The sequence below is a fragment of the Danio rerio genome, chromosome 7 (genome assembly GCF_052040795.2).
Source record: "Danio rerio strain M-AB ecotype USA chromosome 7, GRCz13ab, whole genome shotgun sequence".
Lineage (NCBI taxonomy): Eukaryota > Metazoa > Chordata > Actinopteri > Cypriniformes > Danionidae > Danio > Danio rerio.
Genome location: NC_141027.1, coordinates 45,174,207 through 45,318,385, shown reverse-complemented (window position 1 = coordinate 45,318,385; position 144,179 = coordinate 45,174,207). Strand labels below are relative to the sequence as shown.

Sequence of the window (144,179 nt, the reverse complement as noted above, 5' to 3'; positions counted from 1 at the left end):
GTTCACGGGTAACATGTTTTGGTTAAGCGCAAAGATAAGTTAATGATTAATCCAGGTACATTGACTGATCGCTTGCCTTTATTTCCTACAATGTATAAACTTATTGTATGTTATACTTTTATAAGTATCGATTATTAAAACTGATATTCAGCAAAAGAGAGGGTGCGTTTCGTATTTTCACTGAAATTGAAAGGAGGCAGTTGTTATAGGCTCCGTTTTGTTATAAATATCCAAACAGTGAAGATGACGCTCATATATGCAGCACGACGCCTCAACATTTCTGCTGTCTGTTAAGTTGCTAATATTAAAAAGAAAATAGGCAGTTCCTTAAATCATGTTTACATTTTATTGTTGAGAAAGTGAAACAACGTAGCCAAGGTGATGTGAATGAAGTTATAAAGTACACTGTTCCCTTTGAAGATTTACCCGTGTCCTCGGTATGTTTTCCATATCAAACTGAGAAGGGGGAGACTGCAGCTGATCAAACTTGCGAAGTCTTAACTTACAATAAGAGGATGCGTGACTGAACTGTGTGTGGGCTACTTAATATTGAGGAAAAGCCCCAATCAGATAGGCGAACGTTTGCAGCCCCGCCTCCGTTTTCAGATGTCTCCGTCTTTCCCCATCCACACTGAGACGGAGCAGCAGCGTTTTAGAATGAAAACGGCCTCTCCAGCGTTTTCGAAACGCTCCGTTTTCGGCGCTCGAGAACTCCGGCGTAGTGTGGACGGATGGCGTAACCGTAGCAAAACTTATGCGTTTTCAAACTAAAACGCACTAGTGTAAACGGGGCCTGTGTTCCTCCTGGAGACTTCAAAGTCAGCGGCTCGCTCCGCGTCGGCCTGTGATGTGAAATCTGTGGTGCCAGTCAGTGAGGTTCAGTTTGGGATGTGCTTTGAAGAGCTTGTAACATTTCACCCCCCACTGAGCCACAGCACAAGCCTCATCCATTGCAGACTCAGGAGAAGTAGCTGCTGGAGGATCTGGCCTCCTTTCAGAGTCTCCAACTGGCTCGGCTCATCCACACTCGCTCCTCAAAGCCTCCAGTTTGATTTGTGAACGTTTTAAAACTGTAAACTGTGATGTTATCGTTAAATATGGTGGGTGGATTAATAGTAGGGGGAGGGAAAACTGTCATAGCAGGAGAAAGAGATTCACATATCTCTGCCAATCCTCAACCATCACCTCATGACTGTAAATGAATGACTTTATGACCATATTAAAGTTACCAAATAAAGGTCTGTGTGTAGTCTAGAACACAAGCTTGCACACAGACATATTTAAAGATTGTGTTTGCATGTGGGACTACTAAATGCTGTGTGTGGTTCTTATAAAGTATGAAGTTTATAGAGTTTTGATTAGCATTCAGTTCTCTGAGCTGTGTTACTTACTGGACATTTGCTGTCTGCAACTTTGCACAGACAAGCTGTTACACTCTGTGTATATTCAGAATGTCACTGGAAAGAATATTTATATATAGGATTTGAGCTTAGTATTGCTATTGATTTTATTGTAAACTATTAACTTAAAATAAATCTAGGTTTTCTCCTGGTTTCCGCCCTTCTATTTGACAAACAGGTAAATGCAGTATTTAAATCTTGTTTTTTCAAGTTAAGATTATTAGCCAAAGTGAAAGACTTTTTTTGTTCGTGTGGAATTCGAGAGATTATTCCATGCCTTTATATCATCACGGTTGGACTGTACAGTTTTTGTGGGTGTTGGCCAGTCCTATATACATTATCTTCAAGTGTTCCAAAATGCAGCCGCTATAGGGTTTTTACAGGCACCTGCAAGTTTGAACTCATTACTTCTATCCTGTGCTCCCTAAATGGGTTGCCGATATGTTTTAGAATTGAAATTTAATTTTGATGTATGTTATCAAGTTATTAAATGGCCAGGCTCTGACTTATCTCTTTAATCTTATTACTGTTAAATTATCTGTCAGATGTTTAAGGTCATCGAACAAGAAAATGCTTGTTGTTCCCAAATCCAAATTGAAGAAAAAAGGAGATCGAGCTTTATCTGTTGTAGGTCCTAAAATGTGGAACGGGCTACCTATGTCCATTAGAACAATTTCCGATAGATTTTTGAATCAGAGGTAAACTTAAACTACACCTCCAAGAAAGAGCTTTTAAATTGGGAGAAAATGGATCCTTTTGTACCTATCTAGTATCTTGTTATTTATCGTTGATGCAGTGCAGTGTGGTATGTTGGATGTATTCTATATTGTTTTATCTGTTGCTGTCTGTTTTTGATCATTTGCTTTTAGGATTGTACAGCACAATGGTCAACAACAATTGTTTTATTGTGCTTTATAAATAAACAAACTAAACTAAATCAGTCAAGGTGCAAACACAATGCGAAATGTAGTATAATTATCAACATGAAAATAAATAAATACCCAGATTTTGATTGAGAAATCACTATATATATATATATATATATATATATATATATATATATATATATATATATATATATATATATATATATATATATATATATATATATATAAACTTTTTCTTATCAATGGCCAAAAAACAAATTAGAGGGTATTGGGCAAGAGGTAAATATATTTGCCATTGGTAATGTATTTAATACGATTTAAAAATAACTAGAAAACATTACTTTGTTAACTAATACAGTATTGTTTACATTTTATAATAATCGTTTTAAAGTAAAAACAAAAGCAATCCCATATAACAGAATTGAAATAGACTAGTTTTTGCCTTTATTTGTCTTCTGCACAGTCCTCTATCCGTCCAGTGATGGTATTTACATTTTTAAAAATCTGAATAATTATCATTAAATTTTAGTTTTCTTTTCTTTTTTTTTTTTTTTAGCTCAGCAATAAAATGCCCCAATTGTCTCCCTCATTCTCACTTTATTCTGTCATGGGATGGTGGGCCAAATCAAAGGTTACAATGAGTCAATTTTGGCCTGCGGGCCCTACTTTGGGCACCTCTGTTTTAGAGCCTCTTGAGGGAGAGTAAATAATGACTCAATTTAAATGTTCTCTTTAAAACCCACACAAAGAAATGTGCATACAGTGCTCAGCATATATGCATACACCCCTCACAAATCTCTCTTTTAAATTCATATTTTTAATAGGAAGCTTTACAATATTATATTTGTGCAAATACATTAGATCAGTCAGTACTGAAGCCAAATCTGGAGCTTATCTAACAAAATAACTTACAATAATGGTCCAAAAACAAGTACAGTCAAATTTATATTTTTTAAAAAAATGTTGAAATGTTTTATCTTTCAATTTCTGAATGTTTGGTGACAAAAATATATATATATATATATATATATATATATATATATATATATATATATATATATGTGTGTGTGTGTGTGTGTGTGTGTGTGTATATATATATATATATATATATGTGTGTGTGTGTGTGTGTGTGTGTGTGTATATATATATATATATATATATATATATATATATATATATATATATATATATATATATATATATATATATATATATATATATATATATATATATATATATATATATATATGTTTAATCTGTTTTGTTCAAATTCACCAAAAACATTCACTGCCTATGTTCACTGAGGAATGGAGAAAAATATTAATTTTCAAAATGGGCTGTACTCCGTTATGCTGAGCACTGTATGTATGTACGTGTTTGTGTGAGAGAGTTTAGAAATGTTGTTCTGCCTAATGGACACAGTTTGCACAGTAATGCATGTTCTGTAGTTAATATAATAATCACATTCTCTCTCTTCCTCGCATTTGCAGGATTTAATCAACACTGCCACCAGCACCTTTTTCTTCTTTCTGGCTTCAGTGGTTTTGGCAGCTCTCAACCATCAGTCAGGAGCAGAGATTGCAGCTGTGGTAAATATCAGTCTTACTCAGCTCTTTATTTCACGTCCCTGAATTCATATGTCGAGTGTAAGTGATTTAAGCCCTGATCACACGTGGCTCTGCTGCCCTCATGTGGCTGAAAAAAAAAAAACATCTGTTCCCGGAGAGAGTCCTGGACACGTTGCGGTTTACTAGATCCACACAATTTAGTCACACATCAACCTTGTGCTCGTTTTGGTTCATTATTTGAGCTAATTTGATTGTATTTCAGCTTCATTTCAGCCTATTTAACATAAGTTCTGGAAAGCCATTTCTACCTCATAGTAAAAGTATATGAAAATGTCAACAATAAACATACTTAACAAACACCTGACAATGTAACAGCTTCACACATATGACTGTAGATTTGCATGTTCTCGCATTAATTAAATAAAAGTAGGGCCTTTTGTATGTTCAAATAAATTAAGAAAATAAGCTGAAATTTCCCGACATGACACAGGAGGAAACGTGATGTCAACAACAGATTTACATACCAAGAGGTGGTTGGACAGGTCTTCCTCTGCGCACATGCAATGAGCGTGAGAGGTAATTGGAAATGTACAAGGGCGGAACTGCTTCGTTGCAATTGTTTTTATTAACAAACCAATATTTATAATGCATATTCTGAATCGCAGGGCTGCATGAACCGTAGAGAACAACGGGACGATACTTTTTGCCCCCCTAATATTTATACACATAACCTTATATATATATATATATATAGGCCTATATATAATCCTTATTGGTGGTCCAACAAATTATTGTGTACACATGTATGTATTGACTGAATGTTTATTACAGCTGAGCTGTCTTTTCTTCTGTTTTTTAGCCAGTTTCTTGAGCTTCCCATCTTTGTGAGCAAAAAGTTTATTAAAGCTGTTTAGCATTTATTATTTTGGCTGATTTAAACAATTATAAGCAACACAAAACAGAAACATTTTGATATTCTGATTTCAGTTCCTACTGTATGTAGAAGAGACCCGCCATCCATCTGAATCTTGCGTGACATTAATGACGTCATGTAAAAGCAACCTATTGTTAATCGTCTATATGTTCTTTTGTTAAACTCATCTGTTTACAAGGAAAGAAAGAAAGAAAAGCACTGTCTTGTCCTGTCCTCTTGCAATTGATATGCTTATATTAAATAAACTTCTGTTTGATTTCCTGCACTTTGTTAAAAAATCGTTTTCTCTTTGTTTCCTCAAAGAAATCTCCTGATTTTCCCCAAAAATAAGCACAGAAAAAGTCAAGAAAGTACTACTGCTTCCATCTGGTCCTGCTCATTACACTGTATTATAACCAAAGCCACCATAAACATCTCACACACACATACCTTTCCCATTAGTGTGTGTGTTTTTGGACCTCTCGTTTTTGGCTGTGAAGAGGTTTCTAGCAGATGATTCAGTGACGAAAAGTAGAAGGGAAATTTTCTAGCGATGCTAAACAAGGCTCCGATTCTCTTCCTCTAATCCTGACTTTTAAAATGTAGTCATTTGGAGAATTACCAGAGATCAGCACAATATCCAGCGACACCCTGGAAGTCTTGAGGCTGTGGATTTTTGCTGAGTGTTTTATAGTACAGATGTTCTCAGTGGGAAACCACTTTAACACCCGGGGGTTTTGCTGAAGCACAGGGCCCTGCTGAATTCCTGCAGCTCTCTCAGCCTGTCAGACAGAGAGGAAGAGAGAATTAGCTTTTTTCAACCTTGCCCATTTAATTTTGCCATTTACTTTCATTTTCTTTTCAGCTTAGTTCCTTCATTAATTTGGGATCGCTACGGTGAAATGAACCGCTAACTTATCCAGCATACTGTTTTACGCAGCGGATGCCCTTCCAGCTGCAACTTATCACTGGAAAACACCCATACACTCTCATTCACCAACACATACAATACAGTACGGACAATTTAGCTTATTCAATTAACCCATAGCGCAAGTCTTTGGACTGTGGGGAGAACCAGAGCACTTCGAGGAAACCCACGCAAACACTGGGAGAACATGCAAAGTCCACACAGAAATGCCAACCAACCCAGCCGAACCAGCTCAAACCAGTGACCTTCTTGCTGTAAGGTGATCGTGCTACCCACTGCCCCTCTGTGATGCCATTGACATTTATTTTTAAAACATATTTGATAGCGTATAGTATAGCATTGGATATAAATATAAGATATATAATGCTATATAAAATGTAAAAGACGTAACTTTTAAATAAATTCTCTCATGGTATTCCAAACTCACTGAAATAAACACTTATTTGGTTAATTAATCAGAATCCGAAAGAGCTTTATCGCCAGGTATGTTCGCACATACGAGGAATTTGTTTTTGTGGCAGAGCTTCTACAGTGCAACAGAATTACAGAGACAGGACGAAAAGCAGATAATAAATATATTTTAAAAATAGAATTAAGTAGGGAATGCTAATATACAAATTTACAAGTGTATGTAATTACTATATACAACATTATATGTGCAGCTGTTATGTGCAAATTGTCATGTAAAGTGTGTTGTTAAATAAGTGTATATGTGTATAAAAAGTGTATAGCAAGTAGTGATGTTCCACAATTATTATCATCAAGTATTCATGAGATGGATTCCCTGGGGGAAGAAACTGTGTCTGTGTTGGGCTGTTCTGGTGCGCAGTGCTCTGTATTGTCAACCAGAAGGTAACAGTTCAAAGAGGCAGTGTGCTGGGTGTGAGGGGTCCAGAGTGATTTTGGCAGTCCTTCTGCTCTTTCTGGATAAGTACAGTTCTTAGGGGGTTACAGTCTTGGAGTAAGGAAGGTTGTACCAGTGATTCGCTCAGCAGTCCGAACTATTCTACATAGTCTTCGGAGGTCAGATGTGGTCGCTGAGCTAAACCAGACAGTTATTGACGAGTAGATGACTGATTCAATGATGGAAATGTAGAACTTTTTCAGCAGCTCCTTTGGAAGGTTAAACTTCCTTAGCTGACGAAGAAAGTAAAGCCTTTGTTATGCTTTTTCGACCCAAGATATTTTTAGTGATCTGAGTGGTTGATCTAAGAGATTTAAAACTAAAGAAAGATAAAAATATATCCATGTGAATCGAAGAAGTTTTATCAACCATGTGAAAATATACCCATCAGCCCATCTGAAAAGAGAGGGAAAATGATGGGTAGTTGGGGCGAATGCCAGTGACAGAGACTGCCATTTCAAATTTAACATAACCTTTAGTTTCTTTGTTCAAATAAGCTCAAATAATGTCTGCTACAAAAATTTAATGTTTCAATACAATGTTGCAAATAAATCACTTTTAATACTGTCAGTTGACAGACAGAGGACAATGCACAAGACATTAGTGAGCAAATTAGTGAGCAGCTTTACTAGTGTATTCAGTATTGAACTCCATTGTGATATAATTGGGAATGTTTACTATTTTAAGTTCATTATAAAATGTCAAAAATGATACTGCATCAATAACTTATATGTTTTAAAGCAATGTTTTCTAGTTATTTTAAATATTAGCAAATAAATCAAGTGGCTGCACGGTGACGCAGTGGGTAGCACGTTCGCCTCACAGCAAGAAATTCGCTGGTTCGAGCCTCGGCTGGGTCAGTTGCATATTCTCTCCGTGTACGCGTGGGTTTCCTCCGGGTGCTTCGGTTTCCCCCACAAGTCCAAAAACATGCGGTATAGGGGAATTTGGTAGGCTAAATCGTCTGTAGTGTATGGGTGTGAATGAGTGTACTTGAATGTTTCCCAGTGATGGGTTGCAGCTGGAAAGGCCTCGGCTGCGTAAAACATATGCTGAATACCTTGACGGTTCATTCCGCTGTGGCAAACACAGATTAATAAAAGGACTAAGTCGAAAAGAAAATGAATGAATGAATGAAAGAATAATTGAATAAATTACTGATGGCAAACTTGAGTGTAATACAGTTTGGTATATTTAACTTCAGCCCACAGCCCTCAGTCAAGTTTGGTTTTGGCCGTTTATAAGAATATGTTAGAGCACCCCTGCTCTACATTAGTATTTATTTGTTCCGTGAACATTTTGGGATCATTTAGGTTTTGGTCATTTAGAATTCCAATGGTGGGATGGAAATCTCTCAGGTTCTTTAAAAACATTTTAAACCCTCATGATGCATTTAAGTCTGTTATGAACCTGAATACGTCCAAAAAAATCTCAATCAATCAATCAATCAATCAATCAATCAATCAATCAATCAAACAAACAAACAAATAGGTAAATGTAATAAAGGAAAGCTTTGCAATTGCTTTGAAAAACCCCAAATACATCTCTTTTATTATATACTCTTGCACATTTAAAAGATCTAATCATTTCAGGATGCTTAAAGCACCATTAGGTGTCAAAAGTTAAATCAGTGTAAAAGTATTTATGTGGACAGAATTTACTGATAGATATTTATGATCAGATTAAATATTGATTTGATTTATAAATATTAAAAGTTTATGACAATACAGAGATTATTCATGTCAGAACAGAATTGAAATGCCAAAACAATGAATGCATTGTGAGGATTTTGTTTCAATTCAGTTCAACGCTATTTGTATAGCTCTTTCTACAGTAGCTATTGTTTCAAAGCAGCTTTACATCAGGTGCACATTATTGAATTACAATTAGAATAAATTAAAGTTACAATCAAAGTTATTATATAAACACAGTTAACCTGCAATTTTATTGCGTATACACTAGGTGATGTCTATGTGTACATGTTTAATGAAGTGTATTTGTGTATTAAGTGGAGGTGTTGTCCTCGAAGTCCTCAGTGTTTAGGATCATCTCTTTCAAAGATTAACCAAAGTTGTATTTTAGCATAAACCGTTAATTTAACATGAATTGTTTGACGTTAAAACAGTCCATATGAATGTAAAGATATATCTAATGTCGTTCATCTGCAGATTTTCGGGTTCCTGGTGATGGCAGTGTATGCCCTGAACACGTTTTTGGCATCACGGCGATGGCGCCTTGGGGACACTCGGGACGGACCCATGCAGACCAGCGAGTACATCCGGGCCAGGACAGCATCTCGTGGAGAGGTGGAGTCTCGGCCTGAGCTACAGTAAAGATCACATGTTGCAGTGTGTGCTTTCATGTCTTAGTGATGGAGTCTGATGACTGGCTATTCAGGATGAACAAACCTCTGGCATCTTCAGCAGCCTCAGGCCATCCTCAGTTAAATACTGTATCTTTCCGCTAATTAAGGGCTTTACCTTACCATGATCTGGATAATTATTGACTGAAACTGCGCTCCCGAACTGCTCCCAAATGGCTAATAATGGCTGCAATAAAACGGAGGAAGCTGAGAGTCACCGATTGAAGGCTTTTAAGCTTAGCTCCATCTCCCGGCTGCCTGTAAGAAGCAGCACAACTGTGTGGACGTTGTGTCAGATCAAAAAACAATCCTGATTTGTAGGGTGATTTCAGGGGTGTTCACACTTGCAGTTTGTTTTGCTTTTTTGTTTGTTTAGTCCTGATCAAAAAAAGATTGGGTTTGGAGTCTTGGTTTGTTCAGCAGTCACAGGGTCAATTTAAAAATCCGAATCCAAAGCTAAAAAAAAAAAACTGATGTGTTTTAATGACACACGGTCTTGTGAAAAAGCTGGAACATCCTATTAGATTTCACATGTCCATATCAGGACATGGAATCCTTGTCTTAATCTCCTGATCTTCGGCAGGTCTTATAATTCAGAGAATAAAATCTCACTCAACTTCCTTCAGCTCAGTACCTAAAATTTCAGGGGTCGCCACAGCGGAATGAATCGCCAGCTACTCTGGTATATGTATTATGTGGTGGATACCTTTTCCAGCTGCATTAAATCTCGAATGAACAACAACACACAGCATTAAACAAAAATAAGTCAGGAACTTCTCATAAAACGCCTGAACTGATAATCAGCCGAATGTTTAGGAATTTGTTGGTCTGGAGACGTCATGTGAACACAACATCCATCCTACCCCAGCTGAAAAATCCAGCTTAAACCAGCCTAGGCTGGTTAGCTGGTTTTAGCTGGTCGACCAGGCTGGTTTTAGAGGGGTTTTGGCCACTTCCAGGATGGTTTCCAGCCATTTCCAGCCTGGTCTTAGCTGGTCAGGCTGGGAGATGACCAGCTAAAACCAGCTTGACCAGCCTAGCCAAGCTGGGAGTCCAGCCAAAACCAGCTATATCCAACTTAAACCAGGCTGGTCAAGCTGGTTTTAGCTGGATTTGGCTGGTGATTTTCCAGCCTGACCAGCTAAGACTAGGCTGGAAATGGCTGGAAACCAGCCTGGAAGTGGCCAAAACCCCTCTAAAACCAGCCTGGTCGACCAGCTAAAACCAGCCAACCAGCCTAGGCTGGTTTAAGCTGGATTTTTCAGCAGGGACAGCTACAGCTTAGCCAAAACTGGGCCATTTAATATGACAAAGACTACATTTACATGGACATCAGTAATCAAATTATTTGCCTTAATCTGAATAAGACAATATTATGATTAAGGTGTTTACATGAGCTGCTTTTTGAATGTTCCTTTCATGATCCTGTTTTACATGTTATAGCAAATAATTCAATTAACATCATTGCATCACCGCCCCATCCACATTTCCTCTGGATGTCATCATCATTTTTAATTTGTCAACTTTAACTGTAGTTTGGCACTTTTACTTTCATTCAGGAACATTTCTTGCATGCCCCTGTGACAAAAGAGATATTGGATGTGAGTATGAACTGCCGGACGAGTGTTTTAATGGTGTTTGATACCGCACGCCGTATGGAAAAAAAACTTCCGCATTTCGTGATGCAGGTGTCTGTGGTCCTGACTCGATAGTTGCAAAGAATCGTGTCAAACAGCCATGTGTGTATAGATTATCCTGTCGTAAAATGTGATGAAAAACCAGACATGATGGTAATAGTTTGGTTGTGGTGTTTACATGTCTGTACTGCACTTTAATAATGCGACTAAAATAGGTATACTCCTCATTTCTTTATCTGATTTCTGTTTAGTTCAATTATAACCGGATTAAATGAATCAAACATTGCTATTTACATGGTCGACTCTTAATCAGAGTATTGTCTTAATCGCATTAAAATTGGATTCTTGGTGTCCATGTAAACGTACTCACTGTCCCTAAGCACACCAGTACATCAACAGAAAAAAAATCAGTGCACTATACAGAAGAACTATACAGAAACTCCAGAATGTCTCCAGAATAATGTAAGAGACTGACAGAAAACAGTGTTCCAACTTTAAGCCAATTATCACATTTCCTGTCCTAAAAGCTGATTTTCCATAACGTGATGAATGGAAAAACTGATTTATTTCTGAAAGATTTTAGATTTGCTAAAGTTAAGTGACTTTAATAGCCGCATTATGAGAACAACAAAGCATAATTTACCTCAGATTAAAACTAAATAAATAAATAGATAAAATAAGTTTGCGTGACTTGTCCTATAATTGATCTCTGTCCCATATTTAGTTTTTCTCTGTGGCTTTGCATTTCTCACAACACTATTTACATTTGCACAACAGTTAATGCTTTTCTCAAAACAATAACTGCAAAACCTAGTTGATAACCTGCAAAAGTGTGTCACTTGCTCAAACTGAAGAGCTCATTGCTCAAACGCAGGTATTCATGTCAATGAAAAAGTCAGTCATCAAGATGAAAAGTCCTGACACCATTGTTCATGAACAAGATGTCCTGTTTTCATGATGACAGTTTACTCTGTGAAGTTTTTCTAATGCTAAAAAGTCAGATTTTGTTGACACTTTCTGAAAATGCTCAGGACAGCACTGTATACTATTTGCACAGCCATTTGACAAAACTACAGTAAAGTTAGACATCACTGCATTTAGTGAGGTATCTGAGTACAAGACACTGAATATGTATGTTTCACATGTTTACCGCATTTGCTCTTCACAATCCTAATTTATTCACAGCATTGTGCAAAAGAATAAACACACCCTTATTTACAACAAACATAAACCTTCTTTGGGCAGAGCTGTGCACAACTATAAACAATATTGCAGTACATGTTGGAACTGAACCTACAACACACATAAGTCTGTAAGTCATTCATGAAATTGTTCAGTTTTTAAGACATTTTCAGGAGAAATCCTTTTATAAAATTAGCTTGACAGATTTTAACAACTACTTCAACATTTTTGTATGTGATGACTCAAGTAATGAAATGAGGACTATTATGTTTATATGGAATGACTATTCAGCATTCATAAGTTGAGTTCATTTTGACTGACATGACATAAGCAAATGATAATGTTATAAAACAGTAGAGAGCTGTATGAAAGCAATGTAAATAGTGAAAAGTGCATCAAAGCCACTGAGAAACACTTTAATAGCTTGAGAGCAGCTTCAAATACAGTCTTTAGATTTAACTTATCTGTCGTCTACATTTTCCACCCAGTCTTTGAATAAATAAATAAAAACATTAAATGTCCTCGCTAGCTTTTGTACAATATACATTTTTATTACAGATCTTTTCTGAACATCCAATACAATGCTGTGTGTAATGTATGCTCATGAGAGCTCATGAAGGCCTTACAAAATGTGTAAAATGTCAAAACAGCAGCAAACATTTCTCCAACACAGAAACAAACCAAGATCTACGTGTTAGAAGCATTTCCAATCCCTGTTTTAAACTGTAACATGACATCATGTCCTGTTTTTCTTTTAGTCGTATTTAGTCTATACTGCGTTCAATTAAAAGTGGGTTCAGATCCATTTTTTAAGCGGTCTCGATGGATTTGTTCATATATTTTTTCAAATGAACTTCATTGACTGAGCAATTAGACCAGAATTTGTTGGACCAAAATCCATTAAGTGTAAACACATCCTTAAAGGGATAGTTCACCCATAAATGAAAATTAGACAGACAGACAGACAGACAGGCAGACAGACAGACAGACAGACAGACAGACAGACAGACAGACAGGTAGATAGATAGATAGATAGATAGATAGATAGATAGATAGATAGATAGATAGATAGATAGATAGATAGATAGATAGATAGATAGATAGATAGATAGATAGATAGATAGATAGATAGATAGATAGATAGATAGATAGATAGATAGATAGATAGATAGATAGATAGATAGATAGATAGATAGATAGATAGATGAGGTAATTTTCATTTTTGGGTGAACTATCCCTTTACGTAAACTTTCTGACTGAAATGGAAGGAGGATTTTTGTTTATGAGCAAAACTGGGGGTATTAATATTCCCTTATCAAACATGTCAGTAAATGGTTAACTGTTAGTAGCACCAGTATTTATTTTTAATATTATTATTATTATTTTGTAATACTACAGCTTTAGTCACTACGTTTGGTACCAAATGTGGTATTTCACCTTGTGAATGTGACTCTGTGTTAAAACTCACAGCAACAGCTTTCAAAATCGGCGTGTGTTGGTGGGTGTAGGGGGTGTGAGTTTTCTAAAGGTTTTAGATAATAATCTTTAATTATGAGCTGTTTAAATGATAAATTGTGTGTGCATAGTTTATTGATTGATCGATTTTTTCCAGTGTGTGTGGTTATTTCTGTAATCCATTTTGTACCGTCCAGTTATCTGTATATATCGACTGAAGCAGTTTTTGAAGGTGTAGATATTGTTTATGAAGGGTCCCTGTGTTATCGAATTTTTATGACTGACACTAATAGACTGTAATTAAAGCAGTATATGAATGCTTTAGCTAAACTTTATAATTTTTTTCAGTGTGCCTTAATTTTAGAGGCTTGGCTGGTCAAAACGCTCAAACAGTCGAGAAAATTCGAAATTCAACTGAAGGAACTGAACTTGGGTCAGTATGAGAGCATATTGAGCCTCTAATGAATCTTTTTAAATGAGTGTCATTGAACAAAACCGGGGGATTGCATTTTTCAATTGTACATTTTTCCCTAGTAATGGCGATTCATAATATTCACTTGTATCCACACTAGAGTCTTACTTTCTGAAGTTCTTAAATGAAAAATCTCTTTTACGTCTGACCAATGTTGAAATGAAATGAAGTATTTTTGAATTGTGTACTTATTATAGACATTGATCAACACTGTGTGAGCTTGAAAAGACAATCAAAAAGAATGATTAACATCTTAATGAAGGACTTTGCATTAATGTGCTGAAGTCAGATGATGTTTTTTTCTGTTTTAAAAGCAATACTATGGGCGTATGCTTTAATAATGTCTTTGTGCTTTGACTCTGTGCTAAACTTCATCTTGGAAGACTTTAGCATCAAAATAATTGCTTATTTTGACCGTATGGCTTGGACTGTATCTTTAACTCGCAGATCAATTGTGTATTTCAAAAGGAGGTAAGTTGATATTTTGAGGGACTCAAATTTTGATAATGATTGTAGCGATATTTCCTGTATTCAAGAACACAATGTTTTATTCCATGTAACAGTGCTATAAATTGTATTTTTGTATTTATGGACTTGTGCATAGACTTACAAAATGCTAATTGTTTGAACATATTTGTGATGGCAATCTTTTCCTCAAATAAATGGATTTTAATAAACTGTTGATTGATGAATTAAAATAAAAAAGCGTTTCTGCTTTGGTGTACGTATTTAAATGTATGAGTGAGAATCTGGATATATCTATAGCAATGGTCTCAAACTCAATTCCTAGAGGGCTCCAACTCATTTCTTCGTTCTCGTGTAAATCCTGTGTAAAACTGCTTTGAAAAACAGACTAAACAATGACAGTTTACTAGTTAGATTAAACTTTTTTTTTTACTACTTTCTACATATCTGGCCATTTTATTAGGTACACTTTCCTAGTACCGGGTTGGACCCCTTTTGCCTTCAGAACTGCCTTAATCCTTCATTGCATAGATTCAACAAAATACTGGAAATATTCCTCTAAGAATTTGATCGATATTTTAATGATAGCATCTCGCAGTTGCTGCAGATTTGTCAACTGCCGGTTCCACCACACTTCAAAGGTGCTCTATTGTTGTCATAGTAATACAGAAAGTATGTACCAAATTCTGATATTTTCTTACAGTAGTAGTTATATACACTTGGGAAAATAGTAAAAAATTTTTATCTATCTATCTATCTATCTATCTATCTATCTATCTATCTATCTATCTATCTATCTATCTATCTATCTATCTATCTATCTATCTATCTATCTATCTATCTATCTATCTATCTATCTATCTATATATATATATATATAAATATATAGACACACACATATACACATATACATACACACAGTTGAGGTCAGAATTATTAGCCCCCTTCAATTTTTTTTCTTCTTTTTTAAATTTTTTCCAAATGATGTTTAACAGAGCAAGGACATTTTCACAGTATGTCTGATAATATTTTTTTCTTCTGGAGAAAGTCTTATTTGTTTTATCTCGGCTAGAATAAAAGCAGTTTTGAATTTTTTATGAACCATTTTAGGGACAAAATTAGTAGCACCTTTAAGCTATATTTTTTCTCGATAATCTACAGAACAAACCATCATTATAGAATAACTTGCCTAATTACCGTAACCTGCCTAGTGAACCTAATTAACCTAGTTAAGCCTTTAAATGTCACTTTAAGCTGTATAGAAGTGTCTTAAAAATATCTAGTAAAATATTATTTACAGTCATCATGGTAAAGATAAAATAGATCAGTTATTAGAAATGAGTTATTAAAATTACTATGTTTAGAAATGTGTCGAAAAAAATCTTCTCTCCCTTAAAAACAATTTGGGGGAAAAAAAATAAACAAGCGGTCTAATAATTTAGGGGGGCTAATAATTCTGACTTCAACTGTGTGTATATATATATATATATATATATATATATATATATATATATATATATATATTTTTTTTTTTTTTTTTTCCCTAAACAACCAGTTATTCTTTAGCTTACACTGATTAAAAAACCAGCTACAATAATACTACTATAATAAGGAAAACCCGTTCTAACTATAAAACTAAATAAATTGCTCTTGACACATGAAAATGTAAAGCATGCAGCCCACAACAAGGTGTAAAGGTATTGCGTATCATATTTAACAAACCGTTTACTACAAATTTGATGTTATTTAGCTCACATGGATAATTGAATATTAATCAGATGATGTCATTACGCTGTTGTGCCGTCAGCCAATCGTTGCATTGCTGATGATTTCGAGGATCGATAGATCAGTCCTTCACAACACATGCAGCGATCTCAGATCAGTTCATCCAGACATTTAATCTGATTCACAAACTTGTTTGGAGAACCAAATTAGCCAGAGATCAGATATCTAGATTAAAATATCCAGGATCTGACAAATCATCTTAGATCAATTATGCGAGCTACGAAGAACACACCCCAGATGTGCATATTTGATTTTCTCAGCACTTCAAGGTAAGTGCATAAAGGTCACTCTCATATTCTCAGTCACAGACACACACTTTCATTTGCTGGTACACCATATAAAATCCATAAACTACACTTTTTTTTTTTTTTTTTTGCACAGGGTTATCTTAAAGGTTAATTGTGCCAACTGATGATCATCCGTAAAAATAGACATTTTACCTTCAACAGGAAGAACCACCAACAATCAAAAATGCATGATTAAATGGTGTCGGTTTGCAATCGAAAAATGTGGTTATAATGGAAGTCAATGGGGCTAAAATAGCCACCAACTGTAAATTAGGGATAAAAAATGAAAATTGTATACTGCACAAAAACTAACAATGCAATAAAGACAACGTGGTTACTAATCTTTCACATGTCCAAGACTGTGATAAAACGTTAAAGAAAATCCAGTCCATAACTACTTTTTATAATGAAAATTTGTAATTTTGTGTGTTCTCTCCACCAAATCAGGGACATCATTTATAAATTTAACAATTAAAGAGTTAAAATCCTGTATTTTTTAAAAAGCATTCAGTTTTGATTATAATTGAGGATTATTACCATATTTCTCCAAACAACTGAAACAAAATGTATCTGAAATTTAGACAGTACATTTGAAAAATGCACAAGGGTTAAAAACAATGCATCAATGCATACTATGGCACCTGTAAAATCTATATCCACTCAAATACACCACAAATTTCAGCACTAACAAACCTCACACTTTCTTCTTTACATTCTGCAACCCCAAAATGCTGTTGTTACTGCATTAAATATATACAATTACACAAAACAATGCACAAAATTGATTTATTAATGTGTCAATCTGACAGTGCATGTTTGCAAAAGAGTTCTTAAAGCATACCCACTCTTCATACAAAACACCAGAGAGTGGTTAACATACAGCATGCCTTTGGATACTATAGTAAAGCTTATACAGTAATATTTTTACCATAGTAAAAGCACTGCTGAAGCTCATGTTTATTATTGTACAGGTTCAATAGCCAAGCAGTGCTACTACAAAAAAATAGTTCAATTCTAGGTGAGAATGGTGACAAATCCTGTTTTTTGCAGTACTTTGGCAAATCATTGGCATTAACTTGACATTAAAAGAATTTGTAGACCTACAGAAATGAGATAGGCGATCATGGCCAGCCAACCACCTTTTCGTTTCATAATTCATGTAAACTTTAAAAATAGTATTATTGTATTCTCAATAAAGGGCTTCATCACACCATATTTTTTAAAAAAGCTATTTAAAAGAGTGTACATTGAGAAAATATTCTCCCAGATTAGTTTCAATTGGTAAACATACTCACATTGAGCTCCCAAAGAAAAACACTCGTACATTTTGTAAAAACTCAACTACTACTATCATTCTAGAAGTAAACAAAAGCCATTATAGGCAGCGCATGAATACCATAAGTGGCACAACACTGTCCTTTTTTCCAAAAACCGGCTAATGTAAAGCTATACATTTCTGGAATAATAATAATTCACAGCTTTGGGGAAATCGAATGAGAGGAGCTTAGATTGTATGGACACATATCGAAAACTCCACTGTTCATGTAACATTTGAATAGATTGTGTTATTTAAGCCACAAAAAAGTATGACCAAAACGTTTGTACAGGACCTCCGAACAAACAATAAAAAGTAATACCAAAGCCTGTCTTATGTTTTCAGGCACTGTAGTGGTCAGGCGCAAGGATTCTGGACACAATCACAGCTTTAGTCAGAGTCAGAGTCTGAATCATCATCTGCGAGGAAGAAAAATGTGTTATTCTTGAAGTAAAATTAAGCAAGACAGAGGAAAAAATAGATGGGGAATTCTCAAAACAAAGAATTTGGCATGGGAGTTTAGCACATACTGTTTAACTAAACTAATGCATACATTGAAAGTCTACTGCAGGAGTTTCTACTGCAGTCTGAAACCCCCCTTGATAAGAAACCACAATAAACTTACACTTCCTCTGACCAGTTTCACTAATCATTCTGCTGCTTTAGTGTTATTTTTTAGCATCATGCAATGAAAATCAGATAAAGATGACAAACGTTTGATCAGTAGTGTAATACTACCGTAATACCTTGTGTGTTTGGAGGATCTTCACTAGACTCTCCTCCCTTGAGAAAGTTGGCCAGTTCATTAAAGATGAAATAAAAGTCCAGGGCGAAGACGATTGTGGCAATGAAACCAAAAACCTAAGAAGTGAAAAAAGAAATGTCATGAGGCCTGGGGCAACTCGTTGGCCAATAAAGGAAGCGCTCACCAGGAAATTTAAATCATTTTACTCGCCTTCCACTTGTTTAAATGTGTTTTGAGTTCTGAATAATTCTGAAATGCGTCAGCCCTTGACTTCTATATTATTATTGTTTGGTGCTATTATGAACATCAATGAAAACCAGTTTAAAACTTTTGTGTTTAACAGAAGAAAAGAAACTCAAGAATTATTCAAACCATTTAAGGGTAAATAAATAGTGGAAAAAGTATTAGGTGAACTATCTAGCAAAACAAGTGCGTTTTGTTGTTTTTAGTTACTAATGCTTCTTTAAGATACCAACTTATTACATACTAAATCTTATTTACTAGATACTGGTATTCATTAATTAATAAAACCTATTTAATAGGAAGTATTGGTGGTTTAGGAAGTACTAATGCTTAAGTAAGTATATCTTTCAATCTTTCCAAAAACACCAACAAACTGAGAACACGGGCTCTATTTTAACGATCTAGGTGCAAAGTCTGAAGCGCAGGGCGCAAAAGCATTAAAGGCGTGTCTGAATCCACTTTTGCTACATTAAGTACAAACAAAAGCTTGTTTTAATAAAACAAATATAAATATACGGGTAATAAATAATCACAGAAAGTTGTCACACATATTTTAATTCCAGATTTTTGCAAAAAAAAAACAAATTCAGTGTAAATGTGTATACATGTTATTATAGAACCATGGCACATGTCAATCAATTTGATGGGGGGGAAACCACACTCTTAAGTCACGTTGCAGTGCACCTCAAAATCACTGGGATTAGGTCCCTATTTTAACATCAGGAATTTTTTTAAAAGAGACTAGTTGGTTTTCTATCACCCCGATTTGTGGACACACTATACCTACACACAGTTCTGTCCAAACAGCTTACAAAGTTGATTTTCATCAAAGGTGCCCTTTAAATGAAATGTTGTTTTGATGTCATGCAGTCAGTTCAATTTTTGGGGTCCCTCAACTTATTTCTGTTGTGGTTTGTACTATTTTCAAAGGCTTGAATAAACTGAACAAACTACAAAACATCAATTAAACTTACTTGGTATTTTTGACTAATGACCTTATTTCAGCTTCATCCGAGTCTGTCTCTGTCACTGTGCTGTTTATCTGATGTAACACATGATGAGAAGCAGAATCACATGCGGTAGCGATGGGCGGGGCGAAGCAGCTCATTTGCATTTAAAGCCACATGATACAGAAAGAGCTACAATGTACTCAGACATTAAAATGGGCAGATTCTGGAGCCTATAATAAATAATCTGATGGGTAATTTGAGCTGAAACTTAGAAACTATAGAAACATTTGAGACATCAAAGACTTGTCTTACATATTGCAAAAGGGGTAAAATAGGTGCCCTTTAATGTTAATTGTGCAATTCATCAGAATTTTAGGACTAAAAGCATACAAACAGCAAGGAACCGTATAATCCACCCATTCCTTTTTGGGGTGTGTTGTGAGAATTTGCAAGCAAATTAATGAAGACGCTTTCTCGGTTTGTTGGTGTTTCTCTATTTGCATGTGTTTCATTACTTGTAGCATGTTAAGCTCTCTGAGCCACCATAAGTAATAGGATCTAATGAATAAATTCCAGAATCTAATGAATAAATGCTGGTGTGCAATAAGGGAAGTTTCAATTCAAACTTCCAAACTTATTTCTAGAGGAGCATGTGATATGATGGATCACGGCTGGTCTCTCATCTGTAATTATTAGTAAGCCAATCAGATTATTCCAAACTCACTATAAATAGCTCAACTAGCATTACTGCCTTATCTTACTTTTTTGAAGAATACCCCCATCCGGCCCTTTTCCTTATTTACCAGGGGGAGCTCTTGAGAACTATCTGATCTCGTACCCCAGCACATGCTCATTGTCCAGGCAGGAGCCCTGGGCTCAATTATCTCCAAGCTCAGGGTTCTCTCCCGGAACAGCATGACCAACCTATTCTCAAGCAATATTTAATTGTGAATTCTTGAAAGGAAAACCAGTACTGAGTACTAAATACTGTTGGTTAAATCCTGCATATGACAGCAAGTCAATATTGAAAAATAACAACTAGTACCTACTGGATAATCAGAATAAAATAAAACTAATATATCTACTAGTCACAAAATAACTGCATCCTAGTCCAAAATGAATAGCTGATATCTCAAGGGCAAACGAATATGACATTTGTTACTAGTCATTTACTAAACATTCATTAGTCACTTTAAAGTCCCAGTATGTATCATATAAATGCTAGTATCTATTAATAATAATATAAGCACACAAATAAAAATACAAAAAAATAAACACTGGTAGTTTATAAATAAGTGCAAGTACAGAAAAGATAGCTAAAAATAACATTACTAGCATAAAAATAGATTCTTGAAAGTTTCAAAGATTTAAACAGCTAGCTGTAGGAGGCCAGTGTAAGTATTACATGTGATACAGCTGTAAATCCCAAGTAAACAGTGTTGATAGAGTAGATCAGGGGTGCTCAATTCTGTTCCTGGAGATCTACAATTCTGCAGAGTTCAGCTGCAGCCTTGGTCAAACACACCTGTCGTTAATTACCAAGTGTTCCTTCAGATCCTACTTAGTTGGTTTAGTTGTGTTTGATAAGGGTTGGAGCTGAACTCTGCACGGAGGTAGATCTCCAGGAACAGGATTGAGCTTGTGTAGAAAAAAAGATTTTTGGACTGAAAGCATATAAGCCTACCCCAGCTGCTTTTGAAGCTCCATCGGGATACTTTGACACAGACATTATAGAGACGATGAAGAAGATGATAGAGGCGCTGACACAGCGCAGGAAATCCTTGATGAAACAACAGACATGGAGATTTGGAAATGAGGACACGACTGCTATCATAATCTGACGCTCTATTAACTCGAGTCATTTTTGTAGGTCAGTAAACTTACCATAAGAGGCCAGTGGAAGCCTTTAAATCTTTCGTTGAACTTTGTAGAATAAGCAAACAGCAGGAAAAGAGCTGCCAAGAACTCAATGAGCGGAGCTGTGACGAAAGCAGCTGCTGTTGAGGCGGCGAAACACACGAAGCTGATGAATGAAAGCGCCTGAGGACACAGCAAACATGAGGATATATAGGTTAGATATATTTATCTTTATTAGAATATTTACAGTTCAATATTTGTAACAGCATGAATGTGCTAGACTCTTTAAAGACAAGAAACCTCAGAATACACTACTTCACAGCCTTAACAGGAAAAAACATTGTCTTGGTGTCAAGTTCACCATGTCAAAGATGATGTCTGGTGATTCACATGAGACACACATGCACATAAACAATTTTCATGCAGTCGACTCTAAGGGCTTGTTTACAACATGACAAAAGAGGTCTTCAAGTGTCAAAACAATAAAAGTGTAATTTGGCCTCACTTTTTCTTTCAGGAAAATCTTATTTATTTTATTTTTTGCTTCTTTTTATAAGTAAAAAAATATGATTGTCATATATATATATTTTACTAATAATTGAAGACACCTCGATTTTCTCCCTGTTAGTTACTTGATACACAAAGCTTTAAAGGAAAGTTTACTCAAAAATGAAAATTGAAACCCTCAACTGGTTCACCCAAAAATCAAAACTGAAACCCTCAAGAGCTCAAAAGCTATATGAGTTCCTTTTTTTCTGTTGAACAAGAAGATATTTGGAAGAAAGTTAGATACTGGTAGACATTAACATCCTTAGGAAAAAAAATATACTATGAAAGTCACGGGGCTACTGATTTATTTTAAGTTTATTTGTATAGCGCTTTCAAAATAATACAAAGGAGGTGCACATTATTACTAAATTAAATAAAAAAATTAAAAGATAAGGAGTTGTGTATGGGTTGGACATTATATAAACATAGTTAACCTGCTGTTATGCAGTATATAGTGTCCTCATGTTAACATTGGTATTGTGTGGCTGTGTATTTAATGAGTATTAGTGTTACATGTAGATTTCAGTTTGTAATTGTCATCCAATTCAAAATTATTATAAAGAAGCAGAAACTATAATTATGCAAAAATTAATGGCAGCCCATTCATATTTCCTACCATTCATGTCAGAAAACATGATTACAAGCTTACTGTGTGCATCACGAGGAGGGAATAAGATATGAACACTGTTTTTTCAACCAAAAAAGTAATTTCATTCACTTCATAATTTTCCTTTGGCTTAGTTCCTTTACTCATCAGGGATCGCCACAGCGGAATGGACCACCAACTTATCCAGCATATGTTTTACCTTCTTTCTGTGAGTCGATAGAGCTAACCACTGAGCCACAAGTCGACCCTACCAAAAAAGTTATGAACTAAAAATTTTTTTTTTTTAAATTGGTGTTTCCCCCCATATTTTCACTAAAATTAGCGTATAATGAAATAACAGAAATTTTAATAAAGTGTGATTTAGTTGCATTGGTAGTAATTGAGTGAACTTGCAGGGTCAATAAAAGATTAATGAAAAATTTACAATTAAATGTATCAGACCTATTTATTTGACAACATGAATTTTAACAAATAAACATGTAAACAACAAATAAATAAGTATTTTTAATGAAATGTAAATTAGACCATATATATTGTTTATTATAAATATAATCATATTATATTACTTAAAGGGAACTTAAAATGTTTGCAAAAAAAACAAAAAAAACAGGGAGGTTTGGTGTCCAAAACTTTCAAAAAACTCTCCATTCAAATGAATGAGTTCAGCTCTTGAATGTGCTTGACCTATACTGCAGAAATCACATGTAGCTATATTATTAAATTCAAGAAGAAACTTAAAAGAAAATATGTGAAAAGATAATCAAAGCCTGACACGCATAAATGATCAGATCAATAACCAGAAGCTTCAATAAAACTAATAAATGCCACGTTTTTTTTCCCATAAAGTACTTATATTTATCAAGCAGTCAAAAGCAAAACCAGACAAAAGCATTCAGCAGACAACAGTACAAAATGGCATAATGACTAACAGACTGGTGGATGGATTAAACATGAAAAAAGTCTAAAAGCGTACCACTTCACCGAGAAGCAACAGTCCTTTTCGAGAGGAGATGAATTCTTTGGTGGGGAGAACGGACTGAAGTACGGTCTGTGGTGCTCGGTTGCTCCGCGGATCCTCGATGTCCCCCATCCCGCCGATCAGTCTATTCTGTTCCCGAGTAAAGTTGACGGGGAGGCGCCCTGCTCTGCTCTCCGCTAGAGACAGTCAGCAGCTGCCCACTCTTCGCAGATCGGCATAACTTTCCACGGACTGGAAACGGAAATAATGACAGTGCGGAAACGAAGCACACAAAAGAGCAACATCTGCATTCCCAAAATCTGGAGACCGTTAATAAGTGAACATAAAATGTGGGCGAAACATCTCTCACAGGACGCAGAGGCAACTGTAAAGACATACACTGTGCAAAAACTGCTCATTTTCCATCTGCAGGACAGATTTAACCCTAGTGCTGCTCTGTTTGGGGTCTGACAAACATCAAGCCCCCTTTAGCTATGGTTCATATATTGTTTTTAATCATTAAATGAATGAGATTGTTGCTGACAAACGTGAAAAGTTTGAGTTTGCGACTAAAATAAAGATTGTTTAAAAAACTTAATAATAATAAATGATTGATGATGATTTTTGTCTGTTGATTAACATTAATACCTTCTGTAAATCATAGTCGAAATATATTATAATCGTTATTATTTTCTGAAATAAACTTTTATTGTTTTAGATTACTTAAACCCCTTTTAGTCTTTGACCCTAGTCTCCAGTTCAGAGTTCGCCACAGTGGAATGAACTGCCAACTTATGCAGCATATGCTCACACACACTCATACATTATGGTCGATTTAGTTTATTTAATTCACTTAGTGAGCATCAGGGTGGCACAATAGGTAGCACGATCACCTCACAGCAAAAAGGTCGCTGGTTCGAGCCTCAGCTTTGTCATTTCTGTGTGGAGTTTGCATGTTGTCACCATGTTGGCATAGGTTTCCTCTGTGTGCTCCAGTTTTCCTCAAAGTCCAAAGAAAAAACATAAATTGGCAGTTCATTCCGCTGTGGCGACCTCAGATTAATAAAAGGAAAAAAAAGAAAAAGAATGAATGAATGATAATTCACCTATAGCGCATGTCTTTGGACTTGTGGGGGAAACCGGAGCACCAGTAGGAAACCTACACCAACACGGGGAAAACATGCAAACTCCACACAGACATTTCAACTGGCCCAGCCGGGACTTGAACCAGTGACAGTGCTAACCACTGAGCCACCATGCCACCTTGATAAAAACATAATCCGAACACATTTAAAGACAATTTTCTCAGCATTTATTTATCAATTGCACCTCCAGAATCTATTTGAAACCCTTTGCAGATTTGTGTGTAGGTTTCAGTCTTTTCAGTGATTCTAATTCTTTTGCACATTATTTATGAACAAAAGTATACATCATACAACAGTATAATATACTTGACACTCTCATTTTGGCTGTAAAAATGGCCCACTCACTCACTAAATGAGTCAACACAGTTATGAGGCATTACTCTTCCCCTGTTTGGGCTCTTGTGGTGGTTCTTGGCTTGTTGAATGTGATTTTTTTGAAAAGAATATAGCCATCCAATGACCACAAGGCTGCAGCCACAAAGCCCACGATCTGTCAAGCAAAACACCATTTTGTAAGAAACACGTTGTGTCATGATGTTTGGGTTATCCACAATGAAAGATTTGATATGTTTGATAAAGTATAATACACTCTTAAAAATGCTAGGTTGCTTCAGCCTTAAAATTTGGGTCAAATATGGACAAACTCAACCGTTGGGTTACATATTTATTTAACGGTTTAACATTTTAGTTTGGCCATGTTTGACTGATATTTGTGTCTACAGTGCATATTTAGTCTTAAACAGTGGCAGAGTTACAGGAATACAGGATGTCATGTTTCTCACCCCTCCGCTCAAAGTGCCCTTCACTGTGAATGTTGAAACTGCAACCATGCTAAGAATAAACATGAATGCAGCTGCAAAGAGTGAGTTGAACACATCCTGTGAGAGCAAAAATGCATTAGTTTGCGGTAACAACTTGCAGGTATAAATAGATAAAGTTCTTACTGCAAAACATTACCAAAACTCAGTCAATCAGTCAAGTGGATTAGATTGTTGCTTACAATAAGAGGCCAGAAGAAGAAAGTGAACACTTTGTTGAGTTTCAGAAGGTAGAGCAGAAAAAAACCAAGCGTGATGAAAAACTCTATGCAGGTCGCTGCAATGTAGGGCGGCCGAGATGCCACTGCATACGACACAAAAGCCACAAAAACACACACCTGACCAGAAAATAAAAATACACGTAATTCAGGAGTTACTTCTGGTGTAGATCATGAACTACAACTGCTTCACTTCTACAACAGTCTTTCAGTTTGTTACATTGTGTCAAATCATGAACACACATTACCATGTTAGTTAGCATGCTTACATTGTTTCCCTTTCTAACAATGGAGTACACAAATATGAAGACCATGCTCACGCAGATAGTATTTAAAGAGACTAGTGATTGAGAGTAACATTTGCCCTGCCAAAAATGTATCAAAGAGATAAATGTGTTACATTTCTCACCATCTCTGCTATTTTCAGTAGACCTTTTGAGGACTTCAACAAGGCCAAATCAACTTCCATTGTGGCATTAATGTGAGCTTTGCGTATGTGTTTTGTCGATGGATTGTTATAACATCATGACAAACTTGCACATTACTTCCTGAGTGAGTATTTCCTCTTTGTCTCATGAGGAAATGACTAAATGTGTCTTTTTCAAAGATGTAGTAAATATCTTTGTTTGGGGTTTAAAGCATTTTGACTTTTGTTGAACTTCTCTCTTTATATTTGGTGATATATTTCTGTACAGCCTGATAAATCACTTAAGTGATCACCAAAATGTGAAGTGAGAAATATAATACACTGAATTTTTGGCATTTGTAAATTGCAGCTGGTCTATTTTATGCTGTAGAGATCATTGTAATTCTGGCATGGTCATCCAGGAGATTGTTGTTGGTCACTAATATAATTATTTAATCAAAATAAAAGTCATCTTTTATATATGCAATCACCTATTATTTTAAGGGGGCTTAATTGTGGCTGACAAACAATATAAAGCAAGCACAGTGCCTTCAGTTAGGTTGTTTTTGTCATGCTACTTCATTAATTTTGTTAGTCTACAACATGTTAAAAATAAATAAAATCATGAATAATTTACAAATGTACTCATTCATAAATGTTTATGTTAATTATGTATTTACTACAAATGCATTCTATTATTTTATATTAAGACGTCTGATACAACAGCATGTTATGTAAAACGCAAAGCAGTGATTTTTTTTTTAAGTCAACTGATAAAATAGCATTAAATTCTTCCCTATGATAATTTATAAAAGCAATAGGCAAAAAAAAGGTTTCATGCTGAATTAATTTTAATTAACTAAAACTGTTTGCTACAAAAAATAACTGGGTACATTATTTAAATATGAATTTCTAAATAATAATACTAATAATAATAATAACAACAACAATAATAACAACAGCAATAAAAAAGTGCCTGTATTTTGTCAATGTAGTTGGGACTTTTATTTTGACACGTTTGGTTGCTCCTTAGTGTTGCACGTAACATTGCAAGTTTAGAGCATCATCATGAGTTTACAGAACTCTTGCGCCTTTATATGTAACTTCTAGAGATCGAAGGAGCAAACGGGATGATTGTAAACTCCTTTAAAGGATTGTGTCGTGTTGTCTTACCTCTGTATTCACACAAATCTTTGTCAACAAATATACTTGTCCGACATAGAGCAGCGCAGGGGAAGCATTTACTCGGGCACTGGCGCAGCAGCACATCTCACGGTAAGTCCTCTGTCAGCTTCCGTTCCACGCAATATAACAGCGACCACCGCTCTGCTTTTCATTCACATTTAACGTTATTAGTTCTCGTCAATTTCACATTGTCCTTAAATCTTGACTAACCGGCTATGTCATGTGCAAGACGCCTTGTTACAGTTAACGTGTCTCACAATTTTGAGATGAGCTTAATAAGCTCGTTGTCTTTTGCGTCCCCGAGCCTCTGAATGTCATACAGTATTACCGCTTAATCTGACGAGATTGTCATGATGTTTTCTTCTTCTTCTCAAGGGAAACTGGTCAGAAATGGAGAGGGAAAGAAGTCAGTGGTGAGTTGAACACTGCAGCATCTCTTCTCTGAAAGATGGACGACTGAAAACAGTGAATGAGTTCTTGTCATTGATGTTAAAGGGGCGTTGTTTTGATCAATTCTTCCACACTATTCAGATTTGTTTAGAGGGAAATATAGCAAGTGGAAAAACGACATGTCTGGAGTACTTCAGCAAGACCAGTGACATTGAGGTAATACAGAAAAATTATGTAATAATGCTCACAGTGCCAGAAGTCTCTCATCCTTTAACCCTGTTATTGATTTATTTGATTGAATAATGGAATTTATATAATGAAACCCACAAATCAGCCACTTTTTACTCAATCTGGTGTTTTAACACAGTGTGCCTTTCCTTGTAAAAAAAAAAAAAAATCAAAGAAATAAATGTGTTACGTTTCTCACTGTTTCTGTTAGAATGTCCCTTACCACAAAAGGTAAGGGACATTCTAAATCCACCAGAAAAAAAACAAAATCACTGTCAAAACTTGTAATTGTACTTGTAATTAAGCCTAACTACTAACTACTGTAAAAAGAATGAGTCCCAATTCCACAGATAAAGTGAAAACATGTTAAGTGTTTTCTCCCCATTGAAGTCTATCATAAAGAAAAAGCTTAATGTGGCTTAATGAACCTTAACAACAAGCGAGGGAAACCAAATTTCTATCAAATTGTACTTGTGATTAGCACTACTAGCAAAATAATGAGCTCTAATTTTAGTGGGTGAAAAACATTGCTTAACGTACCTCAACAAGTCTGCACACCAAAACTGTATGACATTTTACTTGTAATTAACACTAACTACTAGCAAAAGATCAAGCCCTAATTCTGTGGATGAAATGAACAATGTGAAATTACTCTGTCTTCTAAAAGAGCCTTATTCTAGTTGCTAATGAATACAGTTGTATAGATTAGCATGAGCGGTACATTTACAAAAGAAAAATGTCCCTTTGTTATCTGAGATAAAGAAGGGCATTCTGTGTTGTAACATCAGGTTGTGTGAATGGTGACTGCATTTTCAATTTGGTGCAAACCGTCCCTTTAAAAGCTAAAAAAAAATGCCTGTTATGTTTCAGGTGTTGACAGAGCCTGTGTCCAAATGGAGAAATGTACAGGGATGCAATCCATTGGTAGGACTCCAGTGGCGCCTCATTATGAGTTTAAGGAGTGCTGTGTTCTTTCTGTTTACTTTAAGTTATCATCATTGTAAAAACACACTGGTTTATTAATAGTTTTCACTGCATTTGTTCTGGTTATTTATAAATAGAGGCTATAGCTAATGAATTTATGTTTCACATAATAAAGCGCACTGTACTTCTACGTTGCAAAACAATGTGTAATTGAGTTACAAATATTGTCTTGGTCACCCTAACTTACTTGCTCTACCACAGGGATTGATGTACCAGGACCCGACTCGATGGGGACTCACTCTTCAGACCTATGTTCAGCTTACAATGCTGGATCAACATGTCTCGCCAATGGCATGTACAAATACTCTTTGACATCAGTTTTATTTTCACTTGCTTCACATGCATCTGTTTTTATTCTGCTGTACAATCAGTATCCCTTCCTTCTGGGTGATTGGAAAAAAAATAAATGACTTCAATAACTTCTTGTTGTTTTCATTATTACAGTCAGCACCTATCAGAATGATGGAGAGATCTATTTACAGCGCAAAGTACATATTTGTGGAAAATCTTTATAAAAGGTATGTTTTTTTACCAAAGCCATAGCTCTCTAATTTTTAACCTAAGATTGAACTAATCATTAAATGAGTACTTCTGTGTTGTTTTGTTTCCTTGACAGTGGAAAGATGCCCGAGGTGGACTTCGCTGTTTTAAGTGAATGGTTTGAGTGGATCATCAAGAACATCTCTCTTCCTGTGGACCTCATTGGTATGACACCTATATATGTGTTTTGTATTTTATAGGGTCGCACGATTCTGGCTAAAATGAGAATCATGATTTTTAATTTTGTTTTTGCTTAAAATCAAGAACACGCTTTTCTCACGATTCTGTAAATGTAAAACCAAGGTTAATACGAGTAGACTATTATCACTGTTATTTCTCAAACATATGGTAACAACAACAATAATATTAGGCCTATGTGTATGTTCAGCATTTCTGTATATATATTATGGAAGAATGCTTCCTTGTCAAACTCTAAATTGATTTGATATAGTAAATTTAAAGCCATGTTGTCTGTTCAACCACTGTATGAATGGTCAATGCTTGATAGCCTGTAGTACGGGAATGTTGATAAGCCTTCCCTTTTCAAAATGTGCTGCATGCAGTAGACCAATCACAACAGACTAAGCCATCAGAACAATCACTGCAGATTAGTGTCATGTAAAGAAGAGTTTTGGAAAAACTTTCATTTAGCAAGCCTTATGTGTGTCGTTGTGCAAATGAAGTAAACTAAATGCTTTTTTAAGACAGTGACAGTGTTTCTAGAACTTGCATGCATTTCAGCGTGTTCTTAAGGATTCCCAAAACTTAAATATCAATCTTTTCATAATCCATGATAAGGGTGCTTAAAATAGTTAGTGAAATGCTGGATGTTACCGTTTTTGTTTGTTTTTTTTTTTTTTTACCGTTTCCAGTTTACCTGCAAACCTCACCACAGACTTGCCATGAGAGACTGAAGCAGAGGTGCAGAGAGGAAGAGAAGGTTATTCCCTTGGTGAGCTCAGCATTTCTTCAGTTTTTGTCCAACCAGTGCATGAAAAACAGAACTGAAACACCGCAAATGTGAAACTAAACCCAACGCACAATCTCCAAGGCTCTGTTTCTGCATGAGACACATTACCATACAGTTCCACCTTTTATTTAAGGGCACCTATGATGAAAATCATCTTTTCGAAGCCGAACCGTGTGTAGGTATAGTGTGTCCACAGTCATATTGGGGGAATAGAAACACAATAAGCCTCTTTTTTTTTTTTTTCATTTCCTGACGTTAAAATTTGGTCCAAATCCTTCCCATTTGAGGCTTACCGATATGTGACATAGGATTGCGGTTTTCCCGCCCACCAAATTAATTGACAGCTGTGTATCAACATGTTTCTGTAGTTACACGTATAATCATATCCACAGGACGTGCGCCGGTGTGTGGACGTTAAATCAGGATTATTTGGTACATTAACATGACGCATATCCATACAGCAGTGTATATTAACATGTATCCTGTCACATTTTCCATGCAAAAACAGTGCAAAGTTAAATGTGTGTGCGTGAACTTTGTAATGATATTGTGTGTGACTCATTGTGGCAGAAAGGCTTGAATTAACTTCACAACAAATACATCATTGGGAAATTCCTACAGTAGTATTTTCTTACAAACGTTACCTGAGACCTGATACCTTCATGTCTGTCACTGTGCTGTTTATCTGACGCAGCCGAGGCGGAGATTAGGGCACACTCAAACAGCAACATTTTGTTCAGAGCAACAATCTAATTGGTGTTTTGAGCTGAAACTTTACAGACACATTCTGGAGACAGAAAATATTTATCTAACATCTTGGAAAAAAGATAAAATAGGTGCCCTTTAAAATGTCCAAGTGCGTTCACCTGAAATGTGATTTAAATAAGCTTTTCATTGATGTAGGGTTTAAAAAAAATAGAAATACTGAGAAAATCGTTTTTCAAATTGGTCAATCTCATTTTTTCGCAGTGAATATTACTAATTCAAAATGTTTTGGTTTATTTACAATAGAAAAAGTACACTATTTCTTCAAAGAACACAATCATCACTTAATATTCTAATGATCTTTAGCATAAAGGAAAAATGACCTATACAATGTGTTTTTGGCTATTGGCAATATAGGGAGATTTTGTAGTCAAGATTTTACAATTTATTTAATCACTTTTGTGAGAGCACTCACTGTGATGCATGAGTGAAAAGCCATGTTACGCTGCTAAAAAGTCCAAAAGCAAGCAATGAAAATAATGTGGTTGACATCTGTTATTTTGATCATAATCTTTTCTGTTTTGGTACCACAGTGAACTATGAATATCTTGGTTTGGTCTGCTTTCTCACAACACATGCCATAATGATAATGTGTTTGGTCAGTAGAAGTTTTTTTGTGGCTGTTTATTCAGCCACATGAGCATTTACACTGTAAAAGCAATCAGATGAAATGCATTTCCATTTGAATAGTATTACCGGATTTTCAAAGGCTTTCTAGATCACAGATGATTTACAGTAAGTAATTATTGCAACTTTCTTAGTACTGGGTTGCAGCTGGAAGGGCATCCGCTGTGTTAAACATATACTGGATAAGTGTGCAGTTCATTCCGCTGTGGCGACCTCTGATGAATAAAGAGACTAAGCTGAGGGAAAATAAACAAATGATTGCAAACATTACGCATTTGTATTGTACAGAATGAAAGCAATCACACTTTTGCTGATGTTCACTCTTTAGGAATGTCTAGAATCAATCCATAACCTGTATGAGGACTGGCTGATTCATCAGAAGTCATTTCATGTTCCTGCTCCTGTTCTTGTAAGTTTCTGCAAGTGGATAAAAAGCTTTATTTCCTTAAGTTACATCTATTTTGACACATTATCATGCTTGGACATTTCTGAACTCGTATTGTTGGATGTACTATATATATTGAAGTATTTATTTTTTTGACATTGGTGAACAGGTAATCCCTGCTGATCATGATCTTAAGAAGATGCTGCATCAGTTTGAGGAGAACAGAGAGAAGATACTCATGGCTCGTTGAGTAAAGGATCTGACAGAATGATGGTATATCAGTCTATAAATGTTTTCAGCTCTCTTGGAGACCAAAAAAACCAAGCACTTTTGACTTCAAACTGAATTTATAATATGTAAACATTCCTCTTGCAATGGAAGCTGACATGCATAATAGGGTTTATAAATTCATAAATTAGATGTTTTATTTAAATGCTGCCTGTTATGTTTTGTGTGTTTTTTTTTTTTTTAGTCAATGAAGGTGTGATTTAAACATCTAGCTTTATTTTTTACCTTTATGGAATCATTCCATATTACATGAAACTACTGCACTTGGAAATGTTTTCTATTCAGAATGTTTATATTGGATCATATAGATGTTTAATATGTGCTTCAGTTACTACATTTACATTGACAACATCACACTCAGGTTTTACGAAGTATCCCTTTGTTTTATTTTCCTGTTCATTTTTTCTGTTGCCACTTGAAGGTAATGTCTAACAACAGATGTTATTGGCCAGTTTTGTGTTACTGAAGTTATTACTGTGACCATTGTAATTTATACAACACAAGGCATTGTTTTAAATAAAATGAAAACATTGATTTTATCACATTGCAGTTTGCATTAATATCTTTCTCTGCGGTGCTCCACAGTTGTACAGTAAGATAAATAGGAAATTGGTTACACCTGGTTACTCTTGATCAATAGCGATGCATTGGCGCACCATCTTTTGAACACAATTTAACCCACGTTTATTTAAGGTAGACGTTCCTGCAAAACAAATGTTCCATTAAGACATGTAGGTGCACATTAAGCTGGCTCTACATTTAGTAAGGCACAGAACCTAATATATCAAGCTCAAACAATCATTTTGACCATAAGTTTCATGAAAATTATAGCAGCAGAAACCTTCCTTCACTTCAAAAAGCTATTAGATAAAAAGACAAAGGTCACACAGACATTCCAATCACCTTCATAAGATACCACAGCTAATCCAAAATAAAGGCTTCATTAAGGCTCACCATCAATGAAAATGCTATGTACATCATTACTTTTTTTGAGAGCATGTACACTGCAATACTGCAGCACACTTAAAAAAAAAAAAAAAGATGTCAAACTCACTTCCATTAGGGTCAAAGTCTTGCGGAGTTTGGCCCTGTCCCAATTGGTCAAGGCTCTTGTGCACTTGCACTGTCACATTTTGTGGATATTTTAATAATGCTGCCTTTCCTGATAACTCAGAATTTGGAATTTTTCTAGTTGGAAATAATGTTTAGATGTCAGACATCTGACCTGTGAACCCATGGCAGATTGAAGAACCCTGACTTCAGCATGACCCGTCATTCAACCTCACTTCACAGATGCTGGCTAGTTCTGCTTCAGTGAAATTTGAGAAACATATGTGAAACAAATAATAATTATTGCTAAAATAATGACAATTTTAAGTATATTTATATCACAAAATGAGCAGAAACCCAACTAATAAAGCCTATTTTATATATTATATTTCTTTTACAGTGCAATATATAATGTTCTTTTTTGTCAGCTGTATTTAAAGTACAGCTAGCATTTTCTTATTGTTTTAGCCATAATTAGAACAAAAACATGAAATGTTTTGAAACATTCACATCTTGTGGCAAAAATGCATCCGTGATGCAAAATTGCCTGAAAAGCAGTGAGTTCGGAAGTGGGACATTTTTCTGCAGAAATTTACACCTGACTTGGTCTGAAACGCAATAAAAGAACACAAGAACATTGGAGGTCCCATTTGTCACTTTAGAGTTAGGGAGTGTTCACGGATTATTCCCTTGATGTGTACGTTTGCCAGATGACTTTATGTAATAGTCAATGTGCATTACAGCATAAGTGTGGACTCGCAAAGAATTGTCACTGGACTTACAGCATCAACCTAAAGCACATCTAACTGAGATAATTGCGTCCTTAGGACTAACTTGAAAAGTGTACATGACAGACACAGGTTTGATTGAACTAAAAATGTAAGATTTAGGTCCTCCAGGAGCTGAGTTTGACATCCTAGTTTTAAAATCTTTGGAATGGATGAGAAACTTGCAATACTTTTGAGTGTCTAAACTATGACATATGTTTGGACGAGGTCATCTTCTGCAGGCTGAGATGTTGGACTCCTCTGTGCACTTGAGCCCTCGTTGGCAGTTTGACTATGGTCAGTTGGCGATCCGAACACTGGTGCACATCCTTTTGGCACACAAGGGATGTAGATGGACTGAGGAGGCTCCCTAATGGTGTCCTCTTGTGCAAGAGTGTCATCAGATCCAGTGCAGCTTCCACAACTTGAGATGTTGCACACAGGCTCTTGGGATGAGCTGCACAAGATAGGCGGGCTCATGCAATCTGGGGATTTTGTAGGTGGGGTTGTGATGTCATTGTGTCCATTGCATGGGTGGGCCTGTGCAGTCTCCTCTGTGGGGTATTTAAGGGGTTCATCCACACTAAGTTCCTTCATCTGCATTTTCCCCATCTGCTCGGTAAGCTCAGACAGGCCGTCTTCTGTTAAGACTTCACCTTGTAGAAGTGCTCCGACTTTAAGGACTATGGGTTTGGCATCCAAGGGCTGGGTTTCTACAATTGAGTTTGGATTGTGTCGCTTTAGATGACCTGGGCTGGTCTCAGTGTGTATGGCTATAGACTGAGGGCCACTCATCTCAGTACTGGTCTCGTGGAACAGGCCTGCATTGTGGCCCCTGGATCCAGCCCACTCCTGGGCCTTGAGCGGTTGCATAGATCTTTGGGACTTTCGGAAAATGGGATTTTGTCTGAAAGCCAGGTCTGGGTAAGCCTTCCACATCTCCAAGATAGACTTATCATCAGTCTCAAATGATTTGGGTGGTCTTTCTTCATCAGAAACTGCATCTTCTTGAGACTTGTCCACTTCTTGATCATGGCTTTTAAGTGACTCTTGTGGCTGCAGTTCCTCTGGGTTTTCCACTAGGTCACCTTCAGGTTCTGCAGCTTCAGGTTTTGCACCTTCTACCCCTGCAAGATCTTCCACGACATCTTGAGTAGCTCTCTTTTGTATAATCTCCAGACATTCTACATGTGATTTCTGGTTCATAAGCTCCAGCAGATAATTACACTCCAACCTTGCAAGAAAAAGGTCAAAACCCATAGTCCTGGCCTTGTCTAGGTCAAAACTGTCAGAAAGTCTATACTCTGAGTCTGTTTCTGTGTATCCAATAAGGTGAAGAATACTCCTGGCAAAAGGCAATACTGGCTTGATGTAATAGACAAAGTGTCCTGTAAATGTCTAAGAGAAATGGAGGAAAACATGACCAATTAATAACACTGTAATAAATAATATTTAGAGACTTCTTTCAGGTCTCCTTTTCATTTTTATAAACTGTAACTGGACTTATATATAACTCACTATTTACTTGTTCCAACTTTATTTCTGTTAAACATATATATATATATATATATATATATATATATATATATATATATATATATATATATATATATATATATATATATATATAATTATTTTTTTAAAGAAAGATGGAAAACTGTAAACATTGACTTATATGAAATAATTATCATTTTTTTTTATTACTGAGCAGTTCCGTGCAAATGTCAACCTTGCCATGAAGAAAAAAAAAATTTTCACTAAAATACAGAAACCTTTTCTGGGTTTTTTGGATAAGCAAGTATTTTTAAAGTACTTTAGAAATACTCAAAATTGCATCTGTCAGTGTTTTCAATCTATTATTTTTGATTTACCAAAGTCACACAAGTGGCAATTTCACATGTCACATCCATAACGACACTTTTTCCTCATAAATGTGAAAATATTAAATAAAATAAAACCAATCATTTTTGTTTTATAGTGAGCCAAGTCTATTTTGATTAGCATTGTTCTTTTGGGTTGAGCAGTTTAATTCACAGAACTTCTACAAAGTATGTTGTATACTGTAAATTCGCAGACTTTTTTGGTCACATCCATAATGCATGTTTATTTTCTTCATTTAAAGTACAAAACATGTTTAAAAGATTGATATTTTTCTGGTCCTGTAACTATGTGGTCAGTTATTCTGGAAAATATAAAAGTTATATTTTGTTTATATTTTTTATATAATGTTCATGTTTACTTTTTTGCAAATGTATGTTTTGCGTTTTTACTGCAAACGTCAAATCCATAACGCTGGAATTGCTCTACTATAGAAGTTGATGGTTACAGGTTTACAGCTTTCTTTTAAATATCTTCTTTTGTGTTCAACAACAACAAAAAATCTAGTGAGTAAATGGTAAGTACATTTTCATTTGTTTTAGAATTATCTGCATTTAGAATCATCTAAGGATTCAGTATTACTTTTAAACTTCATTAATATTTAAGTATGAAATGATGAATGAATATGGTAATTAATATGGTTTTGGTGGTTCATTCCGCTGTGGTGACCCCTGATTAATAAAGGGACTAAGCTGAAGGAATATGAATGAATGATCGGATGTTTTCAACTAGTCTTTATTCACCTTACTAAAAAGTACTTACCTAAATAGGATACCAATGCAGACCATCAAACTATCTATGACTGATTTAAGCTGTTTCTAGCGTTATCATATCTCAGAATATTTGCAGAAGTGATTATGCATTGGCATTACACTTATGCACTGGATATGCCTTTGAGTTCACCCCAAAGAGGAGGTTTAAACACAAAACGAAGCATGAGAAACAAAGGTAATCTGCAACATCTGTTTATACTACTACTAACAATACTAATATTACTAATAAATTAGTCTGAAAATGGTTAGTTGATAAAAGCTGGCCTTCTGGAGTGGTTTAATGCTCACAACAGGTCTAACCAACAGATACGTACCTCAAACCTTCTAAAAAAAAAACAGAAAACAGACCAGCACAAGCAGGCCGAGTCCACAGAGGAACAAACTAGCTGAGCATGGTTTAAAATTAAGTGTACTGAACATGGTTCTGTATATGGTAAACATTTAGTATAATAGCTATCAAAGCAGACTGTCAATGTACCAGCCGATGAACAGGCTAATGAAGCTGGGAAAGATCACTCTCTTGATGTTTGCCAACCTTTAGTTTAGCCAGAAAAATTGTTTAATAAATGTCTGAGACATTAGATGAAATGTCTGGGACCCATTTAATACTAAAGTAATATTGTAATGGCATGTATTTTTATTTTTGTGATATTCCCTGTATTTTAGCCTACTTTCTGTCTCCTGCTTATCAGCAGATAAGTCCCCCTATACCCTTCTAAAAACTACCAGTTAACAGTCCAGCACAAGCAGGCTATGAGGCCAGAGAAGAAGAACAAACCATCTGAACATGCTTTGGGTAGTTTCTGTCATCAGCTGGCCGGGTAACCTTACCAGAGCCGTCTTTAAATTACCTTCAGTGTTTTGATTTCTTTCTTCCAGGGGAACAGAAAGAGGTTGACGCAGAACATCTCAAGCAGCTCGAGGGCTCTCCTGAAGTCGTTTACTCTCCTCTGGCCGTCCCGCTGCTGCGCGCACGTGAACAGGCGCTCATAGAAGTCCCCCGTGTGAAGGCTCTTCCGCGGCTCCGCGTCCGAGAACAGCAGCGCGAGTCTGTCCTCATCTGTCACCTGCGTCTCTGGACACGCTTTCACACCGCCTTCGCCGCAAACTTTCTCGTAGTACTGTAAATACTGAGCGAACGCGTCTTTTCGCGAGACAGACGACGGATCTTCGACGCTGTTGGTCATGTTTGTGACAGAAAAAGTGATCAAGTTGATCAACTCCCGATGAGGAAGCGAAAGTAGACTGAATATGTAAATGAGCAGTGATGATGATGAGTATGAATATGCAGGTATCGCCAGCGGCGCAAATACGGAAGAGCCTCGGATGTTTATTTCTTATTCTAGTTTAGGCAAGGCTGACTTTGCTTAAAGGTTGACATTTCTATAAATGGTTATGATGGCCAGTGAGCGAAGCGGTGTATGGCAGGCATTAGCGGCAACATGTCTATCCAAATACATTCCTCTTAGCGCCGAAACGTGTGTATTGCAAATCTCTAAGTGCACTTAATTTTAGCAGCTATTTTGTCCGAGAAACGGTTGATGTTATAGCCCACCTACATGTCCCCATTGTTATTGTTCCCTCAGACGCGAGCAACATTACTGACACCTAGCGGTAAGTAATTATCATGACTTCGTGTGAAACAATGCCCGGAAGATGGCGATGCCATTACAAAATTGACGTGTACGCACGTCAAAGCAGTCAGTGATGTCACAGAGGGAAACACCTGATTTGTGAGATGATTTTCCTAAAGAAATACCCTTTAAGATGGCATATCTTTTGCAATAATCACACTGTGTCGCAATATTGTATAGCTATCAAAGTACCACCAGCTGACAAATGGTTCAGCTGGCAAAAGGCTTGTTTTGATGAAGGCCAATCTTTAGTCTGCCAAACTGTCCTGTAAATGTCTGAGAGAAAAGGAAAAAAAAACAGACTATTATATTGTATAATATAATATTAAATACTAATTCGTACTATATTGTAATGACATCTTTCTTTTTTCTGATATTCAGTGGATCTACTTCATTAAGAAAGGGGGTTCCCAAACTTTTTAGCCCACAACCTCCAACATAACAATGCCAGTGACTCGCGACTTACAATTTTCTCTGAGGTGGTTATAAATAACCTTGTACACAACACATACCAGTAGGTTTACTTTTGGTGAATGCCATTCGGAGACCATCCTCCATGTTCAGTTGTGGCCTGTATTTATTTTTAATGTACGTGAATGCAGTAGAGTTTAACCTGGCGCCATAAACTCAATGTGCTGCATCTGACGCTATTGTTGTGTCTTTAATATAAAGTATTCGCTCCTAGGGGTCGCACATTAATGCTGATGCTTTATATTTGAATGTTGTTTTTAAATGTGTCTTATTAACATTTTAACAATGTTACTATTAGCTACTGTTTTGTTCTTCAGTAGGTAATGGATAAAATCTGGTAATTCTAATAGTTTAATAAAATTAATTCGATTTTTGGAAATCGCCCCCAATTTGGGAACCACTGCATTATGAGATAGTTTGCCCCAAAACATGAAAATTGATGAAGAATTCTGTCATTTCCTCACCCTTATATCAAACCTTTATGAGTTTCTTTCTTCTGTTAAAACACAAAAGAAGATATGTTGAAAAATGCTGGAAACCAGTAACCATTGACTTCCATTGCATTTGTTTTCTTTATTGGGGAAGTCAATATTACAGGTTTTCATCTTTCTTCAAAATATATTCAAGACTCCAAACAGAAGAACTGCTGACACAAAATGATGCCCTTATAAAAAAGTTATCTAAAAGATTTTACACCATGACAGTGCGCTCTGGTGGCCCTTAATCATATATCACACTAGCTTTATATAGTCATATAAGACTAACATGCAATAAAGGACATTTTATGTACACAAAATGATCATTTTAATTAACAAATTAACAAAAATCTTTAAGTTTTCTCAGATTGTTTCATATGTTTTGATGTGGTTTCCTGCAATAATTATATTCAAGTAGATTTATTTTTACACTTTAATTCACTGTAAATAAAAATTGACTCAACTCAAGATTGTAGGGCAACTTGCTTCAGAGCTTTCTTGAGTTGACTCAACTTCCAAGTACTGCACTTGACTTGATTTAAGTTGAGTAAACTCAAAAATGTCCTGACGCGGGTTGTCTTAAAATTTTAAGTTGAGTAAATTTTTTTTAGTGTTGGTTTAGCATTTGGCTTTAATTCAACTTAAATTAATTATTTTGTTTTGGAAGAAAAAAAGTGTCTGATAGACTTGAACAGTATAACATTTTAAAAACATGTAGGTTTAAATGTAAGCCTGGCCTGTAGCCAGCCTGGTGAAAAGCTGCGTTTTTTTTTTTTTTTTTTTTTTTTTTTTTGCAGTTATATGCCTCTTTTCATTATGAGATTTAAATATTTTAATGACATTTTAAGCACTATTTTTAGCTGGATTAGCTTGTCGGATGGTCATCATAACCACACTTCTTGATAATAAAAATAATAAAAATAATTAAAAAATTCAGGCGACGCAGTGGCGCAGTAGGTAGTGCTGTCGCTTCACAGCAAGAAGGTCGCTGGGTCACAGGTTCGAGCCTGGAGTTTGAATGTTCTCCTTGCGTTCGCGTGGGTTTCCTCCGTGTGCTCCGGTTTCCCAAGACATCCAGTACAGGTGAATTGGTATAGGCTAAATTGTCAGTAGTGTGTGTGTGCGTGTGAATGTTTCCCAGAGATGGGTTGCAGCTGGAAGGGCATCCGCTGCGTAAAAATGTGCTGGATAAGTTGGCGGTTCATTTCGCTGTGGCGATCCCGGGGACTAAGCCGACAAGAAAATGAATGAATGAATGAAAAAAAATTCAATAAATCATATTATATCATTAAAAGTAAAAAAAAAAATAAAATAAAAAATAGGAATCTGTTAAAGTTTAATTTAAAATCGGTGGCCTATTGTCATTTAATAGGCAAATAACAAACTGGCCAGCACGTTCAACTTTCCTCAGTCAGAATTTGGGCATTTGAATTAAAAATAAATAAATAAACATAATAATAATAATTTAGAGCTTCACAGTTTTTGTAGCCTATCTAAAAAAAGTACATTTGAAAATTCATAGATAACAATCACCATAACAGTATTCAAATCAGTTTTAGTATACAGGCTGCTTTTGGGCCTTCACACTTTTTTACTGGTCATTTTTTGTTTCAAGAGTAGGCCTAAGGTCCAAGATTTAGAATAAAAATTACTTGTAAAATGTTTCTCAAGGCAATACAGTAACAACAGATTGTGTGTTTTCTTGCACAGCTGGATGTTGGATTCATTAAAAAATATTTGTTAGTATTTGCCAAAACTGGCTGAAGTCTCACCGAAACGATAGCCAAGGCTTCTGCTTGGTCTTAAAGCCGGTCTTTCAATGTGTTATTTTCACAATTTATGATGCCTTAGCAGTTAAAATAAGACAAATGAGCTCATGTATGGGACAAATTCTGGACCTTTGTCAGTGAGAGGTGGGTATTCTGAACCACCCGAACACCCCCAGAAGCATAACATCTTCTTATAAAAAAGTGTGGTAAACGTATCTTTTTAATTCAAACTGGTGTTTTGTTGTGTATTAATGTTCTGCTTTTTTATTTAATCCAGGGGTGTCCAAACTTTTTGGGCCGAGGGCCAGATGCAAAAAAAAAAACATTGTCGCGGGCCAAATTTTACAAAAATCACACAGACACGCATATATATATATATATATATATATATATATATATATATATATATTTACACACACACACACACATTTCTAAACATATTACTTTTAGTAACTCATTTCTAATTACTAATTTATTTTATCTTTGCCATGACGATAGTAAATAATATTTGACTAGATATTTATCAAGACACTTCTCTACAGCTTAAAGTGACATTTAAATGCTTCAATGGGTTAGTTAAGTTAACTAGTCAAATTAAGGTAATTAGGCAAGTTAATTAGGCAACAATGGTTTGTTCTGAAGACTTACGGGGCTAATAATTTTGACCTTAAAATGGTTCATAAAAAATTTAAAACTGCTTTTATTCTAGCCAAAATAAAACAAATAAGTCTTTCTCCAGAAGAAAAAAAATTATCAGACATACTGTGAAAATGTCCTTGCTCTGTTAAACATCATTATTTGGGAAATATTTAAAAAAGAAGAAATAAATCAAAGAGGGGCAAATAATTCAGACTTCAACTGTGTAGATAGATAGATAGATAGATAGATAGATAGATAGATAGATAGATAGATAGATAGATAGATAGATAGATAGATAGATAGATAGATAGATAGATAGATAGATAGATAGATAGATAGATAGATAGATAGATAGATAGATAGATAGATCGATCGATCGATCGATCGATCGATCGATCGATCATAACAAGAACTGCTGCTTAATTAAATGCATGTAATAGCGAAACCCGGTGGTTATTTATTGAATTACGTTCATTTTTGTATAGCGGGCCAGATGCTATTGATATTTATAAAAAGCCTCGCGGGCCGCCACAAAACTGATTGCGGGCCGCAGATGGCCCGCGGGCCGTAGTTTGGACACCCCTGATTTAATCTATCTTGATTGTTTACTCATTTTCACCCTTCCTCTTTATTTTCTGTCCAACTATTATTACCTTTGCTAATACGTGTCACTTTAATGCATTTTGGTTTGATTAATGGGATAGGAAAATTAACTCTCATGTACACTGTAAAAAATGATTAGTTAACTGTTTATGAGTAAACCCCTAAAAAATCAGTAAAACCTAAAAAATTAAGTAAATGAAATGTATAAGTATAAAAATTAAGTTAAATCAACTTAACAGTTCCAAGTTACAATGGATTTTTTAAAGTCAACTTGTTACTTTTAGGGCAACAGGTTTACTCACTTTTTAAGTAATCGATCACCTTTTACAGTGTAGAACATCACCAAACTATATAGTGAAACAGCAATACTCATATTACAACATCACAAAATGAACAAATATTGAGACTGGAGTTGCAGAATAATAAGATATTCAGATAAACAAGAACTAATGTAAAAGGGCAAGAAGCTTATTTTTAGTCTTGATCAACTGAAGATATTGTATTCTCAACAGTAATCACGACACTTCTCCATCTTTAAAATGAAGTAAAGTTTAAATTAATTCAGCACTGTAGTTAGCATGATAGACTTGTGTGGATGTCCATGCGTGTCAGCTCTAGTTGAAATGCACATTCCTCTGGTAGGGTTTAATAGAATCGGAGCTCAGGGATGAGCGGCTAATTAAGGGGAGAGCAATGGCACAGGCCATCTGTTCGGGACGCTTTCTGTGAGCCCACCATGCAGACAGACAGGAGCGGGATGAATATCCACATCAGTGCAAGCCAGAGCCTCGTAATGCATTATGAATGACAGGAGTCAATGAGAAAAAATAGTTGAGGAAACACTGGGTCCATCTGGAAGCCTTTAGTGTACAATCAACATCTGCTACTAAACTTCACGTTGTCCATCTCTAAAACTTGCCACACAATCTTATATTGCTGTTTACTATCAGTGTTCTCTGAGAAAGCATTCGGAGCACCCCGACAGATAAATCCTTGTGTTTTAATTTATTTATTCAGAGGATACAGTGGTAAAGGAATAAAGACTCTAATACAAAACATACATCAACATCTGCAGCTCTATGAAACAGCATTATCACTTTGGACAATCGACCACAACATTGTGACAGGGAAATAACACGTTTGAGATGTAGATTGGTTAAATGTAAGTCGACGTTAACCACATGATTAGATGCTAAGGTGCTCTTCTGGCGTGAGGTGAAACAGTTTCCATGTGGCGAGATAGCACACGTAATATGTAAGCCAGTTTATAGACATTTTCCTGAACATCAGCTCTCTAAGCGCAGCTAAAAACACCAAAACCTCTCTAAAACAACAGACTGCTCTTTATATTAATAATTTGCCGATATTACATTTAAATTTGACATGAATGTTCAATTCATCTTTATGCACACATAATTCCAACAGTTTTGTGCTAACAAATGACTCAAGGCCTGTTCATACCAAGAGCAATCATTTTAGTCTGAACAATAATGGCATTATTACCAACTCACATAAGCATAAGCCTTTTTAAATTTGCTGTATTCTATAGCAGTGTTTCTCAACCATGTTCCCTGAGGACCACCAACACTGCATGTTTTGTATGTCTCCTTTTTTCTGTCACACCCGTTACAGGTCTTTCAGTCTCTAATGAGCTGATCTCACAAGGAAATGTAGGTATTTTTTACGTTTTGTCAGTTTAGTGGCCAATTCGTAGTTCAGTCGTACGATTTTAAATAGGAGGCGTGGCACCCAACCCCACCCCTAATCCCAACCGTCATTGGGGGATGAGCAAATCGTACTCAATTGTGCAAATTGGGTTATACAAATTCACAGGAATTAGCCACTAAATTAAAAAGTTACGAATTAGTGTGAGATTGCATTGGATAATCTGTAGGCGTGTTTGGTTTTGGAGATGAAAATGTGCAGAGCTGGTGGGCCTCCAGGAACGTGGTTCTATAGTGCTGTATACCAAATTCATAAAACCTTGTATTAGCGACACTGTTGGCCACCAACTAAACCGCTATTAACAATTTACATTTATTTGCATCTAACAAGTACAATAGACTAGATGTGAGTAAGTGGCGTTATTTTCAATGTAAAGTTATTTTCAGTTCTTTGCTTTGAAGTAAAAAATAGTGTACCTTTGACATTATGAATATGAAAACATGTACTAATAAAATAAAGATAAGAAAAATGGCAGTGGGGAAAAAAACAGCAGCAAAGAAAGCACATGATCATAGTATGTGCATCTGTATTGTCGTGTTGACAGACAATCAGAACGTTAAAAGTAAAATCAGACTAATGTGGTAGACTTTATGGATCTGGCAATGGCACATATCTGTTAAATGTGTGTATCGTGCAAATTGAGTAATGCAGTATATGAAAATTCTTACATAAGCTGGGTTTTTCCATCTTAATGTGAAGTGAATCGTTTTCATTTATTCATTTTCCTTCGGCATAGTGTCTATTTCAGAGGGTGCAACAGCGGAATAAACCGCTAACTTATCCAGCTTATGTTTTACACAGTGGATGTACTTCCAACTGCAACCCAGTACTGGAAAACACCCATACATTCTCTCTCTCTTTCTCTCTCTCACACACACACTATGGACAATTTAGTCCACAGAAACTGGAGCACCCAGAGGAAATCTGCGTGAACATGGAGAGAGCATGCAAACTCCACATAGAAATGCCAACTGACCCAGCTGGGACTGGAACCAGCAACCTTCTTGCTGTGAGGTGATGGTGATAACCACTAATCCACTCTGCTGTCCGTGAATCTTTTGAAGGCTTTTGTGTGTTTCCATTTAGTTGTTCTGCTATGTTCTGTTCACACCAGACACAAGGCATCGCACAACTCATTTGAGATCAGAGGTACCCAAAGTGGGGGTCACATCAATAAAGCGGTGGTGGGGGGCTGTCACTTGGTGATTTTCAAAAATCAAATAAATTTTATTAAACTATTAAAAGAACCATATTTTATTACAGAATTTGAAAAAATTTAGTTTATAGTTGCATTAAATTTTTTCCCCATTGTATTGCGACCCCCGGGCTGATAACTTTGTTTTAAAGACACAACAATAGCGTCAGATACAGCACATTAAGTTTATGGCACTTTTTCACACTTTTAAACTTTCTCACACCTTTTACAGCACTCACATACATAAAAAAGTATTCAACGAAGAATAGACTTGGTGTGTAAGTGCTGTTGCGTGCACGTTTGTTGACTTTATAACTATCTCAAAGGATATGGGGGGTCTCGAGTCACTGGCATTGTGATTTTGGAGGTCGTGGGTCGAAAAGTTTAGTAACCCCTGTTCTAGATTACTTGATGATAGGACGTACATTTTTTGAACATGTGTGGAAGACACAATTCTGCATTCTGGATCATTCAAAATGCCTGGAGAAAATTTGCCTCTAATTGTGCGTTGTAATTGAACTTGTATGTACTGTTAGCTACTCTCAAATACCTAAAATTTCTTGTATTTGGTGTGAACCTAGCATACGAGTGGCTGACCGTAGTATTGGTAACCTAGTTACCAACTGTAAACAAGGCAAGCATAATGGAGACAGGACTGCAGTTAGGAAAGATCGGGCAAGTTTTAAATGTCCTAGCAGTGTAGCTTGAAATTGCTAAAAATAATGTTGTGCACAGAAGAAATGGACATTTTCTTTAATGAATGCCCTGGCAGCAAGAGTATTAAGCCTACTTTGAGCCTGATATATACAGGAAAGACATTGTCTGCATGATTTTTGGGAGGTTGCAGCGACCTTATATTTTATGCTCAACCTGTGGCTATGAAATTTGAGAATGACAGAGGGCACATTATATTCATCCATTGCACCGGCGGATTTCCCTGGTCGTTCTTGGTGTGAACAGGCCTTTAAAATTGTGGATTTACAGTATCAGTATTACAGTGTGGTGGAAACAGCTAACACACCTCTACTCTTTACAGCTCAGCTTACCAACTACATGAGCAGAGCGAGACAGGCTCGATATCCACAAAATGATCTCACAATGCTACTTCACGTCCGTTGTTATAGAAAAAGTAGACTTTCTTCGTAGATGAGCTTTCAAAACATTTTAACAAAACATTACTGGATGTCAAAAAATACTATAATATAAAAGTTGAAGGTTGACATCAGTTCAAACTACAGTAAATAAATAATAGAGGGCCATTTAATATTCATTTCTGCTTTGAGCTGCTTTTCACTATACACAGGAAATCCGTTCATGCATCAAATTCCATTTAAAAACCCCGTACAGACCCTCTTTTCTAAAAGTATAGACTTTCGTGCTGTGAGGAAAAAGGGAATAGAGGTGAGGTGTCATGCAGTGTCATTTCTGGGAAACTGTAATATATATATATATTATATATATATATATATATATATATATATATAGTTTCATCACTTCAGCATGTAAATCTAACAGTCATTGTGATTAGTAGGCACATTTTATATCAGAAACATGCATATGTAGGGAAGTTGCTTGTGTTATAATGAATAAAACTAACAAAAGGAACAGGAAATATATATAAATGTTTCGGAAGCACAGAGTGTGTCCCGCAGGAACTATCATGTTTCATTTCATATTGACGTCAATGCTACAACAGCTTTGCAATTGAGCTGCTTTACCAGTCTCAGCTCTTATGTCGTAATGTACACAGCATCCAATATGCAGTTTAGGAGAACCATGTAAAATAGATTTAAACCCTTTGGCAAAGTGTCCCCTGCAGCCCTTTCTAACTATAGTTTGTATAATCATATGCACTGCTATCAGACCCTTCAGACATCTGCTGTTCTCCTAATAAGATCTTCAGATGCATTTGAAAGTTAGCATTGGCAGGAGACTTTTCTCTGGAAACATGACGTGAGTACAAAGAAATCACAGTGATCTCTGAACTAGTTTTATTACAGTGGTTCTCAACCTTTTTGACTCCAAAATCTAAGCAAGATTTTTCACTATACGATTATTTTCAGCAATCGGAATTCTGATTAAAACAGTAATAATAATCAAACAACTGAGATCAATACACCATGTTTTGTGTGTATGTTGATACGTACATACCTAAATCAGATTTGAACAAAATAAGGATGAGGTCTTTGAGTTTTTGTTAATACATCTACTTACATTATGGAATAAAGACCTTTAAGACTTATTTAGTTTCCTCTGGAAGTTTGTTTAGGGCATCAGGTTGAGAACCACTGAAGAGGAAAGAAATAAAATGGAAAGAAATAAAGCATTCGGATTTTCTGATGACATTCAAATTGCTTTAAAGGTAATTTCTCATCTTTGCTAGATAATCTACCACATTTACAAAATGTTATCATAAAAAAACTGGATTAAAAAACACAAACAGTTCAAACTAACCCTAAATTTAAAAAGGAAAATAGAGAAAGAGAGTGAGAGAAGGTTGTAATAGCCAGTCACGTGGAAATAATCCCTCATGCAGGATCACATTTGCACACTAAAAAGAAAGTTACATTTGTAAATTTCTCTATTACAGACTCAGGTGATGATTATTGAGAGGCCATCTGTGTTGTGTAACGTCTGGACATCCAAAAGGACATGTTTTGAAGGTTGCTAAAAATAGCCGTGGTGCTTGTGAAAACTGAAATCCTCTTTAAGAGTGCGGTCACATTAGCAAGGTTTCAGGACAATTTTGCTTGAAAAAAAAAAGTTAATTGACAAGAACAATGAGAAGTGTAAAGCCGAGATCACACAAAAGTCCCTTTCAAACCACAGTGGCGAATCCTGCAATACTTTGAGGCATTTGGACAGCATTCCAAGAACCATATCTCTAGTACAATATTTATTACAGCACTGACTATCTAAAGGTGCTCTATAAAGAAAATCTAAGTATACTTTAGCATAAACAAATAATAAGTGACCAATGAAAATGGAAATTACATTCCTTATGTAAACTCAGAGTGGTAAACCTGTGAAAAAAGGCCTGTCAAAATGCAATCCAGACTATTGCATTGCACACTAGACTATTCATTAGCACGCCCTCAACATTTGCATGTACTTTAGGTCACTTTCTACATCAACCGGACTTTACGAGCAGAGTTTTACATGGGATCCTTGATATGTATGGAGATTGAAACAAGTAACTTCCTTATTTAAACTTCATCTATGTTTATATTAAACTTGATATGTATGTGAGAATCTTAATTTGTAAATATGAGACACAGTAAAGTCTAATACAGCTGCACCAGATTGTTTTCTGTGCATCGCTAAGCACTGATTTCAAACTACATTTTTTTCAGCTGGTTAAAATGCAAAATGCAGGATATACAGATTATAAATGTATTGATCACTACCTCAAAGAGGGATAATGTATGTTTACTTGTATCTTTTGTTAATTTATTATGTTTATTGTGGAGAATTTGCCATGTATGTTTGTTTTGAGCCAACAAACACGTGTAGAAAGCTGAGTTTTGTGTTTAATCCACATTTAAGAATCATGTCAATTACTTAGCTCTTACTGTCCCTTTTCTGAAGTGAATGAACAGCAATACACTTTATCTGTTTATGTGCTGTTTATTAGTTTTTCATTTTACGTCAGTTTTATTAAACAATGTAACCACAGAATAGGCATGTGCATGGGTATGAGATTTGGATGGTATGATATATGTATATATATATATATATATATATATATATATATATATATATATATATATATATATATATATATATATATATTTTTTTTTTTTTTTTAAATGTCTGGCTAAAAAACTAAAACATTTTTCCACAATGTATTTTATTATTTTATTTTGAGAAACGTATACAATATTTTGGAACAGTAAACATGTCAGGCTAAATAACAAAAATGAGTCAGTGACTTCTGCTGACAGTAAACATATAAGGCTAAATAATAAAAAAATAATCAGTGACTTCTGCTGTTTTCATTAGTTTCAAAAACAGACTATTTTGCGATTAAAATTATTATTATTTTTTTTTGCTGGAGATACTGTTGTCCTAAAAAAAAAAAAAAAAACGTAATAAAAAATCTTACACATATCTTAGAAAAGGTATAGCAGAAAAAATTGGCTTTTAATGAATCTTTTGGTTTATTCAAGGTGTTAAAATCTTGACATTTCCAAACTATACAGTATACCTTGAAAATGGTTATCATCCCATGCCTAATACAGAAGTCTCAAGCTTTAAATAGGAAAATTATTTCAACTCTTTTTTTTTTTTTTTTTAATTGAAATGCTATTGGTCAAAACAAATTCTTTTCACTTTGTTAAGCTAAGCTAAAAGTAACCCAGCCATAAATCAATTCAAATTGCTAAATTGATTAAAAAATGGCTCGTCAACTGTTTAACTCTAGGAGACTAAGAAAAAAGCCTTTTTCAAAAGGAGTGTACCTTTAATGCTCTAATGAGTGGTGAAAAAAAAAACTGTAGGTCTCTGCAGAAGCAATAAAAAGAGTCATCATAATATATTGAGCCGTCATAAAAACTAATTTGCAGCAGACTAGTTTTTTTTTTTTTTACTGTTAAACTAATGTTACACACATGGCTGACATGTTATTAACATGACGCTAGCATGTTAGTGGCATGTTTATAATGTTTCTAGCATGTATTACCATGCTATTATCCTATAGTATGCCAGAGTATAACACAAGAAGCTCTACAAGAGGTATTTTAGAAATTTGTGTTGCATCTCTACATGAACATTCTAAGGCAAAAGTTTCATTTGGTTTCTTTAAAAGCAACTTATATAGCATATTATTATGTTTTTTTTTCTTGAGCCATCATATTAAATCCACATACATGCCACAACATATTTATCTATTCATTTTCCTTCAACATAGTCTCTTTATTCATCAGGGGTTGCCACAGTGGAATGAGCTGCCAACTTATACTTGTGCATATGTTTTACAAAGTGGATAGCCTTCCAGCTGCAGCCCAGTACTGGGAAACATCTATAAACATTTTTTCACACTCATACACTAACACCAACTTAGTTTATTCAGTTCACCTATAGTGCATGTCTTTGGACTGTGGGGGAAACCGGGGCACCTGAAGGAAACCAAGGCGAACACGGGGAGAACATGCAAACAGCACACATACAAGCCAACTGACCTAGCCAGGACTCAAACCACTGACCTTCTTGCTATGAGGTGAAAATACTAACCACTAAGCCACCTTGTTACCTGCCATAACATAGTTAGCATATTGCTAACATTAATTAGCATATCTTTAACTTCTTTCAAGCAGATTTTAGCACATGGCTGACATTTCCGTAAATGAACACGATGCTAGCATGCTAATGGCATGTTTATAATGTGTCTAGCAATAATTAGCATGTTGCTTATATGTTTCAAGTATGCTTATAGCATAGAGCTGAACGTCTAAAGCTTAACATTTAGTATTTTAGAAATCTGCACCCTATATCTGTCCTGAATAATTTCAGCAAACTTATTTGTGTGTCCAAAATCATATTATGTTGAAGTGTATATTCCAAAGTTAGCGCTGATAGAATGCTTGTCAACTTAGCAACTAAAACGTGTTAAAACAATGTAATATGTTCAGAAACTGAGCCTGGTTTCTCTCAAGATTTTTCTTCCTTCACTTTGGTCAATTAGTGAAGTTTGTTCCTCGCCACTGTCACCATTCCCTGCTGAAAAATCCAGCTTAAACCAGCCTTGGCTGGTTTTAGCCGGTCGACCAGTCTGGTTTTAGAGGGGTTTTGGCCATTTCCAGGCTGGTTTCCAGCCATTTCCAGCCTGGTCTTAGCTGGTCAGGCTGGAAAATGACCAGCTAAATCAAGCTAAAACCAGCTTGACCAGGCTGGAAATGGCTGGAAACCAGCCTGGAAATGGCCAAAACCCCTCTAAAACCAGACTGGTCGACCGGCTAAAACCAGCTCACCAGCCTTGGCTGGTTTAAGCAGTTTTTTTCAGTAGGGCTGGCTTGCTTGGTTGGGACTTGTGGAGCTGCGCGTTGGTAGATTTACTCTTCAGTGTTTGGACTTTTAGCAATGAAATTTAAACCGCACTGAACTGAAGTAAACTGAACCTCAACTCTGAAAACTGGACTGACACTGTTTCAATTTACTAGAGCTTCTATGTTAAGCTGCTTTGACACAATCGACATTGTAAAAGCTCTATATAAATACACATAAATTGAATTGAATAAAAAAAATGGTTCTAGAACTATAAGCGCAGCCTCTGGTGTTGCAGCATTACACTTTGCTCTCACGCAAACCTACCAATCACACTGAAGTGAGTTTCACCTGCAAAATTGTGCCAAGCACCAGTAAATGTGACCGCACTCCATGTCTAACAATAAGACACACATTTAACATCTAATTACACTACAAGCCAAAAGACAAGGTGAGGTAATGCACACAAAAGGGTGGTCGATAGCCCTGTGCTCTGGCTGTGTCAGGTCAAGCAGGAGGTGCAGTGTCTGTGTGGGCCTCAGAGAGGTAAAGTGGCCTTCTTCAGCTCTGGACGCTCAGCCACACAGAGCAGTTCCTCTCAAAGCTGGTTTTGGTTAACAGGGGATGCATGAGTGTGCCGGGATTATTACAGGATCCGGTGGGAAACGCTGTCCTGAGCACTGCTGTCCGCTGTTGTGTGTTTGAGCAGATCCAGAGGCATCAGGGGAAGAGGCTGGTTTTGTTCACTCATTACTGCCTCGTATGGCGGTGCCTCGTCTATAGGTAAAGCTGATAAAGAGATGGAGGCCACCGGCTGGTGCCTGAAGTTCTGTAGTCTGCTAGGGTAACGGGACGAGCCACTGGCGGACACCCAGGATGCACCAGCGGGGAGATCCTCCATGTATTGATCCCGACACGGGTCTGTGAGGGAGTAGGGCGGTGGATCGTCTGTAGGAACATATATCTGCGTCCCTTGTCCCACACACTCATCATAACTGAAAGAAGAAAAAATATATATATGTGTGATTAAATGTGATTATATAAATTTGATGTCCAAAAAGATTTTATCAGTGCATTTAACAAACAGTATGCAACTGATACTACATTACATAGTGTATCCGGAAAGTATTCATAGCGCTTCACTTTTTCCACATATTTTTGTGTTATGTTATTCCAAAATGGCTTAAATTAATTCATTTCCTCAAAATTCTACACACAATACCCCATAATGACAATGTGAAAAAAGATTTTTTTAAATTGTTGCAAAATTATTAAAAATAAAAAACCTGAAAAATCACAAGTACATAAGTATTCACAGCCTTTACTCAATACTTTGTTGATGCACCTTTGGCAGCAATTACAGCCTCAAGTCTTTTTGAATATGATGCCACAAGCTTGACACACCGGTCTTTGGGAATATTTGCACATTCCTCTTTACAGTACCTCTCAAGCTCTATCAGGTTGGATGGTAAGCGACGGTGTACAGTCCATTTTCAGATCTCTCCAGAGATGTTAAATAGGGTTTAGGTCTGGGGTCTGGCTGGGCCACTCAAAGACATTCAGAGTTGTTGTTAAGGCACTACATTGATATTTCGGCAGTGTGCTTTGGGTCATTGTCCTGCTGGAAAATGAACTGTCACCCAAGTCTGAGGTCAAGAGCACTCTGAAGCAGGTACATTCAGGGTCTCAGTACATTGCTGCATTCATCTTTCCCTCTATCTTGACTAGTCTTCCAGGGATGGTATTAGCCTGGTTATAAGTGGTGCCTGGTTTTGTCCAAACGTGACGCCTGACATTCACTCCAAAGAGTTCAATTTTAGTCACATCAGAGCAGAGAATTTAATTTCTTATGGTCTGAGAGTCCTTTAGATGCCTTTTGGCAAACTCTAGGCGGGGAATGGCTTCCGTCTGGCCACTCTACCATACTGGCCTAATTAGTGGATTGCTACACAGATGGTTGTCCTTCTGTACGGTTCTCCTCTCTCCACAGAAAATGCTGGAGCTCAGACTGAGTGATCATCGGGTTATTGATCACCTCCCTGACTAAGGGCCTTCTCCCCTGATCACTCAGCTTAGATGGCTGGACAGCTCTAGGAAGAGTCCTGGTGGTTCCAAACATCTTCCACATACGGATGATGGCGGCCACTGTGCTCATTGGAACTTTCAGAGCAGCAGAAATTTGTCTGTAAGCTTCCCCATCATTGTGCCTCGAGACAATCCTGTGTTTGAGGTCTACGGACAATTCCTTTGTCTCCACGCTTGGTTTGTGCTTTGACATGCACTGTCAACCTTGAGACCTTATACAGACAGGTGTATGCCTTTTCAAAGCAGGTCTAATTAACTGAATTTACCACTGGTGAACCCCAATTAAGCTGCTGAAACATCTCAAGAATGATCAGTGGAAACAGAATGTACCTATGCTCAATTTAGAGCTTCACGGCAGCTTTTTTATTTTAAATACATTTGCAACAATTTAGAAATATCATTTTTTACATTGTCATTATGGGGTTTTGAGTGTAGAATTTTGAGGAAATATATGAATTTAATCCATTTTGGAATAAGACAGTAGCATGAATAAATGTGGAAAAAGTGAAGCGCTATCAGTACTCTCCTGATGCATTGTAGACTGTACACTGTTATTGTATGGAATGTGCTGTTTTTGCATAAAAATACACTTACTTCAGTGATTTATATATAAAGAATATTAAGTTTAACTAAAATGTCTTCTTTAATGTTTCATAAAAGTTATGTGAAGCAGTCAAGTAGACAATTTAATTAAAGTAAAATGTTATAATGTAATGTAATAATGTAAAATGTGACCTGTAATCACTGCTGACAAAAGGGTAAAACCCATTTTGTTACAGCAATGGTCTCAAAATCGAAGTGTAGAATCGTCCATACTCTAACTGCTGATAATTCCCACAGTACGTTGCACATTAGACGTGAATTCGATTAGAGCTACAAAAGCAGCTGAAAAGTGTAATTATACTACAAACATGGTGGAGGCGTGAGACCAACAGTCAAGTAGAGATGCTTTGGTAAAGATGTACTTGAACTTATATATATATATATATATATATATATATATATATATATATATATATATATATATATATATATATATATATATATATATATATATATATAATATATATATATATATATATATATATATATATATATATAATATATATATATATATATATATATATATATATATATATATATATATATATATATATATATATATATATATATATATATATATATATATATATATATATATATATATATATATTATATATATATATATATATATATATATATATATATATATATATATATATATATATATATATATATATATATATATAGACGTGTTTGGACATTAACATTTGAATGCACAATTATCCAAAGACCTGAAGAGATTTCTCTGCATAAAAGACTCACGAATGGCAGATTATCCTGCGGCTGCTTCTCCAATAAGGTAGGTAATTAAATATGAAAGAAATGTGGATGATTGCTCATAACTAAGCAACATAATGTTCAGATAAAAGGAAGTAGTGTGTCCCAAAACTTGAATACTCTTCTGTTACACACTCAAAAAAATTTTTCTTCACAATAAAAAAGTACATACTTTAAGAGCGTAGTATAAGTATGCGAATTGGAACGCAATACATAGTAGTCTGAAACACCTTTATTAGTTGGATCAGCTATTTGATTAGGGTAGGAGGAAAACTGTGCTGAGCTGTGGCCATCCGGGATTAGAGTTTGAGACCTATGTGTTACACTAAATAACAAACTGACAATTTTATATACTATACATCATGGAAAGTACATGATAATCATTATTAATGACATTAACTGTTAAACAGAAGACATTAAAATTTCTTGGAGAATTATGTAGAGTATATTGATATATACGGGTCGATGAAAATCCTTGTGGTCTGACCTATACACTTGATTGGATACATTTTCTAACCACTAGAGGGCAGAGCTTTTCAAACTTTTTCATGCCAGGAAACCAATATATGATGTATTGACATTATAGAATTATTAAAAATAAAAATATTGTATAATATATAATGAATACAATTTTTTTTCTTTTATACGGTATTATAATAATACAACAAAAATAATGTAATATAATATGAAAAACATTTTTTTTTCTAAATATGAACTTACTGCTGGATTGTATTGAATTTATCACTTTATTGTTAACCTGGGCAGTCATCAGAACACATTAATGTTATTGATTTCTCAGGATAGGTCAGGCTATACTACATAATCCTTTTAGGAATTTCCTTCTAAATTCACCAGGCAGTATACATCTACAGCACATTTAAACATGACATGAAAATAATCGATACGTTAATATGTATTTTATATATAACAGTGTTAAATTATACACTTCCCCCCCTGTGGATCCCCAACCCCTCTCTTGCAACCCTTTTACCCAATAAAAAATGCAGGGTTTCACACAATCGATTTGTGTTGGGACAACATGAAGGAATTAAGTTTACTTATTAGTTTTAGCAAATTTAATTTAATCGGTCTCTATACATGTTTACAAATACATAAACTAAATATGAACAAAAATGTATATAAAACTGTGTATATACAAAATGATTAAATATTATAACAAATGTCAGTTTATTAATACTGATTAATAATAATTATTATATAATTGATATAATAAATGTTCATAAAAACATTGAACTTATAAATGTATCAGAAAAAAAAATCATTATTTCAAACAATTTCACACCTTTGAACAAATAAACTACAAATACCACATGATATTAATCTTTTTGGTTAGAGACTTCCGGTCTTATTCACTTCCATTCATTTTTCGACACTATAAACACCATGTTATGCAGCTTGATGTTGTAAACTGATATTTTCTTATATTATTCTATTTAGTCTGTATGGTCATGCAAACATATTTATTATTCTTATAGTCATTTCTCCCATAGACAACTGAATCGGAAATTCTAAAACAAATTGCAAAAATGAGCCAAAATGAAGAATAAGGTCAATAGGACATCATGAAAAGTTTCTAAAATGTGTATTTGACAGTCTAGATGTATATATAGTGACTATATTTGTCTTATGATGTTATATCTCCTGAATGCAAGACCTTCATGCTAAATATCACTGACATTGGATTCTCTTTTGCTCCTTCCCACTATGCCAAATTGCCAATTTCACTTTCTGTGAGCGATATCCTGCTACACTGCAAACAAAGCTCCAGTGAAGCACATCAGATTCAAAGCCTGATGTGTCCATCCAAGAGAAAAGCAAACAAAAAGAGCGAGAAAGGGACTGAAATGGCCTACTTGTACAAGTGTGTACGTGTGTGTGTGCGCGCATGAACTACATTAACCAGGGTCATGGGCTCTTCCAGCTGAAGTGAAGCAGTCTTCTGCCTGTGACCTCAGCGTTAGCAGAGTGTTAGGAAGGGAAAGAGCCAATAGGAGCAGGGTAATTGGATCTCGCTATGGTTAACCATATCAGACTGTCAGTGGGAGCAGAAACGGGATGCTAGAATTGGTTTAAAGCTCCGCCTCAGGCTAACACATCAGACACGAACACAGAGAGAGGAAACAAACATCTCTGTCATATACAACATATCTGCAGACTCAGAGACAATGTGATTCTTTTATGAAGAGAATTAATACTGTCACATAGCAAGAAAACACACACACACACCCACACACACACACTAAATTTGTTAACTTGTTAACTAAGATGAAAAGATTTATAAATCTTAACCTATGGTTAAAAATCTACTTTTCAAGCTGTTTAGACAGACGTGTGTAAGTATAGTGTGTAGACCGTCATATTGGGGTGATACAAACTCACGCAGTCCTTTTTTTAATTTAACAACATAAAAACGGTGGACCAATTGGAGCGGTTTTCAGAGCGACTGTAACTTGACATAGAAATGCGGTCCTCCCCGCCCACCAATATTGATTGACAGGTGCACATTACCATATTCTCAGTTTGTTGTTTCAGGTCCACCATTTTCAACGTATGAGTCAAAGCGATTTCACCAAAGAAACACCCTTGCTCTGTTTTTAGATGTAAGGCTCATTGGGCTCAACACAAGATCAACATTCACCACATAATTGCTCTCATCAGCGCCATTGTTTGTGTTGGTGAGTTTGCAAACATGAATACGTTTCATGGTGTCTTCCTTAAAGGGCCATAAAACCCCCTCGTTTCAGCAGGGTGTTTTCCCACCTCTACTTTGGAAAAAGCCAGAAAAGTGGGCGTGTCCAGCTCTGTTTAGGGGGAGTGTCGGAGGAAGAAAAGAGGCACGGTGTGGGAGTGTCTATTTGGGCACGCGACTGTGTTTATATGTGCATCTGTAGTCGAATTATTTGCCAAATTATTAAATGGTGGACTTTAACTGTCTTTCATTCAGAGAATTCATTCATGTCCCTCGCGAAAAATGATATATTTGATTCGAGGAACTGCTGTAAGCGTGTATTTTTCATGCAATGTTTGATACCGCACAGCGAATGACAGAAAAAAACTCTGCATTTCCCGGAAACTTAGATGCACTCGGCAGGTAGCGTCAGAAATCCGCGTGGGTTAATCCGGTCACAAAATGCGGTAAAAATCCTACACGAGGTTAAAGTTTGGTTGTGGTGCTAACATGTTTACACTCTGTGCAAAAACAAAAGAGCACTGGTCGCTCGATCACTTACCAAATCTGTAGAGACAGGACAATCACCAGCAACTAGAGCCGCATTTTTATGAAGAGAATACTACAAGCTAATCCGGATCTCAGCGTTTGCAGATGAGAACATCTCTCAGGTAAACAATAATCCTCCTTAGACACGTAAGTTATTGTTGTCGAGCGTCGCCTACACTGTTAATCCACACGTGACTCCAGCTGTGCTCTTACAGAGAGAAAATGAAAACGAAACTTAACGGCAGCAAACTATAAAAGCAACACTCCACGCTTGTTTTGCCAACACAACGTGGCGTCTCTGCCGTCTAAACACTATGACAGTAATGAATATTAATGAAGTTGCACAATAGAGCACACTGATTGGTTTGAACCAAGCCTTACTCATGCATTAATGCATCACACTGTAAGACGTAATAAGACACACTCTGGCACAGATGCCCAGTCTGCACGCTGGAATACAACGCTATTATGTCATGACTGTGACGCAGCTTCAAAAATTCGTTTAAAACCGGAAGTACGAATTTGCTTGAAATAACGCAAAAACAACCAATTTACACGTTTTAGTGAAATATAGGTGTCCTAATAATGTTTTTAGCAGTGTGGGACACATATACGACTGTCAACAGCTCAAAAAATGTGTTTTGGTGTTTCGTGACCCTTTAAACTTCAGCCGTTTGCATTTCCTGCAGTCACAGAAGCTCCCAGTCCTCTTAACTAGATGCAGCATGAAAGTGCGAGCAAGTTGCCTCACCTGCGCGTCCCTCCATTGGTAATAACAAACTTGCCTTAAGCAGGCCGCACACCAGAAGCACCGCTCAGCGACAAGCAGTATCGCGCTATGCAGCACCATGCATTTTAGAATTGTAAACACAGGTTTCTGTCAGGGTACTCACACCGGCACCGTAAGTCACACCCCTAAAACAGCGACCTATGTACATGCCCTCAAAATGACACTTTTTAACACAATCTAATAAAAACAAATCTGAATTGTGTTTTGAACTGAACCTAAACTGCTACATAATATTAAATCTTAAAAAAGGGGTAAACTAGGTGCCTTTTCAGTGTCTTATAACACTGAAACTAGCAGAATTCTATAACAACTAGAATGTTCATAGCAGTCATTCTGACTATTCATATTTGACAAATATATATTCATATATTTACATTCGGAGCTTCTATATTACAGCTTTTCTGTCGCTTTGGGACAGAACTCCTTGGATTACCTGTAAAAGCCAGTGTCTTCCTCAAAAAACTCATTTCTGAAAACTTAATTTCTATGTTAATGAACATGTCAATGCCATCAGAAAGACAAGTCCTTGTGTCATTTTGTACAGATAAGACAGTCTGATTACTTTGTCATGTTGTCAGTATAGCAGTGTACTCTGGAGGGGTGTTCTGATCTAAACCACACCACCTGACAAAGATCTTGTCGTCGATCCCAGTTGTAAGAGCATCAAATAATAACTTGACTTCTATTTGATCATTTGGGAAAGTGGCAGAAGTTAGATTTTTCCAATGTATCATCTGTTGAACTGCATCCAAATCATCACAAATACTGCAGAAGACACTGGAACCCGCATGGACCCAAGAATCTCACAGAAATCAGTCAAGGTTTGTGAAGGAAACATCATGGTTTAGGCTTAGTTTTAGAATCTGCAGAGTGGATCTGCAATTGCCTGAGTTATCAAGACATTTGTGTTGCCCGTTACATTACAAACCACAGAAGAGGGCAAAATTTTTGGCAGGACAGTACTCCTTCTCATACTTCCGCCTCCACATCAAAGTTCCTGAAAGCAAAGAAGGTCAAAGTGCTTCAGGATTGGCCAGACCAGTCATCAAATATGAACATTATTGAGCGTGTCGGGGTAAGACGAGGGAGGAGGCATTGAAGATGAATCCAAAAAATCTTGATGAACTCTGGGAGTCCTGCAAGAATGCTTTCTTTGCCATTACAGATGATTTTATTAATACGTTATTTGCACTTATCCTGCAAAACTTATTTATTAATAAGTTATGATTGAGTCATTGCAGAGATGTATGGATGCAGCCCTCCAAGCTCATGGAAGTCATACACAATATTCAATATTTTTCCACTGCAGCATGACTTTATATTCTATACTGTACATTATTTCTGCTAAGTGACAAGACTTTTGTCTAAGCAAAGTCAGACCTCACTGTCCTAATTAAATCATTCAAAATGCGGACATGATCATATTTATTTTGAAAAAATAAGCGTAATTAAGAGACCTTTACCTTTCATATAAGCCACTTCTGATATCAAATGATCAACTAGAAGTCAAGTTATTATTTCAAGTTATTATTATATAAGTTGTTCCTAAAACTTGGGTAAGAGACAAGACTTTTGTCAGGTAATGTATGGCAATATTTATTTATTTTTTTTGCTGTTTGTACTGTAATTTGTTGACAGATTACGTAATTATGATTCAGACAGGAAAAGACAGCACTGCATAATACAAAGAACAAACAAAACAAAACTAGAAATGTGAACATAGGAGAATCTCCTTTGAGATGCACCTTCATTAGAAAAAGTCAAGATTCACCTGGGAGCAATGTACCAATTGTGCACAGATTTAGAAAAAAAATCTGATGGAAATGTATAAAAAAATGCATCATGACAAAATATTATGACAACTCGTTCAGCCATTTTGCATGTAAAGGCTAATGCTATAAACAAATGTTTAAATGTCGTGAGGGGTGAGACTATTCAGACAGAAACCAGTATAATACATTTTAATCAGCATGACAAAGTAAATTAAATTAAAATGATAAACATCAGAGAATTGGACAGAATCATCTGCATGGATGTACAAAAGCATTTGCAACTTGTTCAAAAAAACGATAAACTGCTTTTTTGATGTGCACAAGTGACAATGATGTGAAGATTGAACAGGTAATTCTGAGAATTTCAATTCTGATCTGAGAAACGGACCAAAGCAACTGAGAAAAAAAACCGTAAGATTTTATAATTAAGTTTTGAATGTCTGCAATCATATTTAAGAGACATTTGTGGTTAAACCTAGTGTGGTTGACCATATTAAGACAAATCGATCACCAAATAAGATGAAAGAGTTCTAAATTTGAACAAAAGTGGTCACAAGAAACGCATTTGAATGCATGTTGATAACAGGTGAAAAACAAAGCCACAGTATAAAACTACTCCGGAGAAAAAAAAAAATTGATGATAATCATATTCTATTCTCTTGGTATGCAAATATTTTCTGGCTGTTCACTTGCTGTTTCTTTTCTGATATTCCTTGAATCAGGCTGACGTGCAACAGTTAAATGAAGTGAATATGTCTGTTGATTCTAAAGTTGTAGATGATATAATAAACAGATTTAGCAGCAGAGGCTGTACTGAAGGGTCTCCGCTCCTCCGTCAGGCTTCACTGAGGTGATGAGGGATAATTAACACACCACCTGCTCAGCTGGAGGAGATCACCAGACCGGGGAAAATGGCTGAGCTTGACTGAATTAAAGGAGCGGGTAAACGCCAAAGACTATTTTATTTATGTATTATATTATTTATTGTTATTATTTTAAGTGTCTGAGACTAAATCAAGCTAGTCTCACTCTTCCTCTCACAGTGTTCTCTGTCTTTTTCTGTTCTCTTGTCATGATGGTAATCATCACACCCCAACATGAACATGAAAAAACGCCTCTTCATGTGAACTCTGACTAACAGTTGGAGTTGAAGGCCATTCTTTATTTTTGCTTCTGCCTTTCTAGTCGGCTGAGATTAAAATGCACAGAGACACATCGCACAGTTAAAGTTACTCACCAGAAACAGCATGCATCCTAATTTTGTACATACTAGTACCATCAGGTAGAATTTTCACATTTACATTTCATGGGAGAATTGCCTCAAAATGGATACTATTATTTAAATTTTTCTTTTTTAATTCAAAATATACTGTTTTTTGACATCAGCCTATGCTTTCTAATCAGCCTATGCTTTGCAATTTAGCCATTCCATCTTCCTCAGGTTGGTCAGCCCCTTGCTTCTCAGTGAAAAAGAAAGACGGTACCCCAAGATTTTGTACAAACTTTAGAAAATTAAATGCACTTACTGAGCCAGACTCTTGTCCACTCACATTTATTGAAGATTGTGTGGATGAAGTGGGCACTGCCAAACAACAGTAAATTTGATTTATTAAAAGAGAACTGGCAGATTCCTTTAATCACGCACGACCATGAAGTCTTTTATTACTCCAGGCACATATTCTTATAACGTTATGAGTTTCGAATTACGAAATGCTCCCGCCACTTCTCTGAGGCTAATGAATTATATGGTAGCTGACCTGGAAGGTTGTGCAGTTTACCTCGATGACTTGGTTGTATTTAATGACTCATTGAAGAAACATCTGTTGCGAATTCAGGAGTTTTTCGAGCACCTGAAGGAAGCTGGGCTTACTCTGCAAAGTTTGAGTTTGCTTGGGCCATGATGATCTATTTGGGTAAAGTTGTTTGACATGGGGTTGTTCATCCCGTGATTGAAAAAAATCAAGGCACTTGAGAAGTATCACCCACTAGAATTAATGTGCTTCCAAGGCATGGTGTCATATTATTAGGATATTTGCAAGATTTTTTTCAGAAACTGTAGATCACTGTAGAGGTCTGAATAATTTTCTACTTGACCCAACCGTTCCCAATAAATTTAGATTTGGTTTCTAACATTTAAATTGGGCACGACCAAAACAGAGAGATAACAGATAAAACTTTAGGTTGTGCGAGGATTGTAGGCTAAATGTCAGTTTTGTTTGCTCCTTTGTGATGAGGCATGTGTCCCTCCTTCAACCTGAGGTTTCAGTCTTGTGACTGCTAAAGGGTAAAACTTTGAGGTATTATCACATCGCGCAAAGGGTAATTTGTTTTCTAATTTCTTTGCAATGATACATGAAAAAGACTACTATACACAGGGCTTAATTTTTGTACCAGAACACACCAGATCCGAAACCACTGAAATCTGATCCGGCACCTGATTTTACAATCCCCCTCCTAAACCGCCCTCCTCCCCTGTTCGCGCTGTTTACTTTCACTTTCGTCCGTGACAACCCCCAGCTCTTCACTTTTGTCCTTTCACCCCTCCTCCATTCAGCTTCCCCTGTAAATTTCCCTTTGATTTGGAAATTTATTCCTGCGCCAAAAGAAATCTGGTTGGGGGCTGGGGGAATGCAGACCTCTAGATCCCTTGACGGATTTGCTGCGTCACTTATGTTTGTTTGGAGTTCAACCTGTCAAAATGCCTTTAAAATGTGAAGGCCTTACTTACTAGTGCTCCTTTTCTTGCTGCTAGGATAGACCATTTAAAATGCATGTACAGTAGATGCGTGTGAGATTGGAGAGGGAGCTGTGCTCTTAAAGGATGATAACAAGGGTTTGGAATGTCCAGTATGGATTCTTTTCAAGGAAATATTTGCCTGATCAGGGAAATTGTTCCATAATAGAAAAAGAAGCTTTAGCTTTGGTCTGGATGCTTCAGCATTTTGACATTTCTTTAATAGGATCGTGCTTCACCTGTGATGATATATTGTGATAACCTTTTCATGTGTTTGACAACTTCGCAAAATTTTAACCAATGTTTGATGCACTGGTCATTATTTTTACATCCTTACAACTTGGAGATCCGCCATATATAGGGGAAGAAAAACATTTTTGTGGACGCCCTGTCTTGTTTGCCGGTTTCTTGAAGTGACTGAGGCATGATGATGGCTGTCCTGTTAATGTTTAGCTGTGTCTCAAATGGCACACTATAAACTTTCCAGTCATGCACTATGTACTTATGCACTTTCACACTCAACAGCATGTGTATGTAGTGTCATCCCAAATGGAGCACTAATGTTTTTTTACTAAGCGGAAGTTAAAACCGTTTCCCTGATGATGTTTGTCTATTTAGTAAATTAAATGACTAAACTACCAAATAATACCTGCAATGAGTTTAACCACATTCACCATCAGGAGGCGCTATAATCACTCTCACAGGAGAATTTTGCTTTCGCCATCCAAAATAAATAAAGTTATCCAACATGTGCGCCTGAAAGCTCCGCCCCTTCCACTACATGGGCAAACCTGCGCTTGTTTAGTGCATGAAGTGTCCATTAGTCCACACTTAATTTTATTGGCTGAATGAGTGCATCATCTGGATAATTAAAGTGCTTTTATTATTTTCAGAGTTTTCAGTGTAAACGTCCTACTTACACTATTTATACTACAAAATTGCGTAGAATAGTGCATAAGTATGCGATTTGGGACGCAGCTATTGTTCTAGGTATCAGGGTGCAGAGAAGAGGTGATGCAGGGGTAAGGTTATTTTTTTTCTAGTTTTGTTGATTTGGTTAGATAATTATTTTGTGAGATAAACTGGGCAAAAGAGCTCTTTGAGTTAATTTTATGGAGGAGGGTGTGACGACCCATTGTGGTAACTTTTCTGTTGCAGTGTGGGCGCGTGTGTGTGGTGTACTCAAGCGTGTGTTTAAATTTACAGTTGATTTCGCCAGGATTGGGAAAACTGTTGGGTTCTTATTGACTGTTAAAAGAATGTTTGCTTCTTCCTGTTATAAGCAGCATGTCTTTCTTGGAGGACACTGGCTGGGGTTGGAGTCTGATGGTTGTCTATTCTTCAAGTCCTGTCTGTGGTCAGGATAGGATTTTTTAATGTTTTGTTAGGTAAAATAAGTTGACTAAATACATTTTTTTTGTATGAATGCTCTCATCGTCTTATTTGTGGTGATCAGGTTTAAGGTTGCAACACTATTTCAAATTCATAATTTGTCAAATGAGTTAAATATTTATCTTCAAACATAAGCATGACATAGTCTTTAAAATTCAACAAAAATATTTTATAATAATTTGTTGATTTCACTCTCATAATTATGAGTTTGTATGTAAATTTCAAATTTGTGTCATAATTTTTTTAGGGGCTTTCACCTTTAATTATTAGGACAGTGGAATGGATACAGGAATGTGTGGGTAGCAGAGAGAAGGAAAGAGTAAAAACCTGCTGGATAAGTTGGCGGTTCATTACGCTGTGGCGACCCCAGATAAATAAAGTGAAAAGAAAATGAATAAATGAACATCGTTATTCTTTAGGTGAACAATTCATTCTTGCAAGTGAATCTACTAAAAAGTGCCTGTTGTGGTGATTTTCAATCAAAGTCTTACCATTTGGTTCTAAGTTTGGTGTTGTGGTCCTTCTGTTGGCATCAGTTTGATGGCTAAAGTCAAAATATTCTAACTTTTATATATAACTTTTAATATATAATATTATAAAAATATAATTTATTTATATAATATTTTACTTTATATGTCTGAATATTTAGGGTTTTTGTGGCTGAAATGGGACTTCCATATAGTTTCTGAGAGACCTTTAGGACCTTTATAACACTAAACAAACAACTGATTTGTGGTTGAAATGATCTAACTTTAAAACTAATTTTGAACTTAAAATCAACAATATATATTTTTTTCTCTAAGGACCTAAAATCCTTCTGACACAGTACAAGGTAAATACACGACAACTCACACATAAATCTACAACGACTCCCAAAAGTAGAATTCCAGGTAACAGCACATTTCGCTACATGTGGAGATCATAGGACACAAACAATATAAAATTAGGTCAACCAAAACTGACAGCTTGACTAAATACTCATAACCCCACAATGATCTGGCTCACGTCCCTGAAAATACAGCACTCAGATATACCGTGGCGCCACTGTGTCTAAGAATTACACACTTCAGCAAACTCAGTTTGGCAGTGATGACCAATGACTGCATCGCTTGGACTGTACACAAATGCATTATGCTGTCTTTTCATTGAGTTGTACTGTTCATTTGGTCTGTTATGTGACTGATTCACAGACATACGCAAAGTCAAACTGCAACTCCATCAAGTCCTCATCAGTCCACTGTAAGAGCTAAATCATACAAGTTTACACTGCACAAAATCAGAAAGATAAAGCCCTTCTTAAAAGACAAAGCGCAACTTCTTGTTCCTGTCCTTGTCATTTCCAGCCAGGTCTATTGCAGTGCTCATCTGAATGGATTTAGATCATACAATCAAACCTCTGCAAATGATTCAGAGAACCATCCCAATGGAAATACAAACCTCAGCCTACATTTTTGTGAAGTGTAGCTCTGGGTACGTTTCATTGCACATTTCAGATGTCAAATCCACTAGAAGACGATATCTACATTTTTGCAAAACTGAAGAACATTACTTAGGTTACATTTGCACATTTTACGTTCTTACACAATCTTCTTGTATACTGTATGTCCTTGTGAAGCTGAAGCTTGTACAGATCTCCAACTGACCTGAACTAAACTCTTACCTAAACCAACAGTAGGGATTGGTATCGTTTGAGTGCGAAATCGGTACTTTTAAAATGGTACCGGTGCCAAAACGGTGCCTGAACCAATACTTTTAAACCACAAGTTTATAATGGATGACTCTAGAAAAACTTTGTATTTGACTATATATATATATATGTTTATCATTTTAATTAAACAATATAATTAAAGTTTTTAACGTATACATCAATTCATATTTGATATATTTAAACTGCATTAATCTTTCTCTTTTGATCATTTGTTTGATTGCATGAATTTAAGATTTGCATTATGCAATTAACTTCATATTAGCTTACTACTAACTTGTGGAAAGGCTGATATCAAAATCAGGGAAGCCTTTTTTTCTAGGGTAGGAGTTTGTGACTGTTTACATGGACATCAGTGATTGAATTGCTTCCCTTAATCTGAATAAGACAATAATTTGATTAAGGTGTTTACATGAGTTGCTTTTTGAATGTTTCTTAATGATCCCGTTTTACATGTTACAGCACATAGATTGATTAATGTCATTGCGTCATCAGGCTATCCACATTTCCTCTGGAGTTTCATGTAGTTTCAGGTTTTTCATATTTAATTTGTCGACTTTAACTGCAGTTCGGCACTTTCACTTTCATTCAGCAACATTGTTTATGCCCCTGTGACAAACTGAGGTATTGGATGAGAATATAAAGTAAGGACTGATGAAGGAGTCTTGCTTTAAGAAAATCTGAAACTGCACGCCGAATGAAAAAAAAAAAAAAAAACTCAGTATTTGTCACCCCGGTGTCCTCGGTCCTTTAAAGTAGTGAAAAATCTGTTGTTTTTTATTTTTTTTTATATATATTTATGAGAAATTGTAATAACTTTTCTTGAAAGTCAAGTTTACATACAATAAGTTTATTATGCCTCTGAAAAAGCTCAGGTGATGGTGTCAAGGTTTTGGAAGTTTCTGATTGGCTAAGCGACAACATTTGAGTTAATTGAAAGTACAACTGTACAATAGTATTTAAGAAAAACATCAAACACACTGCTTCCTTGTGTGACAACATGGGGAAATCAACAAGCCAGAATCAACAAAAAAAGCCAATTTGCTAAATTACACAGGGAAAAAAATTATAGAACTAAAATTGAGCCGTTTGGCCATAATTGTCAGTGTCACATCACATCGCAACTGTGAAGTATGGGGGCTGCAGCATCATGTTGTGGGGCTGTTTTGCTGCAGGAGGGACTGGTCCACTTCACAGCGTAGATGGCATCATGAAGAAAGAACATTATGTAGAAATACTGAAGCAACATCTCAAGACATCAGCCAGGAAATTAAAGCTTGGCCACAAATGGGTCTTCTAAACAGACCATGACCCTAAGCATGCTGCCAAATCAGTTAAAATGTGCTTTAAGGAAAACAGAGTGAATGTTTTGGAGTGGCCATCACAAAGCCCTGATCTCAATAGAAAATTTGTGGGCAGAGTTGAAAAAGCTTGTGCGAGCAAGACAGCCAACAAATCTGACTCAGTTACACCAAGTCTGTCAGGAGGAATGGGCCAAAAGTCCTTCAATCTATTGTGAGAAGCTTGTAGAAGGATACCCAAAACATTTGACCAAAGTTAAAGCAAAAGCTAAAAAAAAGCTAAGCTAAAAAATAGAGGAAATGTATGTAAACTTTTGACTGTCAAGAAGTTCTCTGAAAATTCTCTCATTATTCTGCTGTTTAGCAAATGTAAATAATTTAGGTAATCCTAATAGACCTAAAATAGTAAATGTTTAGTATGATTTACCATCAGACATTTTTCTAAAAATGGTTATGTTTCTTTTTTAGAGTGTATGTAAACTTCTGGTTTCAACTATATATACCCCTTGATGCTCCTTATGTTCTTATCACAGCACCAGCGGCACCGAAATTACCCACCAAAATGTACAGTATATGCGGAATCAGACCAGTGCATACACGTTATAGATTATATGGTTATATGGGTTTTGATACCCAACCCTAAACCAACACTGTTTTCAAAAGCAAAAATCAGACAAACGTGCACTGTGACCATAGTTTTACCTTGATTTGAGCTTTTTTTTGTGGAATCATGCTTCACTGAACTCGAATGCTCTGGATCACAAGCACAATACTGTATGAAGTGAGCTACTAAGCAAATTAACCGCACCAGAAAAAAAAGTTGTCCACATGAAAATAAATAGATGAGGCAAATGTATTTAACTACAAATTATGGATACCGCCATTTTGAAAACACTTTAGAATAATTTTTCACTACATTTTTTTTTTATCAAATCAAATCACAGCACTGCACAACTATACTGCAATAAGCTAAATTGTTACACTTCATAATTAAAATTTTATAAATAAATTTTATAAATGAATCATCAGGAGTCACTGGTGCTCATTTTGTTTTGCCTGTTATTTAAGTAACTTAAGTTTCTTTTCAGCACTAAAAGAAATATTTTTGCTGCTTGTTTAAACTTATTTTAAATAAGCTGAAACAACACTTTTTTTGAGATAACTAAAAAATTAAGTAAATTGAACATAAAACGATTAAGTAAACTTAATTGATTTGTGTTGGGACAACATGAGAATTGTGTGGAACCCTTCATTTTTTACAGTGAGTAAGCTACTACCAAATTTTCACTTTTGAGTGCACTTTCCCTTTAACCTTCCAGTGAATTTAAGAAGAGATTGATCTTTTCAGTACAGCTCTTGATGTCCAGCATACATCAGTAGAAAAAAGCCTATTGTTGTATATAAAGGCTCTTTATGTTCTTCTGAGTTCTAATACATAGCCTGAAAGAAGATATGCATGGATATATCTTTCACAATAAGATCAATAACATGCATTGAATAAATATGTACGGTGAACTTTAATTTCATGTTGACTTGGAAAATTGATCGATTGATTTCAGAGGTCACATTTGGCCAGGTCACATCATTTTATATCTAGATGGGTTCAATATTCAACTTCAGTGTTTATACAGACCTCTGCTCTACAATCTGATAAAGCTGTACTCAAAGGATCACAAATGCTATTGTCTTACCTGTAAACGCACAATTCAATTGTGCACAATTCAATTCACAAATCAATTCATAATTTAGATTTCATGATTAAATTCTCACAGTGATCTTCAGCAGAATGAGATTGAAAACAATAAACATTAAATGGAAATGTGTCCATTTATAAGGCTATTGCTGTGCATTGTTTGTGAAATATTAAAACAAACCACAATAAAATATCTGTATAAAGAGTAAAGGCTTTGCCTGTGCTCCTTACATTTAAAATTAGAGGCAGCCACAGCATTTTAATCAAGGATGCAAGAATAGATGTTAATCTAAACTGCACTGTATTATTTTTAAAAATTGAGGCAAAAACCGAATGGTCTGACTTCAGTTTTGTTAAACTGTTGGCCTATTACATGAAACGTAAAACAGCAGAAGAGCTGAAGGAGATGCAGCTTCACTGCCTGCCAGCAGGTGGCACTTATGAACAGCAACGATATCCTATTTCCTGTTTCATGTCGCTAGCCAGGGCTTAATTTGTGCCGGATCCGGATATTGACCTCATTTTTCCAACCCCGCTCGTCACTTTCTTCTGCAACTCCCCAACTCTTTTCGCCTGCGACTCCCCAACGCTTTTCGTCCGTTACACTTCCGACCCCCCACCCCCCGCTCTTTTCTTTTGCCTGTGACAACCACCCCCCTCCCTGCGCTTTTTACTTTAGTCCGCGACACCTCTTGTCCTCTGGTAACAAGCCTTTCTAAAAAAAGATTTAGCCGTTTGCGTTTATTGAAAAGTCAGAATAATTAATAAAACCCAATAAATTAGTCACTTAAAAGTGATGCTGTGTCTTCAGTTTTGCACTCAGGTGCGCTTTGTACTCACACTACAAGCGTACTGCGCCGAAGCCCAACCAAACTGCGCTCTGGCACACCTCATACAACCAGGCCAACTGAACTGCGCATGGGCCTAATTCGGAGCACTCACACTTGTCAAGTGAACCAGGAAACATGACCGGGCATGGTTCGGATAGACTGGGGTGAGTGCACTCTAAGTTTAGAGGTGGGGTTTTAAAATTTTTTTATCATTTTCATATGACTGAAATTGAATAAATTCGTACAAATTAGCCACTTTTCTGACAAGTTTCCCTGTGGGATCAGGGTGGTCTGTCAGAACTAGCTGTATTTCTCTGCATGAGTGTTACCTTAAGTGGTTTACAGGGTGTGAGCAGTTTTGCACGGTCCAACTGTTAAAGAGCCTGTCTCCCCAGGGAGCCTCCACACACACACACACACTTCAACTGGTTATAATTCATTAATTAGGCTTTGCAAATGTCACAGACTAGCCATGACTGTGTCTGTTATAACATCTATCCTAAATTAATAAACAGCTTGTGTTTACTTTATTGCTTCTTTAAAAATGCACTATTGTTCTTACCAGTGTTAGCATATGAGCTTCAGTTGTTTTTCCAGTTTTGGCTAATTCTTCCCTAGAGGGTATGATGAAAAACACCTGCGGAGGACTGAAAGTCAACTATCTCAGTCATCCACAAAGGTAATTTAATATACATACAGGTATTAACATAATTAAACCATTTAAAATGTGTTAACCATTAAAAAGAAGACATACATATTAAAGAGAAGTACATAAAATAATTACACCGACATTAGAGCTGCACAATTAATCGAAAAAAGATCGCAATCTCGATTCGACCCCCTAGACGATCTTAATTCAGCATTTCTACGGTTCTGCCAGTCATATTTTTAAGTTCAGGAGAGAAGAAAAGGCGGCTGCACGAGTCTTCTCATTGTTTCACATACATTCCTCAGCGACATGGACACCTCCAAATGACATACTGTATTTACAAGGTATAATTCACCCAAAAATGTCATTTTTTTGTCTTCATATAGCCTATATAATGCTGTTTTCGCGGCCGGTAAATCACACGTGACGTGAGCTGCTGACCGTGAGCTGTTACCACAGAGGGCGGGCGCGCGCTCTACTTTCGTGAACAGAACCTGCATAGGCTGTGAGTAACAGGCAATAAAGTTGTAAATAATATTCAGTTTGTGGCACAGAGTGATCGTTTGGGAACCACGAGCGAAGCATGAACAGCACTTAGCAGTAAAAATAAAACTGAAAGTGTGCACATCATTTAAATAATCATATCGCATTTTAGAGTTATGATTGCGACAAACATTTGATATGTTTTTTTTTTACAGCGAACACACAGTTGTGCATGAAAATAAATGTTTACAGTGAAAGTATAACTACTCTAGCCTATATAATGTTGATTTTACCAGTGAATAAAATGGTCTAATAATGTTGTCAATGACAGATTGCAAGCATAGGCTTATATCGCAAACATATTCAACATCAAAATTATTATAAGTAGAATATAATAATTTATAGAAACCAGTAGACCTACACATAATATTATTATGATTGTTGTTTTACCATATGTTTGAGAAAAAACAATAATTTCTGACTCATTTTAACCTTTATTTTACATCTACAGAATCGCGAGAACATCGTGATCTTTATTTTAAGCAAAAAATTAAAATAAAAAATCGATTCTCATTTTAGCCAAAATCATGCAGCTCTAACTGACATACAATAAAATAATAGAAGTAATAATTCATTTATTAATTCTCTTTTCGGCTTAGTCCCTTTATTAATCCTTTATTAAAGAACCGCCAATGTATTCAGGACCAGCGGATGCCCTTCCAGCCACAACCCATCTCTGGGAAACATCCACACACACTCATACACTACGGACAATTTAGGCTACCAAATTCAACTGTACTGCATGTCTTTGGACTGAGGGGGAAACCGGAGCACCAGGAGGAAACCCTGCACGCGAACGCAGGGAGAACATGCAAACTCCACACAGAAACGCCAACTGACCCAGCCGAGCCTTAAACCAGCGACCCAGTGATCTTCTTGCTGTGAGGCAGCAGCACTACCAACTGCGCCACTATAGAAGTACACTATAGTACACTATAGAAAAAAAATTCACTGACAGATTTCTTTATCAGTCCTGGTACCTGCTAATAATCAAGCATATATATATATATCTTTTTTTTTTTTTTTACTTTTTTTTTTTGCAAAATAGTCATTGAAGTCAGAATAACAAGTATAATAACAGTATAACAATGATTTATTCTGTAGACAATTGGGGGAAATGTTTCTTAAAGGGAACAATAATATTGAGCTTAAAATGATTTTAAGATTTTATTGTAGCAGAAATAAAACAACTAAAACTTTATCCAGAAGACAAAAGGGAAACACTGTGGGAAAAAAATTATAAATTCAAAGGAAGGCTAATCATTTTGACTTTAATTGTACATAGAAAAGCTATACAATCTGATGTTTTCCATTAAAGTAATTTTAATAAGAAAGTTGACAAGTTAATTAATAATTAGAATTTCAACATTAACTTTGATAAATGCTTACATAAACATATTATTGCTTACATAAACATATTTTCCCAGAGATGGGTTGCGGCTGGAAGGGCATCCGCTGCGTAAAAACTTGTTGGATAAGTTGGCGGTTCATTCCGCTGTGGCGACCCCGGATTAACAAAGGGACTAAGCCGACAAGAAAATGAATGAATGAATAAACATATATTGATAAACAATTACTGTTTGCCCCATAGGTCAAATCTAAAATAACAGTGCCAAATATATACATTGCTCAAAAATATAAAAGAACACTTTTTATCAAAGGAGAGCATTAAATGACTTAAACTCCTGGGATGTTGTTCTGGTAATACCTGTCTCCAAGAACAGTCTCGAGAGCACAGTGGAGATTCCAGGAATCTGGCAGTCACTGAGAAGGGGGGATTCAAGGTCCTTAACCCATGAGCAGGTTCGTGATCTTCTACTTTGTGCAAGTGCCAGAGCCGTCTAAAATGACCTCCAGCAGACCACCAGTGTTAATGCCTCTAACCACACTATCAGAAACAGACTTCATGAGGATGGACTAATGCCCTGACCTCTTCTAACAGACCCTGTGCTCATATGAAGCTTGAATAATATATACAATTGAAAAGCACTGACATCCTCTCCTTTTCACACATGAGAGCAGCTTCACCGTGAGCACCTAGGTAAACATGAAAGGGTCTGTAGAAACCATGGAGAATGTTATTCTGCTTGTAACATTGTTCAGAATTACCTCTTTAGTGGTGCATTGCTGTATTAATATTGTATTTATATATAGGTATACACAATCATTTAAAGAGCCCATATTATACATGAAATAGGGTCATATCTTGGTTGTAAGGGTCTCCAACAACAGTCTAATATGCATGCAAGGTCAAAAACCACTTTCATGGTCTTATAATCTGCATTTATTTTTACCTAATTATCCCAGCGACTCCTGTATGAATCGTTCAGTGATTCATTTGTTCCCAAACCCCTCCTTAGCGCGAAGCTAATCTGCGCTGATTGGACCGATGACAGTCTGTCGCGATTGGTCGACTGCCTTCAGTCAGAGAGTGAAATTGCCAATAGCTAATCAGCAATTTAAAAAGTAATCACAGTTCATACACGCTAGATAGTGTAGGCGTGGATTTTAGCTGCCACACACACAGGCTGTTTCTCAATTCCAAGAACGCAGAGAACGGACTTGCGTTCTTGTAGAGTGCGGTCTTGCCAGGTGTCCTCGGAAGAACGAACTCAGGAGACCGCGAGGGCAGAGAACGCGTCCTTTGAGAAATGGGATGCTGCGTTCTTCCTGATGGTCATGTGACCTTCACGCGTTTTAAATGGAAATTATTTAAACATTACAGCACTCATACAACGATTTATTGTTTCCCCCCTCTTCAAAATATATACTTTGCATAAAAACATTATAAATATACTCTGCACAATATAAATAAAACAAATTTTAATACAAATTTCATCAAACAAACACCCTTAATGTGTTTATTCCTTTATTAAGATGTTCATGTTAATGTTTACTTTCACCGTTTCATTTAGGGAAACTCCTGAGGTAAATAAGTGATATCTCTGAACTTTAATAATAAATTTAAATAAAATGCTGCGCTTCCCACCTCCAGTCGCAATGAATTCTGGGACTTCCAGAGCGAGCTCGCTGCTGAAGTCTGCATCGGTGCGTCCTCGATATCAAGAACACATCCGGGAAGTTTCACGCGTCCTCCGTACTTGCGGTCTTGAGTATTGGAACTGAACTTAGGCAGCTGATGATGACGTTTCACGAGAACACGAGGACGCAAGACCGCTGAAGAATGCATACTGAGAAACAGCCACACAAACACCTCCGGACGAGAACGCTCCCGCTTCCGCCCGCACCCGCCAGGTTTTAGCCTTAGAACCCGCCCCGTATTCTGCCCGCCGCGCCCGATCCCGCTAAAGAGCGGGGGAGAACAAAACCGAAAATCTGTATAAACACACACACAGCACCAAGCATAAAGCTCTCGCTCGCTCGCTCTCTCTCTCTCTCTCTCTCTCTCTCTCTCATACGCGCGCGTGCGCACTAACACACAAGCACCAAGCAGACACATCTTTCTCTTTCTCAGGCAGCCCGCTCCCGTCCCAAATCAAACCCGTTACCGACCGCTCCGGCGATTTATTCGGAAATTTATTCCCGCGCCGCAGAAATCTGGCGCGGGGACAGCCGCGGGTATGCACACCTCTAACGTTACCACGGAGCTCCATAAACAAAGCAGCACGCGTCGCGTTTTTAACGTGACTTTGCACGCGATAAGAGAATATAGCCAGTTAACCTGATACAGTACACTCGGTTACAAGTAACAAATCACAACTAAATACATTTGCAAGCTAGAGTCAAAGAGGCAACAACTTTAACCGCACGTACTTACACTTGAGAAATGGAAGAAACCCATCCTGACGTCCATCAGTTACTCTTTACTGATCCTTCCTTTAACAAACGCTGATGAAGTATTCTTTGTAGCATGTAGCTTCCAGAAGTTTCCAGTAGTTTCCAACTGCTTGGCTATAATGCTGAGGTTTCATCTTTGGGTAGAGACTCAATATATCCATCTGCAATGTGACTTCAATCGACCGGCATGTTTGTGTGCGTGTGTTTGTGGGTGTGTGTGTGTGTGTGTCTGGGTTACTGCGTCAGAGGGCGGGGCCTCAGGTTTGAAATCTCCCGGGTTTGCGCGTGCACGTGAAAAACTTTGTTTCGTTCGTACGTCATGGCGAAACACCTAATGAGTCGGTATCAAGGCGACTCGTTTGAAGCACTATGAATCGACTCTTTTATAGATGAATCAACAGTTTTAAACACTGTATTCTTACAGATTTAAGCCTTAGCTGGATACTTCACTTCACTTAGAGCTGTGTTACACACTACATGGAGGGGAATTTTCAAAAACCCATAATATGGGCTCTTTAAATATCTTAAAAAGTAAAGCCTTTGAAACCATTAACTAAAGAAAGAAGCCTAAACAGAAGCTTGATTATGGAAGTTTGAATGTGAAGTTTCAAAGAGAAAAAAATTAGCTGTTTGTTCATAAATGTGTAACTATTTTTGTCCCTATAGTGTAAACTTATTTTCAAGACAAAGCTCTTAAAATTTATATTATGCTAACACGATTGGCTAAGTTAACAGGTACGGTCTGATGAATGCATTTGACTTAAGTCACTTCATGGTGATCAATGTGAAATTTGTAAGAGTTGTAAAATAGCCTAATCATAACAACAGATGTTATCTATTGATATCACTCTCCTTCAGCTTGTTCCCTGTTCATCACGGGTCACCACAGCAGAATGAACAGGCAATTAATTTGGCATATATTTTACTCTTCCTGCTGCAACCCAGCACTGAGCAAAAACCTTCAGAAAAAAAAAAAACCTTCAGTGCTGAGAAACATCCACACACTCCATTCACACAATTTTAATTTACAAATTTAATTTTAAAATTTAATACAAATTTAATTTTATCACATTAATTTTATCGACTACACCAGAGGTGTCCTACTAAGTTTAGCTCCAACTTGCTTCAACACACCTGCCAGGAGGTTTCTATTATATCTAGTAAGAGCTTGATTAGCTGTTTCAGGTGTGTTTGGTTGGGGCTGAAGCTAAACCTCAGAGCTGCGTCCGAAACCGCCTACTACTCAGTAGTGCAGTGTGCAAGGGATGCGCACTCCAGAATCTCGCCGGAAGTATTAAGTCATCCGGGTAGTTCTCGCATACTGATTTTCGAATTCTATGAATTCAGACATACTACTCGGCTCACATACTAATTTTAGCGTATTATATAGTATGAAAGTATGTGGTTTCGGACGTAGCCCAGGACACCGGCCCTGCAAGACCGAGTTTGGACACCCCCTGACCTACACTGAATGTCTTTGGACTGTGGGGAAAGCCCTTTGGACCATAAAGGGGGCAGGATCACCAAATGGCCCACAAAACCCACAGTGGCCCAGTGAAACAAGACTGCCATGGTCCAACCCAAGGGCTGGTTCCAGCTCAGGACTCCTCTTTATGTGAATAGACTTTGACCTAAACTACAATGGGATAACAGCACAGCCAAATGTTCCCATCTTCATTACTTTTCTTTCCATCAGCAGTCTAAGTTTAGTGCATCGTAAAAACAGAAGTTAACACGACTGCAGTCTTTTGCCACCTTAAACTCAAACCTCCAGACTCCACTCCGCTCCAAGCCTCGCAAGGACAAAGCCGACCACCTGCTAACCACGTGGGAACCCCCGCTCAACAGAAGGGAGCATCGGGCCTTACGGTCATCTGGCCTGCCATCGTGATTCTGCCACCCCCCCTCCCCCCCAACACTTTTAACATACATCACGCTTCTCCTGTCCCCCCACTTTTCATAAACATCGCGCACATTTTTAAATTGATTATTTTTGGTTTGCTTTGTTTGGTCGTAAAAATTGAGAGGTTTTTCCATCATTACACTCTCTCAAACTTTCTTTGTTTTACTCCTCTCTACAAGCGTTTGAATGTGTGTGTGTGTGTGTTTGTATTAGGTCTTAGTTTCTGTTATGCTGTGTTCACACCAGATGTGGATTGTTTGACTAAACTGCGATATTTACACCTAAATAGACGCGTGAACATTTTAAGTTTACTTGCTTCATTCACACGTCAAATTCACTTCACAATAGATGCGGATTCGCATCATGGGCAGGGTTTCTGTCTGCCTGGTGATGCTAGCTTCGTTGCTAAATGGCTAACATGGATTTTATTGAGAGAATAGCTGTTTATTAAGAGAATATTCCCCTAGATCTTTTCAGAGGTGCACCCAGCTCTGTGAGTTCATAAACTCCTCTAAAAACTATACCTGGATGATGGAGGCTTTCAACAGTGCTTCTGACTGAGACGAGCCCAGTTTGACGAGCTGTTGTCCTGTGTTGGAAAGGGAATTTCCCCTCGAGACACCAACAACAGACGCTGCATCATAATCACGCTGAACTACAAATGTCCGCTGAACTACATTTTGTAACTTGAGCGATTCCCGCAAAATGCTCAACTCGCATTATGTCATTCGTGAGTACCGCCCAGCAGAATGTCTTTTCGCAGCTTTGCATTGACTTAACATGTAAATCACTTGCGTTCGAAGCTTCATCCGTGTCTGGTGTGAATTCAGCATTAGAATAGTCAATCAAGTTTCGTGCACAAACACAAACCTACATACATATACATTTCTGTTGCATACTGTTGCAATGAAAAGTTCTTAAAGTGTCATAAAAGCATAGCACTGAATGTGTGTGTGTGTTTCTGTGATCTGCCTGGTTTTCTCCTGCTCTGCGGAAGTGCCGCTTCACAGGCTCCACAGGTGAGCAGCTCATATATACATGCCCTGAGCACTCAGTTCCCAGGTGCCATCTGTGGCCATGGCAGCCCTGGCGTGAGTCACATGTCACAGCCCCTCCTCACCAGTCCCACAGAGACCTGCGAACACACTGCCGTTCTGTAGCACGCTCACACTTACACCCACTGCGCTAATGGCTTCGGTTTCCAAAGTCCTGAAGACATCAAAGCTCAGCATAGCGGTGGACTCCATGATAAAGTCCACATATGTGCATGTAGAATAAACTGGCAGCATCTCAAACATAGCATGCGGAAATGCCTGGGTAGCCCAGTCCCTCCACAGCATCAAGGTCCTGTGCCAGGCCACGCAAAAACACAGAAATATTAGCTTTGGTAGTCAAGTACACTACTCATAAAAAGTCTGGAATCTGTAATATTTTTTAATGTTTGTAAACGATGCATATTGTTCTCACCAATACTGCATTTATTTGATCAGTAATATAGTCAAAAAATAATAATAGTGTACTCTATATCAGGGGTGCCCAAACCTTTTTCGTATAAAGGGCCAAAAAATTGATATCAATATGAGCCATGGGCCGAAGGTAAATATACAAAACTATTACTGCTCAAAAAATGAAGGGAACACAAACACAATGTAACTCCAAGTGTTCCCTTGATTTTTTTTTTTTCAGTATATATTACATTAAAGTAACTAATTTATTTCATACTATTTAAAATTAAATAAAGATTACTTTAAATTATATTAACTAACGCAGTATAACTTTTAAAATGATAACTTATTGAAATAAAACATAACAGTGAACAGTGGAGTTCAATGTTGAATATACTAGTCAAGCAGAATCTGCCTTTGCCTTGATTAGCTCACCAAAGTCTCTGCATTGTCCTCTATCCGTCAGGTGACAGTATGTACATTTAAACTAAATCAGATTAATTTATAATATTTAATTGAAACAGTTAATTTCTAGTTTGGGCATCTTTGTTCTATATGATATATGATAAAGGTAAATTTACTGTTTTGTTTTTTTCCCTATATTTATTCTGATGATCCAAAGCATAATTTTTGCAATTTTTATTTTCGCGAATCCACCAGAGGCAGCAGTGTACGTTTTTTGAGAAGTAATTTCTCTTGCAAGTGCCATTCGCTAAGAGTAAGGTAAAGCTTAATGCCAGAGACCCAGCTGCATGCTCAAACCAGCACTTTCAGACCTATCTTTTTCTCAGACAGTGCCACCTACTGTTGGGTCGGGTGCAGCAGCAGGTCCGGAAGCCTAACTGCTTGCTCAGACCAGCACTTTCGAGACAGTCTTCGCTGCAGCTTGATAACATACATGACTGGGTCCAATACATAATGGATGATTGCCTACAACTCCCCCATACCCGAAACCAAACTGTCACAGAAGTATTAGCATTACCTTACTGGGCAGTACAATGTCCACTACGTATTGGACCTGGTCCAGTAAGTCATCGTGATTACAGATTGCAACGAAGGCATCTTGGCACTTTCTAGCAAGTAGCAACATCGGACATGTGACTCTAACCCTAACGATAGGTCTGGAAGTGCTGGTCTAAAGCATGCAATTGGGTCTCCAGGCCTGTAGCTTTTTAATGTTGTTCGCACCTACTGTTTTCACGTAAATCCACCAGAGGCCACTGACTGACTGATTTACTCCTTCTTCCCTAATCCCAGCCAATAGTGTTTTTAAAAGCACCAATACACGGTCAGCTGGTAGAAGCGAAAAGGAACAGCATCATAGCGCCCTGTAGCATTCGTTTTAAAGACAAAAAATACATACTTCTGGCTACATAATTTGTGATCTCCAGAAATGTATATAGGGCTACATTTTCAGAATGAGTTGGGGAAGTTGGAGCTAAACTAAGCCGGACACCAGCCCTAAAGGACTGAGATTTTGCATGCCTGGTGTAAAAGGTGCTTCCGTTACTATATTGCAGGCCAATTCCTTAAGTTTTACTTGAGTAAAATATGTTAATAAACATTGTTTACCTTTACACAAGAGAAACAATAAAGCCTTAAATCTTTTAACATTTAATGTACTTGTTAAATTACTCTAAGTTCACAGTTCAAGTGGAATTTAAGTAGCATTTCACAATTTGGGTGAGAAGTACCTCTTTCTATCAAGTAACAACACTCATTGCACACAAAAGCAACTATCACATTTACATTTTTATACACCATTCCTACAGAATTACCATGTAAGTACACTATTAATAAAGTCTTGCACAGAGGACTGTGTTTTACAAGCTACACAGTAAGGAGTAGGAGTTGATGTGACTGTGTGAAGTAGAAAAAACAAACGTTTTTACAAAATGCACTTATATAATTCTTGCTACATGGCACTATCTGATGTGGAAAACGTTTAGTTATATTGGAAAGTCACACATTTGTACTTATACATAATATTCAATGGTTGTTACCTATAAGTAGTTACACTAGTACTACACATGTACAGGTAGATACTAACTGTGTAAATACACTGTGGTTACATATTACTTACACACGTAGTCATAGTCTAAGTATGAGGGACATGATCTAAATGATATAAACCGATGAGGCTTTAAAAAAATAAATAAATAACTTACTGCCCATTAGTGTAGCTTTGTCTGTGAAGACAGAGAGCTGTGGGTCTGTAATGGTGGCTGATAGGGAGGACTGCACTGTGCCAGTGGTGATAAATGCACATTATGATGTGACTGGAGGCTTGTCTCCTCTGATCTGAAGAGTGATTCTGCTTCTGCTCATTCCTGGCACAGATGAATGAAGGCCAGCAGAGGAGCAGGCAGAGATGGAGAGCTCCGTTCAGCTCCAGTGCCTTAGCATCTGTAAGACCTCCTCCTCCTTTCTAAAAGCACTCGACGTTCACAGAGACCATACAGAACACTGCAACAGTAAAGCACTGAACGCCACAACTGAGCTACTGCAAGGCAAGAACCGACAAGTAATGGATAATCAGCCACTAGTCATATGTTAATAAATGGCTTGTCATAAGTTAAAATGCATTTAAAATCCTTTAACATACAGCAAGCTGTTGATTTTCCCACTTATCTCTTTATCAGTTACCTCACATAAGATCTTGCCGCACTGAATCACTCAAAGACAGACAGAGAAAGTACAAGCATGAGGGTGATCATGTCTGTGCGTGTAACTTATGTAACGGTTGTTGCATTTGGGAACAGAGATGAGGTTCTCAAGGTGAATGCGTACCTTGGCACTAATGGTCAAACAACAAAAAATAAGGTCAAGAATCTTGGTGTATTGCTGTCAAGATCTGAGTTTCCAAAGTCCTGTCAAAGCAGTTAGTAAATCGGCATACTATCATCTCAAAACATTGCAAGAATCAGATGCTTTGTTTTCAGTGAAGACTTAGAGAAACTTGTTTAAGCTTTTATGAGCAGCAGGGTGGATTACTGTAACGGCACTCCTCACTGGCCTTCCGAAAAAGACAGTCAGACAGTTGCAGCTTATGCAGAACGCTGCGGCCAGGATTCTGACCAGAACCAGGAAATAAGAGCAAAGAGTACATCACACCTGTCCTCGGGTATTTACTCTAGCTCCCATATACATTCAGAATAGAATTTAAAATACACTAAGAAAAAAAAATTATTTAAAGATTATTCATTGGATTTACTAAATCTTTAAGTTAAATGGTTGTAAACAATTTGTTTGGGCTAAATTTAAACAAACAAATTAAGTTGAACATTATTAATTGTAATTTGTTTGTTTAAATTCAACACATTCAAATAGTTTGCAACAATTTTGCAGACATCATTTTTTTTCAGTGTAATGTTTCTTGTCTATAAATCACTGAATGGCTTAAGACCTCAATACATTACAGATATGCTCACTGAATACAAACCTACCAGATCACTCAGACCTGTAAGATCATATAAACTAGAAATTCCAAGAGTTTAGTCAAAGCAGGGTGAATCTGCTTTCATCACTACGCCCCCCGCTGCTGGAATCAGCTTCCAGAATTGATCAGATGTGCTCCAACATTAGGCACATTCAAATCAAGACTGAAAACACATCTGTTTAGCTGTGCCTTTACTGAATGAGCACTGTGCTACGTCTGACAGATCGCACTATTATGACTTTCTTTTCTTTTGCATTATTTTATAACCTGTTTTAACACATTTTAATCTGTTTTTATGATTTTTATTATTTGTTTTTATTTTCTTATAGTTGTTAATTTATTCATGTTTATGTGAAGCAACTTGCCACTGTATTCGAAAAGTGCTATTTAAATAAACTTGCTTTGCTTAAGGAGCTGGTTATTTAAATCAGTTGTGTAATTGGCTGTTTTATATAAATATAAATATATATATATATATATATAAATATAATATATATATATATATATATATATATATATATATATATATATATATATATATATATATATATATATATATATATATATATATATATATATATATTCTAATGTGAAAAACCCTGTTTACAATACTGTTCACACAGTTAAAGTTGTCAGTTGAACTACAACAAAATAAAATACAACACATATCTGTCCTGTTTTGTGTTCCCTTCACTTTTTTCACCTCAGATCAGGCTTTCCTATCAGTTCATTTACACTTGTGTATTTTAGTCTTTCTCAGTGTTTAATTATATATATATAAAACATAAATGTTTTTTTTGCCACACACACACACACACACACACACACACACACACACACACACACACACACACACACACACACAATCTTTTAGCTTTAAACAATTACAGTTGAACCCCTGGAGGTGCACGGGAGGTTTTAACACCATTTTTAGTTTTGGACATTTTCTGGACTTTGAACTTTGAACTCTCAGGAATGGTGCTATCTATGGAGAATGAGGGAGCTCCAGATTTCATCTAAAATATCCTAATTTATGTTCCAAAAATGAACAATGGTCTTAGGAGTTTGAAACAACAAAAGGATGAGTAATTATGACATTTTCATTTCAGTGTTTCGGTGAGCCAAACCTTTAAGCTGTTATTCCTGCAATGCATGTGGACATGTAAACCTGTTGAACTGTTTTGTATTGATGTAAGGTCATAATTAACCATAGGTCATATAAACCATTAATTGAAAATAGTGGCCCTTACACCAATTTCCCAGCATGTCAGAACATAAACAAGGAAACCAGTTGCTACTTAATACAGTATGTGCATGTGTGATAGGTGACTTGCACTATAGTGTCGACCAGAAGGTAAAAGTTCAAAGAGGCAGTGTGCTGGGTGTGAGGGGTCCAGAGTGATTTGGCCAGCCCTTCTGCTCATTCTGGATAAGTACAGTTTTTGGAGAGTAGTGGGGGTTTTAGCAGTGATTCGCTCAGTGCGTCCGAACTATCCGATGCAGTCTTCAGAGATAAGATTTGGTAGCTGAGCTAAACCAGAGAGTTATTGAAGTGCAGATGACTGATTAAATGATGGAAGTGCAGAACTGTTTCAGTGAACTGAACTAAAGAGTTCAGTTAGAGTTAGAACTAAAGAGAAAGAGTTAAAACTGAAACGTTATTCAGTATTTGCCTCCTCTTAAACTATGTTGTTTGAACCTTGTTATGTTTGTGTCAAAACCTGGAAGGAAGAAGGAACACGCTGTTAGAGAGCATTCTGTCATTGTTGGGGGAAGTTTGTAGTCCTATCGAGCTGTAGGAGTGAAGTCTGCTACCCTAGCCACTTGAGGTCAGTGTTAGAAGAGCTTGCCTAAAGTACAGATACATTCGTCAGTGTCCACTGCAATATGTAGTGGCAGCTGCCGTCCATGAAAGAACGGAAGAGATTTGCTAATGTCCACTATGATGGGGAAAAGCGGGGTCAGCAAGGTAACAAGAGGTTGAGTTGTCGCCTGCAAGCCTGGAATAGTGGAGTTCAGGGACATCCACCGAGGGGTAGCCAGTGTTGCTGTTGACCATTTATTTTGTTCATTTGTTAATAAAGTGTTGTAATCATTTGGTGGTTTTCATAAGTGATGCAGCTGCAGCCAAGTTAACAATATTACAACTCAGGCTTATTCTGAAAATGTACCGCTATACACATTTCTGGAGAGCATCAAATATGTCCCAGGAGCTACGTTTTTTTGCAGTTTGTGTTTCCACCATAGGCAGAATTGTCTGTGGAGAGAAAAGTCTATGGTTCTCTCCTAAGACTGCTGCCCCCGCAACCCGGCCCCAGAAAAGCAGTTGAAAATGAATGAATGAATGAATCCTCATTACACTGTCTACAACTCCAGCACTTTTGAAACACTGCCAAATAAATTGCAGAATAATAACTAATTAGTTAGTTTCCTTCCTTCCAAAAAATCACTTTGACTAAAGGACAAAATGCGATGCAGTAGTAATAGTCATACCACATCCTCTTACAGGGGTGTGCGGGCATGCACTGTCTGTCTCTGATTAAATTGAGCATGTGGACTGAGGGTCAGATATCTCTTCCAAACAGAATTACACACCATTCAGTAATTCTTAATAGGCCTCCAGGCCAGCACTAATATTCTGTATCAGTCATAATTTGCGTTTTAATAGGAGGAGGTTCTGCTCTTTTAGGTACCTCTTGCTCAGAGGGAGAGGTAATTTCACCCTGTTCAAAACCCCCTTCGCAGAGCTACACCAGAAGTCTCTGCCTGCCTAATGGAACTGTCATAGAGATGTAAATAACATTGGCGCACTGTGAAACAGGCCATGAAGGGCAGGCAAGTTGACCACAGGCATGACCCCGACTAAACTGTACACGCGAACAGACAGGCGCACGCTTTACCATGCAGGCAACTGTTATGCAACCACGAGCACTTCAACACTGAGGAACAACAGCTACAGGGCTGATAAATAACTTATCTAGTCACTATAATAGCAGATTAATTCACTCAACAGTGAGGTCAAACAGACATCACAGTTCTGCATGAAATCACAAGTCGACCTTATTTTAGTTACATTTTAAATCAACATTTCTGACTGGTGCACTCAACAGTTTTTAAGAGTAAGAAAATATTTACATGCAAGCCACTCAATAAGGCTTAAAGTTCACATCTGGACAGAGGCAGTGAAATTAATTTCATCTAGGATGAGATGCCCAGGCATGTAACCTAATAGTCATGAGCTAAACCTTTACATTTTTACCAATTATAACCATCTGGTTCGGATGTGGCTGAAGTGCAATGGCTTGAGCACTGCACAGGGTCATTCATCCATGATGTGTTTTCTTATTATTCTAATGTGCTACTTTTCCATTTTTATCTTATGTTTTCTGCAGTGTCCCATATTGTCTACTTTGTATCAACTTAAAAAAAAAATGTCTTTCATAGTTTTGAAAACTGAATTTTATGTAAATGGCCACATTTTCCCAAGTCACATTAAACAAAAACATTGCAAGGGTAACCTATATTGTTTAATCCAGGTTTTCAACTTAAAGGGTCAGGGTACACCAAAACACATTTATTGAGATGTTGACAGTCTTATACACAGTATGTTCCACCTTTTGTCAATAACACCACAAGGACACAAGAAACTACAAGTTTCCACTGACTGGTACAGTACGGGTCACCATTATCAGTTTACACTGCCTAAAGTGTACCGTTTTTTTTGACTGTGGTGTACGACAAAAGTTTCACTCGACATCATTCTTGCTTGAGAAACTGTGAAGGTAAAGCTTTACCGGACGTTCACATATCATACAAAAAGCACTTCTCACAAAACAGATGCATTATACACATAAATACTTGTGTATAAATGTTCGTTACAAACCTTTCTATGAACATAATTTGATTATAACTGCAGATCAATGTAAAATAGCCTATTACAACATCTGCTATTACATGAAATAATTAAATATATGCAACATATATGAACACACACAGTCCCTTAGAGTTTATGATGATACATTTAGTCCTTATGTATTTAGTCCTTTAGTCACACATAGCCAACAGTCAGTGCAAACCTCTCATCTGTATCTTTAATCTTCACCACTACATGTAACCTCTATTACGCTTCTCTGTAAACCAATGGAGATCAGTTGCGCGTCTAGCTCCGCCTTTTGGTACCCTTTTGTCATGCTTGGGAACCCTTTGCAAAAGTTACCAAAAGTGGTAAGGTACGGTTTGCTCTTAGGCACATTTTGACAGTGGAAACGACCATAAAATTGCATCGAACCAAACTGTACCACTCAGTGGAAATGGGCCAACACATTTAGCCAACAAGTGAAAATTGGTAGTTTTTGCGTGGTACTTGATTTAGCTCGATATGGCTTTGAATAATGTTTTTACTTGTAACAGTGTTCAGAGAGATGCCACATTGTGTTGCCAACCATAATTAAAACAAGTGGAAGAAGAAAAAGATAAAATTGTTTAGTAGACATGGGTCATTAGTGTTGCGTTTTTAAATGTGTACAAAAGTTTTGTTTCCATTTCCCTGCAATGTGAGCACAGTTTGCGTGTGGACCCAAGCACTTGGATTGGAGTGGTGTGATAACACATGACAAAAATCTGTTTGTAAGAAACTTTTTTTTACCTGAGAGCTTTTGGAATCTGAAACTGGTAAAATCTATATTTGCAATTCGTCTTCTTCAAACGATTCCAGTTTGTGTTGATTGTCCTGTCTCTACAGATTTGGTAAGTGTGCAATTAATATTTGTTCTTTGTGTCTCAAGATGGCAAAGTTAGTTAGTATCATCAGCAGTACTCTTTCAGTTTTTGAAGATACACCTTAGTTAAAATGATTAAGCTACTAAGTTTACTGTTATATTACTAATATTACTATAATATCAAATTCAGACAGCTCAGTTAGATTTTATGGCCAACACTACTCTTTCAGTTTTCGAAGACATTACTTTGTATTTTACAGTAATGTTACTACAATATTATGGACTGAAAAATACTTTGTTCGGTGTCTTTTTTAATGGTTGTACAACAGTTACATCCGTCCTCTGAACCCGAAGAAAGGTGTGAGGTGATATTCCAGAGCAATGTTTTCACAACAGATGTAGCATGCTAAGATTTCAACAGAGACAATTAAGATTACAACGATCCACTTTTCAGTGCAGTGCAGTTTTTGTGGCAGGCACAATGGTGTATTTTTTTAAATTATTAACTACCATTGCGCAACTTAAATATTCGCCTCGTTAGGAGCAACTTCACTTTCTCCTTCATTCATGGGCATGTTTGTTGAAAGGTTAAAAATGATAAGGCAGTGGATCTGCACTTTCATCAACCAGATAATGCTACTGAGGGGAATCTGGTGTTGTAAAAACCTCCACTTTGACACAGCTCTCAGATCTGCTGAAAACGCTGCTCTCCGCAACGCTGTCTATCTCCCCTTGTCAGGGTTGCCGCACGTAATGAAACTCCCCTTTTCATGCAAACTCTTCCCTCTTTTGCTGTTGGACACTCCAACCTAAACAAAGCTGGACTCACCCACTTTCCTTACTTTTTCAAACTAGAGGTGGGAAAACACCCTGCTGAGACAGGGGGATTTATTGCTTTTTTTAAAAAACAGGATCAATTTAAAAATAATGAAATTTAAAATTAAATAATTACTCCGTTTTCGAGTAATTATGCATTTTTTTTGTGTTACTAAGCTATCAAGATTTGTATTTATTTACACCTTAATATTTATACGGATTTCACACAGACTTTATAACGGTTTTGATAAAAAGTCAAAATGAGTTAGCAGCTCAAATGCTCAGAGGTGTACATCTCAGTCTGTAGCTCATCTTATGTAAGACATAAAAAAAAAGCTGCAACCTAGACGGCATCTTTAAACCGTCATAAAGGTTGCTCTGTGTCTGCATCTACGACACCTTACCACATTACAGCTAGACTAAACTATGATTAATTCTGATCTACAGTAGTCAACATTTGGAGTGAATCAAATTTGTTTTTCAAAATTCTCCTAGGACAAGAATAAGTGGTGTTCAATAGTTTTAGGACAACTATGATGGTCCACTTCAAATGTTGACTACTGTATTTCTGCTTCTAGTATGAAAGTATACGGTTTTACTACATTTTACTACCACAGAGCAGCATTAAATAGTCAAACTTAAGACACATTAATGCACCCTCAGAACAATTCTGTGCCACTATTGCAGTGTAAATAGACAATATAATTGATGTCCTTGCATTTGAATAATCTGTTCCTTTCTCTCACTACAAGCACATACATGAATGTGACAAACATATTGCACTTTCCAGAAAAAAAGCTGAAATAGCAGGATTGCTTTGGCTTGCAAGATGCATGTGGGTGTAAAACTGCACATTTGTTGATTTCCCATCTTCCAAACACTGCCAGTGTGCAGTGTGTGCTGTCAAGAGTGAAAATGCTCATTCATTTCATATCTGGGCGTCTCTCGGTCTAGGCATTATGTAGGTCAGTTGATACAGGCATTAAGTAAGAATGGGGGACGAAAAAGATACTAAACTAAGGTAAATTATACATTGTAATAAATCCCTGGTTGATAATCTAACCCGACAGTTGAAGTCGTCAATATTTTACTTAAATGTGGATTGAAACAAGCTTTTTTATATCCTGGAGATGCACTCATGCTGTTGGTTCAGTTCAGTTCTGGTTTATGTATGCTTTTATTTTTTTATTGGTTTCAAGCTTGCACTCCCTGTTTTGTTCATCTTCTTCTTTTTGATGTTTAAGGGCAGTTGGTATCCAACTTTAATGGTGCATTACCGCCCCCTTCTGTACTGGAGTGTGGACTGGATTTGGACAGAGATAATCACTGTACTCTTTTATTTTGTATTCACCTCTCCACCCTTTTCTTTTTTTTTTTTTACTCTTTTCATACCTTAACTATACATATTACACTCTATATCCTATTTGCTAAACCAGTGACCTTTAAGAAATATAATAACTGTGACTTAATGTCTCTTTATGTTTTTCCTAATATATCATTTAGTGTGGACCATTGAAACCCCATTTCCCTTAATTTTTCTTTTAACATTATTCTTCCATTGTCAATTTTTTACACTTTAGCACCACGTTCCACAGATTCGATAAGATTACAATATTCACATCTTCCAAATATGGGTTTACCTATTACATGCAAGTATTTAATCTACAATGTCAAATTCTCATTCTAGTTATAATAATTTATAATAAATAATAATTTCTTCTTTTCGATTTCTCTCAATATTCCCCAACCTTTTGTTGAATACTATATAAATGTCTTTCTTACTTCTCTTCATCCCAACTTTATTGCCATTTTTCCATAATTTTCCCCCAAACCATTGTTTTAGCTTCTACTTTACTTATGTAAACTTCTACTTCTGTCCTATAGCTTGCTTTGCTAAATTATCCACCATTTCATTTCCTTTAATCCCCACATGTGCTGGTACCCATGTAAACATTACATTTATCCCTATCTGGCAGATTCGTGTGTAGCATTCTGATAACTTATACACTAGGTCTTGCCTTGATTGTAATTTAAAAGTTTTTAAACTTTTTAGAACAGCTCTGGAATCTGTACATATTACAACTTTATCAGGTCTGGATTCTTCAATCCACTGTAGGGCCAGCAATACACCCTCAATTTCTACTGTAAATACAGAAATTATTAGATAATCTGACCTATTAAATAATTAGACCTAATTCTGGTATTCCAAATGCCACCCTAGTTTGCCTGTTTTGAGGGTTCTTTGACCCATCTGTGTAAATAGCTAAACACCCCAAATGTTCCTCCTTCAAATATTTACAAACTTCACATATATTACTCTCCTCTTTTGCTTTTATGTTACTGTTTAATATAGTCAAATCTACCGTAGATTGTTCAAGAAACCAAAAACCCCTTTTGTTGTTTGCTTTGTTCCCTTATATGATTGCTCATCAATTGATTAATTAGTCATCACCTGTACCTTGTTTAACTGCTAATTACCCTGTGTTTATAAACCCTCCTCAGGTTAGTGTTAGAGTGGCTTAATGTTACTTTTCTTTTAAGATGTTGTGATTTATTGCTTATATCTGAGGTTTAAATTCATATTTTCATTCATTCATTCATTCATTCATTCATTCATTATTATTATTATTATTTATTTTTATTTGCTCTAGTTAAAATTTGCCTGTGATTAATCCCATCTTCTCTCTTTTCCAGGTGTGTAAAATACAAGACAGCATAAAATGTAATGTTGTTTTTTAGCAGACTAAAGTTGGGGTTTGTGAGTTATTTGCATTATGATATTATTGACCATAAGGACACATCACTCTGTGCCAACAGACACATGCTGAGAAACAAAAGATTACAGTCACTAATTAGACATTCCACAATTCAACAAATGTCCAGTGAACTTCAATTGGTAAACATGTGTAAATCAGTTTTAACAATTGCTGACAGGGATAACACACTGATCTGACAAAACCTGATGTGTGCCTGTCTGTGCGGTGGGAAATAAGAATTGGCCTTTAAAAATGTAATACCTGTCAACCTTAAGCTATACAATTCCAAAATCATCATGACCTTATCATTTTATAATGTTCCCAATATGATTAGTCTTTATATATATATATATATATATATATATATATATATATATATATATATATATATATATATATATAATATATATATATTTTTTTATATCTATATATATATATATATATATATATATATATATATATATATATATATATATTTTATATATAAATTTATATATATATATATATAATATATATATTTTATATATAAATTTATATATATATATATATATATATATATATATATATATATATATATATATATATATATATTATAACAAACACAGCTCTTCTGTGAGGTAGCTTGAATAATCTAATAATAAATAACAAATTTATAAGTCACTTTTGGACTCTAGTGCAACAGTAAATATATATAAAAATCTAATATAAAAACAAATAGCTCCTCAACTTAAAATACCTAGCTGGCAGTCCCAAGTTTACATATTTCACAGTTTGTTATGGCAAATGTTGTTGTCATCCACTTTATAATACATCCAGACCGCAGACATACTCGTGCTTTCAGCTTCAAGCTGCTTCTGTGTTTTACTTAGTCAGGATTTAACCAATAGCATCTCTACAACAAAGTGATGTCATGCAGCATGCATTGCTGTTTCTATGTGAAGTTAAAAATGAGGTCTAACTCTGTGCCACAGCATAACTATAGATGTGTTAAAAAATAATGAGAATATGTCTGAAACAGCGTGATCAAGCTCGATTTCCAGACACGTGATCGGATTTGAACATTCCTAGTTTCCATCAAGTTTTTTAGAGAGGCTCACTGTAGTATTGGTAACCTAGTAACCAAAAGAAAACAAGGCAAACAATGATTGCTTAATATATAAGAGTTCGTTTGGCTACTGTGTTTCCATCTCCTGTTATTTACATTAACCCTTTTTCACAAGTCCTAAACCACCTCAAATGAGTGTAAAAATAATTTAGCAAATGAAGGGATTTTTATTCAAAATTTGGCAATGCCAAGTTTATCATGCAATAATTCAAACTTCCCATTAGCACAGGGTAATGGATACCCAGCTAGTGTTGCTGTTCCCAAAATATTAGGATCTGTTTTTCCACATCCAACCTAAAATCAGTTAAATTAGATCTTATAAAAAAATAAAAGCTTTCTCACTCTGAAGCGTCCTGTGATGGGCTCCCCTACCTGAGAAGTATTTCACGGGTCGCTGTGTGAAGGCAGGTGGGCTAAATGGCAAGAAGGGAACTGACAGATTCTTTGAAGATGCCAATTAGACAAGCTGCCATTTAGATCAAACACACCAAGCCTTTCTCACTGCAAAGCCATGGCATTTATCAGCAATCCCTGCTTGTTAGAGAACAGACTGAAGGCTGAAAGTTGAAGGTGTCCAGCCTTCCTAACAGGATGATAGAGGTCTGCAAAAGGTGAAACGCTCTAAAAGCAAAAGGTCTCAAATCTTTATCATTTTGACTATTTCTGTGTAATTCCTAAGTTTGATACGTATAGAAAAAATTGCATCTAGTCAACATTGGACCCTAAAATGAACAGTTTCGATTTCCCCAGACACCAGAACTAATCAAACCAGAGGAGGTTTCATTATTTTCAAACAGACCCTTTAAGACTGAGTATCTGCATTTAATACGATGGGTTCTTGACTTCAAGTCAAGCTGGAAGTGAAAAACTGCTAAAATATGGCAAATATTCTTGACTGTTTTATCTTCAGGATCTCTAACTGGCTTTTAGTGTGGTTATCAGCTCATGCTACACTGAGGCCTTTAAAGACTGTGGAAAAAGATGGTGGAATGAAATCCATTAAAGAGGCAGAGCGCTTCTCTGTCACAGCCGATAAAGTGATCTCATTACTGATTGCACACACTCTCTTCTCCAACCTAAACTGTACATACAACATATATTCACACAGACTCAATAGAGAGGTAAAACGTGACTTACTGAGGTGGGGAATCTGGGTACATGACGTTGACTTGAGACAGAGTCTCCACATAAGAGTCAAAGTCAAAAGCAGGAGGAAAATCCTCAACACAAGTGGACCTCAGCTCTCCAATGGAGCCACCATATGAGAGGCCATCTGGAGCTGTAGAAACAACAACAAAACCAGCAGAACATCAATTACTAATGGTTGTATTGGACATTTGAGAATGCTAAGTCTTGCTTATGCCATTATTTTATGAATCCATGCAATTTCATTATCATCATATATTTAATTTCATTTATTTATAATGTATATTAGGGTTGGGCGATGTTGACCAATTTGGAGGAATGATGGCATCGTCATCATAGGCGGCAGTGAATTAATTATTTCTGAATAATCAATTCATTAATTATTTATGAACAATTAATTCATTCATAATGAATTAATAATTTGGGGCCAACCGTTTTAACTGCCTGACCAGCATGGTTTTATCCATAACCAAATCATAAATAAATAAAGATAAGTTACACCCAAATTACCACCTGTCAATTACTTTTTCGGCGCAAATCTGGCATGAATAGGCAGTGATCTGTGTCATTATAATGACGTTGACAAACTTGGTTGGTAAAAAGGTGCACAACCAACAGCAACCAACCAACAGAACTTGAGGTTTTCATTAAAATGACAAGCGTGAAAGCGAAAGATTGAAGCAGTGTACTGATGCTGTAACATGTTACCTGATGTATTCAAAAGACCGAAGAGACGTTAGATAGAGACAAGATTAATTAAATATCACGTTTAATAATCATAGTGAGACGTGATCTAATATACTGTATATATATTATTAGTGGTGGGCCATTATCAGCGTTAACGTGCTGTGTTAACGCGAGACTTATCGCGCGATAAAAAATATTGCCGCTAATCTATTCTCAAAGTTGGGTTGGGAGCTAGATCTATTCTACGCAAGCTATAATGACTTTAACCTTGATATTTTAGCGTGGATGTATACCTGACCGGTGAGCCGTCTGACAAAAAAGTGCCCTTCTGAATCAAATCAGCAGGATGCCTGACTTTAACTGCAGTTTGGCAGTTTCAGTTTAACTCATGAACATTTCCTTCATGCCATCGTGAGAAACTGGGGTATTAGACGCAAATAAGGAGTAAGGACTGGTGAGATTGTTATGGAATTTAATAACGCAAGCCAAATGGAAAGTAAAAAACGTCCGCATTTTGAATATGTGTGTGTGTGTTTGTGTATGCAGTCTTTTACTGACAGCCGCGTGTGTGGATCTTGCCGAAAAATATGGCAAAAAGTCCTGCATGACGGTAATAGTTTGATTCAGTGTTTACTTCAATAATGCCACTAATATCTGCATACTCCACATCTTAATTCCATTTCTGTTTAGTTCAGTTATGACTTTAGTCGGATTACGGTAATCAAAAATCACTGTTTGAAGGTTATGTAGGCCTACAGTTCAAAATTCATGCTTAACTGAATAAACAGTTAGTAAAAAAGGACATCTTATTGGACATAATTTATTTTCATCACTAATATTTAGAATAGAACAGTTTCCCAAGCAGTTTGTGATGCATTTTGAAAACAGGAGATGAGCCCCTGGTCTAATGCGCCACCTGGCTTGAGAAACCCATTCTCAAAGACTTTTGATTTGGGCAGCAAACATATTCTGAATTTCTTCGGCAGAATTCAAATGAGCAATTTTAATCTGTTCTAAAACTAATCTAGATTACAAAAATTCTATGCCCACCTATATATATATATATATATATATATATATATATATATATATATATATATATATATATATATATATATATATATATATATATATATATATATATATATATATATATATAACACTAATAACATTAATGAATGCATGCACAAACATCAAAATTAGCACACAGATGCTGTCAATTAAAAAAATAATAATCTTCCTCAATAAAAAAGTTAATTCTAATCTCTTACATTAAAGATTATAATACTATGACCATAGTTCACCATTGACCATTCTAACACACAGTACAAATTAAACCTTCAAATATTTTGTAGTTAATAGTAAGGTCTCCCTGGGGATCTCAACCATATCACTAACCCCTGGACAAGGTTAACTGATATACACAGGGCTATACAAGGTCTAGCTTTTCATAAAAAATAATTCCATGAACTCTCAAACAAGGGCTAAAACAAAGAAAGATGGCTTCTTTACTGCTTTTTCAGAATAATAAATGGTTTGGTAACCGTTTCCCATGAATAAAACTATTTTTAAATACCATGCCTTTGTTTTGTATGGCAATCATTTGCCCAATCAAACATACACTTTAGTCACTAAAGCTCGTACTGTGCTGGAATAGACCCTGCTTTAAAGCTAGTAGAAGCTGATTTGGTTCTCTTAAATCACATTTTCTAAAACTTAAATCTGTTCCAATGTTGGAAACAAATCTAATAATAATTTTTCATGTTGACATAAGATTATTTTGCTCACTAAATTTCCAGATTATTTTGCTTGTTTTAAGGAAAAAACTACATTTTATTTGGGCATATCATTTCTGAAAAGAGGACATTATGTTGTGCTTGAGTAGAAAACTCTTGATTTGAACATTTTTAGATATTTAGACTATAAACAAGACAAAAATCTAAGTAGGAAAAGCATTTTTTGCAGTGTAATCGTGTTAAGTAATGCACCAACTGACCATAGCTGGCACGCAGATGTGGGTTGCGCAGTCGACTGTCCTTGCGCAGACTGCCCACAATGATGGTGACGCAGGACAGAAAGAGCACCAGGCCGATGACGATGCCAGCCACCACCAGAGGGGACACCAGCAGACTGGCTTCATTTCCCCCTTCTTGGCAGTCCGGGTACTCAGGAGCATGACTGCTCTGGTTTGAGCTCACTGTGAGGATGAGATGGTTGATGTGTGGAGGTCAGAAAGAATGAAAAAGGAAAGGAAACAGGAGAGAAAGAGAAGACGGATGGTCAGTTACATTCATTCACAGTAGCTACATCAGTGGTTCTCAATTCCAGTCCTCACAACACACCACTATGCACATTTTTCATATTTATCTCGTCACTTCAGATGTTTGTTTGTTTGTTCAAATTTTGGATAATCTGCCATTATTTTAGATCTAAGGGAGCGTGTTTCCTTCAAACTGTTTTTTATTGTGCGAAATGCTTTTAATTGTATTTATTGGGTTCTCTTCTATATGTATATGTCTGTGTTTGTAATTATAAATAATTATAATTATAATTCTGACTTCAACTATGTGAAATCCAAACATGAACTTGTATGCCATATATGTCATTTGAATTTATTGCCATAAATCAGATTTTTATATGGGCAGATTTCTCATTCTCGGGTAGTAGAGAGCAATGAACACTGCAGGGGTCCTGTCAAATGAAACCCAGTTCTCATCTAATGAGCTGATTTCCTGAATCAGGTGTGTTAACAGAGACAAACTAAACGTGATGGGGTGTGAGGACTGAGTTTGAGAAACTCTGTGTTACATAAAACAGAGGAGGCCTTTTTTTCTATTTCCTACACGAATAGAGAGATCACACTGGTGTGGAATTATGCCATTTTCCATTTAAGAACCCTGCTCAGAGATGCACAAACACATACACACACCTACCAGTCTGTGGACCGCAGATCAGGAATACTCCCCAGACTTTCATCCCTCAGTGGATTAGATGCTCAAGTCTGCAGTGTTTAATTTTTAATCCTGACCGGTTTGAATTTTTAAATATGTGAGGTGGAAGACTTTCATGTCAGCTCGCAAGCGACAAGCCCAACTCCGGCCATTAGCTCCTCTCTGACTCCCTTCACCCTTTCCATTAGGACCAGAAAGAAATCAAAATAAGCCACACACTCGCACAGGGATTCAATAAAGCATATTGGAGAAGATTGTGATATTAACACACTGTGTGCTTGAGGCCGTCCTGGAGATAAACAAGACAGAAATCAAATCAATGATTCTATGGGGCACCAGTGCTTCCGTGGAAAGCACATTTATTCTGAGAACAAAAGAAACCTCTGGAATTGTTCTGTGTGACATATTAATTCTCCTGAACTCCATGAGCCTTTAAAGCCTCAAAGTCTTGGCAATGCACATTGCTAATCAAAATTATTGTTATTTTAATATTTATAATAATGAATTCACAAAATGGCTTCCTGAAACAGACCTTTTAGCTAATATTTGAATTATTATTTGGCAAAAAAGAAATATTGATCATATTGACTATATATGTCAACATATATTGGTTATTCCCAGAAATATACCTAACCCAGGCAACATAAGACACACCCAAATTATAGTTCAAATACAGCTGATCAAAACATTATTCATTCATTTTCTTTTCGGCGTAGTTCATTTATTAATCTGGGGTCACCACAGCAGAATGAACTGCCTACTTATCCAGCATATGTTTTAGGCAGCTGCCACCCATCACTGGGAAACACCCATACACACTTATTCACACACAATTTAGCTTACCCAATTCACCTCCATGTCTTTGGACTGTAGGAAACCAGAAACCGGAGCACCCGAAAAAAACCCACGCGGACATGGGAAGAATATGCAAACTCCACACAGAAATTTTGATATTATGTATAATATCAAAATTAATTATTATTAATGTAAACAGCCAATAATAAAATATTTAAATAACTAACATGAGTTATTTTAACAGTACATTTATGTCAGGCAAAAGAGTCAAATGGTAAACAGGAGGCTCAATTCAGGATTTACACACTGGCTGAGATGCATTGTGTGTGTGTCCTCATTATAAACGGTACAGTTACTTGTTTGTTTAGTATACTTTTGCTCATAAATGGTTTGAAATAATTCAAACTACAGCTACAGCTCTGCACAAGATTGACCAGAGGAGATGTGGTCGTGCCCAACTGAGCCTGGTTTCTTTTTTTTCCCTTCACTTTCACCACTGTTGTCACTGGCTTGTTTGGTTGGGACTTGTGGAGCTGTGCATTGATGGATTTGCTCTTTAGTGTTTGGACTTTCAGCAGTGAAATTTAAACCACAGTGAACAAAAATAAACTGAACTTCAAAATCGAATCGCAATTTCGATCGCAAATCGAAAAAAAGTTGCGATTAGCTAATTGCAAGAAGCTGCGATATGAAATATGTATTATTTAATTTCCCCCACTCAGAGCAAATGCATGCATGGCATCTGTGTGTGGTAGTCTTACTAGCCAATTTGGTGAGCACACTTTCGTTCTGCCCAATCACAATTGCTCAGTCCAACTATGTGGAATGGCAAAAAAAAAATGTGCGGATGAGTGGAATGAAGTCTGCTGCTTCAGAAGCATAAATAGACTAATTAACATCAAAGAAAAACCGGACACTGGTAATATGGGAATATTTTAGCTTTAAAGTCACACCAAATTAAAGTTTAATGTCTTGATATTGGTGACGCGGTGGCACACTAGGTTGTGCTGTCACCTCAGAGCAAGAAGGTCGCTAGTTCGAGCCTCGGATGGGTCAGTTGGCGTTTCTGTGTGGAGTTTGCATGTTCTCCCCGCGTTCGTGTGGGCTTCCTCTGTGTGCTCCAGTTTCCTCCACGGTCCAAAGACATGTGGTACATGTGAATTGGTTGAGCTAAATTGTCCATGTGTGTTAATGAGTGTGCATGGGTGTTTCCCAGAGATGGGTTGCAGCTGAAAAGGAATCCACTAAGTAGAACATATGCTGGATAAGTTGGCGGTTCATGCCGCTGTGGTGCCCCCAGATTAATAAAGGGACTAAGCCAAAAAGAAAATGAATAAATGTTTTGATATCGTCATATGTATTTCGCATGCATTCACAGCTTGTGATGCAGGTATGTGCCTCTTCTGCCGTGACTGACTGTAATGTACAATAATATTATAATTTGTCATTTCATTTACACAGGAGAGTTATATATTGGTGCATAAGATGAAGAATATAGCAGTTTAACGATTTAAAAGCTTTAAATCACACTGAATTACGTCATTCAATGTCACTATATGCATGACTATACAGAGAGTTAACGACCTACTAACTGCAGTTTGCTTTAAGAACATGTAAGTAAATTTAGTTACAAACTAGCTAGTAGTTAAAAAGCCCCTAGTGTGGATTTTACCTTCCAGTTTAAGAAAGAACTTACGAACAGCTGGTGCAACCCTACCCAGGAGATAACTAATGCCATAACACACTACCTCGCTAAAGACCTGGCTTTAATGCAGTGACCAAAGAGGGATTTAAAAAAATCTAATGCAGGATAGGCGATATACACTGCTAACTCGCACCTATTTTAGCCATTTTGGAGCACTACAGCTGTACATTTAACGTCATGATATTTTGTGTGGCATCTGTGATAATTTTGTTTTAGACAATAAAGCTTTTATCAGCCATATTAGTTTGCTGAGTGTTCTGTATTTTTTTCCCTATTTTTTTGTTTGTATAATAAGCTACACTCCCTAATTTGAGTTCATCTTGTTTACAGAAAGTTAAGGTCATTTTATTTGTGCTTACTGTTTGCTCTAGAGAAAAATGAGTGTTTAATTGCTAAATATTTAACACAAATTTGAATAAATGTTTAAGTAAGTTAATATCTTTTAGCAATAAGAAGCTATGATACAGATTATTGAGCTGAGGCTTGACTACAAAATTAAATTGCAAATCAAATCGAAATCACAATATGTCAAGAAAAATCACAATAAGATATGTTCCGCAAATCGCACAGCCATACTTTCAACTCTGAAAACTTGAATGACACGATTTCAATTTATTAGAACTTCTATGTTAAGCTGCTTTGACACAATCTACATTGTAAAAGCACAATAGAAATAAACATGAATTGAATTGAATTGAATTTAGTTATACATGACTATTTTCTAAACTGTTTACCTGTAGCTAAACACTACAACTATCTAACATGCTACAAAAAAGCAGTAAATAAACGATTTGTGGAAAACTCCATATTAGTAAAGGTGTTCCATAAAACATGATCAAAGTAGCTTAAAAGAACTGTATATCTGCTTTTTTAACCTCAGCCACTAATGATACTGATAACAATTATGTGTATTCACTCAATTCTGAACATCTGCAAACCCATACATTTTCAGGTTGATGTGTAATTTGGGTTTAAACCACACAGACATATTGAAACTTTTGCACTCGGAGAAAATCATCTGTGCTGTGAAGAAAACACTTGGCAAAGAAACCGAGGTGCTAAATGTTCCTCTGTTGTTATCAAGCAAAGTTGGAAAACAGGAGTAGGCTACACTTCTGCTAAAATACCTCAGTGCTGAAGTGACTCTATAGAAGCACCAGTTGTGAATTAGAGTTCATTAATTATCGCTTATCACAAACCTCAAAATTAATTAAGCATCAGAATTGAGAAAATAAGCTGCACTGTCAGTCAAGCAGATAATAACATGCACAATAATAATAAAAAAAAACATTTGGGAAAATGTGATTAGGTTAATTCAGCAAAGGTGCTTTTAAAAATGGCAGCACATTTATATTTAAAATTAATTAAAATTCAGCTGTTTTGAGCATTATTTATCAATAAATCCTAAAACATGTAAACAAATATATAATGATTAAGTGTTAGTATTTCACAATATAGCTTTTAACTGTGCTTTCAAGAGTTCACAATTAGCTGATGATTGATTATAAAGCTTGTTTGGCATGCTGTCCCAGGAGAGAGGCTTGAGCTCATAAGATCCTCGAGCCTGTGGCTCCCTCACGTTTGCAAGGCAAAAGCTCAGGTAGATCTCGAGAACTACCCTGCTATAGTAGCTAATGAACAGATAGAGATTGCTATTAAGAGATAACTACTTACTAGGAGCCGGAGCAACACGATTCTGGCTAAAATGAAAATCGCGTTTTTTTGCCTAAAATAACGATTACGATTTTCTCGCGATTCTGTAGATATAAAATAAAGGTTAATATGAGTGGGCTATTATTATTCTTTTTCTCAACATGTGGTAAAGCAATAGGCTTTGTGTAGCTGTACTGTTGATTAAAATGCTCAATTTTGTATAGACTCGGAATGGTGGACTTGAACAGGCTTTAGATTTGTCCTGGTCATTAATGCTGATGATAATTCTGATGTTGAATTATTGTGTTTGAGACATATGCTTACAATCTGTAATTTTTTGCTTAAAATCTGTCACTGACGTGATTTTCGTGAATACAGCAGACTGCGTGGGTATTTTTACATTTCTGCGGGTATCTGGCAACACTTCATTTTCGGTTTCATTTTCACTGCTAAGAGTGGTTTACTTCCCGCGCGGCTCCCAAACGATCACTCTGTGCCACAAACTGAATGTTTATTTACAACATTACCTGTTATTCACAAATCACAGCCTATGCAGGTTCTGTTCACTAAAGTAGACTTTATTCAGAGGCGCGCGCGCGCGCGCCCGATCTCTGTGGTAACAGCTGACGGTCAGCTCATGTCACGTGTAATTTTGTGGTCGCAAATACATTAGATTAAGACAGAAATGTCATTTTTGGGGTTGATTATATCTTATAAATACAGCATGTGACTCTTGCAACACCATTTGGAGGTGTCCACATTGCTGAACAACATATGTAAAACAATGTGAAGACTTGTGTGGCCACCATTGCTTCTCTCCTGGACTTGAAAATATGATTGACAAAATCGTAGAAATGCTGGATTAAGATCGTCTAGGGGGTCGAATCGAGATCACAATCTTTTTACGATTAATTGTGCAGCTCTACTAGGAGCATGTCTGTGCTGCCAATTTGGATTAGTCAATTAACTTAAGTTGCATGTTTTTGGATGGTGGGAGGAAACTGGGGAACCCGAGGGAAACCCACGTGAGCACGGGGAGATCGTGTAAACTCAGCACAGAAACGTTGGGTGGCTTGGTAAGGACTAGAAACAGTGATGTTCTTGCTGTGAGGAAACAGTGTTACCCACTGGGCCAATGTGCCACTCATCTAGGAAAGGAGTAGAAGTGCAAGGGGGGATTCTTCAAAACGAAGATGGCTGTCATATGGATCTTAGGGTATTTATAGTGGCTTAGGAATCATCTGATTGGTGAATCATAAATTGAATAATGCAGGACCGGCGGTGGTCCTCTTGAAATTATTTTATAAATACACTTCACTTCAATTAAGTAAATGAATCAGATAGCTATATGTGTGTTTTTTTTTTTTTTTAAACGTGCAATATCACAACAAAAAGATTTCAACCTCACAAACAGACTTAACCAAACTCTAAATTGTCTTAAGAGATACAATTATTATAGAATGTAGCAAAATATATCTTATGTCCCCTCAGTGGCAAAACTTAATTGATTTATATTCAACTTATTCATGTGTGTGGATGTGTTTTATTAGCATGATTGTGTTCTAATAAATGTGGGGTCAGTGAGATCTCTAAAGACCCCATGTTTGCATCTCCTGGCAGCATGGAAGCTTCTAGGCATGCAGCTGGAGTATGTAAACATGTCTGCTCTGTCCTCTCACTCAGAAAGTGTGGCATTATGAGCTGACAGACTGAGACTGAATTCAGGAGTTCAGTTGTCTCTGGTCAGATTGGATTCAGTGTGTGTGTGTGTGTGCGTGTGTGTGATTTATGTAATCTGTCATGTCCTTCTAGTGTCCTTCCCTCAAGCCCTTGCATCCTTGTTCTGTCTATGAAACGTGGCCTTATGCTGAAGGTCGAGGCAGACCAATATGCAACTCTATTGCATAATCACAATAACTTATGCTTTTATCTGCCCTTCTTCGGCTTTTTTTCTGTACAAACACACACACACACACACTTTCACACCCTTCTTCTCTTCCTGCTCTTGTCATGCTTCCCACTGGGAACAATCCAATTCTGTGCCACAGATTTCCAGAACTGCAGCCCACATTTTGCTTTCAACTCTATGCTATTTTTCTGTCGTTCCTATTATCAGTTGTACGGCTACAAATGTGTTCTTGTCTTTTTTTCTCCAAAAAATAAAGAATATATATATATATATATATATATATATATATATATATAATACAATTTATGAGAATTTTTTTTTTATTTAAATTAAGGTCAGATAATAAAAATATAAAATATAAATAAAAAATAAATAAATTGTGAAATAAGTCAAAATTAACTGCTGTTAACAGTCTGTTAATAAGCCTTAAAAGGGTCATATAAATTGCCCTAAACATTTGACAGAAAAATCACCTTATAAAACTCCCTGTAAAACTTTCATATCACTGCACTGCAGCAAATTGCATCCAGCAAGCCATATTATGATATTATGATGACATTTTAACCACAAAAGCTTGAAAAGTGGTTAAAGTAATTTATCGATGGTATTACTCCCAGTTAAAACTGCACTGTTGCATCTGATTGTCGTTTTATCTTTTTACAGCACTTGGTCAAACATACACACTTAACCTCAAACATACACACTTAAATTATTGTGCTTATGCCTAGTTGTAGCTGTAGGAAGTATAGCTCGCTTCATCACACAGTTGAGTACGAAGCCAGTTGAGAAAACTATGTTAAACTTTGAAAAATGCAAATAAATACACAGATGGCGTGCAAACAAAGGATCCTGTCAGAATGTCTCTCAAATATGATTTTTGAGATTATTTGGTCTATTAAGGCCATGTCAACAAGTAGAGTTAAAGTTTTCTACGTTTTTGTTTTTTTTTGTTTTTAAGGGCACTGTGATGAATGTTAAGTGCACACTGGACCAGCAGACTAAGAGAATGACTTATGCTCAGATCACAACAAACAGGGAATTAAAGATGCTATATGTGAGTTTTTAACTCTTCCAAAGCATAAAAATACCATAATACATTTGCATATATTTAAGAAACATGCTAAGTGAACATTCCTGTTTATCTGAAAAACAATGCTGAAGTCAGATATTCTGCTTTGAAAATGTTTGCATTGTGCCGAAATGTCTGTCTTTGTTTTGGTCCCTTTAACCTGCCCAATGCCATTTTAGCCAATTATATTTCAGCATCCTGGGTTGCCTTTGTGGAAAACAGCATGTTTTATTTATTCATTCAGAAAGACTCTCAAAGTGTCTGTGACCGAAATGCGACCTCCGATGGACAGTAGCAGACTCTGAAATGAGACGCAGATTCAGAGTTCTAGATGTGGTTATTAATTAGCAAATTAAATATATATTACAAACGTAAACATTACATGAGCCGGTCAATTTGGCTGTTTTCACCAGTCACAGCATGACAGAAAATTTTTTTAATCCATTCAGAAGCACTGAATAGTGCACTTACTGCATTCCAGTGAAACGGTAAGGTTTATAATCTATTTAATAGATATTAAACCTCTTTAACATTATTAAATGTACATGCTGAATCACTGATATGTGTTGGTTTGCACTAAGTCACATTTATACAGTTCAATTTTAAACATTTTTTTATTTTTAAGATCTAAGGTGAACTATCTGCTGCTGCTTTCAGTTTATGGCAATAAATGTAATATAAAATGGCATTCAAACTTACATTATTAGCATTTAACACTGAATAAAGCACAAAAGGTGTCCCTGAGGCGATCATTGTTTTTTGTTGTTCAGCTGCAAGAAATAGAAGCCATTTCTAAAAAAGAATTTTTAGGTGTTGGTTACAACAAAAACTCCTTTTAATATAGAAAATATCCCTTCTATCGTAATGCGTTTCTTTTATTTAGAACACAGTTTAAATTAGCCTTCACGAACAATTCACACGGGGCGTCAGCTTCAATGCTTCCCATTCATTTTAAATGGGGGACGTCAGGCGTTGCCAAACTGCATTGTGGATCCGTTCGCCGCTTCAGAGGCATTACTTGCTGTAGGAGTTGGGACTTTCTCAACTTTTCATGCATCGACAGAAGCGTCAGCCAATCAGATCGCTGTATGCAAATACACCAGCTCAGCAGTAGCCAATTGCTGACTAATTTCATTGGCTGACACTGCTATGACGATCGCATCAGCCTCAACTTCAGCCATACCTTCTGTCAGGCGTTGACACTAAAGCCCCTTCAGCCTCATAAGTCAGGCTTGCTTCCTGTGTGGTCAAACTGGCAACCTGTGCTTGCGTGTGTTTTGAACCAGGCGTGCAATACCAAGTTGAACAACTGGGTGTCAAACTTACATACTGCATCTTTAAGTATTTTTGTGAGTAAAATACATACAAGTCAATGCAAACTAGAAGAGAGTGAATAAGCCAGAATATGCGATGCGTCTGCCACAAACGTGAGGAATTTGCCTCATTCACATTTGAGGTGAACCCAGCTGTAATGGCCAATCAGAAAGAAAAAAAAAATAGCACACGTTGATATCATCGGGCAAACTTCAGTTGTAGTGTCCAGTGTCACATAGCACACTGTACCCCGAGTTTCTAAAAATCTTCACCCTGACTAGAGTCAGAAAGTTTTAGTTTCAGTCGACCAACACTCCTTTTTAATATGGACAAACAGCAAAACCACATAGAAAAAAGTGCAGTTTTGAAAATACCCACATTTGTTTGGACAGGGCCCAAATCATAATACCATTTACCATTGTCAAATTTAAGGGAACATTGAAGAACATTTAAGAGTGATTAACTTTTAAATAATCTTGTCATAGACAATATCAAGAGTTCTGATGTTACTTGTGGTGAATTCTTTGAAAGAATTTTCAAAGAATCCAGAAATTACGAAAGTTGGAATCACTCAGAAAGTGTCATGGTGTCCACAAAGGTATTAACAAGCAAAAAAGTTTTTGATAAGGAATGTTTCTTAAGCACCAAATAAAGATGGATTGTTATACTAACAATTGGATACAATTCCTAAAAAAAATACATAAAAAAATATAAAAAACTAAATTATATTAAAGATTTCATACACATGGCCAAGTACCTCATAAGTACACTTGTAAATGTGCTTCACACCTACACAACACACTTGTCTTATACAAGCTTCTGCTGAGCCTCATGAGGAATGGCATCTGTCAGAGTCGTTAAAAGTTGACATAACCTTTTACTCATTTCCACTTCTAGGTCCACAGAGATCCAGCTGGGAAGGACGTGACAGATAGTGCAAGCCTTGGCACATCCTTCAATCTCCCCAGTTGACCCAGAAAACACAGACCGTGCGCTGCATTCACTGAACACAGCTACAAGCTGCCCAAAATGAGTATCAGGGAACAATTAACCTTACTGGATAATTTGAGCTCACTTTATTAGAAACCTTTCAGATAGGTTGACTAGTAACGCTATTTTTAGTCAGATTTAAAAAGGATAGTTTACATAAAAATAATCTGACATTCTGAATTTTGTCATAAGATATTTTGAACAAAGCTGAAAACCTGTAACCATTGCCATCCATATTATTTTTTGAACTACAATGGAAATCAATGGTTACAGGCTTTTTCACTCTTCAAAATATCTTTTTTTTGTGCTCAACATATGTATTTTGGTATTTTTGGGTCTTTAAATGGTTTATAGGTGCGTCACGGTGGCACAGTGGGTAGCATGATCGCCTCATAGCAAGAAGTTCACTGGTTCGAGCCCCGGCTGGGTCAGTTGGTATTTCTGTGTGGAATTAGCATGTTCTCCCCGTGTTCACTTGGGTCTCTTCGGTTTCCCCACAGTCCAGACATGCCATATAGATGAATTGGGTAAGCTAAATTAGCCATAATGTAAGTGTGTGAATGCAAGAGTGTATGTATGTTTCCAAGTGTTGGGTTGCAGCTGGATGGGCATCCGCTGCGTAAAACATCATTTAACTGTGGCAACTCCTGATAAATAAAGGAATTGAGCCAAAAAGAAAATGTATAAATGAATAATTGGTTTATAATCAGTGGAGTTGAATATTTAAGATGGGAAATACAGGCAAATATACAGTTTTTTTAAAAGTCACAATTGTCACACATTTGTGTCCACAGATTTCAATACCAGTACATACTCACCGGCCACTTCATTAGGTACACCTTACTAGTACCGGGTTGGATCCATTTTTACCTTCAGAACTGCCTTAATCCTTTGTGGCATAGATTTAACAAGGTACTGGAAATATTTCTCAGAGATTTGATAGCATCACACAGTTGCTGCAGATTTGTCGGCTGCACATCCATGATGGGAATCTCCCGTTTCACCACATCCTGAAGGTGCTCTATTGCCCAAAGTGTGCCAAGAAAATATCCACTCACCATTACACCACCACCAGCAGCCTGAACTGTTTATACAATGTAGGATGATCCATGCTTTCATCTTGTTGATGGCAAATTCTGACCCTACCATCCGAATGTAGCAGCAGAAATCGAGATTCATCAGACCAGGCAACGTTTTTCCAATCTTCTTTTGTGCAATTTTGGTGTGCCTGTGCTAATTGTAGCCTCAGCTTCCTGTTGTTAGCTGACAGGAGTGGCACCTTGTGTGGTCTTCTGCTGCTGTAGCATATCTGCCTCAAGATTCAACATGTTTTGTGTTCAGAAATGCTCTTCTGCATACCTCGGTTGTAACGAGAGGTTATTTGAGTTACTGTTGCCTTTCTACAAACTTGAACCAGTCAGGTCATTCCCCTCTGACCTCTGGCATCAACAAGGCAATTGCACCCACAGAACTGTCGCTCATTACATATTTTTCTCTTTTTTTGACCATTCTATGTAAACCTTAGAGATGGTTGTGTGTGAAAATCTCAGTACCGCTACGAGCAGTTTCTGAAATACTCAGACCAGCCTGTCTGGCACCAACAACCATGCCACATTCAAAGTCACTTAAATCACCTACCTTCCCCATTCTTATGCTCTGTTTGAACTGCAGCAGATCGTCTTGACCATGCCTACGTGACTAAATGCATTGAGTTGCTGCCATGTGATTGGCTGATTAGAAATTTTACAAGCATTTGGACAGGTATACCTAATAAAGTGGCCAGTGAGTATTTTTAAAAGCAGTTTTCTCAAAGTAAGTTTTTCAACCACACTAAACCATAACTCTTCAATTTAGCAGCATTTGCATACACCAATCTTTAAAGCTGAATTCATATCTGTATTCTGAAAGTTTAGAAAGACAGATTCATTCATTCATTCATACATTTATTCATTTTCTTTTTGGCTTATTCATTCATTCATTTTCTTGTCGGCTTAGTCCCTTTATTAATCCGGGGTCGCCACAGCGGAATGAACCGCCAACTTATCCAGCAAGTTTTTACGCAGCGGTGGCCCTTCAAGCCACAATCCATCTCTGGGAAACATCCATACACACTTATTCACACACACACACCTATACACTAAGGACAATTTAGCCTACCTAAATCACCAGTACCGCATGTCTTTGTACTGTGGGGGAAACTGAAGCACCCGGAGGGAACCCACGCGAACACAAGGAGAACATGCAAACTCCACACAGAAACTCCAACTGACCCAGCCGAGGCTCGAACCGGCAAACTTCTTACTGTGAGGCGAAGGCACTACCTACTGTGCCACTGCGTCGCCTACAGACAGATAATTTCACAAAATTTGCCTAATTCCATAATTATTTTTCTAACTGTTCCCAGTATGTACAGATGAACTCACTAAGTACAGAGTAATGTGCTAGATGAGTATACAAAAAGTGAATATGTAAGGAACAATGCTTCATTTGTATATGTAAACATAACATTACAGACAAATGCAAAAACAGTTTGCAATTCTTAATGTAACCAATCAACTGTTGATGACAGTATGATGTTAACTTGGTTCATTTAGTGTAATTGCCCTGTTTACCTCCATTGTTATACCTTAAGGCTTCACAATGTATCTTTCAGCATCGATATCACAATGTGCACATATGCAATAGTCACATCGCAAGATATGCAATGAATCTTAATTATAGTTGGCCAGGAGCTACACTGTATCAATACAGATTATATATGATTTATGCAAAAAAAAAATGTCTTGTTTCTAGTTTAAATATCCACATTTCAAAGCGAAAACAAGATCATTTTATTTACTTACTGGAGGACAATTTTGGTTGTTTTACGGAAATACTCTTAATTTGACTTATCTCTTTTAAAGGAGAAACAAAACAATATTTTTCCTTGCTGTATTATGCTTTGATATTTAGACTAGAAACAAGAGTAAAAGTAAGAAAAACCTTTTTTTGCATTTGTGATAATTTAATTTCTCTAGCTGAATACTATTAGTCTCATCAGAAGAAAAACCTTAAATAAAGTAATTCAAACTATCTTGTGAAACTCTATTTATATCACAAAAATGTCTTTGTAGTGTAAAATGTAGATTCTGTGTTTCTTCTGATGAGATGCAACACAGGGAAGAGCCCTTAGTGACAAGGTCAAAGATCGACATATGTGTAGTCAAGAACACACAATCCATTCTCATAAAGCAGAACAGAAACGCTCAAATGAACAGCTATTGATCCAGGCTTTGCCATTTTGTTTCCTTTTAAATCAAGAGAATACTTTCATGCTTTAAAGCTTCAGTGCTATTATCTATCCAGTAAACCATTTAGATTGAGACAAGCACTTAAAAATAATGAAGGATTAAAATAATAAAGATAGTTTACACTAACTGGAGATATTATAGCTGTAATGTTTTTAATGGAAATTTAAGTGTTCATATAAAATAAATTACCATCACAGATTAAAAATATCTAATTAGACTTTAAAAAAGCAAATAAATCTGCATCTAATTAAGTCATAATAAAACAATAAAGCTAAAATTAGAAACACTTAAAGACAGGCAAATGAATGCAATGGTTGACTTATTATTGCCATAGTCTGTTGTGCATATTAATGTCTTTTTTTGCTCTTTACACTGCCAATCAAACTTTTGGAATAATTATGATTTGATTATTATGGTTTTTAAGTTAATCAAGGTAATCACAGTTTAATATTGTGACTACAGTATTATATACAATTTAATGATAAAAATGGTACAGCTAAATTATCAGGTCCATTACAACAAATTATTAACAAAATTAAGCAGATTGAACTGTTCAGTATTAAGAATAACCATATTTAATAATTGTGCATAAATAACAACTCAAATGAGCACAAATTTATCATATTAGAATGATTTTTCAGCTATAACATATAAATTAAGGCGATTAATGATGCTGAAGTTCAGTTTTTCCACCGCATGATTAAAATCACATTTTTTTATAATATCCTCCTGACTACCAGGAAAATCAATATTTTTACACAGCTTTTACTCATAATTTTCCCAATTGCTTGAAAGGCAATGATCATACTGAAAACATTCTTTTGAAAAAAAGAACATTTTAAGGATATTAGCTGTATGTATGAAATGGAATCATGACCACCACTTAAAACAAAATGATTAGAATTCCAAAGAAAATACTAAAGTAAAGCGTGGAAGTATGACTGACTCTACCCCAATATTGTTAATGTAGTGTATTGACCTTATTCTTTAATGCAGAAGTGTGCTCGTTTTAGCAATTGTTTTAGAACTTAATAAATGGCAGAATAATCAATGGCAAAAAAACAGTCAACAAATTTTTGCATGACTATACAGACAAAGTAGAATAATATAATCAAGCAGCATAACAAGCTGTTTTTAACATCTAAAAATAAATGGAAGTGAATGAGACCGAAAGTTTCGAGCCAAAAAGATTAAAATGGCTGTGCCCGCTCATACGAGAAGAATAAGGTTTAAGAAAATTTAGCATTTTTAAAATCTATTTTAGACCCCATTTCTTAATAACACAAAGAGATATATTGTATTTAGTACACCTTGAGTAGGAGCAAATTGAATTCAAGGAACTTAATTGATTTCTTTCACTGTAAAAAATGCAGGGTTCCACACAATTCATTCATGTTGTCCCAACACAAATTGATTAAGTTAACTTAACATATTTAACAAATTTATGTGGATTGAATATAAAAAAAGTTAAGTTATCCCAATGAAATCTCAAGAATTGTGTTGTTTCAGCTTAATTTAAATAAATAGTTTAAACAAGAAAAAAAATATTTTGAGTCTTTCTAGAAGCTGGAAGTCAGTTTTGTTCTGAAGCCATAGATTGGTCATGGTCTTTAAAAAAAAAAAAAAAGACAAATACACGCACCCCCAAAAATTCTCTCTGCCTCTGACAGTCATTACGTTTACATAGACACCAATAATCTGATTTTAATATAATTAAGACAATACTCTGATTAAAAGTCTACTATGCAAACAGTGATTTTTGATTACCATAATCCGACTAAGGTCATAATCGGAAATCTAATTAAGGAGTGGAGTGTGCCGATTTTAGTTACATTATCGAAGTGCAGTACAGACATGTAAACACCTTAATCAAACTATTACCGTATTGTCGTATATTGGCCGTATTTTGTGACATGATTATCCATACACACACATCTGTTTGACACTTTTCTGCACCTACCAAGTCAGTGAAGGACCAGAGACACCTGCATATCAAATTCCATTAAATCAACACTCTTTCGGCAGTTCATACTCGCATCCAATATCTTGTTTGTTACGGGCTCATGCATGAAATGTTCCTGAATGAAAGTGAAAGTGCCAAACTACAGTTAAAGTTGAAAATTAATAATGAAACACAAAATTACATGAAACTCCGGAGGGAACTTGGATAGCACGGTGATGCAATGACATTAATTGAATGATGTACCATAACATGTAAAACAGCAAAAAACAACTCATGTAAACACCTTAATCATATTATTGTCTTATTCAGATTAAGGTAAATAATTTGATTACTGATGTCCATGTAAATGTAGTCAGTGATTCTCTTCCTGCTGATTTGTTCAAATTTGAGAACAAAATGGTGGTAATAACCACATGTGTCCAGTAGGAAGGACATTTTTTGAAAATGCCTTAATTATGGTAAAACATGTTACATTATGTTAAAATTGATGAAAAGTTTTTTTTTTTTTCAAATATTCAAATTAAATATACAAAACAATTTTATTGAATGAAAATTATTAGCCACATTTTCCCCCCATTTTTCCCCTTATTTTCCACAAAATGTCCTGAACATCACTCCTCTTTGAGGTGGAAAAGCAAGTTCCCAAAACCCCAAACTATAAACTTGGTATCGTTTAAAAGTCCCAAATGTCCACTTCAAAGAATGTTAATTTTGTAGAATGCAGTAGACAGAAGATATTCAGATTTAGAAATGTCCTCTGGAAAGGATAAAATTGAACTGCTGGTAGTCAAGAGTCAAATACTTCATGGATGACAATTTTGTGCTGCAGAGCAGTGCCGAACTGTCACTATGCTCACTCCAGGCTTCAGCGCAGCTTCATAGTATTGAGCAAATGTCAGCTCTGATCCAGGATCAGCACTGTGGAAAGCATTAGGCACTCATGTCAAATGAGCCACTGAATGAGGAAAGGCACAGAACTCCTGTTACCTGAGGCCAAGGGCAAATCTGGACATATACTTTTCCATAGCAGAGACTTACATAAAAAACTTAAAATCTGATGTTATCGCCATGTCTTTCAAACTCTATATAATGTTTTTAAGAAATGTCCTAATTGTTTAGACTCAAAAGCACAAAACTAAAATAAAAGCAGCAGTACATACAATAAATTATATTATAAATCTTTAAGAGACACATGCTGAGGTTTGTTATTAACCGGGAAAAGACAAATGGCACCATATGCTTAAATGTGACATATTTTATAGTTCATAATGTTAAATCTGGCATCAAGAGCTGGATTGATTTTTATGATTCAGTGATAAAACAATCACATGGCCTCAGATGTCAAAAATACAGTAGCCAAAGAGACTATACTACATTACTACAAGTATGTGTGTTTTGGGTGCATAATACATGGAACATTGACATTGTGGTGGGTGGCTTTGTATAGTTGGCTGACTTTGGTGAAAATGAACTGACGAACCATCAAAATAAAGTGTAATAAACATTTTACTGAAATTTGCATTTTAACACACAAACAAGACAAAGTTTGTAATATTTGTTCATGTGAACCTAAATCCAGTGACAGACAAAGAACACAAATCAGGCTCTTGAGTTAAAGTAGTAATACACTGATAAAATATTACTACAGTAAAATTATAAACTCACATTAACTTAAATCAAAGTACAAAACTATTTGATTGTGTTGTATTAAAAGTACTTATTGATGAATGTTTACTTTGCCAGGAGGCCATACTATCAAAAGTTGACATACTCATAGTTCATGATAATTCAAGTGTGCATATAACAGAACATATCCTATACCATAGTATATTCATCCATTCATTTTCTTTTCGGCTTTGTCCCTTTATTAATCAGGGGTCGCCACAGCGAAATGAACCGCCAACTTATCCAGCACATATTTTACGCAGCGCATGCCCTTCTGGCTGCAACCCATCGCTGGGAAACAGCCACACACACTCATTCACACACATACATTACAGACAATTTAGCTTACCCAATTCACCTGTACCACATGTCTTTGGACTTATGGGGGAAACCGGAGCAGCCGGAGGAAACCCACACAAACACGGGAAGAACATGCAAACACCACACAGAAACTGCAAATAATCCAGCCAAAGCTCGAATCAGCAACCTTCTTGCTGTGAGGTGAAAATGGTACCCACTGCGCCACCACATCGCCCACCATAGTATATCACAACAATAAATAAAGTAACAAAAATGTGTGTTAATGATCAATTTTAAACATGCAATAAATATTTACAAAAAAAAAACAAAAAAAAGGGGGGGGCTCTTTAGTTTTGAAATAAAACCTATTCTGAATAGTTTATTAATTTAGTGAATCATTTACTGGACACTCTATGAATGGATCATTTGAGTCAGTGAATTTATTACTGGAGACAACAGGCGTCATTAGGTCAATTTTAATTAGTCTCTTTCTATTATAGAAAGAGTTGTGAACTTTGAACAGAGAGTTGCAAACAGTAAAATGTCGTTCTTGTACAGTAAAAAAGTGTATTGTAATTAAAAAAATCTTGTTAGACAGTTATTGGCCTGCTCACTCTATACCCCTATCCCTAGTCAACATATTTTTATTATAATTTATTATTAATTTGTTTATAGATTTTTATTATTATTATTATTAATATTATTATTATTATTATTATTATTATTATTATTATTATTGTTCTCTCATAAACGACTGAGCGCCCAAAATAGAAGTTCCTATAATTGCCTCTGCTGGAGACTCTGAATGCATCATTTGAATCAGTGAGTTCATTACTGGAGACCATGACCATGTCGTTAGGTCAATTTTAGTGGGGGTTTAGCCTCTTTCTAGTATAAAAAGAGTTGTTTACTTTGAAGTAAGATGCTGTGCTTGCACAGTAAAATAGTGTGTGTAATTAAAAAAAAAATCTTGGTAGGCCCAGTCATTAGCCTGCTCACATGTTATACCTATGCAATGAATGCTGAATAAAGTTGAATGCTGCTATGTATCCAACCCTATAGTCAAAACATTTTACTTTTTATTATTAATTTGTTTATAGATTTTTATTATTATTGTACTCTTATAAATGACTGAGCCCCTAAATGGAAAATCCTATAACTGCCCCAGTTAGAGACTCTGAATGGATCATTTGAAGCAGCAAATTGTTGAATAAAGAACAGATGTGGTCCAAATCACATAAAAAGATCAATGCAATTTGAGAAAAAAAAACAGATAAACTGACAAAATTCACCTCATTCACAAATAAATAAGCACAAAACCACTTTGAATAGCCACTGTGTATGAAATGTGCTATATAATTAAGCTTGCCTCGCCTTGTTAAATATAACCCCATTAAAAAATCTCTGAGTAGGTAATGATTTCTCCCCATCAGAATATCATCACACACAAACACACACACACACACACGCACCCACACACACACACACAAAAGATGTTTGCTCCTTGTTCTATGCATGGGACGATAACCAGCTTCAAGTGTTACAGCGGTTTGGAAGAGTCAAGGTTTTAAAACTGCTAAAATTCTGTTCTACTCTACAAGGTATACAGTATGTAAGGTCTTTTTAATGTGCTTTTTAATGTTTTATAAAGAAATCTGTATTTTTTTAAACTAATGAAGAAAGCAGAGGTCAATTATTTAGCCTGACATGTTTATTTTTCTAAAATATTATAATGTCATATAATATGTTTCCTAAAATAAAATATATTGTGTTCAGTGGAGTAAGAAAGTTGCGTTATTTTTATCCAAGGTTATCATACCATCAGAAACGCATAACCATGCTTATAAATATGCTTAATTGAAATCATTCTGGGGATTTTTTTTTTTTTGGAGAAACTTAATTGTTTTAATTTATTTAAATTAGTCACATTAACTTGATTGATTTGTGTTAAGACGAATTGAATAAACTTTGTGGATCCATGCATTTCCACAGTAAAAATACTTTTATATATATCTCATATATATATATATAAAAGTTTTAAAATACATAATATAATATATCATTATTTCCCAAATGATGGTTAACAGAGCAAGGACATTTTCACAGTATGTCTGAGAATATTTTTTCTTCAGGAGAAAGTCTTATTTGTTTTATTTCGGCTGAAATAACAGCAGTTTTTTATAAAAAATAAGTAAATAAAAAAACACTTAAGGTCAAAATTATTAGCCCCCTTAAGCTATATATTTTTTCGAAAGTGTACAAAACAAACTATTGTTATACAATAACTCGCTTAATAACCCTATCCTGCCAAGTTAACCTAATTTACCTAGTTAAATGTTACTTTAAACTGTATAGAAGTGTCTTGAAAAATATCTAGTAAAATATTATTGACTGTCATCAAGACAAAGAAAAAATAAATCTATAATTTAATATTACAAACGAGTTATTAAAACTATTATGTTTAGAAATGTGTTGAATTTCTTTTCACTCTGTTAAACAGAAAAAATGAAACAGAGGGGCTTATAATTCAGAGGGTTTAATAAATGTGACTTCAACTGTAAATCCAGTGCACACAGTATCTTACAAAAGCATCTTTATCTGTTCCTGGAAATCATTCCTATCAACCAAGCACAGCGTTGTTCCTAGTTGCATGAGTCATGCATGTTATTATAAATGCAGTATGTTTTGTCTCTCCACAAAACATGATAGCTTTATAGTGTTTGCACACCTTAACGTGCGTATTATTCATACCCAACACCACCTGGCGAAGCCTCATATAACTGACATTAAAATTTCATCATCTCTGATCTATGTTCATAACACTGCTGCATTTCCTCTAAACTGTGTGCTGTTCTGGCACAGCTGGCGTAATGCATTCATAATATTTCCCCCGCAGGCTCTTTAATGTGAGCAGAGGAGTCAGCGCTGATCCTGCGGGCCTGTAACGGATGCTGGCTGTTTGCTCTGTGACGGCTGGAGGATAATGGATCTGATTGTGGCAGTGGTGCTGAGGGCGCTCTCTGGGAACACAGTGTCACCGTCGGGCCCCGCTTGATGAGGTTTGATACTGGGTGGGCAGTTGGTCTGTCAGTCGGCTGGGCTTATCCTTACCACCCCAAATCGAACGGACAGAACTGTGGGTCTCAGCAGCTCAAGGTCAGTCTGTACCCAGAGCCATGTGTGACTCACGCTGGACAACAGCTGCTGACCGGAGAGCAAAAACTGTAAAGCAGCAGCGGGGCAGCAAATACACTCGCACGCATGCGATAATGTAAAACATGAATCACACTGACACAACGCATGCATGCACACATCACGGCAAATAATATTAATAGTAGTAGCACACTGCAAAAAAAGATTCATTGGATTTGCTACATTTTTAAAGGTAGATGGTTGCAAACAATTTGTATGGGCGGAATTTAAACAAACAAATTAAATGTAGTAATGTTCAACTTAATTTGTTTGTTTAAATTCAACTCATGTAAATTGTTGTCGTCCACTTACCTTAAAAATGTAGCAAATCCAATAAATCTTTCCATCAATCCATCTAAATATTTTCAGAGCAGGAAGAGAGCTGGGAATATCTGCAACACCTTTGGCTAACTGTGAACATCACTGGGAGATTTAATGCTCACCCTGAGAACTGTAAGAGGAGACATTATGTTAAAAACAAGTTACAAGACCAGAGATGCTAAGTTAAGTTTAGACATTGTAAAAATTGAACATGCACACTACTGATATTGTGAGCAGACTTGTCACAATAATCAATATAGTGACTTATTGCACAACACATGGACATGACCTCAATCATTTTTGGTAATGCAATATGCAGTTGAAGTCAGAATTATTAGCCCTCTTTTGATTTTATTTTATATTTTTAATTTTTTTTTTTTTTAACAGAGCAAGGAAATTTATACAGTATGTCTGATAATATTTTTTCTTCTGCAGAAAGTCTTATTTGTTTTATTTCGGCTAGAATAAAAGCAGTTATTATTTTTTTAAAAAACATTTTTGGGACAAAATTATTAGCCAATTCAAGCTATTTTTTTTCTCGATAATCTACAGAACAAACCTTCATTATACTATAACTTGCCTAATTACCCTAACCTGCCTAGTTCACCTTATTAACCTAGTTAAACCTTTAAATGTCACTTTAAGCTGTATAGAAGTTTCTTGAAAAATATAAAGTAAAATATTATTTACTGTCATCATGTCAAAGATAAAATAAATCCATTATTAGAAATAAGTTTTCAAAACTATTATGCTTAGAAATGTGCTGAAACAATCTTCCCTCCATTAAACAGAAATTAGTTAGAAAAATAAACAGGGGCGCTAATAATTCAGGGGCACTAATAATTCAGGGGGGCTAATAATTCTGACTTTAACTGTATGTCACCCATACATAAAAACTAATTCTAGCAACATTTTAGCTGATTGTGCATCATCTCAAAATTGGATTTGTCAGTGTCAGTTTGGTCCAAAACACTAGCATTTAGTATAAATTAGTATAGTATATTTTCATGTGGGTGTCTGACAGCTGAAAATAGATCTGTTAGCCGATATCGCAGGCTCTGCTACTTTTTACCTTGCACTTTATTGTTAACATTTATTATTATTTATTTGTTTAGGATATATATACGCTGACACATTCTAATTCCAGTGCCTAATTATTCAATTGGTAAAATAAATATAATTAAATGAAATATTCTTAAGAATGAAAGAGTGTACTTGGTATTGTTATTCTGGCATTATATAATGAGTGACATGAAATGGACATTAAATAACAATAATATAGGTTATCACAATATATGTTGGTGTAATACAGTACATCGTACAACTAAAAAAAAGATATTGTGACAGGTCTAATTGTGGGTCTCTCAAAATACTGGGAATAATTATTTATTATTTAAACTTTTAAAGTGCTTTTTAAAAATGTTCACATTGTATTTGCAGTTGTGTTTATAACAGCGCCAAATGGTTTAAAACTGAATTAGTTCAACTTAATAGTTCAAACATGAAAAATTTCACATTAATCTGCCCTACTACACGCTGAAATATTGATTTAAGATTAAAACTATTTATAAGGATGTATTACATTAAAACTGTGCAAAAAGGCCCCTTAAAGTAAAGTGATGATTAAAAATCAAAAGCATTTATTAATCTTAGATGGTGTTATTTTTAGGTAATGCCTAATGACACATTATAATCATAGTCATAATCCTTTTTATTAAATGTAGTTTATAACTAATACAATTTAGTTGTATTTTAAAACTAATAATAATAACATAGTAACTATATTAAATCTGGCTTTTTTCTCACTCTGTAACTGTATTAACTATCATCCACTTTTGAGACTTTTTTTTGTAAAGTGTTACCTATTGTACTTTATAAACCTTTTACAATTTAATTTAGCCGAAACATTTGTTTACTCTGAAATTATACAATAAAGCAATAAAACAGCAAATATTGTTTTGTTATTATGTTATTTAAAGCTGCCTTTTTTGCAGCTTAGTTCATTATTGTGATTAAGCTGTATGCAATGATTAAAGCCTCATATCGTCATAACCTAGTTAAGGTAGTTAACTTTATTGAATCCATTATGGACATTTGTATGTTTCATTTTAGTTTTGTTAATATATTTGACTTTGTTGTCTTTGACAGCATTGTGGCAAAAATGCATATCTTTAGCCCAACTTAAGAAGGAAAGGTAAATATCTTTTTTTTGTCAAAAAAGTGGCAAATTCAAATGATTTTATTTGCATTAAATCATATATTTTTTACTATATGCGTGTCCCAGTCTTTGACCCTTTGTGATATAGAGCAAATTACACTAAAATATACAAATGAGATCAAAGAAATTGAAGCAGAAAGTCACACATTCTTTGTTAACAGGCTTCCTTTTTGCTGGTAAATCTTTAAAATTCATACACAATCATTTCATATATTCAAGAGTTTTTTAGACTTATTTAGGCAGCTATTATTATTATTATTATTATTATTATTTACTTTAATCTTTACAACTTTGCAGATCTTTCACATACACCTCAAGCTACATTAGTGAAAAAACAACAAAGCCCTTTAAATATATATTTTAATATAAATAATATGAATATATTGCCACTAAAATTCATTCATTCATTTTCCTTCGGCTTAGTCCCTTAGTATTAATTAAGAGTTGCCACAGCGCAATTAACCGCCAACTTATCCAGCATACCCACACACTCATACACTATGGCCAATTTAGTTAACCTTATTCACTTACTGCATGTCTTTGGACTGTGGGGGAAACCGGAGCTCCCGGAGGAAACCCACGCAAACACGGGGAGAACATGCAAACTCCACACAAAAATGCCAACTGACCCCGCCAGTACTCACTGCTAACCACTGAGCCACCGTGTTGACCATGCCACTAACAAATAATTGAGAATATTTGTTTTAACGAAACTATTTTTTATACACTGCTAGAGAGAAATGAAGGAACAAGAGCTACAACTGAAGAGGCACACTAGCTTTGTACTCAAAGCTACCAGTATAAGCTCTCAGGTGAAGTGTACCATTTGAAATAGTACTGTACCTCCCCAGTGTCAGCTTTTGTACTTTAATTTCTGAGAGAGTATAAACTACCATAAGATATGCAATAAAATATTGATACATATATGCTGTCAATCATCTCATCAAGCTCATCAATACTGCTTTAGTTTTGCATATTTAGTCAAAAGAGAGAAAGAAATGGCAGACGCCGCAGTTAGTTTTTCTAATGAAGCCATTATTTTGGTATAATGTAGGAGAAAGAGCCTGCTGTACAGTACACAGTGGAGCCTGTAGTGAATTGGATGTGGGTCAGAGAAATGCAGCATATCTAGGTCATTCTGAATCGTACAGAGGCTTAAGCCTTCTCTCATTCTGGCTCACCTATTAATAAAGCCCATAGGGGAGACACAGATTACAATTCAGCCTGTGACGCTCCATATTCACAAATCACAATCTCATTATTTAGCCAGACAACAGATCAACTATGCAGTGAGGAGGTAAAGCATAGTGAATAGATATCACAAACCGGCTACGCGCGTTTCTAATGCTTGATGAGTCCTGAAATAGACACCTGCAGTTGTTTTTAGTAAAAAAATAAAAATTCAGTCATCATTACTGACCTACATGCCTTTTCAACCTCATAGTAGATTTTGTATGACACAAGAAGATATTGTAACGACTTTTGACCTCCATTTAATGGGATTTAAAGGTTAGTAAATTATGATATATTTGTTATTATTATCCTTTTTATTTGTGTGTGTGTGTGTGTGTGTGTGTGTGTGTGTGTGTGTGTGTGTGTGTGTAAACTGTACCTTATTATTAATACTGTCATTGTCACCAGAAATCTAATTCTTGCAGGTCGCTGGAAAACCACAATTTGGCCACTGATATGAACTACAGCTCCTGTCATGCACCTCACACACACCTGTTCCGCATCACTGATGATGACACACACGCACAGACACACGGCTGGATCTCATAATTAAATCATTAACTAGACTCTAAACACACCTCTCTCTGTAACACACGTTGCTGAGTCCAGATTGTTTCCTGTGAGGGTTGGGTTAAGGGGATAGTATATACGGTTTGTACAGTAAAAACATCATGTCTATGAGAGTTTACTCTGCGTTGCACTACAGCGTGGATTTCCTTGTTTGTCTTGCCATGTTTTGACCCCTTTGCTTAGTTGTTTCCGTTGTCTCACAGCCTGTCCTGACCATTCGCCTGTTTTGACTATGTTTTGGATTACCTACATGCTTTTGTTGTTTGTCCCTGTTTTTGACCATTGCCCATACAATTATTATTTAATAAAACTACACACGTGGATCACCAACACTGTTGTCAGCGTCCTTCCATGACAAATAATACTACTATCAGGTAAATTTGTTTAAATCATAACCTTAAAAAACTTATAATATGCATTTATCACCTTTGAATCAAAATGTAGGGTGACAGTTTTAATTAGCATCTAGTTGAATTACATTGATCTCTTTTTTTTAACAATGTGTGTCATCCAACTCTAGTCTTTCATTCTATGACAAAAATCTAGTTTTAGGGGGATACTCTGTAGACTTTTACAAGTGTCTGTGAAGGAGCTATCTTTGTTAACAGGAAATTCTGATAAGCAGGAATTAAACTAAAATAAAGTCCTGTTATAACCCGTTTTGTTTGATTGACAAGTATATGTGTTCTTGTTTCTGCAAGTTTCGCAATTTTAACAGAAATCTCTATACAATCTCTCTACAAATCTCTGATCTCTACAGTAAGTCATGCAAATAATAACAGTATAAAAATTGAAAACATGCATTAAAAACATTAAGACATATTTCACACATTGAACATGTCGCTAAAAAACTAAAAATGTTCAAAAGTGATGGCAAAACACTAAACTCAAAAGTTTTGGTATGTAAAAAGTGTCAACAAACAAAACGTCGAATAACAATAACAGTAAACACTGTAGACACACACTGCAAAACACAAGAATGTTTAACAGCTGATTTTTTAACAACAATAAACACAACATTACTCTTTATAGATGCATTTACTGTACATGACAAAATAAAAATAATAAATGAAAAGTTTAACAGCTGATTGAAATGAGAAATGTCTTCATTTATTGAGAGCTCGCTGTAGTTTCCTCCTATTGAACTGCAGTGTGAATATAATTGTGATGTTTTTTGCCTAGCCAGTGGGTTTGAGGTAAAGACCGCTGCCTCAGTCTGCTATGCTGTCATGGGAGCTGTCAGACGGATTTGGTAAATAGCAAGGGTACATAAAGTCATTGTCAAAATCTTCTCGCCTAACTGTATAATCCAAGAAGTGAGAGTGTAACTGCCTGCTTTCATGTTTACTGCTACTTCATAATGAATCGGTGAGATGTTTGTAAAACCACAGGCACTAAAATAATAACAAAAGGCAGACTCAAAGAATTGCACTGAAGTGAACTATTTCACAGCCTATTTTTTAGAAACTGACAGGTTCTGTGGGCCACTTATACAAATTGTCAAATGTCAAGTTGTCAAATCTTAATGGCTCTGAGGGCCTCTTCTGTGAACTCTGAGTTTATTTGCTATTAGATTCAGGTCAGGTGATTGGCTGGGCCACTCTAGCTGCTTTCCTTTGCTGTGTCTGGCATCATTATCTTGTTGAAATATCCAATCTGTTGTCATCTTTTTAAGCAGTTAATATTAATTTGCACTGGTGAGGGGGCAGGGGTGCTGAATAACTACTAAGATATTTCAGCTGCTGTCTGGGCTTTCCATCCCTTTCTTCATATGTTCAGTACCTTTTCCCTGTGTAGTTTTAGTTCATTACACAATGATCAATGTGCACTAAATGTTCAACATACATTTACCAAACGCACTGCAATTGTGTAAACAAAGGAAAAGGTATCAGCATGCACTTTGTGCATGCATGAAATCCTTGTATTTTCTCACACACACACACACACACACACACACACACACACACACACACACACACACACACACACACACACACACACACACACACACACACACACACACACACACACACACACACACACACACACACACACACACACACACACACACACAAAGACTTGTTTCTATATAGCATGATGTTTCAACTGGACAAACTGTATATGTTGTGCCCCTAAACCCAGCTCTCACTGGAAACAATCTGAATCTTTTTACATCTTCAAAACAATTTATTCCGTGTGATTTATAAGCATATTTACCCATGGGGTCCTCAGCTTTGATAATTATTTTAAATTTGATTTGACAATTTAACAAATTCAATTTTTCAATTTCAACCCTATGAATCTGTGTGCATTGAGGCTTAAGTCCCCACTGGGATACTAAACCAAGAACACACAGAAAAACAATAATTGAAATGTTATTTAAAAACAAAGAGGATAGTGTAGTGCATATTTAAAATATAAGGTGAATAACATAATAAGATAACATTAAACTCTGGAGACAACATCAATTTATTTATTTATTTCAATCCAAATCTACAGCATTAAACGCCACCTATGATGTTAATCATCTTTTGTAAGCTGTTTGGACAGAACTGTGTGTCGGTAAAGTGTCATTTTGGAGTGATATAAACACAAGTCTCTTTTTTTTAATTTCTAACATTATAATAGGATCCAAATCCCTCCCACAGCCACATATTAACATGTTTCCGTAGTAATCATATCCACAAGACAGGATATGCGCAAAGCAACCAGAATTAAACATTCTCTTTAGCTCTCTGTGATCAGCAGCACCTTAAGAATACGTTTTACTAGTTCAAAATGTTTCTAAAACAGTGCATGTGTGTAATAAAGACAGTAAAATTGGTTCGTAATTCATCCCCACAGCCACATGTCGGTACAAATTTAAAAGAACATGCTTCAATCCCGGTTCATAGACTTAAATCAGGTTTAAAAAGGTAGAAATAGGTAAAATAGGTGCCCTTTAACAGTGACAAAAGTACAATTACTGAAATGTTTAATATCCATCATTTCTATGAAGATAAGAGGATATTGTTTAGATATCGTTGTAATGTGTACTTGATGTTTTCTAAATTTGTCTTACTGTATGTCTGCTACCTTGGCTAGACCTCTATTTTAAAATAGATTTGAAATCTCAATTCGACTCCCTGGTTAATTAAACGCTAATAATACAATTAAACCAAAGTTTAGTTAAATTACGTATAAAAAAAGTGTATTTTCATATTTATTTATTTATCAAAAATTATTTTTGTATCAAATACAGCATCTCAAATGTAACAAATTCCACATACCACTAGGGCTGTGCAATTAATCGTAAATCCGATTTCGATTTCGGCTTCTAACGATTATGAAAAATCATTAATCGAGATAAACGATTATTCCAATATTTACCGCTCCCTGTCCAGTTGTCCTCATTTGTTGCTCTTAAAAGCACGAAAGACCGCATGCTTATGTGCGTGTGTGTGAGGCGTGCAGACAGAAGCATGCGGTCTAATAATATTGACCTTAAAAGAGGTTTCAAAATATTTAAATTAGCTTTTATTCTAGCCAAAACAAAACAAATAAGCCTTTCTCCAGAAGAAGAATATTAGAGGAAATTCTGTTAAAATTCCTTGCTCTCTTAAACATCATTTGGGAAATATTTATTTTTAAAAAATTTTCAGGAGTGCTAATAATTTTGACTTCAACTAATAATCGTTTGGAATAATCGTGATTACAATTATGACCAAAATAATCGTGATTATGATTTTTCCCAAAATCGAGCAGCCCTACATACCACTTGCTTTCTATACAATTAAATAAATAAATAAACAAATCAAGCAGCTCTCTCAATATGATACTTTCACCAGAAAGCCACAAAATCCTGCACCACTGAACTCAAACTTAGAATCCTGCTTTCAGATATGGGTGAATGACTCACAGGAGTTCATTTAAAAAAAAAGGCAGTGGCTTCCTGCATTCTCGCTGCTAGGACAGTTTTCTGTCATGGATGGTCAGTCATATAAAGACTCCATTCCCATGTCATTTAACTCAGATTAAAGAGCACAGTGGCGATACAACTAGGCTGTTTGGATACCACATATCCCAAGCAAGTTAAGCTAAAGGGGGGATTAGTACCGGAGAGCCGTATTATCTAGACCTCTAGGGTTTTAGAGGGTCAAGGGATGCAATAGCAGGACCCATTTCTACAGGATTTGTCAGCTTTGATCCCACTCTCGCCATTACGGCAGGCAGGCTGAGCCCATGGGATGAGGCACTGGCCCTGTGGCTTAATCTTGTTTAAGTGACACCCATGAACCATTTCTCTATGTCTCACTCACTCAATAGGAATCCACCCATTGCCAAGTTCAAACCCAAACACAGAATCATCTAAAACACAGAGAAACATTCTCACTTTGGGATAATGTGGACAGCCAGGATCAGATGGAAAGTAATGCAGCCTGGATTCGTTGTGCTTCTGTTGAGTACTGCTGAAAGCAGACATAATATATACACAGAGGTAAAAAAAAAAGAGATTTTCCATGGTAAATACATTTCTAAATGAGCTGTTGGCATTAAATTGACTCAGATTTTGGTAAAAACCTAAACAATTCATATATACAGTACAAATAAAACAAAACTAATGACATAATATACTGTATTTCATACTTTCTTTGTTTGTTTATGTTTCTTGTATGGAGAATAGGGTTGCATGCATTGCTCAGGTATCTTTTTTCCAGACTTCAACAGAGTTGTCAAATCTTAATGGCTCTGAGGGCCTCTTCTGTGAACTCTGAGCTTATTTTCTATTGGATTCAGATCAGGTGATTGGCTGGGCCATTCTAGCAGCTTTCCTTTGCAGTGTTTGACATCATTTTCTTGCTAAAATGTCCATCTGTTCTCATCTTCATAATCCTGTTAATGTAGATGTTGCTGAAGCAGCTAATATTAATATATAGCGATGAGAGAAGCAGGGTTGCTGAATAAATGAATAGGGTATAAACAGAGGTCGGAGCCAGCTCCAAGTGGGGCTGTACAAACATTGAGTTTTCATTTATTTAATGTCTTGTACATGACACAGAGTCCAATATTGTGCTTCGTGAATGTCTAAACCTACCCCAGCACTAAAACCAACCCCACAGTAACCTAATGTGTTTTACTAATGTCTACTCCACCTACACCACCTAAACCCAACCTCCCACTTTGAGGTCACCCAACCTACTTGCTGTTTAAAACCTCCCACTTGGAGGTCTCTGGGCTGCAGCGATACCTACTTGGCATAACTACTGAGAGATTTGAGCTGCTGACTGGGCTTTTCATGCCTTTCTTCATGTGTTCAGCACTTTTTTTTGGTGTCATTTTATAACTTAATTTGTAAACTAATAAGTAGTGTTTTTATTTGTATGTATGAATTCCTTTAGTTGTCAATGACATCTGGTGAACCTTTCAAGTCAACAGCACCTTTAGTAAAACATTTTCTGTTAAAAATTGTGATGCATTTATGTGATGCAACTGGTTTGACAATTTTGATAAACTTTTTTTAACCCAAGAAAGATGCCAAATGTTGACTACTGTGCATGATGTGGATTTTTTTAATAAAGAACCACACAGCTAAAGTAACTGAGCCAGGTCCTGACCACATTATAGTTTAATATCGCTATGCTGAATGATTTCACAGCTGTGAAAAATAAACTAAAGGCTTTAGGAATTGTAAGAAACTAGTCATGCAAACAGGAACAGTTTAATCACCTTAAGTGTGCATTTTTGTTTCTAATAATTAAACAGCCTATCATCAACTATTTCTTACTAAGTGTTTCACTTTTTGTTTGTGTTCCAGGTTAGCCAATTGATTAATGGAGGCATTAGCAAAACAATAAATGCTATTTTTCACACAATGTATGTAATAACTCACCATATATTGTGATAAAGCCTGGTTCATTGATCCACTGAGTCAGATAGTTTTTTTACCATTCGCATTTTTAAATTCCAAGTTTGATGCTATGAAATAAGGAGAGATTAAGTCCCAAATGAGAAGCAGGCTTTTTAAGCGGCAGCAATGGTGAAAAACTCATAAGCATTACCATCCTGCTAACTCCCACTTCTCTCCTCTCATTTCCACACAGCATATAGCTCATATGCATATAGATTTAGAGTTCTTGCAAGGCTGCTTTTTTCCAAGAGTGAAACTGTCATGCACACATAAGGATGTAATCTTGAATCAATTTTTCTAAATTCATGCAGAAAATGGCCTTATTTTTTGCTGATGGCTTGAGCTGGAGAATACAGTCTGATAAAAGTTCTGGGGACTAAAATATGATCAGATCACATGAACATTTAGTGCAGAGTTAAACTTAATTTGCATGCCAAGTGCTGTTTCAAATTTTGCAGGATTAAAAGACTACTAGGAGAAAAGGGTATCACTTTATTTTGATGACCCCTTAACACAATTTGCTGATTTTAAGTTACTTTGCAACTATACTGTACATATCAACCAATTCCCATTAGAGTATTATAGTGTAAGGTAAGGGTTAGTGTAAGATGTCATGTACTTGCAGAGTTTCTTACATTTAAGATTTTTAATGCAAAATATTTTACTCCACAAATAAAATGCATTTTTATAGTCTTATTTTGTTAAAATTATTATTTCATAATAATCATTATATAATTTTTTATTTTTTATTGATTCATATTTTTTAACAAATAGCGTTGTCTGGTGTATGAGCTTGTGCCCACACACACATATCATTAAACAAAGTTCCACTGTTGAGCCAAAAAATTGCAAAATTCAGAAAACATTCATAGAAATGCACACAGTTTCTAAATAAATGAGATGTAAATATGGGAATTTATGAGTTATGGCATTTGTGTACCATGTATGGGGTTCTGATCCTAGTTCCAATGCTAAATAACAAGTTGACTGATGGCCACTTCAAACGCCAATTAAAAACTTACTGTGACTTTTTATTCTCTCTCAGTTTGGCTATACTCATAAAGAAAAAATGGAATACATTGATGTGGGGTGCTCTATCAGCACATTACAAAATAAACTATTTAATTAACAAAACTATGACTGTAACCCTTTTTTTTAGAATAAATAACTAGTCAAGTGCTGATGTGGAAGTTGTATGACTCATTCACAGCTGCCTGTTGCTCTGGGTGGTGACCTGCTGCAAACGCAGGTCTGTGTAGTTCTACAGCATGGAGAATACAACCGGCCTCTGAGCGAGCTGAGAGAGAATCATGTGAGCTCTACTGGTGCTACTATTGGCTGTCGCTAAAGAAAGTCGCTCTTCATTTGTATAAAGTTGAAGGATTCTCAACTTTGTCGCGTTGCTCGACACGCCCACCTGGTGGCCAATGGTCGCTGTCGCTCATGTAGACGGTGGTTGCAAGAAGTCGCTCACTCTCTGTTGAAATAATCGGTCGCTTGTCGATTTTCTGATGCGAGGCGCTTGTAGTGTGAATGAGACTTTATAGAATGTTTGTATGTAAAAACTAGTTTCAACTTCTTGTTACAAAGGTTAAATGGTGAGTAAATTGAAGGAACATTTCACACTAAAATAAAAAAAGCCCCATATTTTACCCACCCACAAGCCATTCTCAGTGTATAACGTGATCAGACAAGTGAAGTAGTGTTAAATGTTATGCTGGCTTTTCCATGTTGTATAACTGTGCGTTCACACTGAAAGCGGCGAGTGCGTCAAAGGTTGCTCTGGCCACCCTGGCGACAATGCTGTCTGCCTTCAGCTCCGGCGGCAAGAGCATCAAAATTCAGGACATGGCTCCCACTGTCCTGGAATTCTCTGGAATATCATGGGATTTTAAAAAGTCTCTTCCAGACATTGAAAGTCATGGAATTTTATATTTGTTTTGTCCAAGTCATGGAACATCAGGGAAATTTCTGTTTGTCATTTTGAATTTGACTTACTTCCCGTTTAATAAAATGTATCTTTTTCTCTACCATGCTTTTATCATGTTTTCACATGTCTTGCCTGTTGTTATGGTTGGGCAATTTTTTCACTCCAATTTCATTCTTTTTCTCACTTGGCAATCGGCAATCAAATGCAGTCACCAGGCTGTACTTGTTAAAATATTGCATGTGGCTGTTTTTTGTCTGCTCGGTGCTCAACCAGTCTGTCCTAGATTTTGTTAAAAACAACAACAAAAACAACATCAGTTTTGCAGCCTGAAATTACCAATTTTTGTGGTGACTTGTTAAAATTTGTAGCAATATTAACTGCATTTCTTGTGTTTGTTTGCTGTGAATATAATTAAACATCTATTTAAGAATTCCTTTGACCTCAACATTTGCTTAACACAACATCTACCTATGTTTTAGAGGTGTGAACCTACACTGGCCTCACAGGTCATTTCAGTTACAATTATCTTGTCCTCAATTCAATTAGGTTCAGTTTTGATATTTCAGTGCATCACTGTGCATTGATGATGTTTTCCATACACAAATTTATATTTTAATTCACAGCACAATAATTCTTTTATTAAAAAGTGTAATTTATAAATACATTTTCTGTGTATTTGTAATAGAATTTTTGTCCTCATAATTTAAGCAGTCTGTCGTTTTTTGAGTGTTGTCGAGTGAGTTGCTAAACGCCTATGACTGGTCACATGCTCAACAGAAAATCCTGCAATTGGCTCTAAAACACTCTGGTGCTGTTCACCGATGAGCGAGACTAATAAACGGTAGCGGTAATCACAGCTGAACTATGATAGACGAGGTGGAGAAAACTCGCTCTGCAGACATGCTCCTGTCTGTATCTAGAAGTATCACTGTAGCAGCTGAGAGGAATGCAGACCAGTTTCTGCGTTTTTAAGTGGTTTGAGCGTTTTAATTACTCACACTTGCCTCCCTCACCAAAGTAACCTACCGCAATATACCGCAAATATAAAAGAAGTCAGTATAACCAGTAATGATCTGCATCTGCATCCTGGTGCACCACAGAAATAAGTAATTTTGACACCCCTACAATGTTTCTATTCATTATAGGTCATGCAAATTCAGCTTTCCAGTCAGTGAAAGTTAGGGAAAGTAAGAGAATTTGTCTTGGAGTGACAACCATGTATGAAGCGGATCGATGTGTTTTTGAAAGAGAAATAATATATATTCTGTTGGAAGTTGTGTTAGTGAGGCCAGCAGGGGCGCTCAACCTGCGGTCTGTGTGAGTTCTAATGCCACAATATAGTGAAGGGGACACTATACTGTCAGTGAGCACCGTCTTTCAGATGACATGATAAACCGAGGTCCTGACTGTCTGTGGTCATTAAAAATCCCATGGCACTTTTCGTAAACAGTGGGGATGCAATACCGGTGTCCTGGCCAAATACCCTCCATCCACTAAACTGGATCACTGTTTGTCCACTCCCCCCAGTAGCTGGTGTGTGGTGAGTGCACTAGAGCCGTTGTCCTGTGGCTGCGGATGCATCATCCAAGTGGATGCTGTACACTGGTGGTGGTATGGACAGACTCCACTCATGATTGTGAAGCGCTTTGCGTGTATGGCAATGCACGAAACATGCGCTACATAAATACACATTACATTAGATTATATAAATATATCTTTCAAAAACACATTAATCCACTTCATAATTCTTTTAAAATTAAACTCACTTCCGATGGCAGCCGAATGCACATTATTTACATAAAATAAAAACATCTGAAAAATAAAAATAAAAAAGGGCTAGTTTGTCTCATATTATTATGTGTATTTTCTGTATCATGAAACACCATTATACAGCATGAATGAGCCAGGATAAAACTGATAACTACTCTACACATTTGTCTGACAGAAAAAAAGGTCATACAGAGGATGACACACTTGAGGTTGAGTAAGTTATTGGGTCAATTTCCTTTTGGGAGTGAACTTTTCCTTTAACAGCACATTAACTATATCTTTAACTTGACAAACTACTCATTATTATCAGTATAGTGAGCTGTAATAGCCAAATGCCATTTTAAAATGTACTGCTGACATTGAAAGCTCTGGAAAAGCACGACCAGCTCAAGGATGTATGTCAGCGTGGGTTACTCTACCTCAGGGAGGGCTGTAATAAAGCTCATACTGATAACTCAAAACTCTGAGCCGCCCGTCGCTCATCTAATTGCAAGCGTTTATGAGAGCAGCAGCAGCAGGCCTTCATTCTCGCTCCGGAATTAAAATGCTAATGCACTCGAAACAAACAAAACCAAAAGCCTTTCCGCAGCTGGGATTTGCATGAACTTGAAAGTAGCTGTGAAAGTCAGTACCAGAGGGCACTGAAGTTTTGAAGATGGGGCATCTGACAGGAAGAAAAGCAGCCATGCATGAATCTAAAGGACTGATGCAATGACAAAGACAACATTTTTTCTCTGCTGCTTTTTTGCCTTGTCTTCACTACCGCTTCTTTTAGCCTCCCTCTGGGATGACTGTAGGAGGGCGAGTGTTTATGAGTGGGCTGTAGTAGCAGTAATGGTGGATGTTGTCTGTGCCAATGATGCCTGGAGAGGTATGATGGGTGTGCTGTTCCACATGCGCAGCAGGGCGTCCCCAGCGGGCCAGAACCAGCGTCACCAACCTGGATCAGCACACGCGTCTAACCAGCTGAGACAGTGCCTGACAGAAGGTCACATCACCAACAGAGGAAATGGCAGCACAGCAGGCAGGGGATCAATACTAACGCTTTAATTGGGAATGTATTATGAAATATGGACCAGATGATATACAATGTGTGTGAAATGTAGGCTAGTGTAATTCCTAATTAATATGCAGCAAACAAACAAACAAACAAAATGGCCAAAATACACTAATAAACAAAGACAGCAAAAGAAAATGTAAAAAATATAATTTTTTTTTTTAAATTCATAATGTAAAATTTCATTCACCCTCAAGTTTTTCCTAAGCCATATAGTGTACTTTTATCTTTTGAACCCATAAGGTTAATTATGTATTTTATATAATAATAATAATAATAATAATAATAATAATAATAATAATAAATTATTATTGTTGTTCTTCTTCCTATTATTAATATTATTATAACTTTATTATTAATGTTGTTGTTGTTATTATTATTGCAAGACTGTATTTGATCAAAATGTGACAGTAACCACATTTATAATCTTACAAAAATGTGTTAAATGACACCTATTTTACCCATTTTTCAATATGTAAGATAAATCTTTTGTGTCTTCAGAATGTGTCTCTAAAGATTCAGCTCAAAACACCCATCAGATTATTTATTATACCTTTCAGAATATTGGATTTTCTGCTCTGAACACAATGTTGCAGTTTTTGTTGCCTGTGCCTTTAATGCTAGTTCCCCCCACCCACCGTTCCCACGTGCCTGTCAGAGTGTGCTTCAATCTCCGCCTCGGCTGTGTCAGATAAAAAGCTCAGTGACAGACATGAAGGAAGCAGATTTCGTGTAATGTTTGTGAGAAATAAAGTAAGGACTTTCCCAATGATTATTTGATGCATTTGTTGTGGAGTTGCAACAATATATTCACATTGTTAAGTCCACGCACACACACGCACAATGGACACCCACACAGTGCGCATGTTTAACTTTGCAGTGTTTTTGCACGCAAATGTTTGGATACACATTAAAATGCACTGCTGATGGATATCCGATATGGTACTGTACAAATTAAATTTCTACAAACCAGGATTGAAGGTGATAGAGATGGTAAAATTGCTGTAATTCATTACAAACATGCACTGTTATAAAAACGTTTTGAACTTGTAAAACTAATTCTTGATCACATTTGATGATGATTGATGATCACAGCAAGCTGAACAGATCTTTTAATACCAGTTGCTTTGCACAGGTCCTGTCTTGTTGATATAAAAGGAAAATGAATGAATGAATGATACTAACAAATATTATTTCTCATTCATTCATTCATTTTCCTTTGGCTTAGTCGCTTTATAAATCTGGGGTCTCCACAGCAGAATGCCCTGAGCCACTGTGTTGCCAATAATATTTCTTTTTTACTGTAAATTTTATCAAATAAAGCATTGGTTAGTATAAGCAATATCCTTTTAACGAAACAAAAAAACTTAAAATGTAATCATAATGTGACAGCGAGACTTAAAAAAAATGTATACATCTTTTTAATCAGTAACACTTTACATTTGGTCTGTTCTTCATATAACCTGATCATGATTTTGAACACAGTCAGCCACTTTAATGTTTCTTTAAAATTGATGTCGGTCCTTGACAGCCAGAATGGTGTAGCCTTTTAGCAGTATTTATATCTTGTTATTTTCTCCGGGCCAGGAGGAGGTATACAAGGGAAAAAAGCTGGCTGCAGGGACCACAGGGCGAGCGTGACATTTAAAGTGTTGGATAGATGAGCAATGTATCATGTATCAGAGTGAATTGAGGGGAGGGGACTAGAGAGCAGCACTCTATGAGAAAGTGTTTATAAGGACACAGAATCTTGCTACCTGCAGGCTTCTGCATTGTACATGAGATTTTAACATCTAGGGGAGAAGAAGGACATAATTATGAGGTTCAATCCAATATTTTACTATATTGTAGATCTTCTTACTCTAGATACCAACTGTTTTCCTCCACAAGCCCATAGCCAGCCTGGTGAAAGGGGTGGTTCTCTTTTCTCTGAATTAGCTTTTCAGATGATCATCATAACCACACTTTTTGATGTACCAAAAATACTTTCTAAATATTTAGAATAAAAAAAAATATTTATTTTTAAAATACAAATTTATTACATTTTATATCATTAGAAAAACTGTTTTAAATCAAATGCTGTTGCCTATTTTAATTTATTGGGCAAATAAAAAACTGGCCAGCACATTCAACTGTCCTCAGTGAGAAATTTACCATTTGAATAATTAAAAATTAAAACATCATAATAATAATAATAATAATAATAATAATAATAATAATAATAGGGCGAAGCAGTGGCGCAGTAGGTAGTGCTGTCACCTCACAGCAAGAAGGTCGCTGGGTCGAGCCTCGGGCTCAGTTGGCGTTTCTGTGTGGAGTTTGCATGTTCTCCCTGCGTTTGCGTGGGTTTCCTCTGGGTGCTCCAGTTTCCCCCACAGTCCAAGACATGTGATACAGGTGAATTGGGTAGGCTAAATTGTCTGTATTGATATTTAAAAACAATACAGTAGCGAAAGGAAACTTCCCTTATGTCAGATGTTTTCTTGCACAGCTGGATGTTGGACTCTTGGTCCTTAAGCCTTTTTCGATGGCTTATTTTTTCTAATTATGATGACAGCAGTCAAAATAGGACAAGCGAGCTCATGTATAAGACAAATTCTATACCTTTGTCAATGAGGGCTGGGTCTTCCTAACCATCCGAACTATGGCCCTGAGTACAACAACTACCAACTTACTGTTTGAAAATTCATTAGTTTCATCACAAACAATCAGAAAATATTAGTACTAAAAATATATATATGTTAACACATTTATGTGGAGGGTTCTAATATTTCAGTAGAACCTTGTAGTTTAATATAAGTTTACTATTATGAATCTGATGAACTGTCATATCTAAAGACTTCTAAACACTCTTCTGCACCATAGCGTGAGTAGTGCCTGCCCACACTTTGTTAGTTAGTTGGTTTATTTATTTATTATTTTTATTTATTCATTTAAGGAAAACTTAATTTGCAAACTGGAAAATAATTATATTGGATTTAGGCCAGATTAAAACTGTTTATTTGCTATTTTAGCAAACTTTCAAAGTAAAAAAAAAATAAAAAAATACTGTAAGAAAATTCTTTTTAACTTCAAACTTGCTTTGTCAAAACAAACTTGTGCTGTCCTGTCATAAATGTGGTTGGAATTACATGTTATAGTATTTTATAGAATAATAAAATCTTAATGTCTGTAAATTAGCATACCATTAAAATACATATTATCTCTGACAATACCTGAGACATGTTGAAATTGTGCGTTGTTTCGCTAAAGTTTCATTGATCATAACATTGCTATATGCAAATCCAAAATCAAACAAAAAGTGCTCAGGGGTAGCTTTATTAATGTATCAGTGCTCTTTTGGTTTAGGGATTTATCAGAATAATGGCTATTCCTTAAAACTCTTGCCCTTATCAGGGTAACAGTGATCACATGCATCTGGGGTTTCTTTTGAACACTATGGTCTCATGAATCATGAATATTAAGTATTGTATTGAGTATGAATATTGTATTGAATAACAATACAAAAGTAATATATTGAACACAAGGTCAACTCAACAATCATTATTCCTACAGCATTAAGAGAGAAAAGAAAGAAAGAAAGAAAATAAAAAATAAAAAATAAAATGAATAAAATGAAATAAATCAAATGAAATCAAAAAATAAATAAATAAATAAATAAAATAAGATAAAAATTAACACATAAATAGCGACAATTAGTGACAGGTAAACCGATCTGTCTATTGATCAGTCTATTAAGGTTTGACTTTTTTATCACCCAGAACTCAACTTTTGGGCTCTCTGAGGTGGTGTCAATCAAAATGCAACCGTCCTGTCTTCTTACTACGTGTCGAATGCCTTGTGACATCATCATTGTTGGCTGATGCAATTTCCTCAGTCAGTAAACAGTTTAGCCAAAGGTCAGTGTGAATTAGCAGATACCTTTAATGCGCTTTTGCTGAGGGGACTTCCTGTCCCTTCTAAAGGTGTTTAAAGAGAAAAGTGGCCGCTAAGCAAACATGGTTATCCAAGTAAAAACTAACAAACAAAAACACTGTAATGTAATCAGATGCCTCAGGTTTTACAATACTGGTCTCGAATAATAATTACAGCAACAAAAGATGAGCTTCTGATTACAATTCTGCAGTCCCTTAGGCATGTATTAACATTCAGTATGAGCAAAAAAAAAAAGTCTTACTGAATTTGTTTGCGCTGCATATAGAAAATGATATATGAGGGCCGGTATAACCTTTCTTTGTGTAATTCAATGAGGAGAAATATTGCTTTCGGCAAAACGTATATATGAGCACATATACTTTATAGTTTGCTGTGCTATAACTCTTAACTCACTGAAGGTGCCGGAGAAAGTGAGGAGGAAAGCGCTCTCTTTAAAAACAACACTGCTTAATCAACTCAGTGTCAAGATAGCCCAGTTGAATCACAACTTCTTGCAGCGTTACCATGGTTTCTGTCTCGACCCCCAACTAGCTGCCTACAGTTTGTTTATTCCTCAGGATAAAACTGGTATCAACATTACAAATGTGTGGATTCTGGACTCTATAAAGAACATGTCAAATGTTCTTTGTAAAGCACAAACTATAGGAAATGCTTGAGAATGAGCACCCTTACTGCAAAACCTCATATTGTATGAACATATAATGAGTGTCACGTGTTAAAACCATTATGTGAAACATTTGAGAAATGCACATTAAATGTGATCACAATGTTCCAAAGCCATTCCACAGGTTTATTATGTGTGATTTTATCATGAAGCTCTTCTAAGATAATATCAATTTAGTATCGATGTGCAACCTCATGTTTGCAAAAAAAACAAACATATCTAACTGATGAAGCATTAGCTGATTAACTGATGAAGACTATTAGGATGTAGTAAAAATGCAACTACAATTCACTCATTCACTCTCCTTCGGTTTTTCCCTTGCTTCACCACAATGGAATAAACCACCAATTACTCTGGTAAATAATTTACTGGTGGATGCCTCTCCTGCCGCAACCCAGTACTGTGAGTACAACCCTCAGTGCAACACTCTTCTATTCACACACTACACACACTAATTCCGGGAGTCTTCTTGCTGTACACACTTAGCCACTGCACTGCCCTGAAACTATTCAAGTAACCAAATATCCTTGTGAGGTCTATTGTTTTTCATATTTATGAGAGATTATGCTGTTTTCCCAAATAGAATGAGAGCATGATTGCACTGATATTGTGCAACTGTTCAACAGATACAAAGTAATTACTTAGTGAATTACATGTAGGATACAAACATGTACTGTTTCAGTTTTGCCAAGAACATGAATAGAAGAGAGAAACAAATTAATAAAATGTGTGTCTCAGAGCAACAATATAGGATTTTATTCCTGAATGAATCTGTTTTTAAAAGAATCCACTGATCCAATGATACATTCATAATAACAGGCCCAATCTCAAATACCACACTAAACCAGGGTTTCTCAAAGTTTGGTCCAGATCCCGAGAATTCAATCCGGACCCACTTCCATTTCACATTTTAAGGGCACTAATAGTGCAGCATACACTGTCTGTCCATCTGTCGATCGGTCTGTTTTTATAAATAATATTTTTTAATAAATTATTTTATTTTCTTATTATTTTTCTCTTCTTACAAATAACATTATTAATAGCCTTACAAAAGTAGACAGAAAATGTCAATTTTTTGTTTTAAAATCAGTTTTAAGTTATGTGATGTCACTTCCTTTGGCTTCTGTACCACTCTTGAGTGAGGCAGAACAAAGAACTGAGAGTGTGTCTGTGTGGTGATTATCACTGTCCTGTCTTGAATAAACTGCTTGTGTAATCCACCAAAGCTAGTGGTGTCGGGGGATTCTTTGTGGGACAGACGAAGTTCGCTCCAAATTGGTGCCGTGACCCAGATGGGAGTTAGATTTAGGGGGCTGAGTGTAATGGAGGCCAGTTAGTGAAGTGCTGTGCAGGTAAACCTCACTCTGAATCCGAAAAGGTGCTCTAACAACAGAAGCTATAGGCCATGGTCTTTAGCTTCCTTGTTAGAGCAACCGTCTCCCATGCGGAGAGTCGCTGTGTTTAACCCCAGCTCAAAGTAGGTTGGGTGGTGTGGGATCGGTGGGGTTACATATATATATAGCTGAAGTCAGAATTATTAGCCCTCCCTGTTTATTTTTCCCTAATTTCGGTTTAATGAAGAGAATATTTTTTTCCACAAATTTCTAAACATATTAGTTTTAATAACTCGTTTCTAATAACTGATTTAATTTAATAAATAGTTAAAAAAGAAAAAAAACTAACTCAAAGAAAAATATCAGAAAAATATCAGAGAAAACAGTAAAAAAAAAAAAACATAAATATCTGATAATCATTCATGTTGCTGTTTACATTACTAAGAATCGCCTGACAGATTTCTATTTAAAAGACATCCATTGTTATCACCACAGTGGAAAATTAAACTAAAAATTAAACCGCCATTTGTCACATTAGACTGAGAGATCTGGACCTTGAATAAAGACTTTGAGAACCCATGCCCTTGACCCCTGTCAGTTTGCTTTGACTGTAGAATTCATATATCTATGGACTTGGCGTAAAAGCACATTAAGGTACACATGATGGTTACAGTGGAAACTTTATGGTATCTTAGATTCTCCTGACATGCACACATAGCATCCATTGCTGCAAATGCACATGAAGTATGCCATCCGGAATTGGGCAACAGTCATTTGCCTTGTTTTTAAATGAAACAGCAATTTTGAATAAATCATCAAAACCAATGAATCACTCATTAACACCCCATTCACACTGGGCATCGGCATGATCACTTCTCATTTACTTGACGTCAAGCATTTCCAACCAGACTTGTGTCGCATTGAGTCTGAGGCAGAACTTTCCAAACGCAAAGCAGATCACTTTATGCAAATATACTTGTGCAGACAGTAACCAACCACATTTGCGCAACACCAGATAATAGCGATATGTCAAAATGAAGAAAAAAACGTATAAACATTGTGGTTGGTAATCACTCAGTGCTTCAAAATAAATGTTTATATACATACTGGGACTCCAATAATTTTATAATTATACAATTTCTGATAAAAACAACAACTACTACTACTGCACTACTTATTCTTCTGTGCCTTTTTGCAGCCTGTAACACAGTGACAAATGTCGAAGTTACGTATGACAACATTGTCTATGTCACATATGTGTTAGCGCACATGCATAGTGACTGTCCTGTATTATTTAGATTTTATGAATGAATGCATGTAGAATGGTTACGTCCATACGAAATGTGAATTATTTGTATTATTTATTAAATTAGACATTACAGTGTGTGTTATTACGTCTACACCCACCTTAAACCTAAACCCAACAGAAAGCATGAAATGCAGGTTACAACCCTGAACCCTATGTATTATAATAGATTTCTATGGTTGCTACATAATGGACATCTTCTTCTTCTTCTTCTTCTATTTTTTACAGTGATTGTTGTTAACAGTTACCGCCACCTTCAGCTCCGGAGTGTGAATCAGATAATGGATTTATAGACTACAGTAATCAACATGAATCAAGTATGTACTACACATTAATTTGATTTTACTAAAAGACCATTAGGAAAGTATGCTCTAAATAGTATGGAAGTGTGCAATATCAGACGTAGCCATGCAGTATGTCACATTTCGTATGCACACTTCAATGTGCTTGATGTAGTATATGCATTACAGACTATTTGGCATTTTTTGAGTCGCGGTCTAAGTTGGATGTGATTGGCTATTTCACTATGATGATCTCATCAGCACAAAGCTTCAGAGACATCTTCCTTCAAGCCAATGCCTGTGCGAATGGAGTGTGTGACTCGCTGCCACCTACTGGCGATTTCAGTGTTATATTCATTTCTTCATAACAGGTTTAAATCAGTCAACATATCAGCACAAAAACACACAGATATACCCAGAAAAACACACTGCAATAAACCCAATATCATGGAGGAAATAGAACAAATCTCCACACTCTGAATACATTTTCATTACAAAATAGAAAAAGTTGGATGTTTTGCTTACCTGAACAAATCAGTTTCATTAACATGTACTCCCTGCCACAGTCTTTCCTATAATAACATCTTAAACGATTGACCAGGCAGGTTCCAACTTTGACCTTTTCCTTTTTGCAAAGAAAGATGGTGTTCTCATCTGAAAGGGAGAAAGAATGAAAAAGTGATAAACAATAAGAAATAAACAGTAAGAGAGGCTGTTGTCAAAGAATTGTGGCCACACTCATGTACAACATGGACTACAATATGACAGTGCATCTTCATTCCCAGCTATAGCAGTTTAATTCAGAGAGTGTTTACAGAAAAATACTCTTATTATAGTATAATTTAAAAACGAAAATTCTGTCATTACGTACTCATCTTCCAATAGTTTCAACCATTTTTGAGTTACTTTCTCTGTTAAATGCCAAGAAAAGTATTTTAAAAATGTAGGTAACAAGTTTACAAAAGCCACTAATTAAATATTTACATGTGGTTATATTTAATACAAATATTTATTTTTGTTTCCACTGTTTAAAACTGTTTGGTTACCAACAATCTTCAAAAAATCTTCTTAGTGTTATAGGTGCTGTTTGTAAGTTTTTGATTGTTCTAAAGCATAAAAGTACTATAATATGTTTGCAGATATTTAAGAAACATGCTAACTGAACAACAATGCTGAAGTCAGATATTCTGCTTTGAAAATGTGCGTTACGTGCCAGAACGTCTGTCTTTGTTTTTGTTCTTTTAACCCACCAAATGGTACATTAGCCAAGTATATTTCAGCACCCTTGTTGGAAAACCGTGTATTTCATTCATTCAGTCAGTCAGAAAGGCTTTCAAAGTATGCGTCCGTAATCGAAATGTGAAATGTATTGTTTTTATTTAGAACATGATTTAAATCAGCATTTAAGCTCAACAGTTAGACTCGCTCCTGTTGGTTCTCAATCTAGCAACCCACGCTTGTGTGTTTTTATCTAGGAATGCAAAACCTACCTCAACCACTGTGTGTCAAACTTATGCTTTTTAAAGTAGTCGTGTCACAGATGTTTTCACACTGCATGACTATTTGGGCTAGCGTTTTGTCGCTGCTTTGTTTACCATGCAAGATGGATCGGCAACAGGGACTTTCATATTGCATGACTTTACAATAGGAAGAATCGCTGACTACGATTCTTGAGATTCATGAGAAAGAAGCCTTTAATGGGGTAAAAAATTTACATATTTGCTCACTTGGGTTAAAAGGGAATTAGCGATTTCTCCTCAACTTAAGTTGATAACTAATTTCTTTCTGTATGAACATTTCGTCTTGGATAGTTCATATTGTGTGATTGTCACTCACGTGCACGAGCACCGATTTGCCTGTGATTTCAGGCATTTGTCAGCGATTTCTCAAAACCTGTCAGCGAGCCAAAATCGGGGCTAAAATCACACAGTCTGAACTAGGCATTACATACTGCACCTTTAAGCTGAAAAAAATATATAAATAAAATAAATTGAGTGTGAGTTAATGGTGACAACATTTTCTTTTTGGAGGGGGTTAACTACTCTTTTGAATTCAGATGCAACAACTGCAAAAACTATTTTCTGGTTTGCTGTGCTTTGAGGGACTGGTAATGAAGTATTGCATCCTCCAGATGTCCAGTTGTGCCACATTTGAGATAATTAGAAAGCCGTCATTATGTTAGAGTTGCTGTTTCTTTTTCAAATAGGTTAAGAACAAAATATGCATCTTCATCATTTACACTTTGATGACGTCAACGTCAGTACTCTGAGATATTTAGTTTAACTTTATGTTCATTAGCAAGGCTACTAAGTACTTACTTACATTTTGTATTTGACCATATTACTTCACAAGCAGCACTACACATATCTTTAATGTGGAAACTAAATTTAAACATCAAAAAACACACTTTTTCTTGTGTAAACCACGTCAGTACACAGATTTATCCCCTCAACTGTAGCCAAATTATGTACAAAATCGTTCAAAGGGAATAACTGGTTTTCATTTCAATTGAAGTGTATTTGTAAAACACTTTTCACAATAATTATCATCCCAAAGCAGCTTTACAAAAGGTGCACATTATTTGGCATTTGAGGAAAAAGTACTCACATGCCTTGGAGTAAATCTGGCTAGTCTTGATTATATCAGAATTAGTAAAAACAAGAGGACTGTGCAGGAGAACTGCAAAATTAAAAGAGAGCAGAGAGACAAAGAGGGAAATCAGAAGGGAGTGGACATTTTTTATAGCATTTTCATAAGATTATATTTTAATTGTAGTCTCTGGCTTGTAGAGTTCATGCTAAGAGCGTTACATCTCATGGGATACTGGGATCTCAGGTGGGTGTGCAGGTGCAATGATTCAGAATCAAGAGAGACCAAACTGACTAGAGCAACAAGCATTCGTCTACAGTAGGCTCATAATTCAGAAGTGACACACAGTGACCTTTTAGATAGATAGATAGATAGATAGATAGATAGATAGATAGATAGATAGATAGATAGATAGATAGATAGATAGATAGATAGATAGATAGATAGATAGATAGATAGATAGATAGATAGATAGATTCAAAAACATACACATTCAAACTTTGGACGAGGTACTGTACAGTACCTACAAGGCAGAATATAGGCTAATAATAACTAGAAAACAATGTTGTCGGTATATTACCCTTGAAATATTTTTGTGTCCAAATACAGTAAGAAGTAAGACGGTTTTACTGTAATTGTCACATTTTAGGTAACCAAAACATTTAGGGTGAAGATAATCAGGAGAAGCCGAAAACGAGAACATGCTGTGGAGAGACTGACTTAAAGCAAAGGAACAGGTGAAGTAGCCTACTTACCCGCTTGCAGAGAAGAAAATAGCCCCATGCAACTTAAACGTCAGTGTTTCTCGGATTTCTCTAAAAAGCCCACATGTACTCCGAGCTGAATTTTCCTCCTCTTCACGGACGCGTTTTATCGCAGTTCTGCAAACGCAGCTCCTCTACATGTCTAAACAGCCTGTATCTCGCGCGGTCGATCGTCTTGTCTACTGCACGCATGAGCCTCCGATCACAGTCTACATAAAATCATCGGATGGAGCTGCGCAAACGCCGTTTAATCCGAATCCTAAACGGTTTTCTCCGTGAATACGGGACTTTCACCACAGAGACTGTCAAAAATCATGGTAAACAACTGGTGTTTCTGCGTCCTCGCCACTTCATGGCTGAATCTCCTGGCACTTCATAAGGCTTTATGAATAAAGAAATGAGGGCAGGTGATGCTGTGCCATTAGAGAGAGAGAGAGAGAGAGAGAGAGAGAGAGAGAGAGACGTACAGAAGAATAATAGAAAAACAAACAATATATAGGCTATTGCTAAATAGGCACAGAACATCCAGTTGCCTTCATTTTTTACCTGTCATTTCTTTGTGGCTTCTTGATTGTTTTGTATCAGCTAAAGTATGAACTGAGTAAATAAGGATAATGACATAATATTGCACTTTTATGCAAGGCTTTACACTCACCGGCCACTTTATTAGGTACACCCGTTTAACTACTTTAACGCAAATTTCTAATCAGCCAATCACATGTCAGCAACTCAATGCATTTAGGCATGTAGACATGGTCAAGACGATCTGCTGCAGTTCAAACTGAGCATCAGAATGGGGAAGAAAGGTGATTTAAGTGACTTTGAATGTGGCATGGTTGTTGGCGCGAGACGGGCTGTTCTGAGTATTTCAGAAACTGCTGATCTACAGGGATTTTTACGCTCAACCATCTCTATGGTTTACAACGAATGGTCAGAAAGAAAGAAAATATCCAGTGAGCGGCAGTTCTGTGGGCGCAAACGTCTTGCTGATGCCAGAGGGAAGAGGAGAATGGGCAGACTGGTTCCAGCTGATAGAAAGGCAACAGTAATTCAAATAACCACTCGTTACAACCGAGGTATGCAGAAGAGCATTTCACAACACATCCAACTTTAAGGCAGATGGGCTACTGCAGCAGAAGACCACACCGGGTGCCACTCCTGTCAGCTAAGAACAGGAAACTGAGGCTACAATTCTCACAGGCTCACAAAAGTTGGACAATAGAAGATTGGAAAAATGTTGTCAGGTCTGAGTCTCGATTTCTGCTGCCACATTCGGATGGTTGGGACAGAATTTGCCATCAACAATGTGAAAGCATGGATCTATCCTGCTTTGTTTCAATGGTTCTGGTAGTGGTGGTGTAATGGTGTGAGGGATATTTTCTTGGCACACTTTGGGCCCATTAGTACTAACTGAGCATCATGTCAACGCCACAGCCTACCTGAGTAATGTTGCTGACCATGTCCATCTCTTTATGACCACAGTGTACTCATCTTTTGATGGCTACTTCCACCAGGATAACGCGCCATGTCATACAGCGTAAATCATCTCAGACTGGTTTCTTGAACATGACAATGAGTTCACTGTACTCAAATGGCCTCCACAGTCACCATTTCTTAATCCAATAGAGCACCTTTGGGATGTGGTGGAATGGGAGATTAGTATCATGGATGTGCAGTCGACAAATCTGCAGCAACTGCGTGATGCTATCATGTAATTGTCACTTAATTTGTAAAATAAATTGTGAAAATTGGGTAATTTCACTTATTGTTATTAAAGACAGAAGTAATTAAATAACAAACAAGAGCATAATATATATATATATATATCCGTTCTGTTATGAGACACATGAAGAGACTGCTTACTAAAATTGCTAGTCTAAATCAGCACATAAAAATGTTCTGTGATTTTATTAACCCTGGGATAAAAGTTTAAAAGTAGTGAACAGTCAACAGTGCAGAAGATGAAAGAAAACAAACCATGGTGTGATGCAACAGTGGCTGTTTATCTATACAGAAACTATACACAACTTTTATACAAGTACCCATAGCTTTGCTTGTCTTTTTGCAATTGTTAAGTCTCTGTGGAGGTATTGTACAGCAGGTCAGCATCTTCTAAGTGCAAGTGTGAATCACATTCTTACACTAGTACAAGATCACACCCCTGGGATTTGAGAATGCAACAGCTCAGCAGATATAAATGGGAACAGAATGTGCATAA

The 144,179-nt window shown here is 36.2% G+C and overlaps 6 protein-coding genes and 1 long non-coding RNA gene across 28 annotated transcripts in view; 3 read left to right on the top strand and 4 right to left on the bottom strand.

The window, feature by feature from the left end:
* Window positions 1–14,413, top strand: part of cmtm4 (CKLF-like MARVEL transmembrane domain containing 4) — a 53,886-nt gene extending 39,473 nt beyond the window's left edge. The window contains exons 3-6 of one of the 9 annotated variants that reach the window (XR_015494681.1): window positions 3,778–3,876; window positions 8,769–9,788; window positions 10,215–12,797; window positions 12,878–14,413. Coding sequence is in view for 1 of the 9 variants with exons in the window: in NM_001002492.1 (NP_001002492.1) it covers window positions 3,778–3,876; window positions 8,769–8,933 (264 nt within the window). In the remaining 8 variants the exon portion in view is untranslated. Of the gene's footprint in view, window positions 1–3,777; window positions 3,877–5,723; window positions 5,822–8,768; window positions 12,798–12,877 lie in introns of those variants that run through there. The other 8 variants (XR_015494678.1, XR_015494676.1, XR_015494675.1 and 5 more) reach the window with 8 other exon arrangements.
* Window positions 14,414–17,017: 2,604 nt separating this feature from the next.
* On the bottom strand, window positions 17,018–23,735 carry cmtm3 (CKLF-like MARVEL transmembrane domain containing 3). Its single transcript, NM_001003468.2, is given in 5 exon segments — window positions 17,018–17,979; window positions 18,307–18,421; window positions 21,183–21,278; window positions 21,383–21,538; window positions 23,485–23,735. Coding segments are annotated over 5 exon segments (513 nt in total). The 5' UTR covers window positions 23,602–23,735; the 3' UTR covers window positions 17,018–17,950.
* A 1,023-nt stretch (window positions 23,736–24,758) lies between these two features.
* LOC100329541 (chemokine-like factor) lies at window positions 24,759–27,339 on the bottom strand. Its single transcript, XM_087261684.1, has 5 exons — window positions 26,740–27,339; window positions 26,060–26,652; window positions 25,615–25,770; window positions 25,397–25,492; window positions 24,759–25,104 (listed from the first exon to the last, which is right to left on the bottom strand). The coding sequence occupies exons 2-5, from the start codon at window positions 26,117–26,119 to the stop codon at window positions 24,991–24,993; spliced, it is 426 nt and encodes a 141-aa protein (XP_087117810.1). The 5' UTR covers window positions 26,120–26,652; window positions 26,740–27,339; the 3' UTR covers window positions 24,759–24,990.
* tk2 (thymidine kinase 2) lies at window positions 27,088–32,957 on the top strand. 5 transcript variants are annotated; one of them, XR_015494683.1, is made up of 10 exons: window positions 27,088–27,331; window positions 27,617–27,654; window positions 27,773–27,847; window positions 28,730–28,783; window positions 29,045–29,138; window positions 29,292–29,361; window positions 29,460–29,548; window positions 30,256–30,618; window positions 30,698–32,154; window positions 32,300–32,957. XR_015494683.1 is itself a non-coding variant. In NM_001002743.3 (10 exon segments), coding segments are annotated over 10 exon segments (807 nt in total). In that variant the 5' UTR covers window positions 27,088–27,186; the 3' UTR covers window positions 32,381–32,957.
* On the bottom strand, window positions 32,781–38,462 carry si:ch211-189a15.5. Its single transcript, XM_087261662.1, has 2 exons — window positions 37,738–38,462; window positions 32,781–35,633 (listed from the first exon to the last, which is right to left on the bottom strand). Exons 1-2 carry the CDS (start codon window positions 38,071–38,073, stop codon window positions 34,437–34,439), a joined length of 1,533 nt encoding a protein of 510 aa, XP_087117788.1. The 5' UTR covers window positions 38,074–38,462; the 3' UTR covers window positions 32,781–34,436.
* A 4,997-nt stretch (window positions 38,463–43,459) lies between these two features.
* On the top strand, window positions 43,460–45,469 carry LOC147836088 (uncharacterized). Its single transcript, XR_015496121.1, has 2 exons — window positions 43,460–44,177; window positions 44,346–45,469. It is a non-coding gene; the product is annotated as an uncharacterized LOC147836088 (long non-coding RNA).
* A 3,736-nt stretch (window positions 45,470–49,205) lies between these two features.
* bean1 (brain expressed, associated with NEDD4, 1) lies at window positions 49,206–142,348 on the bottom strand. Of its 10 annotated transcripts, none has more exons than XR_015496060.1 (7): window positions 141,953–142,348; window positions 141,216–141,287; window positions 139,134–139,262; window positions 95,302–95,502; window positions 92,610–92,751; window positions 51,372–52,375; window positions 49,206–51,140 (listed from the first exon to the last, which is right to left on the bottom strand). XR_015496060.1 is itself a non-coding variant. In XM_087261663.1 (6 exons), the coding sequence occupies exons 1-6, from the start codon at window positions 141,978–141,980 to the stop codon at window positions 52,027–52,029; spliced, it is 921 nt and encodes a 306-aa protein (XP_087117789.1). In that variant the 5' UTR covers window positions 141,981–142,348; the 3' UTR covers window positions 49,206–52,026. The 10 variants fall into 10 exon arrangements, 2 of the variants coding, with proteins under 2 accessions (XP_087117789.1, XP_087117790.1); XR_015496058.1 differs by having other exon boundaries at window positions 49,357–51,200; window positions 51,453–52,375; XR_015496057.1 differs by having other exon boundaries at window positions 49,698–51,200; window positions 51,326–52,375.
* Between the last annotated feature and the right edge of the window lie 1,831 nt (window positions 142,349–144,179).

Coding starts and splice junctions, on each gene's coding strand:
- LOC100329541 (XM_087261684.1), bottom strand. CDS start 26,119: ATGGAAGTTGATTTGGCCTTGTTGAAGTCCTCAAAAGGTCTACTGAAA. Junction 25,771..26,059: donor TACTGAAAATAGCAGAGATG/GTGAGAAATGTA, acceptor TTTTCTGGTCAG/GTGTGTGTTTTTGTGGCTTT. Junction 25,105..25,396: donor AGGGCACTTTGAGCGGAGGG/GTGAGAAACATG, acceptor TTTGCTTGACAG/ATCGTGGGCTTTGTGGCTGC.
- tk2 (XM_087259124.1), top strand. CDS start 27,187: ATGATTGTAAACTCCTTTAAAGGATTGTGTCGTGTTGTCTTACCTCTG. Junction 27,332..27,616: donor GCGCAGCAGCACATCTCACG/GTAAGTCCTCTG, acceptor CTTCTTCTCAAG/GGAAACTGGTCAGAAATGGA. Junction 30,336..32,073: donor AAGAGAAGGTTATTCCCTTG/GTGAGCTCAGCA, acceptor TTCACTCTTTAG/GAATGTCTAGAATCAATCCA.
- bean1 (XM_087261663.1), bottom strand. CDS start 141,980: ATGGGGCTATTTTCTTCTCTGCAAGCGG. Junction 95,503..139,133: donor AATGAAACTGATTTGTTCAG/GTAAGCAAAACA, acceptor TCATCCTCACAG/TGAGCTCAAACCAGAGCAGT. Junction 92,752..95,301: donor ACATCTGCGTGCCAGCTATG/GTCAGTTGGTGC, acceptor TTGTTTCTACAG/CTCCAGATGGCCTCTCATAT.
- si:ch211-189a15.5 (XM_087261662.1), bottom strand. CDS start 38,073: ATGACCAACAGCGTCGAAGATCCGTCGTCTGTCTCGCGAAAAGACGCG. Junction 35,634..37,737: donor AAGAAATCAAAACACTGAAG/GTAATTTAAAGA, acceptor CATTTCTCTTAG/ACATTTACAGGACACTTTGT.